The sequence below is a fragment of the Balaenoptera musculus genome, chromosome 1, assembly GCF_009873245.2.
Source record: "Balaenoptera musculus isolate JJ_BM4_2016_0621 chromosome 1, mBalMus1.pri.v3, whole genome shotgun sequence".
NCBI classification, from domain to species: Eukaryota; Metazoa; Chordata; class Mammalia; order Artiodactyla; family Balaenopteridae; genus Balaenoptera; species Balaenoptera musculus.
Genome location: NC_045785.1, coordinates 58067610 through 58211788, shown reverse-complemented (window position 1 = coordinate 58211788; position 144179 = coordinate 58067610). Strand labels below are relative to the sequence as shown.

General features: G+C 40.3%; 2 protein-coding genes and 1 long non-coding RNA gene across 9 annotated transcripts in view; 1 reads left to right on the top strand and 2 right to left on the bottom strand.

Moving 5' to 3' along the window:
- Positions 1-31998, bottom strand: part of LOC118890690 — a 47416-nt gene extending 15418 nt beyond the window's left edge. For 3 of the 4 annotated variants that reach the window (XR_005018804.1, XR_005018805.1, XR_005018803.1), the window contains exon 1: positions 31540-31998. This is a non-coding gene — a long non-coding RNA (uncharacterized LOC118890690). The remainder of the gene's footprint in view (positions 1-31539) is intronic. The other variant, XR_005018799.1, reaches the window with a different exon arrangement.
- A 155-nt stretch (positions 31999-32153) lies between these two features.
- Positions 32154-47985, top strand: SERBP1 (SERPINE1 mRNA binding protein 1). Of its 4 annotated transcripts, none has more exons than XM_036843820.1 (8): positions 32154-32603; positions 36417-36567; positions 37064-37204; positions 37335-37406; positions 37998-38117; positions 40610-40787; positions 44158-44331; positions 46246-47985. In XM_036843820.1, exons 1-8 carry the CDS (start codon positions 32291-32293, stop codon positions 46300-46302), a joined length of 1206 nt encoding a protein of 401 aa, XP_036699715.1. In that variant the 5' UTR covers positions 32154-32290; the 3' UTR covers positions 46303-47985. The 4 variants fall into 4 exon arrangements, with proteins under 4 accessions (XP_036699715.1, XP_036699732.1, XP_036699707.1 ...); XM_036843837.1 differs by having other exon boundaries at positions 32161-32603; positions 38043-38117; positions 46246-47980; XM_036843812.1 differs by having other exon boundaries at positions 32165-32603; positions 37317-37406; positions 46246-47980.
- A 9232-nt stretch (positions 47986-57217) lies between these two features.
- Positions 57218-143490, bottom strand: IL12RB2 (interleukin 12 receptor subunit beta 2). The gene is made up of 16 exons (XM_036873898.1): positions 143202-143490; positions 132750-132861; positions 130582-130869; positions 123722-123836; positions 122627-122811; positions 121230-121372; positions 119956-120106; positions 110901-110980; positions 98899-99118; positions 84780-84980; positions 79609-79707; positions 79360-79518; positions 75197-75334; positions 72340-72430; positions 64263-64362; positions 57218-59886 (listed from the first exon to the last, which is right to left on the bottom strand). The coding sequence occupies exons 2-16, from the start codon at positions 132823-132825 to the stop codon at positions 59347-59349; spliced, it is 2586 nt and encodes an 861-aa protein (XP_036729793.1). The 5' UTR covers positions 132826-132861; positions 143202-143490; the 3' UTR covers positions 57218-59346.
- Positions 143491-144179: the final 689 nt, after the last annotated feature.

The following is a 144179-nucleotide window of genomic DNA, read 5'->3' as shown; positions in this document are numbered from 1 at the left end:
TCATAGAACTCTGGCTAGGACCAGGCACAACCTGCCCATTGCTCCGGGCCTGGGGAGCCAGGGCAGCAGCTGCCAGGGATGCAAAGTATCTCTTCAGGTTGCCAGAGTCACTCCCTCCTTCACTCCAGCATGTTGTCCAGCATGAAATCTGGTGAAAATGAGGAGTCTGGACCACCAAAGGAGCAGGAGGAATGGAGGCCCAGAGGAACAATCTGAAGCCTGAGAAGGGGGTCGTGTGGAGTCAGGGAAGTGACTCCCAGGTCCATTGCCCTAGTGATGGGGGCAGGAAAGGAAAACGAAGTCAGTTTGCTGGTTCCTATGACAGGAAAGGGAACTCCCCAAGTGAGAGGCCTGGGGAAATCGACTTAGGAAATTAGACAGGGCTTAATTTGTTAAACCATTGGAAGGATAGAGATACTGGGAAAGGGCTTCCAGGTACCTTGGGAGAGGGGACGGTGGGTGGCACATCCTCTGCAGGGAGAGATTCAGATAAATACACTTCTTCGGTTGTCTGTTTTTCAGGGGAAAGGAAAAACACACACACCCTCTCCTCCATAATAAGAGGTTTGGTCTGTGCTTCTCTCTGACTTCCTCACAAACAACCACAGGGAGCAGACAGACTCCTCAGATTACTCTTGACCTTGGGAGCTGAGCCTTAGAAATGCATTCTACTTCAAGATCTGAAAAAACAAAACAAAACAAAACCCAAAAACCTCTTGTGGAAAACGGCTTATTTCTGTTGGGGCCCTGTTTCCCTTCTCTAATTCACTGCCGCTCCACAGTTAAGATCACTTTAATAAACACACACACACACACACACACACACACACACACACACACACACACCAGGCCATTCCTCTTCTAATTAAAGCACTTCACAGCTTCCCACTATCCTAGATTAAAATCCAAATGGCAAGCTGTGGACGATAATGTCTCCCATGATCTGGCCCTTGCCCACCTCTCAGACCTCATCCGCACCACTCTCTGGGTGTTCATTATTTCCAGTTACCCTGGTCTTGGTCTTCTTCCAGGCTTATTCCCACTTAGGGCCTTTGCACCAGCTGGTCTCTGTATCTGAAGTGCTCTTCCCCCTGATTTTGTCATGGCTGACTCCTTCTTGCCTTTCACTTCCCACTCAAATGTCACCTTCTCGAGAAGAACTTCCTGAACCACACAGTCCAAATCTGAATCCATACACACTCCATCACTTGCCAGCACTTAATCACTTTCTGGCCTCTTTCTTGTGTACTTGCTCCTTGATTGTTGTTGTCACTCCTACAGGGACATAAACCCCATGATCACAAGGCTTTAGCTTTCCTATTCATCACTATCCACAGAGTCTAGAGTCTTGCCTGACGCACAGCCAAGCTCAATACCTAATTATAAACCAGAAGAATAAAGCTCATACCTCCCTACACTTTCCCCCATTGCCATCTTTGATGACAACACCTGATTCCTTCTCATCTCCCACCTACACCACCCAGATACCAGAGCCTTATTTTGGCCTTCATCATCATACTCTGGGGCTCCTGCTCAACCATCACCAGCTTGGAACCCCTCTGATCTCTTTAAAATTCTACATCTTCCAAGTGTCCTTTACCCCACCTCCACTAAAGCAGGAATTCCAGCTGTTCAACCCTTCCCAAATCCCCAAGCCCATCAGCTTCCTTTCAACTTGACTCCCTGCACAGACTTTTGGCATCGTGGCTAAAAACACAGGGTGGCGGCCACACCAGTGACTGGGGTTTGAGGTTTGTTGTGAGGATTAAATGAGCTCAGCACAAGGCCTGGCACATCCTAAGTGTTCAATCAACATTAGCCGGTCTTGTTACTACCAGTACCATAATTAAAGTTTCTTCTTTGCCTCTGCCTCCTACTGTTTCTTCTCCCCCACCCTTACTCCTACTTGGTTAGTTTTACTCTGTTTGGTTCATTTATGAGTTGAAGTTGGGACCTGGCCAGGTCTTCTTGCTGGTAGTGCATAGTTCTGACTGGATAGAACCAGCTCGGTGCAGGTTGGAGAAGAGCTAAGAGCTTTCCAGACTCCCTAGGAACCTTGTACACCAGCCTTTGGGCTTCAGGCTCTGGCTGTCTGGTGTCCATGGGTGGGCTTCTAAAGCTGTTGGAAGTGGGGAGCAGAGGCCCTCTGAGTAGGGTATGTTGGAGGGATGTTCAGCCATGTTTTCACTTATTAGATGCTTAAGAAGCCAGCTTCTACCCTTTGGGGTTATCAACTCAGGGTTTATTACAACCCCTTCAGTTTTTTAGCCTTTCTTGTTCAAGGTCTCAGGCATCTGGAGAGGCAATCCTTGGAAACGATCACGAGTAATTCCTGGCCTGATTCCCTGTATGGGGTGGGGTGGAGTTAGTGCAAACAGGGGAAGCTGCCCATGTCTTCTGGCTATAGTTCTATGACCCAGGCAAACTGAAATTATGAAACCCTTTCTTTGCCTCTCCTCAGATATGTCTCAGGCCTCAACTGTGGGGAATTTTTCATTTGAGGAAATCCAATTTATTTCAGGATGGTTAAAAGTGGTCACTTACCAGATTCTCAAATATTTGCAAGAAGGAACTCAGAAATGGATGTGACTAGAGACCCTGCTGCTATGAGGGATTGGCAAGTCTGGAGTAACCAGGGTGGCCTTATAAAATTAACTAAATTATTTCCACAAATGCCCTCAGCACATTGTATGTGCCAGATACTGTGCTAGATGCTGGAGATGCAGGGGTGAGCAAGGCAGGCCCAGTCCCTGCCCTCCTAGAGCTCAGAGTGTACGGACAAGGATTATACAGTGTGAGAGATGCTACTGCCAGAGAAGAGGTACAGGGTGACTTATCTGGGAGCACATGAGAAAGGATGCTTAACCCAGACTCGAAGCACCGGGCTCAGGGAGGGCTACTTGGAGGACAACATGATGCTCCAGGTGAGGCTTAAAGGATGAATGAGTCACCCAGATGGCAGGAGGGGAGGCGAGGTTAAAGGGGAAGTGTTTCAGGCAAAGCCCAGAGCATGTGCAAAGGAAGACAAGAGAGGGCATGGTGCACTGCAGGAACCGAGAAGTAGTCGGGTAGGGCTCCACTGCCAGAGGTTCTGATTTATTTGGTCTTGGGTTAAGCCCAGCATTGGGTATTTTTAAAAGCTTCCCAGGTGACTTTCAGTGTAGCCAGGATTGAGAACTGCTGGACTGGAACATGGGATGAAAGGGAGGGAGTGGTGAGAGGTGAGGCTGGAGATGTGAGCTCGGCCAGATCACACAGAACCTGGAAGACCGTGTCAAGGGACTTGAGTGTTCTTCTCTGAGTGCTGGGAGGCTATTTAAACATTCAAGCAAGGGAACAAATGGCATGATCAGACTTGCAGACTTCAGAACATCCCTGTTGTGGAATAAAGATTAGAGGGGGCAGGAATAGAAGAAAACCAGTTGAGAGGCTCTTGCAAGAATTGAAGCAGGGCTTTCCTGGTGGCACAGTGGTTAAGAATCCGCCTACCAGCGCAGGGGACACGGGTTCGAGCCCTGGTCCGGGAAGATCCCACATGCCGCGGAGCAACTAAGCCCATGCGCCACCACTACCGAGCCTGCACTCTAGAGCCCGTGAGCCACAACTACTGAGCCCGTGTGCCACAACTACTGCGTGTCTAGAGCCCATGCTCCGCAACAAAGAGAAGCCACCACAATGAGAAGCCCACACACTGCAACAAAGAGTAGCCCCCGCTCGCCACAACTAGAGAAGGCCCGCACGCGGCAATGAAGACCCAACACAGCCAAAAATAAATAAATAAATAAATTTATTAAAAAAATAAAGAATTGAAGCAAAATATAATCATAAGCTGAGTTAGGTGAGTGGCAGCAGGGGTGGATGAAGGCAGATGAATTTCAGAGATTTAAGGAGTAGAACTACTAGGGCTTGATCAAAGAGGGCTGCGGGAGGGAGAAGTCAAGGGCATCTCTTTGTTTGGACAGTCGGGTGGATGGAGTATCATCCCCTAGGATAGGGCTCGCCAGAGGGCAAGCACCAGGAGAGAAGAAGCTGATGTGTGGATGGGTGGGTGAGGACATCAGCCTGGGATCTGTTGAATTTGAGGTGCCAGTGGGACATGCAAGTGAGATAAGCAGTCAACAGATAGTAGTTTAGCCCTCAGGTAAAACACCTAGGTTGAAGATAGAAATGTAGAAGTCATCAGAAAAGCATGGAAATGGATGAGATCCCCCCGTGGGGAGGGTGTGGAGTACAAAGAAGAAAATATGTTCACAGAATCCTGCAAGTTGTTTCCTTCCTCCAGGTAGACAGCCCTGAACCCATCAAGGTAATTAGGCTACGTGGTGAAGTGACTTGTCCTAGCTAGTGCTCCTTAAGTATGTGAGCTGGCTTACCCCAGCCAACATGAACCCTTGCTGCTGGCCTATATTCGGCCTGTCACTGTTAGTGCGATTGGATCAAGCTGACTGGCAACGAGGAGTGGCTGGCAGTTGTGTCTTGCACCTATGGAGCTTAGCTGCAGCAGGCAGTTCCAAATTCCATGGCTCTGCTTAGGGGTTTCTAAATGCAGTGGTAGTTATGTGTTAGACATCTAAGGCGTTTTAAAGAACATAAGCCTGAATCATCTGAGAATGGGAACATTTGACAACTAACTCAACAAGAAAGTCCTGGGAAGAATTTGCTGTGGAGAAGGGAAGGATGGGTAGGCAGCAAGCGATGCTTTTATTCTAGGCTCTGTGTCATTGTGATTCTATTTTACATTTAGTCCACCTGGATCTAAGTGACCCAGGTGCCCTCAGATACCAGAATCAGGGTTTTTTGTTTTTTTTTTAAACCCCTAACAACAAGCCTACAAATAAGGCAGGTGTTAGCCCCATTGTAAAGATGAGGGAACTGAGACTGAAGCTAATGCATTAGCTTGCCCAAAGTTGCAGAAAATATAAATTGGGCTGTGGTTAAGAATCCACCTGCCAATGCAGGGGACACAGGTTCAAGCCCTGGTCCGGGAAGATCCCACATGCTGCTGAGCAACTAAGCCTGTGCGCCACAACTGCTGAGCCTGTGCTCTAGAGCCTGCGAGCCACAAATACTGAGCCTGCATGCTGCAACTACTGAAGCCTGTGCTCCTAGAGCCTGTGCTCCGCAACTGCAATGAGAAGCCCGCACACCGCAAGGAAGAGTAGCCCCCACTCGCCACAACTAGAGAAAGCCTGCGTGCAGCAAGGAAGACCCAACGCAGCCAAAAAAAACAAAAAAACAAAAAACACGATAAATTGGGCTGACAGTTTCTCACTCCAAATCCACTTCAACCTCTCAACTCTGGCTTTCACCTCTTTTAAAAGGGGCCTTTTAACCTGCTCCAGAGAAGAGATACAAGAGAGGATGGGAAGAAGATGTGGAAAGAAGCTTAACATTTACCTCCTGTGATTGCTGTGTTTGTGACTTTTTCCTTTGCTCTTCATCTCGTCCCAGCATAAATCACACATGCCTAATAGCAAAAAGTTTGAAGTCTGGAGTGGGCAGAGGAATCGGGGAACCTGATTCGAGATGAATTATAGCCCCCTAGGACTGGAAGGAGCCAATGGGTCATCTACTTTAGCCCCTAAATTTACAGATGGGAGAAAGTGAGAGGAACTTAACTCATGCATGCTCACCTAGCCAACTGTGGCCAAAGGAGCCCAGAACCTTAGCCTGCTGATGTACACCCAAATAACAGCGTGAAAACAACCACAGACTCACAGCACCGAAACAAACACAACACCCCAAAATATATAGGGGAATAAAGAGCTGACCTAAAAGAAACAGTACATACTCTGCTATACATTCCCCTTTTCTTTTGGATACATTCTCAGAGGGCTCTGATTGAGAAAGTTAATTAAGCAAATTATTATGGTGCTCTCTCTTGTCTTTTACTGAAGTCATGGAGGGAGGTTGGTAGAAGTGCCTAGAAGGTAGAGCGGGTGGAATTGGGAAATTGCTGTGTAAGATTTAGGTTGGTGACAATGGGATTGTTGATTCCACCAGTTTACTATTCACTAGGCACTAGAATTAAATGTAATAGTAGCTTGCATTTGTACAGTATATTCTAATTTACAAAGGGCTTTTATGACATTATCTCATTTGATCCCACTGATAACCCTTTAAGGTAGACAAGACAGGTATAATTATCCCACTTTATGGATGAGAAAACTGAGACTTGGAGAAATGAAACAACTTGGCCAAGCAAATTCAGTTACTAAACTACAGTCTGGACTAGAAAGTAGGTGTTCTTACTTAGAGAGCTTCAATTCTGCAAAGGTCACACAGCTAAGTAGGACTTGAATCCCAGTGAGGCCGCCTACAGAGCTTATGATTTTTACCACCATGTTCTACTAGTCATTCAAAAGACATATGTTGAGTGACTCTTTTCTTAGTTCCCTACTCATTGTAAATATAACCCATGTGCTCCTGCTGAGACAGGGACTCACTAGTGAAGGCATGCTTGGAAAAGGCTTCCAAAACCCTCTCCACACTTCAGCAAACACAAGTCTGTGTCCTAATTCCAGAGTCCCCACTAGCCCTAATTTCAGGGAAGATGAGCTAAGAGGAGCCTGGAGGGCAGCCCAGTGATGGCTGCAACCTTCAGGCCCTGGGCTCGTGAGAAGCTGGCGTGCTACAGTTCCACCCTGGGTCCAGTCGGAAGTAAGGAAGCCAGATGAAGGCTCTTCTTCCCAGGAGTCTTCTCTGTTGCCCTCTCCTTTGCCCTGTTAGCACCTCTTCTGAAAAACTAGTAGCAGCTACTAGCTAGTCTTGAAACTTGCCCAACGTGAGGGGAACGTGTCACAAAGTACACAGGGCCTCCTTGAGACTGGACCCCTGGGACAGGCGGCTCAGCCAAGCAGCTCCATAAATAGCACCATCATATGTGAAAGGGGAGGTAGGTCAGGAAAACATGCTGGCTCTCCTTGGTGACTGCAAACCAGTGAGTCTAAATGATGAGTCTCAGGAAAAAAACAATTCCTATTACACAGGTTTAACGCTGAGGAGTCCCTTTAAGGACTAATTCCTGTTATGAGTTGTTTAGGACTTTCTATTCCTCATTCCTTCACTCCCTTTTCTTCTGTCAGTCCCTGACTAACATGCCTTTTCCATCTTGTCTGTCAGATGATATTGTATAAGAATTCAGACAGAGTTTTTCTGACTATTTATAGAAGACAGTTGTGCTGCTTTAGCACAGGAACTAAAGTTTGGTTCCGGGTTATGTTACATGTAAAAAACTTACAGAAATGTGTTTGTTCTCAAATGTTCTCTCCCACTCCTGTCCCATCACATCAGAGAGGCCTCTTTGAGAAACATATCCTTTTCCCTGTCCTTTTTGAATTAAAAAAATTTTTTTCTGATTGCAAAAGCAGTTCATGCCAGTTACAGGTTTCAAGGACTGTATAAATGTATAGCTAAAAATGTACAAGTGCCTCTTAGTCTCTAGCCCAGAGATAACCACAGTTAACAGTTGTCTTTTAGGATGAAGGCTTTTGCAATGATGCATAGGAAAGGTCAAGAATAACAGTAGTAGGTTTCTATAGGAGGGGACCATACAAAAAAGTTTCAAAGCAAAATCAAGGGGAGGTGGGAAAAGAGAAAAGTGAAGGAAAGTAGCCCCAGTCTTTCAGCCTGGGTGATTGGGAGGAAGGTGTTGCTAAGGGAAAGAACTAGGAAAGATGTTTAGTCTGTTAGGCCTGGGTGGTCATCCTGTGTCAATTATTATCATTGTTCTAGGAGCCACAGTCACAAATGCTTCAAAGCCTGCAGTTGGCCTCCCAGATGTGCTGTTTGGTATTCCAAACTGAGACCACTTCAGCATCTCCACAGGAATTAAAAGCTGAGAAGGAGGGAGAAAGTTCAAATGTAGAAAAGACGGACTCACCTATGTGAGGAACCTAAAGTTTTCAATCATCTGAGACCAAACTGAGACCACTTCAGCATCTCAACAGGAATTAAAAGCTGAGAAGGAGGGAGAAAGTTCAAATGTAGAAAAGACGGACTCACCTATGTGAGGAACCTAAGGTTTTCAATCATCACCTCCAGGCAGCTGCTCAGAACATTTTAGAGCTGCCATCCACAATTTCTATAAACTTACCCATAACCTTCTCAAAGTCTAAACATTCTCTAATATTTCTTTTTTAATACATTTATTTAATTTATTTATTTATTTTTGGCTGTGTTGGGTCTTCATTGCTGTGCGCGGGCTTCCTCTAGTTGCAGCAAGCAGGGGCTACTCTTCGTTGCGGTGCACGGGCTTCTCATTGTAGTGGCTTCTCTTGTTGTAGAGCACGGGCTCTAGGCATGTGGGCTTCAGTAGTTGTGGCTCGCAGGCTCTGGAGCACAGGCTCAGTAGTTGTGGCGCACGGGCTTAGTTGCTCCGCGGCATGTGGGATCTTCCCAGACCAGGGCTCGAACCCGTGTCCCCTGCCTTGGCAGGCAGATTCTTAACCACTGCGCCACCAGGGAAGCCCTAAACACTCTCTAATTAATGCAAAATCACCTTCAACAAAATGTAATTTGAGCCTAACAAACATCTTAAGGCTAGGGTAAGAGGTAGATTATTTCTAAGTTAGAAACGTGAATTCTGTCCACCTACTTTGGGGGTACATCATCTAATAATTAACAGCAGACCAAGAGTCAAGCTTTTGACCCCATCACTCTTGACACTATTAATGTCGCTGGTACTCATTGTTGTGTGTATAACCAGGCAAATTCCCATTTTAGGACCTTGACAAACAGGTCTCACTGGTCCTTCCCCTCTGAGTCCAGTATCCTCACAGAGAGCATGTGTTATTAAGTAGGCTGTACTAATGCCAGTTCCTATGCACCTTGAATGAGGCTGGTGAGGATAAAGTCAGCCCTTGGCCCTGCTGACTTCAGAGTGGGAGGGTAATTGCTGCTGACTTGCAGATCTAGATCCTGGGAGGCTCCTACTCCCTGGATTGTTCTCAATGGGGGTGATGATTTCTGTATCTGTACTTCTCTTTCTTTTTAATTATCGCAAAAGAAAAATAGGAATGTAGAGATAATATCATTGTTGTCACTTGTTATTTAATTTTACTTTGCTATTTTAGGTCTTTATCATTGGCTTAACTAAACGAGAGCTTAAATTTTCTCAGCATCGCCCCAAGGGATAGAACAAGGATCAAAGAGAAGAAACGGAAAAGGAGGCAAGCTTTAGCATTTCTAAAGGCACCAATCAAAGAGTGAAGAAGCAACCTCCTGAAAACGAAGTTCCCTCTCTCTAACAGAAGTCAAGTATAGGCAGTAGGATCTTTTGTTAGGATGTTGTTCTCATCTGAATGGAAAGACCTGGGGTAAGGTCAGATGTGACTTGGGCCACAAAGCTAGTTGACCATCTAGAGAGTTTACCAGATGGCGGCATTAATTAGGGATAGTCGCCAGATTTCCAGGAAGGATTATACTCTTTAAAGGCTCATAAATTGAATTACAAGTACACCAAGATATGATCGAAAGCTAAGAGAGACATATGTACGAAAATTAGTGTGCCATATACTCATTCCCTATGAGAAATGTAACTACACAACGTATTGGATATGTCAACCAATTGACTGCATTATCAATTGTAAGGGTAAAAACACACACATTTAGACACATCTACAGAATCCTGGAAATATACTGTCAAGACTGTGATAATTAGGGATTTTATCACACTCTTGGGTTCTCTAGGAATACAGAACCAGCCTCATAACATGTAAGACTTTTTTTAAAAAATAATTATTCGTAACTGAGCACCTTAACACACCAACTTTTTTTTTTTTTTTTTAAACTTTGGGTTTATTTATTTATTTATTTATTTATTTATGGCTGTGTTGGGTCTTCGTTTCTGTGCAAGGGCTTTCTCTAGTTGGCGCAAGTGGGGGCCATTCTTCATCGCGGTGCGCGGGCCTCTCATTATCGCGGCCTCTCTTGTTGCGGAGCACAGGCTCCAGACGCGCAGGCTCAGTAATTGTGCCTCACGGGCCTAGTTGCTCCGCGGCATGTGGGATCTTCCCAGACCAGGGCTCGAACCCGTCCCCTGCATTGGCAGGCAGATTCTCAAGCACTGCACCACCAGGGAAGCCCAGGACTATTGAGCGATTTTAGCACATTCACCTTTTGGAACGTGTTTCCAACTTTCGACCCCAGCTAGCTTTCAAGAATAGGCCTGCCTTTATGTGTTTAGTAGAAACATTTGTTTTGAAAGGGGAGGGTTCACAAACTCTCTCTTAGGTCATTTCCTCAGTTACTAAGCTTATGCCTTACATTTTGATTCTTACTAATGCTCTTCCCAGAGAGTTCTGAGTTGAGTCAATTGTGAGAAAAACTGGCAGCTCACCCCTCTACTGACTATAGGGTATTCAGTTATTGAATGGGAAGCTGTACTAGATGACCTTTATGGTCCTTCTCAATTCTATGGTTTTATGGTTTCATGAACCTATTCATAGGGGAATAGAGGAAGGGATAGGAAAAGTTATAGTTGAGGCAGGGGAATAAGGAGAAGGTTGAGTCTGATTTAACTAACTAAAGAAACTATTTTTACTGAGGGCAGAGATATGGAATTATGTATGTTGAATTTTCTCTACTTTCATTGTTCATAGGCACTTGCCACATTTGGCAGCTAAAATCCAAGGAGGCTCTCCTGTGAGACAAACTAGGCAGCAGCTCCGAATCGTGTCTATGCAGCAGCCCCACTGCGTAAGGGCCCACATACCTTGCACTGAATTACCATAAACACTTCGATTCCACACAGAAATTGGTTTGGCTGCAATTCCATTCAGCTAAGTACCTTGCTCTGTCTAGTCATTCATTTATTCAATCAACTTTTACTGAGCACTAAGCCAGATGAGGGCAGAGAGAAATAAGTAAGATACTGTCCATTCACAACCTAACAAACAAGTAAGATATAGAAGGAATGGTTTTAAAACAGGAAGTTTTGTGTTTTGCTAAAGGAACATGCAAAGTACTGGGGTATTCATAGGATGGAAAGAGTACCTCCAAGAACTGCTTTAGTTGCATCTCACAACAAAAAGGTTGTATTTTTATTTATTTCTATGTACTTTTTATTCCTCTTGAGACTTCCTTTTTAACCCAGGGATTGTTTAAATGGATTTGTTTTGTTTATAAGTGCTTGGAGATTTTTCGGTAATCTTTCTTTTATTCTAATTTGATTTCATTGTGGTTAGAGAAAACACTCTGTATGATTTCAATTTTCTAAATTTTGTTGAGGTTTGTTTTATAGCAAACCTCATAGGATATGGTCTATCTTGGTGTATGACCCATGGGCACTTGAACAGCATGTGTATTCTATTGTTGTGAGGTAGAGTATTCTATAAATGTTGATTAGATCCTGTTGGTTGATGGTGTTGTTCTCTTATGTCCTTGCTAATTTTTTGTCTAGGTGTACTATCAATTGTTGAGAGAAGTATATTAAAGTCTCTAACTATAATTGTGAATTTGTCTATTTCTCCTTTCAATTTTATAGGTTTTGCTTCACACATTTTGTAGCTCGGTTGTTTGGTGCATACACATTTAGGATTGCTATGTCTTTTTGGTATAGTGTCCCTTTTATCATTATTTTATTGTGCCTGTCTTTGGTAATTTTCTTTTTATTGGAGTTTACTTTTTCTGACATTAATATGGACAATCATGCTTTCTTTTGATTAATGTTTACATGACATATCGTTTTCTATCTTTTCCTTTCAACCTACCTATTTCATTATAATTGAAGTGAGTTTCTCATAGACAACATATTTGGATCATATTTTTTAATTCACTTTGCCAGTCTGTCATTTGATTGGTGTATTTAGGCCATTTACATATAATTATTGATATGTGAGGGCTTAAGTTTGCCATTTTATTTTTATTTTCTATTTATTCTGTTCCATTTCTCTGTTTTCTTTTTTATGCCTTCCTGTGTATTACCTGAACATTTTTGAGAATTTCATTTCAATTTACCTGCAGTGTTTTGGAGTATATTTCTTTGCATAGCTTTTTTGATGATTGCTTAGGTATTATATATACATAAGTTATCTACTCGTAACATCACTTTACCAGTTTGAATAATAAGAATGATTGAATTATAAGTGAAATTTTTTCCAAAGTCTGCAGCATTTAACTACAAGACATCACCTCAGGCACCTGAGAAGGTCTTGATGTCACTGAAATCCAGATTTCAGAACTTCCTCAAGTCTCCAGAGGTGCCTGCCTGTGAAATCCAGCTGTCACCACCACAGGAAAAAGAGGTGCACTGAAATGTTTGGGAAGCTACCAATTGTCCACGTTTATGAGCAAAGGGATAGATACTTAAAAGATAGAGCTTTCAAAATTCCAAATTTTAGCTGCATATACCAACTTGATAAACTTTTAAGAGGAAAGTTTAAAAACAGCAAAATTACATTATTCAAATTTTACCTGACGATTTCATTTTTTTGCTAGTATTTCATGTAAAGGGAAAAATGGGTCATAAATGACTCACACTGGATCATCAGACTGCAGGTACTTTGAGTGAGGCAACATAAATTTGCAGTTTGGCCATATGGAAGATGTCTAGACTTGGATGTCAGATAGACGTGGGGTTGAATCCCATCTTTGCCATTTATAAGCTATGTGACATTAGATAAATTACTTAACTTTTTGGATACCTTGTTTATAATCTGTAAAGTGTGGGCAATCATTTTTCCTGTAAAAGTGAGGATTAAACAACACACGACATATGTAAAAGGCTTAGCCTAGAGGAGATGAGCGACAAAAATGAATTTCCTTGCTATGTTTCTGTTGACTTTCACAGAGAGAAACCAAATATCTGTATTTAAAAGCAAATGGGTATTTCCAAACTAGGCCTCTCTCATCAACCAAGGTTTTTATTTGTTGATACCATCTTGACATATAAGCATGAGGTAGTTATCAGAGAGCAGAGAAGTGTGCTAGATATTTAATATTTTGGTAGCATTAAAGAAGTCCCTTCTTGGGACTTCCCTGATGGTGCAGTGGTTGAGAATCTGCCTGCCAATGCAGGGGACACGGGTTCAAGCCCTAGTCTGGGAAGATCCCACATGCTGTGGAGCAACTAAGCCTGTGCACCACAACTACTGAGCCTGTGCTCTAGAGCCCGCGAGCCAGAACTACTGAGTCCACACGCCGCAACTACTAAAGCCCACGTGCAGCAACAAAGACCCAACACAGCCAAAAAAGAAAGAAAAAGAGAGAGAGAGAGAGAGAGAGAGAAAGGAAGGAAGGAAGAAAGGAAGAAAGAAAGAAAGAAAGAGGAAGAATAAAGAAGTCCCTTCTTAAAGGCTTTAAAAAACAAAACAAAACAAGATTTACTGATCACTGACTACGTGATGAGCAGGGGAGGGGCACTTTGACATCTGACATCATGGCTTCCTTTCATTGCACCCACCTAGTCATCTCCAAGATGCAGAGAGATAAAGAGTCAGGCAAGGGCTTCCCTGGTGGCGCAGTGGTTAAGAATCTGCCTGCCAATGCAGGGGACACAGGTTCAAGCTTTAGACACAAGCTTTAGATCTTTAGTGAAGATCCCACATGCCATGGAGCAACTAAGCCTGTGCACCACAACTACTGAGCCTGAGCTCTAGAGCCCGCGAGCCACAACTACTGAGCCCATGTGCCACAACTACTGAAGCCTGCGTGCCGAGAGCCCGTGCTCTGCAGCAAGAGAAGCCACGACAATGAGAAGCCCGCGCACCGCAACGAACAGTAGCCCCCACTCGCCACAACTAGAGAAAGCCTGCACACAGCAACGAAGACCCAACGCAGCCAAAAATGAATAAATAAATAAATTAATTAATTAATTAAAAAAAAAAAGAGTCAGGCAAAAAGGGACCTGACCTGAAAATTAAGTCTGGGATCCAGATCAGAGTTGCCTAGGTAATTGTTTGACCTTGAAGAAGTTACTTAGCTTCTTTAAACCTCAGTTTCCTCATCTATTAAGTGGGACTAGACCTCCTTTGGGGAAGCTGTAAGGGTGAATTAGGTCATGTCCATAAAACACTTGAGGTCTTTGAAAGAAAAGCTTTTACAAACCTATAAACAGCATAATTAATGTCATCATTGCCATTATTGTTGTTGATGATGGGGAATAGTTTAGCACACATGCAAACTGCAGAATAGGGAGTATTTGTTACAGAGAATATGAATCTGAACACTTTTCTATGGAGTATATCTTACCCCACACTCTTTTTTGCTGGCTTAAAACATCCCACTAATACAGAAGTACTTTTGTTCTTAGAATTGGCATTTTATTGCTAGCAATAAAATGTATGTGTAAAAAGTCCCAAAAGCCATCACCCCATCTTTTGCAATGGTTAAGAGTCCCTCAGGAGTGTCTTACGTGGAACTAGAAAACTTTTCATCTTTCCTGTAATGCAATACCTTCTTTAATAATCTAAACAGCTAATATTGATATGGCACCTAGTGTATTCCAGATACTGTGCTAAGATTTTATCAGCATTATCTCATTTAAATCTTACAACAGCCTAGAATACACTTTACTCTTTCACTTTCTTTAGTCTCTACTCAAAGGGCACCTACTTATGGGGTCTTTTCAGACCACCCTATATGAGAATAACCTGCTCCCTCACCCCCAGTGCTTTTACTTGGCTTTGTTTTTTCCATAGTCACCACCTGACATAATTAAGTTTCTTGGTATATTCTTGTCTCCCATTAGAATGCAAGGTGTATAAGGATGGGATTTTGTTTTGTTAACTGTCTATCCTCAACATCTAATACAGTGCCTGGCAAGTAGGTGTTCAAAAAAATACTGATGAGCAAATTAGTGACCCTATGAGTTAAGATTATACCATTTTACTGATGATGAAACAGAGGCTTTGAGATTTGTCCATAGTCACAAAATAAATGGCCGAGCTGGTACTGGAAAGAAGTCTATCTGATTCTAGACTGGTCACTAACCATTGACCTCATGCCCCACTGCCTTCAAGGAAGATCACAAAGATGATACTTTATTGCTGTTTCGCTGTGGCATGTTTCTGTTAGAAGAGTCATGAAGGTAATAAAAATGAGATAAAGGCAAGGGATGTGTCTAAAATGACAGATAAACTGGGGAAAATAATTAGATTCTAGTAAATTGTCCTTTTCTCCCCTTCCAACACCTTTCATATCTAAAAAAGATATATCAGTCAATTTTCTCTTTGGGTCTAGCTAAGATGACCTATAAATATGCGGCCCCATGTTTCTCCTTTCTCTTGTCTACCTTCTATAACTTCTCCATCAGTGTGCTGGGGCCACAAGTTCCTATAAGGAGAAAAAATGAAATAAACATTTTAAACATTTAACATGCATTGCCACTGCCCTAGACACACTACATTCTTTATCTCTACTGCACGCCGATTTACAGGCAGTGGGTATTTTAAATCCACATTTTATAGATGAGAAAACTCAAAGAGGTTAAATACATACTTCAAGGTGTCTCAGCCTGCCTTCAAAGCATGCTTTTTATCTGTTTGGATTAGTGAGGACAGTCGAAGACTGAAGTAGACCCACTGGGATTTTTCTACTAGATATCATTTGATCTCCTAGGAAATTGGTGACAAATGCCAGTTCTTGAGTATAAGGAGTACTCAAAACTGCAGGGATTGCAACACCAGAGCAAAATGACAAGATTGGTATCTCCGTACTTGGCTAAGATATGCCCTCATTGTCTCTACACTTGGTCCTCAGACGTTCTTCCATGTGGAAAAGACCAGGGTCTAGGACTGGGCATCTCTACCCTTGAGCCTTTACTCTCTTCTGGGAGGATGCCTATGCCTAAGGAAGAAGATCCCAATTAAAATAAGTTATCCTAGGAGTATGGTAGAGTCAGGTGAGAAAATGGATCTGACTCTGTAAGACAGAAGGAAGGAGTGCTGAGGAAAGGTAGCCCCAAGGAAGAAAAGGTGCTTAGGCTGCAGGGACAAGACAAGAGTTGGACCTAACACTTTCCTCCCCTCTCTACTTTCTTCCTGTTTCCTCTCCTAATCCCCTCCTCCCCATCCCCTGGACCACACCTATACACTGTCTGTAAACCCCCTCCACACACCACTCACCCTCCCTACCGTGCATTCTGAAAGGACTCCCTCTGACAGAAACAGGTTCTGGGGGAAGTACAAACGCCTAATAAACATTAGAAAAGCTGCCAACCTCTCTGGAAACCTGGGAAGTGGAAATTTAAGACAAAGCTAACAATGCTTGGAAGAGTTTTTAAAGCAGAGGAGTGGTGTTGTCAGAATACATGTACCTTTGTTTGACTTGGGATTTTAATGCAGTGTATAATTCTTTGGATACATTCCCCCAAAACAAATGATTCAATTTCAGGTTTTAAAAAAAATATACCAACAAATACCCTGGTGTTTTGGTGTTTAAAAATAGCATGGTATACTTGTATATGGAAAACTAGTTATGCAATTACTAGCTACCTTTCTTTTTTCGTACCTGAAGGATTTCTTTTACCTTGGGAACTTATAAAAGAAAAAACAAACAAATGATCAGTGATGAAAAAGCAAAGGGCAAGGCATATTCTAACATGCTCAATTTATAGTTTAAGTATTACTGAAACAGATTTAGATATACATAAATTCCATTTAATATGAAGACATACCTTTGGAGTGGGACTGGAGTTAACTGCATAACTTAAATCTTTAGAGAAGTTCTAAAAGCTGAAAGTTGGTGGTGTTTAGTTTGGTTTGGTTTAGTTTTGTAACTCACTCCTGGCAAGACATAATCTGATCTGAATTCATTTAGTGGCAAAAACCTGAACTAAGCTCATATGTTATGTGGCTATTTATAGTCTTTATTTCCCACTTAGTATGAATATTCATAAGTTTTTGTGCAGAAATAATGTTTGATTACAATTACGGGTCTGCTGTATATCCCACTAGAGTGTTACATAATATATTTTATATGCACATATTATCTTTCTTATATCTGAAAAATTCTGAATCCTGGAAACCTCTGGCAAAGGTTTTGGATACGGAATTAAGGACTACCTTTCTTCATCCAGGTATTAATAGCTGCTTAACATTTTTATGTAAGGGGTTAGATGTTGGACATGATGATCTCTGAGATAGCTTCCTGCATTAAGTACAACACGTCCCCCCTTTTAAAGGGTGAAAACTAGTGTTTACAGAGGAAGAGCCTCCAAACACACAAACGATAACTCATAAAGCTCAGGCCAGCATCACCAAGTCTTATCTCTGATTCCGAAGAAATTCAGCCAGGGAGTGGCACCTATGCTGTCCTGGCATGAATCATCTACTTTTACTGTCATGATGCTGAACCTGGCTTTCGTCCACCTTCTCTCAGAGGCTGAGAGAAGCCCAGGCCATGTGTGGTTTTTGAGAATCTTGGTATGTTTTTTAAAAATGCTAAAAGAGAGTTACAAAAATTGTGGTCATGTCTACATTAAGTGGTTTTTAGTAACAGTTTTGTTAATGTATGATAAAAAGCTATGCACAAAATAATTACAGAATTGTCTTATTAGGTTTATTAATTTTATTAAAAATATTACACATTACAGGTGGTATGGTCCAGCAATGAAACACTAGTTTAAAATTGCATATGAACATGACCCACTTTCAATTCTGTAAATATACCTCCAGGACAATCAAACATATAACCTTATTTGGAGATAACATGAAAAGTCTACACTGGAGGGCTCTGAACGTGAGTCCAGGCCCTGTGTCAGGCCTCCTGGAGTGTCCCTGGATTGTTTGCTCTTCTATTTTAATGCTGATCTGCCAACTGCAAAGAACTCTCAGTCTCTGAAGCTGCTCAAAGTTGGGTCTTTCAAGCATGGAGTTTCCCTGCATTATGTATTTCTATTGCTAAATTTATATTATTCTTACGTTTTGTTTCTGTACACAGTAGTAATAGAAGAGAACCACACATATCAGGAGCCATGACTCTCCCTCCAGTCAAAAATCCCTCCGAAGAGTAAGTCAGAAAGAGAAAAACAAATATTGTATATTAACACATGTATGCGGAACCTAGAGAAATGGGACAGATGAACCGGTTTGCAGGGCAGAAAGAGACACAGATGTAGAGCACAAACGTATGGACACTAAGGGGGGAAAGTGGCGGGGGGGGGGGGCGGTGGTGGTGGGATGAACTGGGAGACTGGGATTGACATATACACTCTAATATGTATAAAATAGATAACTAATAAAACCTGCTGTATTTAAAAAAAAAAAAAAATCCCTCTGAAGGCTTTGGAATGCCAGGGACTCTTCTCAGACCCGTGGTGGAAGGACAGGCTGTTAGGGACCTCTGTGTCTAAAGTCTGTTGAAAAGAAGACTGTCAGGCTTCCCTGGTGGCGCAATGGTTAAGAATCCGCCTGCCATTGCAGGGGCCACGGGTTCGAGCCCTGGTCCGGGAAGATCCCACATGCCGCAGATAAACTAAGCCCATGAGCCACAACTACTGAGCCTGCGCTCTAGAGCCCGCGAGCCCCAACTACTGAGCCCGCATGCCACAACTACTGAAGCCTGTGTGCCTAGAGCCCGTGCTCCGCAACAAGAGAAGCCACTGCAATGAGAAGCCCACGCACCACTACGAAGAGCAGCCCCTGCTCGCCACAACTAGAGAAAGCCCACGCACAGCAATGAAGACCCAACGCAGCCAAATAAATAAATTAAATAAATAAATAAATTTTTTTAAAAAAGAAAGCCATTAAGAAAAGTTTAAAAAAAAAAAAAAGAAAAGAAGACTGCCTTCTGAGCCAAGTGCTGCCCGGAAGACTCTCCTCTTACTCAAAAGCCTTTTCCTCCTGGGTTGTTTCCTGCCTCTCGCTGTAACTGTCTCCCTGGCAGAGGAACCACCCACTCTGGTTCTCCGGGGCCAAGTGACCTGGGGTTTTCTGTTTAACTACTCCATGCCTATCCCATGTGGGATATTACTCCCGCTCTGAAGGCAAGGAGACTTGAGGCCGAAAGGAATTATGTAACTTGCCCAGGATCTTACAACTAGTAAATGGCAGAACAATGACATTAAAATCCAAGCTTTATTCCACTATGCTAGATAGGCCAGGTAGTCTACTCCTTTTGTCTTTTACAAAGCATTTGTAGCCGATTGTTTAATCAGTTACAAATCACCTAACTGCACTATCCTGTGGCCCACATTTCTCTCTCTTTCCCTCAAGAGATTCATGAAATGCTTTGCTAAATGCCTTGAATTCTTTATGAAATGTGTGGTAACTCCATCAAAAAAAGAAATAAAATTAGTTCATACACCAAGTATTTTTTGATGACCTGCTATGTGCCAAAAAAAGCCCTGTGTCTACCATGATTTATTCCTAATGAATCAGTATGGGATCCTAGTGATCAGTTCTTCCTCTTTTAGTAATTCACAAACTATTCCTTGAACATGCTATTCCAGAATCTAGCCCAGGATGATCACTGAAGTATTAATAACTAAGCTGTAGTTTGCAGAAGTCAACTTTTTCAGAAAATCAAACTATTCATGCATCCGCCCCAAACCTTTTTCATTCTCCCTGATACCTTAGAGAGATAACCAAAATGGTTTGGCTCCCTCATTTTTAACTTCTTTCCATTGCTGCAATAAATCTAATTGCAGAGTATACTTTATTCATATTTTGACTTTTATTTTTAATGGTAATGCTATTAAATTCTTTCAGCTGTTTCTAAGGCAGCTATACTGCCTGCCTGTTTCTCCCAGAGTCTGCCCAAAGGAGAAAAATCTCTCTGACCCCAGGGAAGCCTTACTCCTGGATCTGGGATTTATGTGTTTTATTGTATAAAATCAACCTTCTGTGTGATTTTTCAGCAGAGGATCCTTTCACAGACTTGCTATCTTTAGCATTTTTCGGTTAGGGCTAACCGCAGTTGTTTTGGTGGGAATGTTCTCATGATCTATTGCTGCATAACAAACCAACCCAAGACTTAGTGAATTGAAATAACAATTTATCATTGTTCCATGGGTTGACTGGGCTCAGCTGGGAAGTTCTCACTTAGGATCTCTCAACTGGTTGCAGTCAGAGTCTACTAGCGCCAGGGTGGGTTTCATGGCTGTGACCTGTGCAGTCACACAGGACCCCATTCTTAGAAGGGCCTCATGCTTGGTTCAGTGTCCTGTTGTTGCCATCTTGATTCTCTAAATACATTTTGAACAGGGAGCCCAGAATTTTAATTTTGCACTGGGCCTTACAAATTATGTAGCTGGTTCTGGCTGAGGCTGCAGTCATCTGAAGACTTGACTAGACTGGATATCCCAGATGCCTCACTCACAAGGCTGCTAGCTGACGCTGGCTGTTGGCTGGGAGCTCCGCTGAAGCTGTCACCTGAAATCCCCACACATGACTTCTCTGCATGGCCTGAATTTCTCAGAGACAGTATCTCAAGAGTGAGGGGTCCAACAGATCCAGGCAGAAGCTGAAATACTTCTTGTGACTCAGCCTTGGAAAAACCAGAACATCACTTGCAACACACTCTGTTGGTCAAGCAAGTCATGAAGACCAGCCCAGACTCAAGGGCAAGTGCATTGGACTCTACCTCTTGATGGGGAGTTGGAAGATCACATGGCAGGAGAGCACGTGGCATGAAACATTGTTTTGTTCATCTTTGGAAAATACACTCTGCCACAGGGCTATTTGGGGCACCCCACTGCTTTGCCTTGAGTGCTCTGCCTCTTTCAGGCTTCCCTGAATGCGTTCTGCCTTGTTGGCAGGCATTCATGACCAAGTGTGGCTAGACAAGACAGCTTTGGGGTATCCGCCCTGGTTTTTGGTATCTGTCTAATATGATTAAAATGGGACTTGCTCAAAATCTCTTCAAACCAAGTATGTATGTGCTTGGGGGATGAGAGGTGTGCCCAAGGGGGGTTCTGATCTTGAGGTGGGGTAGGGGCTGCTAGGAGGAACTACTTTTTGAGGTTTTGCCACAGTTCATGTTGAGTAAAAATAACGAGCTTTTCTAGATTACATTGCTAAATCTTGCAGCTTTCAACTAAAAGGTCTTATAGTAGAGATGAAAGAAAAGAAGGTGTAGTGTTTGATAATCCTTGGACAAATCCCAATTCCACCACCTATTAGGTAGGGAAAACTGAGAGCTTCAGTTTCTTTATTTATAAAGTAGGACTAATGATATTCCCTTAGGGGCTATTGTGATGATGAAGTAGGATAATGTATTAGCTGCACAAATAGTTACTGTTATTAATAAGTATATCACTTGTCTTTGGTTTAGGTTATTACCTTTTAGGTTCCCTTTGCCAAACTCATGGTTGAGTTATTAGACCTACCTAGATCCTCTGGGGTGACTTACTGGTGTAGAAATAATGAAAACACCCTAAGAGTAGCATCGTCCTGCAGCCTCTGTATTAGAAGTTGCTGGTTTCGGGCTTCCCTGGTGGCGCAGTGGTTAAGAATCTGCCTGCCAATGTAAGGGACACAGGTTCGAGCCCTGGCCCGGGAAGATCCTACGTGCCGCGGAGCAACTAAGCGCATGGGTCACAACTACTGAGCCTGAGCTCTAGAGCCCGTGAGCCACAACTACTGAGCCCACGTGCCACAACTACTGAAGCCTGCGCGCCTAGAGCCCGTGCTCTGCAACAAGAGAAGCCACGACAATGAGAAGCCCGCACATTGCAACGAAGAGTAGCCCCCGCTCACCGCAACTAGAGAAAGCCCGCGCACAGCAATGAAGACCCAACACAGCCAAAAATAAATAAATACAATTAATTAATTAATTAATTAAAAAAAAGAAGTTGCTGGTTTCTACCTTTCAATGTTGAGGGCTGACGTTTTGTCAACTACTACTTGTAGTAGTGGGTAATTAACATTTACTGAGCAGGGTACTTAAATGTGTTAGGGGCTTTTGATTTAATTCTCACTCAATCCTCTGAGATGAGTACTGTTTTATTTCTGATATTATAGATGAAGAAATAGTAGGTTGGTTAGAATAAGCAATTTGTGCAAAATCATCCGTGAGATAAACAGTGGCCCAGGATCCAAACAGAGATCTCTCTAGCCCCAGGGCCTGTGTTTCACCATTGTGTTATACGGCCTCCCAGACAGATTAAAGCATTCACATATTTGAATCCTTTGCGTGTGACCTGAGATCTCAGGCTCTTTTTAGCAACTGATTTGGGAGCTTAAGACCCTAATATTTTACTGTCAAGTCTGGTTGTGAGACCTTGTTGGAGTTCCTAAAACCATCCAATTTTTAGGCTGTTGGTATAAATTTCCCTCGAGGATTATCTTGTGGTAGGCCAATCCCTCGTGCTTGTGGCTGGGTAGCTTTCAGCAAGGCCTCTCATCTGACATTTGGCATTTTTCCTGGCAGGCAGCCAAGGGGACTGAGTATTTCTCTGTTTTCTTTTACTTTCATTCTTAACCATTTCCTCTCAAAATAAACAAAAAAGAACTTGGGGATTTTACTAGTGGAAATGCATCTTAAAAAGCTGTTTGTGAGGGAAATTTTGTAGCTAGAGGGGAAAGGGGGGAAAAGGAGATTGAGGGAATGGAGGAAACAGAGCCCTTAAAATTAACAGAATTCAGAATTCCCTTGAGCTAGAAAGGTTCCATCTAATTTTAAAAGTTGTTTAAATTCCTCAAAAGAGAGGTATTCTGTAAGTATAAATATATGGTCAGGCACCTCTTAATGAGCTATGGAGAATCTCTAAGGTGATTATTTATTTGTGCTGTGTCCCCAACATTTCCCTTTAGCAAATGTTTACAATGACCTTCTCTTTCCTAACATTTAATTCCCAAACTTGATAAAAAGTAGAATTGGCTTAAGTTTGGATGCTTCTCTTCCCTCTTCTACTCATTTAGAAAGGTGTTAGCAGCTATTCATAAACCACTGAAATGATTATTTGGCTTTAGTGAACCTCCCCAAGAAAAAACTTTTTCCTCCTTTTTTTTTTTTTTAGCGCTTAACTACATGCCTTGCTTTGTTTTAAGTGTTTTACAAGTATTAACTCATTGAATCCTCACAATCCTAAGAGATCTCTAACAATTACATCCCTATTTAACAGATAAGAAACCTGAGGCTTAGAGAGGTTAAGAACCAGGCCCCAGGTCAGTGGGGTGGTGGTTTGATGGGAGGGCCTTTTTTCACACAGTCCCAGGATCAAGACCAGCCTCTGCCACCTCCCAGCATGACTGGCCAACTCACAATTGCTTATACTGCCTGTAATATGCTTGAAGCTCTCACAGTATTTCAACCAATTCCAGTGAAATCTGACATTATTCCCATGAGAAATTAAGTGCATTCCAGTTCCTAATGGACTTTCTATCTTCCCTCCTTAAATTGGCTAACAACTCCTTTTGCTCCTGTAGAGGTTGGAAAGGATTCTATTTATTCATTCCTTCACTTGACAGACACTCACACACAGGCAGTATGGCACAGCGTCAGAGTGCGGACATTGGAACCAGACTACTTTGTCTGAATTGTGGCTTTGCCATTTACTTGCTCAAGGTCACACAGCTTGTTAGTGAATCTTTCTGTGCCTCAGATCTCTTACGTAAAATGGGTTAATGATTACACTGACCTCACACAATTATTATGAATTTAAAATGAGTTAATCTATATTAAATACTAAGTACTGTGCATGGCACAAGTAAATGCTCAATAAGCACAAAGTATCATTGAACAGCTACTTAGGAAATAGAAGTATGCCAGGCACTGCAAATAAAGCACTTGAAATCTAGTGAGAAATATAGGGCACATTCTGTCAATAGATCCACGCATGTGCTAAGCACCAGGCATTGGGGGCATAACAGCTAAACAAAACACCCCCACCGCAAATATTTACAAACTACTAGAAGAGGTAAATAGACAAATAATGACAGTGCAATGTAATAAGTACTGCAAATAGAGTATAAATGAGTTATATTAGAGCATAAGAGGGGATAGGGGTGCATGACATTTGAAGGTCGGAGGAGGCTTCTTACAGGAAGTGAACTGAAGGTAAGACCTGATGGATGAGAAGGAATTTGCCACATATTACTAGAACAGGATGTGAATTGTAAGGTGTATAAAGAGCATGGAGCACATGCATGGGACAGAGTGAGTAGTTTTACCTGGCTTAAGGAATAGGGTGCATGGGGCGGGAGGCAAGAAGAAGGTGAGGAGGCTGGAAAGAAGATACCACCAGATTATTAAAGGCCTTCAGGGCTTTGCTGAGGACTTTGGACTTTATCCTGTAAGTAACAGGGAGCCATGAAAAGCTGTCAAGTCTCGGAGTAATATGATCAGATAATCCAGACCTGATGAGATTTGAAGTCAGGGCCACAGTGATATTCCTAGAGAGATAGGAAGGCCTGCATTGCAGTGCTGGCCATGGGGATGGAGAAGAAGAGATATTTGGGAGATAATATGAAGAACTGTTAGAGTGTGATGACTGATTAGAACAGAATGGAAGGGCAGAATATCCTACATTGCCCTCAAAAGTAATATCCTTCTAGCTATGATGCATACTTAGTTGGAAAAGTTTGAGGAGTACAGGTGGCATAATGGAAAGAACATGAATTTTTGGAGCTGGATGCAACTGAATTCAAATCTAGTCTCTACCATCTGTTGGTTTCATGTTTAGTGTAGATAACAATCCTACCTCAAAGTTTGTTATATAATAACATAAGCATGTAAAACACCTAGTACAGTGCCGGGCACATAGTACGCATGATCATTGTATTCTGGGATTATAAAATAAGACACAATCAGAGGTTCATGCCAGACAGCAGTGGTCCTTAGTCTTTTGAATGTCTTAGCTATTCAAAAAACAAAAAACTTTACTGAGATACCATCACATACCATCAATTCACCCATTTAAAGTTTACAATTTAATGTTGTCTAGTATATTCAGAGTGGTACAACCATCACCACAAGCTAATTTTAGAACTTTTTTTTTTTTTTTGGCCACACCGAGTATCCTGTGGGATCTCAGCTGTATGACCAGGGATTGAACTTGGGCCATGGCAGTGAAAGAGCTGAATCCTAACCACTAGACCACCAGGGAACTCCCAAATTTTTGAACATTTCAATCACCCCTAAGAGAAACTCCACACCCATTAGCAGTCACTGCCCATTCGTCCCCAAGCCCCTCCACGGGGGTAGGCTGCCACTACGAATCTGCTTTCTGTTTCTACAGATTTGCTCTTAAATTCTTCAAAAGATCTGATGAAAGCAAGGTCTATTCTGGGAATATGCAAAATTTTGTATGCAATTTCTAGGAAGGCAGAGGCCCCAGCTTAAATTTAAAAGGAATACCCTTAACAAACTCAAACCCAATCTCTACAAAGTTGGCACTAGAGGAAGAAACTCCCTGTGGTGATAGTGGGCAGCAAGGCCTTGTAGCCCTCACTCCTGTGTCTCTGCCTAACCTGCGATCTCTGCACACACACAATTTACTCCAAAATTTCTACACATAATCTCCACATGTGAATGTCAGCCACAAGGATCCATCTCCTTTATCCTCACCATTTGTTTATTCTGGGAGCAGCAGAAACCTAAGAGATTCCAGCCAGCAATCAAGAATAGTGTCTCTGAAGACTGGTTTATGCTATTGTGATAATGGCTCCTATTCATTCAGTCCTTATTATGTCTGAGCATTGCACTTATAATTAACTCTTCTGATTTTTCAATTTTACGGATACCACCTGCACATGTACTATTTCGGTTTTTTGGTAGCTCCTGGTAAATAATATGATATCACCATGAAGAAACCTTCTGCCAACAATCTTTGTTTGGTACTGTTACCTCTAACCTTCTTCACAGAAGCCAAGAACAGTCAGAGTATGGAGAGGGAACTTTTAGTGAAAAAAAGCAATGTTTGAGCTCCTATTGGATCAGTAAGAATGCCTTTGTGCTCTCAACGCCTAAAGTATCAGGTTAAAACTTCAAGAATGTGTTGACCTGGCTTCTTTCAGAATAACAAATGAGAATTTTGATTACAGAATATTTTTTAAAGATTTATTATTTATTTATTTATTTTTGGCTGCATCAGGTCTTAGTTGCGGCATGCGGGATCTTTGCTGAGGCATGCAAGATCTTTCGTTGTGGCACGGGCTTCTCTCTAGTTGTGGCATGTGGGTTTTCTCTTCTCTAGTTGTAGCACCCTGGCTCCAGGGCATGTGGGCTCTGTAGTTGTGGCACGTGGGCTCTGTAGTTTGCGGCATGCAGCCTCTCTAGTTGAGGCGCGTGAGCTCAGTAGTTATGGCACGTGGGCTTAGTTGCCCCATGGCATGTGGGATCTTAGTTCCCTGACCAGGGATGGAACCCACGTCCCCTGAAATGTAAGGTGGATTCTTTACCACTGGACCACCAGGGAAGTCCCCAGAATATTTTATATTGTAAGCTTTATTACCACGTTAGTTTCTTCTTCTTTTTTTAAATTTATTTATTTCATTTATTTTTATTTTTGGCTGCGTTGGGTCTTTGTTGCTGCATGCGTGTTTTCTCTAGTTGCGGCAAGCAGGGGCTACTCTTCGTTGCGGTGTGCAGGCTTCTCATTGTGGCTGCTTCTCTTGTTGCAGAGAACGGGCTCTAGGCGTGCGGGCTCAGTAGTTGTGGCTCGCGGGCTCTAGAGCTCAGGCTCAGTAGTTGTGGCGCATGGGCTTCGTTGCTCCGCGGCATGTGGGATCTTCCCGGACCAGGGCTCAAACCCGTGTCCCCTGCATTGGCAGGCGGATTCTTAACCACTGCGCCACCAGGGAAGCCCAAGGGATTCTTCTTGGCAGAGAAAATTAGAAGCAATTTGAAAGCACATACAGACTAAATTACCTTTGTATTCACTGTAAGATCTGTCTTCCAATTCACCACTCCAACCTCATGCTCATCTGGCTACACACTCAGAGATTGTTGGTTTTGCTTTTATTTTTTGTCTTGGAATCCACAAGCTCCTTCCTACTTCACGTTCTCTTGCTTGCTGTTTCCTCAGCTTTTTCTTAAAGTCTTTGCAAGGCTGGTTTCTTCTCATTGTTCAGGCCTTAGCTCAGAGGGCTTTCTGACCATACAATCCAAAACAGTTGTCCCTTCCTCACATTATGCTCTCATAGTATGTACCACTCTCTGAAAATGATGTCAGTGACATATTTATTTACTTGTTTATTCTTTGCTTCTTTCCACCAGCATGTAAACTCCACGAAGACCAGGGCCTTGCCTGTTTTGTTCACCACAGAATCCTTAGGACTCAGAGCAGTGCTTGACACACAGGTGGATGTTCAATAAATAGTTGTTGAATTAAATGTTTATTATCAAAATGAATAAATAGTATTAAGTGTGAAATATATTTTCTGTTTTCAAAGGGGTTTATACAGATGCATTTGGAACTTCACTGGATGTATTTAAACTTAAAAACTTGTTATTTATTGTAATGTTCAAAATAAAATGTTTTTAAAATAGTAAGATGAAAAATAACGACCTTTTTTTCCCTTCTAAAATTTTTCTTTGGGTTTGACATATTCAAAATTAATTTAAATTAAAAGAAAGGGGAATACATCGAACAAAAAAATTAGTTTTAAATGGATTATAGGCCTAAATGTAAGAGCCAATACTATTTTAAAAATCTATAAAACTTTTAGAAGAAAACACAGGAGTAAATCTTTGTGATTTTGGGTTAGGCAAAGGCTTGTTAGATATGACAACAAAAGCACAAGTGACCAAAGAAAAACAGATAAATTGGACTTCATCACAAAAGACCACATCAAATTAAAAAGGTTTTATGCTGCAAAGGATACCACCAAGAAAGTGAAAAGTCAGCCCACAGAATTGGGACAAAATATGTAAGTCATATAACTGATAAGGCCCTTGATCTAGAATATATGAAGAATTCTTATAACTCAATAATTAAAAAATAAATATACTAGTTAGAAAATAGCAAAGATCTAAATAGACATTCTCCAAAGAAGATATACAAGTGGCCAATAAGCATGTTAAAGATGCTCAACATCATTAGCCATTAGGGAAATACAAATCAAAACTACAATGAGATACCACTTCACACCCACTAGGATGGCTATAATCAAAAGACAAACACACAGGATATGGAGAATTTGGAACCCTCATAATTGTTAGTGGGATTGTAAAATGGTGTACACTCTTTGGAAAACAGTCTGGCTCCTAAAAATGTTAAACAGAGTTACCATATGACCTAGCAATTCCATTCCTAGATATATATCCAAAAGAAATGAAAGCATATGTCCATACAAGTTCTGCAAACAAATATTCATAACAGCATTATTCATAATAGCCAAAAAGCAGAAGTAACCCAGATGTCTATCAACCGGTGAATGTATAAATAAAATGCAGTCCATCTATACAATGGAATATTATTTATTCACAAAAAGGAATGAAGTACTGATACATGCAACAACGTGGATGAAGTTAGAAAATATTATGCTCAGTGAAAAGAAGCCAGTCACAGAAGACCACATGAATCCATTTCTATGAAATGTCCAGAATAAGCAAATCTATGAGACAGAAAGTAGATTAGTGGTTGCCCAGGGCTGGGGGTGGAGGGGATGGGGGAGTGACAGTTAATGAGTATGGGTTTCTTTTGGGGGTGATAAAAATGTTCTAAAATTAGATAATGGTAATAGCTGCACAACTCTGTGAATATCCTAAAAACTTTTGAATAGTACTCTTTAGATGGGTGAATTCTATGGTGTGTGAATTATGTTTCAATAAAGCTGTGCTGTTTTTTTTTTTTTAAGAGTACAATGTAGGGGAAAAAAGGAAGGGAAGCTTAAAATCAAGAGTATCAACCTTCAAAGAAAGTTTGAGGTGACAAAATGGAGAATGTAACATTTCTATTTTTAGCTTTGATATCCTAACTTTAGCAAGAGCCCAGACTTGCAATATTATATTTAGCATTCCATACTCAGACATGGCGGATTTGCCCTTTTCTTCATAAGAGCCACCTTTATTGCTTTTGTTTTAAAAATGTATTATATAGAGTACACTAAAAATCAGATTCTCTTATTTACATTTATATGATACCTGTATCCAGTGTCCCCAAAGTGTTATAATAGAATAATAGTTTTCTTTTGCTACAGGTGGTAGCCATGCAAGACTTTGTTCTCTCTATCATGCCACTCACAGGTATAACAGGCTGTGAGATCAGACTGTCTGGACTCTTCTAGGCAATGTGAATTTGGGAGAGGCACTTAACCACAGTTTCCCCATGTGTAAAAGGGGAGTGGAGTAATATTATTTACTCCATAATGCTGTTCTGAGAATTAAAGGAAATGACTCATGCAAGGTATACAGCACAGTGTCAAGTGCATAGCAAATGCTCAAACTGTAGTCCTTGTTAGTAATTATTATTATAATATAGCAACAGTTAGTAACAGAGGCTTGAGATTATTTAGAAATGGGTAAAAAACAAGTTGTAATGTGGTTGATAACTGACTATTAGCATCCTAAAAACAAGTGAGGGCCGGAAGGAGGTATAATATTCCATTTCTCAGTTGCATTAACATTAGGCAACTATATTGGATATTTAATCAAAGTATTTGGATAGTTTTCAGCATTTACTGCTAGAAAACTCTAGAGAGCTTGCTATAGATAAGGCTGTGAAGTTGCACAAGTATTTTTCAGAGAACAATATGTGATTCAAGCATCGCTACAGAGAGCTGATATTTTAGGCTACATTTCTAATCAGTGATATCTTATACTTTGTCACCTTACAACGCCTGCCATTCATTTGAATAACAGTCTGCAAGAAGTCTCCTTTTCCTTCTCTCTAGAGGTTTATTTGGCCAATAATTTTTCTATTGAGAGTAGCAGGAACTTTTAAATATTTTTAAAGACTATTTTAACTTCTCAGAAGAAAGGAAACATTTGCAAAAATAATTACATATAAAATAAAATTGATTGTGAGATGTAAAAGAATTAGCATTTGGAGCTTTATTTGTATACTTTAAAAATGGGCTTTAAAACGTTCCTGGATTAACCAAAATTCCAGAAGAGACAAAAGGGAGAGAAGGAAGTTGAAAGTGCTTACAAATTTTTCCCATTTTCCCCAAACGTTTATTCATATTTTTATGTTCTATTAATAGATAAAGCCCCTGAGGAGCATGACTGAAACTCAAAAATTCATAGCCATACAATTTCCCTACGTGTAGCATATCTTTAAGTATTCTTGTTGTAAGAACGCTTGGTGGTCATAAAGATCTGTCTGAGGAAATCAGAGACCTGTACATAGGATGAAAAACAACTAAGGACAGGCCTGCCCCACCCCCCGGACTGTGGTAGGAGTGGGTAAGTTACTTAGTCCCTTTGTGCTTCATTTTCCTCCCTTTGAAAAGGCAATAATAATACCCTTCTCATAGAGTTGGCTTGAGGCTTAAATGAGATCACACATGTAAAGTACACCAAGTACCTAATAAAATATCAGGTTTGAGCTCCTGACATTGCTGTGGCAGTGGTCAGAAAGGGGTAAGAGGAGGAGGTGTAGCAGATGTCTCAAAGATGCAGATATTAACAGCCCTTGGTAAAGAGAAAGAGTTTGTTAAAGCAGGGAGATCTTCCAAATGGCACTTGAGCTATTTTCAAAGCGGCATGAAGAGTACAGTCAAACACTCCTTGTCCTTTGTCTTGGTAGGAGCCAGAGCTCGTGGAAGGAGGTGGGGTCCCTGTGTGAGATGGGAGTGTGTGTGGCAGGGACCGAGGCGACAGAGAAATAGGTGACTTTGAGAAATGGGGGCTGGACTTAGAAATAAGAAAACCACTAGGCTTGCTGCCACATGCCTGTAACACGACTCTTTGATTTTCCCTGTTAAGGAATTGATTTAAATTCTGCTCAGACATCGATAAGATTACATTTGGCCATGTGACATACCCTGCCTGACATGCAACAATATTTAAATCTCATTAAATACTGTAAATTAACTTATATTGACTGACTTCTATCAGAAGTCAGAGTCTGGATTAAAGAGTTGATGTCAAGAGTCTCAGAGTGGAGTCAGAAGACTGGGTTAACTCCTGGCACTAGCACTTACAAAGATGTGAATGTGGTAAGTCATTTCACCTCTGAAATGGTTTCATCCGTGAAATGGGACAACCACTTACCTAACAAGTTGTTGTCGACATTAAGGTTATTCATAGCACCTGGAACATAGAGATGCATTTTTTTTCTATAGCTTGTGTTAATGGAAAAAGGTTTTAAAATTATGATAACACATTTACACTTACAGCGTTACCAAATATGCCTGAATACGCATTGACACTCTATTAATGGACTTTAATATTCTCAACTAATATCAATGCTTTTAGTAATGACAGTTAATTTGCTGATATTATTTTCCTCCCCTCACTGCACCTCTCAGCACACCACACATTCAGATGCTCTAAAATGTTATTTCTTGAGCACTTTTTACTGACACCCAATCCTTGGCTTGCCGGACACTAAAGGACAATTGGATTGACTCTAGAATGTGTTTCTACAAACAGTGCCTTTTCGAGGCTTGCCCAGCGTCTGGCTAGTGTTGCAGTGTCAGGAGTTTACTTCAATTAAAGCACTAGTGGCAACACGGCATTCCTCACACAAGAAAAGAGCGCAACACTCACATACGATAGTTCAACTTGTCTTTTGGGTTGATTCTGCTGCTCGAGTTCAGTCCCCGCGAGAGGAAGCGTATTCCGCCTCACATTAAACAGAAGAGCCTCAATTCATTATTGGAGCTGCAGGAGGGCGACTCCAGCAACTGATCAGCTAGGGACTTGACACAGAGCGGGTCCTGCGCTCGTGAGGCAAGTGCGGCACCTCAGCAACCCGCCAGCCCTGGAAGTTTGTGAGTCTCCACTTGTAAGACTGGTAGTCACCTTGACCTCCCGGACAGGTGGGGAAAGTTAGCCCTGGGCCGGAGGCGGGACGTAAAACCGAAGGCTCAGAACTTTCCCGAGCAAAACACGCCGTCACGTTTTCCTGTTTTCAGCGCAGCTCGAGACCCGGAGAATTTAAGGGTGGCGAGAGCAGGTGGCAGGACTCCGCCCACCACCGCTCTTCTCCTCCCTCAGCTTGCTGCTCCACTCCCTCAGTGAGGTCCCGCCTCTGAGGCGCGCGCGAAGAGTTGTCGCGCCGTGTGTTCTGGGAATTGTAGTCCTAACGCTGGGAGCCGCCTCGGGAGAGGCGACTGTGGCCTACACACCCCATGGTGCCGCGCGGCGCTGGCCGCTCCCGGATGTGTGCCTGGCGCCGGAAGAGAAGACGGCCCCCCTCTCTCGGCCCGGCCATCTTGTGGGAAGAGCTGAAGCAGGCGCTCTTGGCTCGGCGCGGCCCGCTGCAATCCGTGGAGGAACGCGCCGCCGAGCCACCATCATGCCTGGGCACTTACAGGAAGGCTTCGGCTGCGTGGTCACCAACCGATTCGACCAGTTATTTGACGACGAATCGGACCCCTTCGAGGTGTTGAAGGCAGCAGAGAACAAGAAAAAAGAAGCCGGCGGGGGCGGCGTTGGGGGCCCTGGGGCCAAGAGCGCAGCTCAGGCCGCAGCCCAGACAAACTCCAACGCGGCGGGCAAACAGCTGCGTAAAGAGTCCCAGAAAGAGCGCAAGAACCCGCTGCCCCCCAACGTCGGCGTGGTTGACAAGAAGGAGGAGACGCAGCCGCCCGTGGCGCTTAAGAAAGAAGGTAAAGCTGTGGTGGAAGGTGGGGGAGACCCGGGATGGAGGGAATGAACGAGGGTACTGGCGGCTACCACTGGCTTCTGAGGCTCCGAGGGTCCGCGGGGGACTTGGCCGCCGATTTCCCCGCGTTTCCCCCACCTGACAAAAGCCAGGTTCTGCGAAGGTGCTGGGAGCGTGGTAGCCCCAAGTTCAAACCGCCACCTGCAAGGATCCTGGAGTCACCCCTTCCCGCCTCAGGTTCTGAGCGGAGGAGCGTGGTCGGGATCCTGGGAGGCTGTTGTCTTCCCGCCGGATTCCTTGGCGGGCGAGCGCATGGGCCGAGGTTCGGGGAAGGGAGCTCCTTCTCGGAGCGTTATGTTGTTAACGGGATGGCGGGGCCTCCGCGGCTTCTTCCTGCTCAGAGCTCTCTCTCAGTCCGCCGCTCTGAGGTGCGGTTGTGTCTTTTAGGTTCCTGCCCTGCCGTCTTGTCCCAGGGTGGCGTGGGGTACCCCCGAGAAAAGCTGGGGGTCGGAGTTTCCACCTACGCCCCCCGCCCCCCTACGTTCGAGCCTATCGGATGTTGTGGAGTAAGGTGCCCTTTTACGTGCTCCCTGTGCTTTATCGTTACCCCCTCGCCCGCACAACTATTGCAAACTTAATAACTTGCTGGAGTGCGTCAAGCTGTTGGGAGGGAGAGAAATTTGGCCACCTTGGATTGAGCAGAAGCGGGAATTCTGAATGAAGATTGGTGATGGCAGGAAATCCTGAAGCTTGTCCTCGGGTCACGATCTTTTCCCCCGGCCGGACCCCCCGCATGCAGTGTTTCATGTGGCTTGGCCTGGCCTGGGCCTCGTGGTTCAAAGAGTGTCGAGGCTGTCACAGCGTTAGCCGCCGCAGAGCCTTTTGGAGTGCAGCTTTTTCTCCCCATGTGCGTGAAGCATGGTCAGGATTTCATTGGCGGGTAGTAGTTGCTTCCAGGTCACTGTAAACTTCGCAGGATTGTCTTGAACTTGGTTTTTGCACTCTCACTCGTTACTGGTTTGTCTTTTGTGATGGATGAAAAAGCAAAACAGTGGGGTATTAGAAAAAGTGTACACGATCCGTAGTAAGTAGGTGTAGGATTTAAGCTTTGAAGCTTAAAGGTTTCCTTTATGTGTTGAAAATTGAAATTTTGCCACGTGCTTCTGAAAGGAGTTCTCATTAGCTTTAGTCGAATTTGATAACATTCAACTATTTTAAATTAAAAAAATCAAAACAATTGTGTTAGGTTTTGGTTTAGAACTTTTAGAAAATACAGAGAGAGGTTTGTGAGGCTTGGGGTGAAGAACTTAGCTGGTAAATAAAACAGTTGCATTAAAATTACAGGTTGGGGAGGGAAGCACAAGTTGGAGTATTAGAAAGCATGTATATACATCGTTTAGGCTAAATATTCATTCAGCTAAGTTTTATAGCAATCTGTAGCACAATAATAAATCTAATTTCTATGTTAAGGAACACTGGCTTGTGTATTATTTAAACTGTGCTCAAGTTTACCTCCTGCATCACACTAATCCAAAGAAAGTACATGAAAAAATGGAATCTGAAGTGTGTTCACCCATTTTGAATGTTCGAAACATAAAGCATGGTTTAAACCCCTCATATGTTTTGATCATAAAGCCCATTTTTGAAATAAGCTCTTACCGGGAACTTAGTATTTTAAATTACAAAGTTAAAAATTTATTTCATAAATTTATAGCCAGGACCGAGTTCCACATTCAGTAGTCTTTCCTTGGGAAAACTTCCATTATTAGCTATCAACATTTTCCTTAGGTCAGCATTTCAGAGCACACTTAACCTTAAATTGCATAAAACACAAGCTTATAAAAATATTGAATGAAAAAAAATCGTTTTGAGGCCTTACTACTTAGTCAGTTCTGGGCATTGGGGAAGGATAGACCTGTAAACAAAGTCCCTGCCTCTTGTAGTGGGATGGATTGTTAACCTGATCATGTGTTCCTTGCCTTTGAATAGAGGTCCTGGCACAATCCTAGACGTGCCTTAGATGTGTGTTTGATGTTTATATTCTTCGAATTTTGTAGTTTGTCTTTTGCCCATTTGAGGAACTTGAGAATTGACACCACCTACTCATTTGTTTTTTTAATGTTAGAAGCCTGGAATCTAGTGAAAATCAAGAGACACTTGCATTTTTAAATGTCAGTCATTGGGTGGATTTATTTGTAAGTGTTTTAGATTCTGTAAGCCTGATACTGGATATTGGGGTGGGGAAGCAAGCCATTGTTCATTTGGGTGTGTGGCTTGGATAGTATAAGGACTGGTTCCATAGCTCCACCCTAATACACTACTACCTCTGATGAAATTTTTTTTAAATGCCTTGGTGTAAGATCTAAGATTTCTGGTCTGTCCTGAGAGTATGTGGAATGGACCTTAAAATTTCACTGAAGAGTTTGACATTTACCATTTGACTTTGGCTACAAGCAGCTGAACAATTGGGGGCATCCTGGTGGTGTTACACTTTCTTAGAAAGAACCAGAGTGAACCAACTTAATTTCTTGTGAAAACAATTCCTCAGGTGCTTTTTGACTTTGTCAGAAATTGTGGTTTGGGAATTAGAGCATACCTAAAATATTAGTCATGAATTTAACTATCAACCTACTTACTATCTTTAAGGCTACCAGTAACGCATATTGGTTGCCTTTTTGGCCTCTGACATTAACAGAAAAAAGTAATGAATGAAGGGGGAAATCAGTAAATGCTTCAGCCATCACTTAGTGTCACAAGTTTCTATTTCTGTGTCTTGCTTAAAAGGGGTCCTTTTGTGTATGTGGTTTTTAAAGATTCTTTGGAAACGAAGATACTTGAAAAGGCAAACCAAAAAAATCTCCATAATAATAAAATAAGTGGACTATTTCCTGTTGGTTGCGTAACAGTATGTTTTAAAAGTTAGGTGTGGTATGTATGTATATGTATACATATATATGTATGTAGACTGCAACAGGAGAGGAAGATGGTACCTTTTTCCTGTTAAATAGCTATTTTCAACTATAGAGAAAATTTTTTAAAATTTATTTTTTATTGAAGTATAGTTGATTTACAATGTTGTGTCAACTTCTGCTGTACAGTGAAGTGATTCATCGATTATACATATATACATTCTTTTTTCTAATATATTCTTTTCCATTATGGTTTATCACAGGATAGTGAACATATCAGTAGTTCCCCGTGTTCTACAGTAAGACCTTGTTATCCATCAAAGATGTAATCTTAAGTGCCGTTTGTTTTCCTTTCAGTTTTGTAATTTTATAGAATCATCAGTCTTTTTACTCTGTTGTTCTTTTTTTCCCCCTCCAGATTATATAAAATAAAATAATGTCTTGACTGGGGTTTTTTGAGGGTCCTTACCTGGTGATTGTGTTGGTTTGCTTGGTTATTATTTATGAATGGCTAATGGTGTTATTTTTGGTATCTGTAAAACCAAAATGTATCATTTGCTTAAAATTTCTTTAAATTTAGAATTTTAAATTAAGAGACTGGCATCTTGAAAAGTGAGAGAAATAATGGCTACCCAAATGACTTCCAGGTCAGTTATAGAGAATGCTTTGGGGGAAAAAATTATTTGGCAAACTGAATGGAAGTTTGAAACAAGTTTATTTAAATAGGAATTTTTCTGAAGTACTTTGTTACACTTTAGAGATGCCCAGCGTTAGCCTTTTTCAGTGGGAAGTGCTAGTTAGTGGACTTAGAGAGTAGTTTTTTTTTTTTTTCTTTTAACAGTCTAGGCCTAAATTTTTTGTGTTGCAAAAAATAATTTGCTTACGTGGGTTTTTTAAAATCATTTTAGGAATAAGACGCGTTGGAAGAAGACCTGATCAACAGCTTCAGGGTGAAGGGAAGATAATTGATAGGAGACCAGAAAGGCGACCACCTCGTGAAAGACGATTTGAAAAGCCACTTGAAGAAAAGGGTGAAGGAGGAGAATTTTCAGTTGATAGGCAAGATTGTTTCTTAATCTCTTCATGTTTTGTCAGTTTACAGAGTCACATCTTAACACAGATAAATTGAGCGTAATTGCCAGGAAACAGTGTGGCTAGTTAATTTTATCAGTTTTTCTAGCGAAACATATAAGTGTGTGTTGTTATTCTTAGGACATTTTGGTAACAGTTTTCAGTATTCAAACTTAGATTTCTTGTAATGAAACACTTCAGTTATGAAGGTTACATGTGTTTATTTTAATTTTTATGTATATTGGTGAATAGCAGTTTTACTCGATTATAATGTGAAATGAGTAACAATGAAGAAGTATATGCATTAGTAGTAAAGTTTTAGAGAATGTCAAAGTAATTTTCTTATGTTGGGGAGTTTCCTAGTTTTGATTTCCTTTGGGATATGAGCCAGTAAATATGTTCCTGCATTTTTGAGCCTTTGAATTTCCCTTCTTCCTTTTACCAGAAACCTTAGAAGTATATAATATTTTTTTATTTGTTATAGACCGATTATTGACCGGCCTATCCGAGGCCGTGGTGGTCTTGGAAGAGGTCGAGGAGGTCGTGGACGAGGAATGGGCCGGGGAGATGGCTTTGATTCTCGTGGCAAACGTGAATTTGATAGGCATAGTGGAAGCGATAGATCGTAAGTCTTATATTGGTTTTTATTATACTTTTATATTTGAAGCTACTTCTTTAATAAAACAAAATTTGAATTTCTAGAACTAAAGAGTATTATGTTAACTCAGTTTTGTTAGTTCTTTTTCACATTACAGTGGCCTGAAGCATGAGGACAAGCGTGGAGGTAGCGGATCTCACAACTGGGGAACTGTCAAAGATGAATTAACGTTGGTATTCTGTTTTTTTTAAATAAATACTTCTAATAAAATTGATCTTATACCTTACTAGAGGTTTGCCCATTAAACTTTTACTTGTCCCTGGGACACGGATGGATGCTCTTATCTCAGAGCTACTTCCTTATAAGATAATGCTTTTTTGGATATGTTTGGGTTATAATGTATCAAATGACCAGTTTTTCTACGTTTCAAAAATATGTGGTATTAATTTTTCTTTTCATATGGATACATAGCTTTTATTGAAATCCTATTTTGAGGTTATTTGGGCATTATGTTATTGTATGTTTCTTATTTACTAGTTCTCATTCTAGTTATTGACCCCTTTGGTGATGACAAAAATTTGAAAAGCCAGTAAGGCTTTATTTTAGAACTAACTGCTGTCATACTACTTTTTGAATAATGTACTTGAGCTATAACTTGGATCAGTATACATTTTTAAATTATTTTCTCTTAGTGGTCTACTGGGGAGTAAATTTAGTAGGAAAAGACATTGGGAATGTGAGAATTTTAAAATATTTCTGTGAAGACTTTCAGCTACATGTAAATGGACCTAGATGCCTTTTTTTTTCTTTCTTTCCTTAGAGAGTCCCCCAAATACATTCAGAAACCAATATCTTATAATTGCAGTGACTTGGAGCAATCAAATGTGACTGAGGAAACACCTGAAGGTGAAGAACATCCAGTTGCGGACACTGAAAATAAGTAAGTGATTTGTGTGTACGGTAGCAGTAATGCTTGAGCGTTGAAATGTTTGGGGTTTAACAAGAAAACAACCTATAGGCTTAATGCTGTTATTTATTTGCTTTTTAACAGGAGAGACTTTATTGTACTCCATTCCCTCAAATAGTATTTAGAGGAGTGCTTTACAAATGTATATGTTAGTCTCTAAAGGTTTGACAAATAGAAATGGTTATTTCTATTTGAAGTTACCATTGTTATCTTAAAAAGATACGAAAGATATGTATTTCAGTAAATCCTGTTAACCCTAAGCACAAAAATAGCCGTTTTAACCTGAGAAATATTTGGAACTCATAGTTCAAAGTACTTTGGACTCTATGTAACTGTACAGATTTTATTCTAATACAGTTTAAAACGAGAAAACAGGACCATTTTAAAATTAGTTCCTCCATCTCCTTGAAGTTTTTTTTTTCCATCAACATAGAATTTGGAACATAGCATTATTGGCTTGTTTTAAAATGTGTGAGGAGAGCAAGCACCAGAATATGTTATCAGTTCACTAGAAGACAGTTTTGAAATTTTTTGTTCAAGGGTGTGGGAGAGTTTTAAAGACTCAAGTTATGCTAGTAGAAATAATTTAATGCCTTCCTCTGGTTTCCATCAATACAAGCAGAAGTTATATGCCAGGCATTTCTTTCAGTATGTGGTTTAAAGTCTTGCATTACAGATTATTTAGGTCAGTAATTCTTAACCAGGGCATATTCAAATCATTTAGGGAGGCGATGCTTTTCTAAACTTTTCTTTTTCTCCAGAAAGAATTGTTCTTACAGTGAACCATTATTAATGATTGGAAAATCGTATTTTGTGGATTTGTTTGAATAAGGAATAATAATGAATTTACTGTTGGAGAGAGTAGATAAAAATACATGGTGTTAAGTGATGTGTTGAACTTGGTAATATAAATTCATTTATACGAAACTATGGAGTCTTAATTTTGTGTGGTAAACAATGAAATTGTGATAGGTGAGATAGATGAACCTTATGTAACATTAAGTACTTTACAAAGCTCAACATAAATGTTGTCCCCTTAATGAAGAGTTCATGTTTAACTCACTTTAAGAGTAATCTGACAAGATTATAACTGTTTACCAGAAGGAAAGGATGTTATTGATAGGGTATTGGAAGCAAATCCTTAGCTCAGTTCCCAGGACTAAAATTGGGGGTATTGGGTCTAAAGACCATGATGATGACATTAGAGCAGCCTCTAGTCTTACTCCAGAATAGGGGAGAATCTGAACATAGTATTATGTCTTGCATGTGCAGGTGTAAATTTAAGAAACACAGCTTTGGCTGAATTTGATTAGCTCCCTTATGTATAGTTCTAGAGCTTCTGTTTTGTCTCATTTGATATCCTTATAACAACCCTTGAAGGTAGTTGTCATGGTTTCATGATATGATAAAGGTAATGCTGAGTTCTTTTCTTGGCTGTGTTACAGCTTACGCATAGCTAGGACCTTTTTTCAGTCTTTAGTTTTCTGATCTGTAAACTGACAGGGTTGGACTTTACAGTCTAGATCTCATCAATTCAGTGTAAGCTTGGTCTGGGAAGTTTTAAGATGGGATTTGTCAAACAGTAGAGAGTAGCACAGACAGGAGATATTTGAGCAAGGCTAACTGAATCACCTGCTATCTTTGGAAAGAAGCAGTGCTCCCAAAATAGCAAACAACTTGTTTGGTGACAATTGGAAATTGAGATTAAATAGTGGATTCCTAGACCTATGCTTTGTTTCTGTAAAAAGGGAAAGGGATAATATGTAATAGTTATAGCCTGAGAATTATATTTAGAAATAACTAATTTGGTGTTAAGCATTGAAACCAGTATTTTGTAGAAAGTTCCATCACTAGTGAAACTGTAGTCTCCTTTTCATATACCGATTGGTTTGAAAGTTGGAGTATATAAAGTTAGGATTTTTAGAAATTAAAGATTTGCCTTAAGTGTTAAATAAAGGATAGGGGAACAGTTCTTTTATATTCTAGAATATGAAACTTGGTTGCTTATGGATGTCCTAGATGATTACCTTCATATATGTTATAAATTATGTATTGTGGAAAATTATGGAAATTAAAAAATGTGTTTTAGGAGAAGTTAGGTCAACGATTTTAATCACATAGTGTAAGTTTTAAAAACAGTAGTATGGTTTTAAAAAATGTGTTCTAGGTTTGATATAGCCAATTCAAGATTGTGTTACTGATAGATGATCATTTAAGAGTTTATGAAGATGAATTGTATGTTCCTTAGTTATCCACGCTTTCACTAATTCAACAAACATTGGATTCCTGGTCTCTGCCAAGTCACATGTTAGCCACTGGGTTACAAAGAAAACTGTGATTCTCCTGTCCTTGGATAATCTAGAAGACTACCAACCAGCCAAGATTAACTTCCTTACTTATAATTGTAAGTTATATGATTTTATAAGCCCCCTTACCACGTGTAAAACTTAAACGTTTTCACACAGGGAGAATGAAGTTGAAGAAGTAAAGGAAGAAGGCCCAAAAGAAATGACTTTGGATGAGTGGAAGGCTATTCAAAATAAGGACCGGGCAAAAGTAGAATTTAATATCCGAAAACCAAATGAAGGTGCTGATGGGCAGTGGAAGAAGGGATTTGTTCTTCATAAGTCAAAGAGTGAAGAGGTAAAATGAAGTTTTGTCGTGTTTGAAAACGTTCAGATGTCTTGAATTGCATTTACAACTTTTGTGTTAAAATTTCACGTGGGTAATCTGTTTATAAAAAAGAAAAGTTTTACATAGGATTATTTGAGGCAGATAAATTGCCCCAAGAGGAAAATAAACTGCATTATCATATAGTCTAAGAAATTATTCTTTCAAATTTGTGTAATATTTTTTAAAATCTTACCTAACTGGGAGTCATTAAGACTTGTATTAGGTTAGGCGGTTGGCATTTTTATGTGGGAAACTGTCTGCGTATGCCATATATAATATCCAGGAATCTTTAGTAAATGGTATTATCCTTCTTTCCTGAGGAGTGATGTCTTCTAAAGACCAGAGAATTAATTTATGAGTTTCCTTTCCTTAGGAAACAAGGAAACTAATGAAAATATTTGAGAAAAACGTGTGTGACTTTTGGTTTGGTAGCTTCTATTTAAGCCTTGGGGCACATTCTTAGAGGAAAATCCCACTGCTGTATCCTTTTAGGGTTTGTGTAAGTATGAGATTTTAGTCACAAAGTTAAATTGAAATGTTATGAAGGCAACCTGTAATAAAAAGATTCAAAAAAATCCACATTTTAAATTTCTAAACAAGAAAATAGCTGTGAAACAAACTTGGAAATATTTTTAAATAAAATAGAGGTTTGGAGATGATTTTTTAAACATTGACTTCATGAAGGTAGTATAAATGAGGATATTATCTTAAGTGTCAGTTTCTGTAGGGAAGAAAAAACATCTTCATTAGAATGCTTTTGGTTATTTTTTTGTAGTTCTTGCAGACAAAGTTGTTTTGTGTATCTGTGTAAAACAGAATTCTTTATTTAAAGAACCATGAAAGTTCACTTTGGGGAGATTGTTCATTTGAACTAATTATTAAACTGTTTAGGTTAATGTGAAAGAGATTTACTTTGGCACCTTTGAGACAATTATTCTTGACCTTTTTGGGGTCCCGACGGAACTTTTCTCCAGAATAGGACACATAGATATAAAATGTTTTGATATATTGTATCATTATTATCATTAATACCCTGAAGCCTCTTCATGCATTTTTTAGACATCAGGTTAGGTGTCACAGCTTTAAGTATTATTTTATATTGAGCTTTTAAGAAATAACTATTACACAAGGTGATGTATATAATTAGAAATTTTAGAAAATTATAAAATGTGAAATTAGTGATGAATAACCTTGAAATCAGGACATTTTCATTATCAAGCCACTTTTATATGTTTGGACCCTTATAGTTATGCTGCCTTTGTGATGTGTGTACATGAAATCCAGCCTTACTGGCATATGGCCTCATCATTTGAATACAGATTGACCCCAACTTAGAACTTTTTGGTTTTTTGATTTTAAAATGGTGTGAAAACAATACACATATAATAGAAACCATACTTCAGGTTTTGAATTTTGATCTCCCAGGCTGAATATGCAGTACTCGCTACTCTTTTGTGATGCTGGGCAGCGGCAGCGAGCTGCAGTTCCCAGTCAGCCTCCTGATCATGAGGGTAAACAACTGATACACTAAAAACCATTCTGTTTTTCACTTTCAATACTGCATTTAATAAATTATGTGAGATATTTAACAGTTTATTATAAAATAGGCTTTGTGGTTTTGTGTTAGATGATTTTGCTCAACTGTAGGCTAATGTAAATGTCCTGAGCACATTTAAGGTAGGGTAGGCCAAGCCGTGATGTTTGGTAAGTTAGGTGTATTAAATGTATTTTGGACTTAAAGATATTCAGGCTTTATCAGGATGCAACACCATTGTAATTTGAGGAAGATCGGTATGATAGGTCTTCAAGTTTGTTGTATACAATGCTTTAAGTACTCTTTCTCTTTTACTTACCTTCATCTTCACAGCAAATATGAAGTAGTTAGGGAAAGAAAGAAACTGAGAAATGGAGAACTGAGTTATTGACAGCTGAGACCAGAGCTCTTATTTCCTCATTGTCATACAGTGCTCTAGAAAAAAAAACTTTGGAAATTTATCCTACTAGTTAACTTGAAGGTTGGGGATGTAACCTGAACATCCAGACTTCCTCTTTATTATTATAGTAAAACCTTCAAGATGTTTTCAGTAGTATATCAACTTAAGTTTTTTTGCTTCTGTGCTCTGGAAATCTATAAATGCTTTTAACTGATAAATTGATATCATTGCTTTGCAATAGCTAACGTTTAAAATCAGAGACTTAGTATATCTCATTGACTTTAATTTGCTAGTGATTTTGTGGGTTTGCATTTGTGTTTTATGCTCCTTTATAATTAATATTTTAAAAAGAATCTTCTATTGCCTTTAAATTTAACCTAAAGGAAGACATAAAGTGATGACATTTAATTTGGATATTCGATGATTAAAGGAATGAAAATCTGTGTACAAATACAAATTTTATTTGTACTTTAAAAGGTAATTATTAACAGTTGTAATATTATAAGCCATTTAGAAAGAGTGAAATATCCCTTCAGAAAAGAGGATTATACATGTATTTAGAAAAATTAAAACATACTTCAAATTAGTATAAGAAGTTTCTAACTAGAAGATTAAAACCCATTCACCCCAAGCATACAAAAGAGATCAGACATAAAGCAGTGTAAAATTCTCTGGCCTTTTTTTGCAGAGTCCATTATGTAGCTTAGGATCTGGGTTTCACAAATATGACTTCATTTTTAAGAAGGTTCCTGTGGTAAATTTAAGGCATGGTTTTATTTGTGCACAGCTTTTCAAGGTTCCTTTCTTACGTAATGTTGTGTTTCACTTGAATTTGTAGTTCTCCAATTTATATGGAAGAACACATAGTTAAATATGAACAGAAAAGCATTTTGGGAAGTTTATATATAATTTCTTTCCCAAGTCATAGTTGGAAGAGTATAGAGCAAAAGTTCTCTTTAAAACTTATATATTCAGTAATATCTCTAATAGAAATATATACCATCTATCCAAGTCTTCCTCAGAGGTTCACATTGGAATGCTAATCTGCAGGGCATATTTTAAATGTACTTATTCATACTTCACTGCTAAAGATGATGATTCAATAGGTTTGAGATGGGGCCCAGCCACTTGAATAGTTGTGATTATATCTCTAATCAAGACTTGCTAATATCATCTATAATTTAAAGTTAAGGGAATATGAAATAGAGAAATGTGAAAGGAGTTATTCCTCCTAGATTACTGTAGCTGATCCCAAAGCTTACTTATTACCTGTAGAGGTGTTACTATATTTCTTCACACAAAGTGCAGGTTGGATTTTTGGTCTTTTTAGGAGAAAACTCATTATTTAGAAGTGTGCAACATTACTTTCCTATTAATCACCCAGTGGCTTTCACTTAAATTTTTAGGCTCATGCTGAAGACTCGGTTATGGATCACCATTTCCGGAAGCCAGCAAATGATATAACATCTCAGCTGGAGATCAATTTTGGAGACCTTGGCCGCCCAGGACGTGGTGGCAGGGGAGGACGAGGTGGCCGTGGGCGTGGTGGACGTCCAAACCGTGGCATCAGGACTGACAAGGTAATTTTAAGGCTTCTTTTACCCTTTTAAGTAATTCGAGGACCTCTTTCCACAAATCACTGCCCTAGGTCCTTTTGGGGACATAAGTCGAAGAAGAAAAAGGTTGACATGCATGCCTTTAAGAAACTGCATTTTAGGTTATATATTTTTTATATATATATAAATTTATTTATTTATTTTTGGCTGTGTTGGGTCTTCGTTTCTGTGCGAGGGCTTTCTCTAGTTGCGGCGAGCGGGGGCCACTCTTCATCACGGTGTGCGGGCCTCTCACTATCGCAGCCTCTCTTGTTGCGGAGCACAGGCTCCAGACGCGCAGGCTCAGTAGTTGTGGCTACGGGCCCAGCTGCTCCGCGGCATGTGGGATCTTCCAGACCAGGGCTCGAACCCGTGTCCCCTGCATTGGCAGGCAGATTCTCAACCACTGCGCCACGAGGGAAGCCCTAGGTTATATTTCTTGTTTAAAGCACTTACATGACTGAATAGTGCTGCCAGTAGTTAAGTTTACCACCCTTCATCGAGTACTTATCTGGTGCCAGTCATGGTACTATGCTAAAAAAACAAAAACAAACAAACAAAAACCCCACCATTTTACAGAAGATGAAATTCAGGTGAAGGGAACCAAGGTAATTCTTGGCCTTTGGTAAGGTCTGCCTGAAATGCCAAATACTTACTTTGCCTTGACAAATCTTCACTGCTTTTTAGAGCTCAGCTTAATAAAAACCTTTGTGTCCTTTGTATAATTTTGTGGCATTGACTGATTGTTTTTTGTTCATGAGAGCTGTTCTGTAAGTTGGGATTCATTTGTGTCCTATTTTCTGTAATCTCCATTGCCTTGCACTAAGTGTGACAAAAAACAAATTCTTCTGAAATATTTTGATAGAAGCCCTAGTATTGGTAGATTTGAAATGATCTGTCAGATGCCAAAGTCCATGGTTTTAATGACTAGATATTACTAAAGTATTAGAGATAACTTGGGTTAGTTTATTGTCTCTTATGGTCTACCAAGGAAACAACCATAATGTCCTCCTGAATTCTCAACACCTGATAGGCAAATTGGGGGACCCATCTGCTTGATTGAGTTTGCCAATGTTTGATTATAGTAGTAACTTAATATCCTAGATTTTATGGTCACCCATAACAATGTAGTGATATTTTGTTTTTATTTCTTTCTCTGTGACATGGGTTCTTTTTTAAAGGCATTGTGTATATGGATCTTTTCAATACTTTTTTGTTTTGTAAAAATTTGTATTTTGACTGTAAATAGCCAAGAATGTGCTGCTTAAATAACTGTAATTGGTTTCTTAGCCTGCTTTCACATTGATGCCATTCTTATTTAGCAAGTGGGGAAAATAAAAGGATACTGAACAACAAAGTAAGAATCCATATACATACCTTGTGTGAATCTACTTGTGTGATTTATTAGAGAAATAACCCGTGCTGTTACTAGGGAGTTTTCTGAGATCTTGATAGAAATTCAGGACAAGGCTCATTGCAAATATTTGTAGTCCTATTATTATTATTTTTTTTAATTGGCGTATAGTTGGTTTACAGTGTTGTGTTTCTGGTGTACAGCAAAGTGAATCAGTTATACATATACATATATCCACTCATTTTTAGATTCTTTTCCCATATAGGTCATTACAGAGTATTGAGTAGAGTTTCCTGTGCTATACAGTAGGTCCTTATTAGTTATCTATTTTATATATAGTAGTGTATATATGTCAATCCCAATCTCTCCCCCACTGTAGTCCTATTCTGATCCATAATTTTGCCTTTCAAAAGTAAAAGCTTTGACATATTTTACTTATTGTAATAAAACTAAGTTTTTTTTAGAATTCTGTGTCTAAATGTAGACACTGGAAATATATTAATAAGATTTGAAAATCTTTAATTTTGCTTCTGTTTCTTTTTCAGTCAAGTGCTTCTGCTCCTGATGTGGATGACCCAGAGGCATTCCCAGCTCTGGCTTAACTGGATGCCATAAGACAACCCTGGTTCCTTGTGGACCCTCCTCTTTGAGGCTTGCATGCTTAAGGATCCCAAACGACTAAGAAATTTAAAAAAAAAAAAAAAAAAAAGACTGTCATTCATACCATTCACACCTAAAGACTGAATTTTATCTGTTTTGAAAATGAACTTCTCCTGCTACACAGAAGTAACAATATGGTAGTCAGTTTTGTATTTAGGAAATGTATTGGTAGCGGGGATGTTTTCATAATTTTCAGAGATTATGCATTCTTCATGAATACTTTTGTATTGCTGCTTGCAAATATGCATTTCCAAACTTGAAATATAGGTGTGAACAGTGTGTACCAGTTTAAAGCTTTCACTTCATTTGTGTTTTTTAATTAAGGATTTAGATGTTCCCCCTATTACAAACTGGTTTTAAATATTGGACATAATAGCAGTTTTAATACCTGCTTTGCATTTTCACACATGGTCAACTGGGACATGTAAACTTTGATTGTCAAATTTTATGCTGTGTGGAATACTAACTACTTTATGTATTTTAACTTAGTTTTAATATTTTCATTTCTGGGGATAAGGTCTTTTTTCACTTCTCATGATAGCTGTTATATATGCTAAATCTTTATATACAGAAATATCAGTACTTGAACAAATTCAAAGCACATTGATTTATTAACCCTTGCTCCTGCATGGTTCATTAGGTTCAATTTATAATTGATTCACAATTTCAATTACATTTACTTTTAAAATATGTCACTTTCCCGTTTTAAAAACCAATCTAGACACCTTACTGGTGAAAGTTGTTTAAGCTACTTATTGTTGATAGACATATACTGTCAAGTGAAGTAGTTTTATGGGTGTTGGGTTTTTCCTCCTCCAATAGGGTGGGTGGAACAAGTTAATTTGGCTAATGCGTAATATTTAAACTGCTCTGTAAAGTAAGTGGCTGCTCAGTATGATTTGTATGTGTGAAAGGTCCCAAATCAAAATTGTACATCCATAATCAACCCTTCAACCCTTGTTCTAAAGAAACCAAAGGGCACTGGTTAGTATGGTAAGGGGGGGTATGTTAATTTTTGGAATTTGGAAAGCAGACAGCTTTACTTTATAAGGTTGGAACAGCAGCACCATCCATGAAATACAAACCAAAAATTTTACTGTTTCTGAATTTCCTATATTGCTATTCATTTTGGTCTTAAGTTGATAGATTCCACAGAAGGTGATAAGTATCTTTTACCTCTTCCTCCGTTAGAAAATTAGGTTAATAATGGATTTCTTGATCGAGAGCATCACCACTGACTAAAACATACATGGAGAGAATAATCAATAAACAGGCTTTCTAGGATCTTTTTTTTTTAAGTGTTCCGCAACATTTATTGATAAACAGGAAAGGGGTTTTATTTACAGTTTTGACGATCTTTTTGTCACTATTATTAGTAATTTTCTATCTATGTATGGTAATGTCCAATTTTTAAAATACTTTATGATTTAAGACCTTAAATCATAAAATGTCTGTTTAGCTGATTAGTTCTCCCCTATACTTCTAAATGAGAAATTGTACAGTACAAGAGTTGTTCATTGGGATTAGATTTATTAACCTAGTTACCTACTAGTTTGACATCTTAGGAAGGAGGTAATTGTTTTTTTTTAATGATGGATAAACTTGTGCTGGTGTTTTGGATCTTATGATGCTGAGCATGTTCTGCACTGGTGCTAATGTTTAACATAATTTTATATTTACAAACATACCTGCTACCCAGAGGCAAGTATTAATTTAGTCCATATGGACTATTACCCCTCTTGAGATTGCAACATACACACTCCTAAACACACTCATACATAAGTGTGTTTAGACTTTGAAGTATCTTAACTCATTTCTGGACATGAATGTGTTATAAACCTCCTGATTTCTAGCAACATATAAAAAAACACTGCTATTAAAAACCCATCACAAGTTCTACTCATTGCCAGCCATTGCTGGCATTCTGTCACTAGAGAATACACAGCAATATCTGGTATGTTGCAAGCTTTCAAGATAGCCTGGATTTTAAAAGTTGGTCCATTAGTTGTATCTGATGGATGTAAATTTGCCTCCTAGTTCACTTTGTGTCAAGAGCTAAAACTGTGAACCTAACTTTCTCTTATTGGTGGGTAATAACTGAAAATAAAGATTTTATTTTCATGCTCACTTCTTAAAAGTCATAAAAACAATCAATAGGAGCCCATTTATCGTCATGTGTTTTCTGACCTATGTGTGCACCCCCAAGGGTAATGCTCATATTTCATTTTTCCTCCTTAAACTTAGGTTTTGTTTATGTGGGGTGTTTATTTAACTAGGCTGTCAACATTTGGGACGGATACCTATTTTAATTATTATAATAAGAAAGTTCTTGTAAAATGAATTTCAAGGACTGACAAGACAATTGGCATTTCTTTTTAGCAAACCATGTTTTTGAGTGTGAAGGTTAACGATACTGAATGTCAGGGGGTTGTTTGTTTTTTGGTGGCTGATAGAATGTTCTAATGAACTTTTGATGCTTTTAAATGGAAATAATGCCAGAGCTTATATTTTTTATTAACATGTTTCCAGTTTGCATTGATGATTGGGATAAGGTCTCTTTTTTTATAATGTTTTGAGACCTGTGCGGAGTTATGAAAGATTTTAAAATGTGTTGCTAGGCACTATATGTCTAAGTTTACTCAGTTTTATTTAAAAAGTGGAGGCAGGACATATCTCGAGTCGTAAATACATTTGGGGCTTGTTGGTGTGGGTGTGGAGGGAGAATATTAAGTATTCATTTTGATTGTGTTATTTTTCGAATTGCTATAGATGGTTGTCCTGAAATAGAAAAATTTTGTTATGCTGTTAGGGAGTTGCATAGAAAGTCTGAATACGGTATATTGGATTTTTAAAATATATCTTTAAGAGCACTAACATTATATGGAAAGAACCAACAAATAGTAAAGGGCTAAAAAAAAACTTAGAAATGTGGAGCTACTAGAACCGGAATGATTTTGACTTTAAGGTAAGATCATATCAGGTATACTAATGGACATCTGTATCCCAACGTTGAAGTAACTGGTAAAGCAAATTCTCAGGCTCTCAGATGCCTGTAGTTCTGCTTTGTAAAGAAAGTAAATAAATGCTTAGAAAATAGATTCTAACGCAGACATTTGTAATTCTGCTGAGATTAACGTGTAAATAAATGTTTAGGGAGTCGGAACACTTACAAGCCAGATCTCCAGGTTCACTGGTGAAAGCCCAGAACATGATGACTAGAATGCTTTACAGTAGTAACAAGGCAGTAAAATCCCTAGTCAAATTTTCAGATCTAGTAATTAGTGAGATAATCTGTAAACATTGTAAAACTTTCAGGTTTTATCATTGAGCTGTATGTTAAGTGGCAGCTTTCAGAAATTTGGGCTCAATGATTTTTTGCTCAGCCTGGGTTTACCTATGACATGTTCTCTCAGCTTCAGAATCTTACTTGATCGAAGTTAGACAAATATGGAGAAGTGATTGAAATAAGCTGAGAGGAATTCATTAGATCAGTAATATAGGGAAAGGTAACCTAAAGGATAAGCTTAATTTCAGAAAGAGATTAGGATATAAATTATTGAAATCATTACTACATTGGAAATGAGTGTCTGTGTCTAAGCCAGGGGTCAACAGATTTCAGCATGTCGCCTGTTTTTGTATGGCTCCTGAGCTAAGAATGGCTTCTACATTTTAAAAGGATTAAAAATTATTCTACAAAGATGTGTGTAGCCCACAAAGCTTAAAACATCTGGTCCTTTACAGAAAATGTTTGCTGACCCCTGATCTAAGCCATCACTCTCAGGTCAACATATAAATTCTTAAAAAAAAAAAGTTTACTTCCAGGTACAGATTAAATCACCCTACCTCCTGGGAAGTTGTGAAATTTAGAAGTATTTAAAAAATTTTTTTTTACCCCTTACCTCTAATCAGAATAAGGGCAGGATACTTGATAGCTTCTTAGTAAAGAAAATCTTGTTATTTAAAAAATTGTTTAGCTTGCAAATTCTGAAAGCTGTTAAGGAAAGTATAAATTTGCTAAAATAGTATATTTAGTGCCTGATTATAGTTTTTCACATTTAGTGGCACTTAGTGCTAAGATCCTTCTGTTGTGCTAATTTTGACTTTTCCATAAGATGAGACTTATGAATATTTTGTATAGGTAAGAAAACCAATGTCTAACTCCATAGGTTGACTGGGGCGGGAATTAATGGCTTCTGAGGACTGCATTTCTCAGCTTAAATCAGGAGGTTATCTGGGCAGAATCTAGCTTTTGTGCCATTACTTCTGTCTTAAATAACTGGGAGTCAGTTGTTTGCTTCTGTCTTACAAAATAACTGGAAGTCAGTTGTTCACTTTGAAATGGAAGGAAAGAAAAGGTAAGAAACGGCCTATTCAAGTTAGAAAATAATTTACCAAATTATGTTTTTGTTGGAGATGTTAATTACATAGGTAGTGTTAAATCAGTAACATTTGTCCCTTTTGTTGCCCATTGGGGAGGGTATGACAGTTCTGGTGCACTTGAATGTGTATTCTAAGTCTTGTGCTTGGAAAACATAAAAGAGATACTTGCTGATAACTAATCTGACAATTCTGGTTCATTATGGATTTTTAAAAACTATTTACAGACAGTACCTAAAGTGATGAGAATTGCTCTGAACTGATCTTGCTGTGGCTTTATTCCTTAAATAGCTGCTTTAGTGTTACTGGTATGGAAATGTGAAAAGCAAAGGGCTAGTGAATATTTAGGATTTTGTTATTTGGAGAACTGAGAAGTTATTTGGGAAGTAGTTTGGACAGTATTGTTTACACTATATACAATATATAGTATAATATACACTGTATATAGTTTACACTCTCACCTTAATTGCAATTGTTGCTGATTTCTCTTACAGATTTTAGGACCTAAAAAGAGCTTCAATTTGAAGAAATGGCACAGGTTTTCATCTACCTAGAATGGAGATTTTGTGTAAAGTGGTCCAGTTGAACTTGGTTCTTGACATTGCCCAGAATTTTGTCAGATTGGATCTCAAGTTTTTTATTAGCTGATGAGTAATGTCAGAAATTATGGGAACTTTTACATGTTGAATTCGTTGTTTCACATCTTGGGTGTAATAATCTATAGTGAAATGTTGCTTTGTTTGGCAACCATACTGACAAAAGTTAGATGAGCACATGTTTAGACATTTTGTGAAAGTGCTCAGGCTGCCAGGGGTTGACTAAACACATCAACGAAGATGGTAGATTCCTCCCCACCCCCCCAACACTATTTCATAGCTGAAAATGTTTAGGCTTACATGACTGGCAAAATGAACTAAACACAGATAAACTTTCTGTTTAGAGATACAGTGGTTTGTCTTTTCTGTGGAAATTCTGAATTTCCAGTGAAGCTTCCACATTTTTTTTTCCCAGTAAAAGAGGAAGACCTTTTCCTAAAAACTACAGATAATTTGGTTTCAGCTTGATCTTGTGTACTTGTTTATCAAGGCTTCACTTAGGTGCTACAGTTGTAGTAGCTTCTTAAATATGCCATGGAAGACTGGATTGGATAAAACTACTTTTAATACAGGTGTTCATTGGTCACTAATTATACGAAGAGAATCAGCATACCCAGCCACATATATTGTGTGTGCTTCAGACCACTGTGTTTTGTTCATAACAGTATCCCTTGAAGATTGAGTGGCACTTTGGCACTGTATCGACAAAATCCAGTAGATGAAAAGTGTTTAATGTTGAACAGTTGGATTGGCCCACCCCCACTCAGGCCCGCATTTTGAGTCAAATGGTAGAGCTGGAAGTCACGTTGACAGAAATAGAGAAGTGCTTTGGAGGCTGTATAATGCCAGGTGAAAATATTTGCTTGAAGAACTTAAATAACCAGCACCTCAATTACAGCAAAGCATGGATGTCCCCCCCACCTTTTTTTCAGGATATCAGTTTCTTGCTACTTAAGAGTTATTAAACTTCAAAAATAACTGCAGATTTTTAGAGGAAAAAGTTTGAGGAGTATCTGTAGCTGGAGAAATTACTGACTGAATTATCCTTTCTAGTTATTTTATCTATTTTAAGCACGTCAAAAGTGGTTTTTTTTCTTTTAAAAACCATCTATACAACTGCTCTGAAAGCTATCCTGCCATAGACCAGAGGGAGTCTAAAGGGAGTGTTCATAGGTATGCAAAGGAATCCAGTCATATGCAGTTGTTGGAGTGAAAGGAGAGAAAACTTAAAACTAGTATTTTCTACAGTATTGTGAAAAGGCAAATGGTCTTCTAACCCCCTTTGTGATGGGGGAGAGTAAGATTTCTGCTTCTAAATGAACTCTTGTGACATCCCATTTTCACCTTGAGAGATTTTTTTGGCTAGGGATGAGGGTCTCCAGGCTCTTTGCTTTGGATAGCACAGGAAAAACCCTCTAGTTAACACAGGCTACATTCTCAGCTAATGTGCAGGGAGATACATAGTTGACATTTTAGTAAGTGAATTAGATTTTGTTTCCTAAAGGAACAAGTGTGTTTTGTTACAATTTTTATCCAATTTCAGAAGAATGTTTTTGCAGTTTTCTGAACTAGTGAAAATGTTCGGCTTGTGGGTGTTCTACCTTTCTGGTGAAAATTCAGGGCCTTTGAAAACAATTTAGTCTCTGTGAGAATCTCATAACAGCTTTTATAGTATTTCATTGGGTCCAATTACCTATGGGTAGCAAAATATCTGAAATTGGAAAAGGGAAGGTATTATGGGCCTCACCTGACATTCTCTTGCCTAGGCAAGGCCCGGGTCTCTTGTGGAAGAATTCCTTACAGTTGCGGAAATTGAAAAGTGGCCAGAATTGATGTAAAGGAACCCCAAGGTAGCACATAATAGGTTTGTATGTTTCTTGGAGATACAATTGAAATCTCGGAGCCAAATTAAGAATGGTTTTGCCACTTGTAAATAAAAGAAAGGACCATTAACAAATTGTGGAGCTAATTACCATAGAATGAAGGAAAGGCATTTATGTTTCAGCAATTCATACAAGCAACACAATTGAGTCAAATAGCAGCCCTACTTCCTTTTTACTTAAGAAATAGCCATGTTTGGAAAAAATCAGGTAAGTTGGATGGGGTTATAGTTATTTTAATTAAAGAGAGAACACACTGCTCTGGTTACTTTTCTGTTTGAAAGGCATAATGTTTTGATTCATAGTTTTAAATACTTACCAATTTCCTTAAAATAATGGACTTTCTCTGGAGTGTTATTTCCCTTCTGTGGCCTACACAGTGTGCCTTGTATTGTAGGATTTAGATTAGTTGGGTAGTAGATAAGTTAGCAAATTCAGGAGTGCCAGATTTGTCCTGGTGTCATATGCTTTTTGGGTAGATTTCTCAAGAACCAAGAAGGCTCTAGAACTTTAGAAGTACAGAGATGCCAGGTTTTGGTTACCTAGTAACAGCTTCAAAGATTTTTATGGAATCACAGTTACAGTCAACTACAGTCGGAACCCCAATCGATATAAATTTTTTGTGCAGTCACTTGCACAGAAAAGAAAGTAGTTGAAAATTATGCTCTAAAAGCAGACTGGTATCAGGTACTGATTGTGTGACTTTGGTTAAGTTACTTGTATCACAGTTTCCTCATCTCTAAAGTGGAGATAACACCTACCTTAAACCAGTCATGGTGAGAACCGCCTTACACCCCTTAAAAACTGCATGTATTAAGTACTGTGTTAGAGGTCATTGATCATTATTAACAATTCCTGTTAGAATGGGAATAAGGCAAAATTTGGCTTTTTATATAAACTTTGTATTTCAAAGATCCAATGCTTCAGTTATTACTCTAACATCCCCACCCCCCCTCACCTAGTGTGGAAGCTACTTTGTCTTTTCTACCCTCTGACAGGAGTATTAAGGGTGGAAGTGCCAGACAGAGGAGGTGGAGGATGAAAGAGACGTGGGCCATAAAGAAAGTGGTTAGTGTCTGTCTTTAGGACCCACTGTCTCAGGTCTTTGGAAAGAAATTGGTAATATTTTATATTTCATTGACTCCCCACTTCTGAGAGTAATAAGCCTTTGTGATGAAAAGAATGCAAAAGTAATTTAAAAACCTGTGGCTGGATGTAGTCACTGTTAGCATTTTGGTGTATATTTAGATTTTTTTTGCATTGCTTTATAAAAGTGAGATGATTCTATTCAGCCATTTTAACCACTTCCATGTCAAACATTCTTATGGTTTTTAAAAGGCTGCATAGTATGCTTTGCATCAATTCTAAGATGCATCCCAATTTCAGGCATGTTAAAATGTGGAGGGGGCGGGGAAGTGTGCACCATAGCAATCAATGGCATATTACAGTTTAATTTGCATTTTTTCCCTATTCATAGCAAAGTAATGAGGTGTACCCTAAAATTGGTGGCGTCTTAGACTCCATGAAATTCAGTGTTTCATTGTATGCGTGATTTAACCAGGTCCCTACTGAAGGGCATTTAGGTTCCTCTCCCCATTATAATCAATGCTGTGATAAATCTTTTATAGAGTTTATGATATTTGTACTGTTCTTTAGTCTACATTGCTAGTCAAATTTTATTGAATATTGCCCAGGTGCCTCCAGAAAAGAGCCAACTAACATTCCTGTAGCCAACCGCAGTTCTCTGATTAATAGTGGCTAATTTTTTCATTACTGTTGCTAATCTGGTAAGGGAAAAATGGTACTTAATTTTTATTTTCTTTGATTACAGCTGGAGTTTTTTTCATGCTTATTGGACATTTATATGTATTTTATGAGTTGCTCACTCCATTTTTCTTTGAAGTGTTGGCTTTTTTCATATTGATCTGTAAGAGTGCCTTATTAAGTAAGTTATCTTGGCATATCTTGCAAATACTTTTATCTAACTTGGTGTGTGTGTTTTGCAAAGTTTTAATTGGAAATTTATTCCCGTGTAGGCTGTGATGTAAAAATATGACTTGTTTCTTTCCATCATCAGTTGGCCAATTGATTAAATTGCTTATCTTTTTTTTTTTTTCTTTTAGGGTGAAGAAGAGGCCTTTCTGATCTCTTTTATTCTAGAGAGTGATTAATTTGAGGGTTCACCTATCAGCCTTTCATAAGGGTGGATAATGTGAATGTCTTTGTGTCCTGCAGGCTAGGAAGAGAAAAACAGGGCTCCTTTGGAGGGCCTGAGCAGTGATACTGGGACAGATGACAACTACGTCAGGTGAAAGAAAAAGAGCTTGATGGAGAAAAGCAAGAATCAAACACGGGGGATTGACTAGAATAGAATGTGCCTAGTTTGGCATTTCTTTCACTGGCCTCTGGGAATTGGAGAGTTGCAGCTGTAGGCTATTAATGGAAGCTGAGAAATTGGGACAGGGTGGAGGGGAAAAGGCACTAAAGGGAAAGAACCAGATAACGCCAGTTTGGCTTTCCTATTGCCTATAAGGAAAACAGAGGCCCAGGAAATAGAATTTCTGGCTTCTGGAAAAGAGGGCCCTTTTAATTCAGGGTAATGATCTGTACACAGGAATTGGTAGAGATTCCCATGAATTCATTGAGAATGAACTTGGACTCTATTTGTAGTATTTAGGTCCCAGAGAATTAAGGAATTTGATGTGTTTCAATAGAGCAGAGATTTCTGGGTTGGGTTTTGGATACATATCAGGAGTGAGGATTTAAAGAGTTGCTAATTTTCCTGAGGAATGAAAGCCTGGCTATATGAATATTAGTGAGCTCTACCTAGTCCTGGTAAACTAGGCAATCTGATTTGGGAATTTGACTGTGTGTGGGCAGGAAGGGAGATTATAAAAACTATTTGGGGCAAGGGCAGAATGAGGTTACCCATCCTGTCATTCACGGAAAGAGGACATTTTATCTGGCAGAGTGAGCAGCCAAAGGCATGTTCAAATATGTTTTTAATATAAGAAACTGCTACATGTATTACAGTAGTGCTGTCAATAAACGGTAGGGTAGAATGGGGGTTGGGAATGAAGAGATTACAAGCAAATGCAATTGTCTCAATAAAAAGGAAGCAGGCACAGCTGGACTGGCTTCTGGAATAGAAGGAACAAGGTGGAAGTGGTGGCAGAAGACATCTTTTACTTTTTATTGATAGCCTACTATGGACCAGGCATGATGCTGGAGATTGCCATGGTTCCTGCTTTCCAGCTATTTACAGTCCACTAGAGGAAGTAAGTGCATCATGCTAGGGGAGCACTGAGGAGGCCTCTGCATCCTTAGAAGGAGCCTTTAGGGGTCAAGGAACTCTCCCTTTAAAAAAATTTTTTTTTCACCTTTTAGGAAAGCAAGTAAGGACTGCAGTACCACCTAGAGCTTTAAGGGAGGGGAAAAAGTGTAGGGGGTAAAAGGGAGACTGGGACCTGTGTGTTGAGGCCAAAGGGGTAGGGCAGCGGTCCCCAACCTTTTTGGCACCAGGCACTGGTTTCCTGGAAGACAGTTTTTCCATGGACGTGGGTAGGGTGGGGGGGAGGGGGGATGGTTTCAGGACGATTCAAGTGCATTACATTTATTGTGTACTTTATTTCTATTATTATTACATTGTAATAAATAATGAAATAATTATACAGCTCACCATAATGCAGAATCAATGGGAGCCCAGAGCTTGTTTTCACTTGCCGCTCACTGATGGGGTTTTGATATGAGTCTGCAAGCAATTGGTTTATTATGGTCTCTGTGCAGTCAAACCTCTCTGCTAATGATAATCTGTATTTGCAGACGCTCCCCAGAGCTAGCATCACTGCCTCAGCTCCACCTCAGATCATCAGGCATTAGATTCTCATAAGGAGCATGCAAGCTAGATCCCTCGCATGCGCAGTTCACAGTAGGGTTTGCGCTCCTATGAGAATCTAATGCTGCCACTGATCTGACAGGAGGCGGAGCTCAGGCGGTAATGCGAGTGATGGGGAGCGGCTGTAAATACAGATGAAGCTTCGCTTGCTTGCCCGCCTGCTCACCACCTGCTGTGCGACCCGGTTCCTAACAGGCCACGGGCCGGTACCGGCCCATGGCCTGGGGGTTGGGGACCCCTGGGGTAGGGGAAGAGTGACTAAGATGGCTATCAGGTAATCAAAAGGAAAGTAATAGGAAAAGCAGGTATTGCAAGAAAGAAAAGTTGGCTCTTATTGTCAAGAGGTGACAGGTTGGCCTGCTTCTAAGGTGGCAGCTTTGTCATGGCCCATTGCAAACAGTCAAGGGGCTCCACATCCTGGGTGCAGACAAGCCAGTACTGAAGCTGCTGAGATGCAGGGCACCATGGTATGGGGGTGCTACACAGCAGCTAAATAGAGTAGAATGGAGATGTAAGGAAGAAGCTTAAGCTTTTCAAATAAAGCTTGGAAGAACTAAACGTGTTAGTCTGGAATAGCAGGAGGCATGGATGAAGTGTTAAACATGAACAAACAGAGCAAATACTCATTTTAATTTCTAGAGCTCTGAAGGACATCTGGTAAACCAAACCCGCCTCAGCTCCAGTGTTTGGGTGGGATGGTGGTAGGTTGTAGGACCCAGGCTTGACAGGGATTTAAGAAAATGGTTCCTGGACCTTTCATCCCATTCGTTTGCAAAGAGTACTATTAGCATTTAGACTAAGATTCTTCTCTGTCAGCTTAGCAGAAGTGCCTATAGTTAAGGGATAGAGGCAGTGATGGGTGAAGGGAGGATGATAAGCCAGAGGCCACATCTTTAAAGTTTTCCAAGTTCATGCTGGGGAAAAGAGAATTATCTTCCATGATCAACTTGAACTGTCTGAGGACCAGCTCAAGAGTTTTCCTGAGGAAGGAAAGCGGGATGCCTTCAGAAGAGATGACTTATGAATGCAATCTAGGCAGTTTGGTCTTAGACCCTGAGGTAGCCCTGGTCCTAAAGGCAGTATCAGCTGCAGCAGAAAGAAGAGGAAACACAAGGGGTCAGAGAAGCTTTGGCCCACTCTTTTACAAGACATTGTATTTCAGAGAGGGGAGGCTGCTTGCCCAGGGTCCTACAGTGGGTTTAGCAGTAGCTTTCCACCATCAAGCTGCTTTCACTGAAAAAGGGTGAAGGCAAAATAAAACAAATGAGCAAAACTAAGGAAAAGGTACATTCTTAGGCTTCTACAAATAAGGACAACCATGACCATCTTGGGAGCCCTTATATATTGGCGTTCACCGGGGTCCTTTATGCCTGCATATGTAAAACTAGGTCTATCTGTTTTGAAGGTACCCAGTAATTCTCACTAATATGTCCATCATTTAGAGTTGTGCTCTCCAATACAGTGGCCAAGTGTCATATGTGACTATTTTAATTACAATAAAAAGTCAGTTCCTCAGTCATACTAGAGATACACCCCTAAGTGATCAATGGCCAATGTGGTTAGTATCTGTTGGATCAAACAGGGCAGCTATACATAGAACATTTCTATCTCAGGCCTGTTGGACAGTACTGATCTAGACATAAGACCTGGTTTGTAGTAGCTGCTTTATAAGTTGACCCTTAAACAATGTGGGGGTTGGGATGCCGACTCCCCTGTGCAGTTGAGAATCTGCATATAACTTCTAGTTGGCCTTCCTTATCTGTGGTTCTGCATCCATGGGTTCATCCAGCAATGGATCATGTAGTACTGTAGAATTTATTATTTAAAAAAATCTGCATATAGGTGGACCCATGCAGCTCAAACACATATTATTCAGGGTCAACAGTAAATAGTTGTTGAACGAATGGTCCTCTGGACTATCTGCCATTGCTGGTAAGAGTTTTGGTTTCCACTCTTGCCTTTCTCCTTTCTGGCCAACATAGCCAAGAAAGTTGCAGGAACCCAGATTGGAGTCTCTAGGTCCACACAGCAGAGGATGTGATCTTAAGGCTCTGGAGAAGTCAAGATGAGGTATCTTGAGATGAGATTCACCCTGAGTTGGCTTGCCTGCCCTCTAGCTGCAACCAGACCTGATGGTAGCACCCAGACGTAACGACCACTGGAGCAGGTGGCTGGGGAGATGGGGCACGCTGTGTCACTTGGAGGCACATCGACTTTCCAGACTTCAAGCTTTGCCACTCAGAGCATGAGGGAACCACACCCCATCTTTAACTGATCCAGAGTCAACTTCTCACCACAGGAGAAGGTGAGTGGGTGAAGGGAACTCGAGGGGAAAATGGAAAGAGAGATGTGCTGAGGCAGTTCTTCCCGAGGGTCAGTTATGGGAGCCTCATGTGAAGGGAGATAATCTATGTTGGAGGGTAAGTAGCCCTCATGGGCAGGAAGGTAGTCCACTGGGAGGACTGTCGAGGGGCTGGCTGGGTTTCCTGGCGTTGAGTCAGGGCCCTTGCTCCCCAGCACCTTGTACAGATCCACCCCTTGTCCCGTCTCTGCTGTGAGAGCTCTCGGAGTTGGGGGGCTCGAGGCACTGTATCCTGTGTCTTCCTCAGAGGTATAGTGACCTGGGACTCCTTGTCCCTTTTCTGGCCAGTTGGGGTGATGGGGACGTCTGAAGGCTGGGTTCACTTGGTGAAGGACTTTGTTGATGACCAGGGGCTCAGGTTCCTCGGGAGTGGGCCAGTCTGTCAGGAGCCTATCCAAGGCCAGCTGCGTCTTCTCCTGAGAAAGGGGAAGAAAAAGCTCATGTGGCTATGTTGAGTAAGTAGCCTTGACGACTGACTTCTGCAGGGTTCCAAAAGGCCTGGCAGCCTGCACTGCCTAGTCAGCTCGAGGCAGAACACTGTGGGCCTTTACTTTGTGAGGTAAGAGAAGCAGTTAACATTGTTGGGGAGGCAGACAGGCAGGAGCCGTGGACTCCTCTCAACCCCAGCCAGTGAGTGATTCGCTACCCTGCTCAGCCTTCAACTAGACTTGTTTCTGGTGAGTCAAACTGCCCTAGCTGCTTTTCCTCTAGCAGAGAGGGTATGGTGGGTGCAAAGGAAGGGCTGAGCTTGCATCTGTCTGGGGATGAGGCACGGAAGACTTTAAAAGGGTCACACTAGAGCTGAATCCTGAGAGATGTATAGTATTTTCCAGGTAAGGAGGTGGTGGGCAAGGAGAATTGGTCTATTCTGGAACCTGCTAGTTCTTTCTTAGGACAGGCACACTGAGGCTTCAGAAATAGAAGGAGGTTACATGATGAAGGGACTTTTATGGGATGCTAAAGAGTTTGGGCTTTGATACCACTACTGAAGGTTTTTTTGGCAGGGTAATATCCTTGTCAGTTATGCTCTTAAGAAAGACCCCTCTGGAATAACTTTTTTGGAAGTGACGTTCATCCTGTCTTCCCTACAGCTAATTTCATCTGTTACTTTTCTTGCTTTGTCTTTCTCAACATCTAATTGGTTACTAGCTCTTCAGTGTCATATCTTTCCTTTCCAAACTTATTACTGATTCCTGAGTCAAGTTCAAGCACTTTATTAACATTTCTTTTTACAGGCTTTATTGGGCTCTCTTTACGTCCTTGAAACTATGTTTTATGCTGACTGCTTGATCTTTCTGAAGCAGATCTTTCTGAAGCCTGCTTTCATGAAGCCCCTAGTGACTGTTCCCTCCACTGGATTCCTACAACAGCAAAGAAGCCACCTGTTAGGTTCTTAGCACAAGAAGCTTTATACTGTCACTTTTTTTTTTTTTTTAACATGTCTGTAAGCTATCTGCAAGTAGGGACCGTGCCTTAAGGGAGGAGGAGGATAACAGAAAATAGCATTAGGACAGGGCAAACCCTGAGGACTAGTCCCAACTCTGAGACTCTACGGCTTGGGAAAACTCAATCTACCTCTCTGGCCTTTGGATCACTCATCTGTCAGATGCCAAGTTGTGCAAGAATGATTTGGTCTGGACTGGCCTCTGATGTCCCCACCCTTGCCTTGAGCATGGCAATTGTCCCCAAAGTGAATGACAATGCTGTCTTAGGGTAGACTTCTGCAAAGGGCCCTGAGCAGCCAGAGGGTACGTGTGTACTTTTCTTTCGGGAGCCTGCTCTTTTCCTATCGCTATGCAAACTGGCCCTGGCACATTGGTCTGGCTTGGAACATGACTGGCAGCTGCCAAAGTGCTGCGACCACTGCTATGGAAGAGATCTCACTGGATGAGGATCACCTTGTTTTCACAGGGCGAGGCTCTGCCTTCTTGAAAGCTTTGGCAGTATCAATAGAGGCTGCTCCTCAGAGCTTTACAAAGCAGCCCCCCTGGCTGACAAGTCCTGGGGCAAGGCGTCTTGGACCACTAATAACTCAGGTACATCATGGAAACTATTTTAAGCTTTTACAAGCTCAAAATGGATAACATCCCAGTGATCCCCTTTATGATTGCGCCTTCTCCTCTAGAGCTTTAAGACCCATGGCTTTTTAGCCACATTTTAAGAAATGGTAGGGAGATGTAAAGTCTGAGAACTTAAAGCACATTTTGTTGGAGGTGAAAGACTATTGTGTTTCTGATGTCTGCCCCAGCCTGTCACCAGGAGAGCAGTTTGGGTCTTTAAAAACAGTCTACCCCTTCAAGGGTCAAGTGACATGGGGTTCTGAGGCTGCCACAAGGCCATCATAGATGGCATGTTTAATTTTTTTTTTAAATTTTCTAATTTACTGGTTATTTTTGCAAAAGAAATATATGCACATAGTTTTGTAAAAAAATTTTTTTTAAGTTCAAAGGGAATTTGTAATAAAAATTAAGTGGGCTTCATGCCTACAGCTGCCTCCCCAAAGGCAACCACCCTTATCAGTTTCATATTTAGGCTTCCAGAAATATCCTGTGCACATGTTGGAGACTGTGTGTGTGTGTATAAAATCATCTTTTTATACAAATGAGAACCCACTTTAGACAATTACTACAAACTTTGCTTTTTTTCACTTTTAAATATATTAGAGATGTTAGACACATATAGATCTCATTTTTTTTTAGTAGTTGCATAACATCCTGTTGTACAGATATACCCAAATGTTTAACCTGGCCCCCTGGTGGCAGGTTACGTTATGGCTTCTATTTATAATGCTGCAATGAACATACTCATACTGTACAACTTTGGGCACGTGTATGGCAATTTCTGTTATTTTTTCCATGTGTTTCTTTCTCTAACTCTTTGTCTTTCTCAGCATCTCTTCTAGGCTTTTATGGGCTCTTCAGTGGCTCTGCATGCCTCTGTATCCCCTCATGCCCAGGCAGTGGCAAATAGAGACCATGATGCCACAGCTACCAGCTTGGGAGCCAGGTGTCCGCGACTGACCCAGAGCTGCTTCTCACTGTGCTATTTCAGGCTTTTAGGACATGGGACTGTGGAATCTCAGCATTGGAAGAGAGAGATCTTAGAGCTCAGTTGATTCAATTCCTGGTACCTGAATCCCCTCTAATACTAGCAGTGGCATCCTTATTGAGTGCCTTCCCATAGGTCATCACAATATTGCCACCAAGTGAGGGCCCAGTGTGTGAACACCTGTTGAGTTAGTCTGTTCAGCTCAGAGGTGTTGACTGCTGGAAACACCCCTCTCACCCTGTGCTTAAGATCTTTTAGAACGTATAGTATAATGGAGGACAGCACATCCTGCTTGTATGTGAACCCAGGGTCCACCTACTAGCTGACTAACATTGGGCAAGTTACTGACTCCTCTGTCCCTCACTTTCCTCATCTGAAAAATGGGGATAATAATATTACAATCTCATAAAGCTGTTGTACAGATTAGGTGTTAATGCATGAAAAAATTTTTTAAAGTGCCTGGCATATAGAAAGTAATGTATGTTATGTGTATATATAAACATAAATATATTATTATGTAATACTGTTGTATATCATATATAATTATACGTCATGTATAATCAAATATATATCAAACATCTATCATATATATGACATACACACGCGTATACATATTTATTATTATACTGTTCTTGCTACTGTAACTTAACAGCAAGAAAACTCCTCAATAGAGAGAGGAGACTTCAAGTATAAATCTTCCTGGGAAGAAAATGAATGATCTTTGCCTTGTATGACTTTGTATGTGCTTTACATGGCATCTTACTTAGTCTTCACAACAATATATATGAGAGATATTGTCAATTCCTATTTTACGGAGGATGAAACTAAGGCTCATGTCATCGGGCAAGCGCTCAAGGGTCAGTGACATCGTAAGTGGCAGAGGTGGCCTTATTTCAAAGGCATTAAACTGCGGTGACTTAACGTCCTGTGGAGGCAGACATGGCTGGGACCAGCTCTTTCTCTGAGAGGCGGCTGGTACCACTGGCTTCTGGATGAGGCATGGGTGACTGAAGAGAAGAATCTTGGAAGAGGAGGGCTATACGATGTGAGAGTGCGGGGCTGCTGAGGCGCCGGGTGATGGGAAGAATGTGGGCACCCCTCTCCTCCCCTTTGCTCCCCTTCAGTGCACAGTCTTGCTCCACGTTCAGATGCCTTCAACTTCAAGACCCTCCGTCAGAGACAGACCCTCCTGCCCGCTGTGAGCTGCTCCTCCCTCCTAGGACTGTGTGGCAGCAGCTCCCTGCGTGTCCTTTACTCCCAGCACTCTCATCTGCCGGCTGAGCAACCTCTCCTGCCTTCAAACCTTTTCCTTGCACAATGGAATAACTTACTGGCTTCCTGCCAAGACCAAAATAGTCTGGGCTCTATTTATCTGTTCTGTGCTCACACAGGACGGGTAACATCACAGTAAAGCTTCAGTGCTCTTCAATTTGGGTGAGTCAATGCTCAGACTAGTGCTTGGCAAATATATTTGCTTTTTAAATTTCTTTTGAAGTGAGCTGAGGTGAAGAGAGGAACAGAAGGCATAGGAGGAATGAAAAGTTACGGGTCTTTTAGTCTTGGTCATAAGCTTCAGAAAATTCCTGTGCATGGGAGTGATGACTCAGATGGTAACCTAGCACTCGTGATAAGCAGCTTATCCATAGGATCTAAACACTGAGGTTTCCCTGTAACTACAACGAAAGACTTAGATGTACTGATCACCAGAACCCCATCGACTGACCACTAAGGCTTTATACCTTACCTCCACAATGGGGTATTTCTTGGCCCAAGTGCTATTCGCTGGGTCTGGAATTTCTTTGCTACACCACTGAGGTCTGAGGGCCAAAAGGAGAACAAACACCCTGCAGGTAAAGAAAACAGTGACATTGGTTAAGTGTGCACACGGTGGCAAGGAAGCACAGGTTCTTAGTGCAGTGACTTCAGTGTAAGGGTATGCAAATGAGTAAAATGTAAACACTGCAGGAGAAAGATGGTGCATCATCCAAGTCTGGACTAGTTTTCTATGAAGTTTGGATAGATGATAAAGACTCGCGGTGCAACCACTTAGGGTTTGCTAAATAAACTATGGAACTTTTGCTCGATGTAATGTTTAGCTATCACTAAGCAGCCAAGTACTAACTCAACAAACGTTGATTGAATCCTTAATGTATGACCAGCACAGTGCCACATGCTGGGGATAAAACAGCAAACAAGAGGATATGGTCAATACCCTTGGGGAGATTACTATTTATATTTAGTAAATTAGAATGTTTATAAAGAGCTTGTAATGAAAACAGAGTAAAACAGGATACAGGTGGTATAAACAGCTTGGACATAACCAAGTAAAAAAAAAAAATGCCAAGAAAAAAATACCAATATGGAAATATCCAAACTATTAAAGTAGTTGTATTTGGTGATCGGAGGGTCTTTTTATTTCTTCTTTCCACATTTCTGGGTTTTTGAAAATATTTTAAAATGATTTATGATGTGGAAGAAAAAATCCTAAAAATGTTTCTCATATGCATATGACTTAACTATTTTGACTGTTTTTAAAAAAAAAAATTCAAGACCAATATGAAGCATTTTTAAATGCAGTTGAATTGTCTTCAACAAAGTTTTGATGGTAAAACCTGGGGGAGTTTCCAGACACTTTCCTCTGACGTTTCAGCTAAGAACACCAGGATAAGCTGCAATGACTCAGCCCATGGAAAACCAGGGCCGTCAAAGTCTCCCAGGAAGTCAAGGTGCTGTATACATGTCTTCACCCAGCCAGGCAGGAAGTCACAGGCAGCCCAGGGTCCTCCAGCCTCCCTGCGGGGGGATGGGCAGAAGGACAGAAGAAGGAGCACTGCTGCCCCGGTGAGAAAGGCTAGGTCTAGAGGCAACTTCTGATCTATAAGAAACCTCAGGGAGAAGCAAGAACTATGATCCTGCAGCCTGTGGAACAAAAACCACATTCACAGAAAGATACACAAGATGAAAAGGCAGAGGGCTATGTACCAGATGAAGGAACAAGATAAAAACCCAGAAAAACAACTAAATGAAATGGAGATAGGCAATCTTCCAGAAAAAGAATTCAGAATAATGATAGTGAAGATGATCCAGGACCTCGGAAAAAGAATGGAGGCAAAGACTGAGAAGATGCAAAAAATGTTTAACAAAGATCTAGAAGAATTAAAGAACAAACAAACAGAGATGAACAATACAATAACTGAAATGAAAAATACACTAGAAGGAATTAACAGCAGAATAACTGAGGCAGAAGAATGGATAAGTGACTTGGAAGACAGAATGGTGGAATTCACTGCTGCAGAACAGAATAAAGAAAAAAGAATGAAAAGAAATGAAGACAGCCAAAGAGACCTCTGGGACATGAAACGCAACAACATTCGCATAATAGGGGTCCCAGAAGGAGAAGAGAGAGAGAAAGGACCAGAGAAAATATTTGAAGAGATTATAGTCGAAAACTTCCCTAACATGGGAAAGGAAATAGCCACCCAAGTCCAGGAAGCGCAGAGAGTCCCATACAGAATAAACCCAAGGAGAAACACGCCGAGACACATAGTAATCAAAGTGGCAAAAATTAAAGACAAAGAAAAATTATTGAAAGCAGCAAGGGAAAAACGACAAATAACATACAAGGGAACTCCCATAAGGTTAACAGCTGATTTCTCAGCAGAAACTCTACAAGCCAGAAGGGAGTGGCATGATATACTTAAAGTGATGAAAGGGAAGAACCTACAACCAAGATTACTCTACCCGGCAAGGATCTCATTTAGATTTGATGGAGAAATCAAAAGCTTTACAGACAAGCAAAAGCTAAGAGAATTCAGCACCACCAAACCAGCTCTACAACAAATGCTAAAGGAACTTCTCTAAGTGGGAAACACAAGAGAAGAAAAGGACCTACAAAAACAAACCCAAAACAATTAAGAAAATGGTCATAGGAACATACATATCAATAATTACCTTAAACGTGAATGGATTAAATGCCGCAACCAAAAGACATAGACTGGCTGAATGGATACAAAAACAAGACCCATATATATGCTGTCTACAAGAGACCCACTTTAGATCTAGGGACACATACAGACTGAAAGTGAGGGGATGGAAAAAGATATTCCATGCAAATGGAAAGCAAAAGAAAGCTGGAGTAGCTATACTCATATCAGATAAAATAGACTTTAAAATAAAGAATGTTACAAGAGACAAGGAAGGACACTACATAATGATCCAGGGATCAATCCAAGAAGAAGATATAACAATTATAAATATATATGCACCCAACATAGGAGCACCTCAATACATAAGGCAACTGCTAACAGGTATAAAAGAGGAAATCGACAGTAACACAATCATAGTGGGGGACTTTAACACCTCACTTCCACCAATGGACAGATCATCCAAAATGAAAATAAATAAGGAAACAGAAGCTTTAAATGACACAATAGACCAGATAGATTTAATTGATATATATAGGACATTCCATCCAAAAACAGCAGATTACACGTTCTTCTCAAGTGCGCACGGAACATTCTCCAGGATAGATCACATCTTGGGTCACAAATCAAGCCTCAGTAAATTTAAGAAAATTGAAATCATATCAAGCATCTTTTCTGACCACAACGCTGTGAGATTAGAAATGAATTACAGGGAAAAAAACATAAAAAGGACAAACACATGGAGGCTAAACAATACGTTACTAAATAACCAAGAGATCACTGAAGAAATCAAAGAGGAAATAAAAAAATACCTAGAGACAAATGACAATGAAAACACGACGACCCAAAACCTATGGGATGCAGCAAACGCGGTTCTAAGAGGGAAGTTTATAGCTATACAAGCCTACCTAAAGAAACAAGAAAAATCTCAAGTAAACAATCTAACCTTACACCTAAAGAAACTAGAGGAAGAAGAACAAACAAAACCCAAAGTTAGCAGAAGGAAAGAAATCATAAAGATCAGAGCAGAAATAAATGAAATAGAAACAAAGAAAACAATAGCAAAGATCAATAAAACTAAAAGTTGGTTCTTTGAGAAGATAAACAAAATTGATAAGCCATTAGCCAGACTCATCAAGAAAAAGAGGGAGAGGACTCAAATCAATAAAATCAGAAATGAAAAAGGAGAAGTTACAACAGACACCGCAGAAATACAAAGCATCCTAAGAGACTACTACAAGCAACTTTATGCCAATAAAATGGACAACCTGGAAGAAATGGACAAATTCTTAGAAAGGTATAACCTTCCAAGACTGAATCAGGAAGAAACAGAAAATATGAACAGACCAATCACAAGTAATGAAATTGAAACTGTGATTAAAAATCTTCCAACAAACAAAAGTCCAGGACCAGATGGCTTCACAGGTGAATTCTATCAAACATTTAGAGAAGAGCTAACACCCATCCTTCTCAAACTCTTCCAAAAAATTGCAGAGGAAGGAACACTCCCAAACTCATTCTATGAGGCCACCATCACCCTGATACCAAAACCAGACAAAGACACTACAAAAAAAGAAAATTACAGACCAATATCACTGATGAATATAGATGCAAAAATCCTCAACAAAATACTAGCAAACAGAATCCAACAACACATTAAAAGGATCATACACCACGATCAAGTGGGATTTATCCCAGGGATGCAAGGATTCTTCAATATACGCAAATCAATCAATGTGATACACCATATTAACAAATTGAAGAATAAAAACCATATGATCATCTCAATAGATGCAGAAAAAGCTTTTGACAAAATTCAACACCCATTTCTGATAAAAACTCTCCAGAAAGTAGGCATAGAGGGAACCTACCTCAACATAATAAAGGCCATATATGACAAACCCACAGCAAACATCATTTTCAATGGTGAAAAACTGAAAGCATTTCCTCTAAGATCAGGAACGAGACAAGGATGTCCACTCTCACCACTATTATTCAACATAGTTCTGGAAGTCCTAGCCACGGCAATCAGAGAAGAAAAAGAAATAAAAGGAATACAAATTGGAAAAGAAGAAGTAAAACTGTCACTGTTTGCGGATGACATGATACTATACATAGAGAATCCTAAAACTGCCACCAGAAAACTGCTAGAGCTAATTAATGAATATGGTAAAGTTGCAGGATACAAAATTAATGCACAGAAATCTCTTGCATTCCTATACACTAATGATGAAAAATCTGAAAGAGAAATTATGGAAACACTCCCATTTACCATTGCAACAAAAAGAATAAAATACCTAGGAATAAACCTACCTAGGGAGACAAAAGACCTGTATGCAGAAAACTATAAGACACTGATGAAAGAAATTAAAGATGATACCAACAGATGGAGAGATATACCATGTTCTTGGATTGGAAGAATCAACATTGTGAAAATGAGTATACTACCCAAAGCAATCTACAGATTCAATGCAATCCCTATCAAATTACCAATGGCATTTTTTACGGAGCTGGAACAAATCATCTTAAAATTTGTATGGAGACACAAAAGACCCCGAATAGCCAAAGCAGTCTTGAGGCAAAAAAAATGGAGCTGGAGGAATCAGACTCCCTGACTTCAGACTATACTACAAAGCTACAGTAATCAAGACAATATGGTACTGGCACAAAAACAGAAACATAGATCAATGGAACAAGATAGAAAGCCCAGAGATTAACCCACGCACCTATGGTCAACTAATCTATGACAAAGGAGGCAAAGATATACAATGGAGAAAAGACAGTCTCTTCAATAAGTGGTGCTGGGAAAACTGGACAGCTACATGTAAAAGAATGAAATTAGAATACTCCCTAACACCATACACAAAAATAAACTCAAAATGGATTAGAGACCTAAATATAAGACTGGACACTATAAAACTCTTAGAGGAAAACATAGGAAGAACACTCTTTGACATAAATCACAGCAAGATCTTTTTTGATCCACCTCCTAGAGTAATGGAAATAAAAACAAAAATAAACAAGTGGGACCTAATGAAACTTCAAAGCTTTTGCACAGCAAAGGAAACCATAAACAAGACGAAAAGACAACCCTCAGAATGGGAGAAAATATTTGCAAGTGAATCAACGGACAAAGGATTAATCTCCAAAATATATAAACAGCTCATTCAGCTCAATATCAAAGAAACAAACACCCCAATCCAAAAATGGGCAGAAGACCTAAATAGACATTTCTCCAAAGAAGACATACAGACGGCCATGAAGCACATGAAAAGATGCTCAACATCACTAATTATTAGAGAAATGCAAATCAAAACTACAATGAGGTATCACCTCACTCCTGTTAGAATGGGCATCATCAGAAAATCTACAAACAACAAATGCTGGAGAGGGTGTGGAGAAAAGGGAACCCTCTTGCACTGTTGGTGGGAATGTAAATTGATACAGCCACTATGGAGAACAATATGGAGGTTCCTTAAAAAACTAAAAATAGAATTACCATATGACCCAGCAATCCCACTACTGGGCATATACCCAGAGAAAACCGTAATTCCATAAGACACATGCACCCGAATGTTCATTGCAGCACTATTTACAATAGCCAGGTCATGGAAGCAACCTAAATGCCCATCAACAGACGAATGGATAAAGAAGTTGTGGTACATATATACAATGGAATATTACTCAGCCATAAAAAGGAACGAAATTAGGTCATTTGTTGAGACGTGGATGGATCTAGAGACTGTCATACAGAGTGAAGTAAGTCAGAAAGAGAAAAACAAATATCGTATATTAATGCATGTATGCGGAACCTAGAAAAATGGTACAGATGAGCCAGTTTGCAGGGCAGAAGTTGAGACACAGATGTAGAGAATGGACATATGGACACCAAGGGGGGAAAACTGCGGTGAGGTGGGGATGGTGGTGTGCTGAATTGGGCGATTGGGATTGACATGTATACACTGATGTGTATAAAACTGATGCCTAATAAGAACCTGCAGTATAAAAAAACAAACAAAACAACTAATACTAAACTTTCATTGGGTTATTTGTATGGAAATATGTTAATATAAATGTTTCAGACATTACATGAAATTTCTAAAAATCTTATATTTGTATTTGTATGGAAATATGTATGGAAATATGTTAATATAAATGTTTCAGACATTACATGAAAAAAAAAAATTCAAGACCAATATGAAGCATTTTTAAAGACTTGGCTTTAACACACTTTGTTTAATAAGGAACGTAAGCTTCTGGGACGTGTTCAACCCTTTGAAACAAGAGATGAGGCCATGTGACTAGGTTTTTTCCAAAGAAACTTGAGCAGAGGTACCTGTGACCTAGTATAGATCATGCAGATGAGGAAAGTACCCAAGGGATGGTGGGCCAATAAAATGGAAGACAATTGGATCCCTAAATGACTGTGTGGAGCAGAGCTGCCAACCAATCTGGATGACATACCTTAGAACTATTATACGGGAGAAAAATGAGCTATTTTATTAAAGCCACTATATTTGGGGGCTCTTTTTTTTTCTTTAACAGCAGAAGCCTCCACCCTAACTGATACTATTTCCCTGAAGAGGATGCATGTGATCCTAGTTGACTCTTTGAGTTCAACTTTTTCAAAGTCTTACCTAAAGAGAGCTCTGCTTTGAAGTATCTATCACATATGGGAGAGCTTCAATAAATGGAAAACCTTTCAGACAGGTTCAATGACTAGTAGAATGACTTTGAGCTAGTTTTATTTTGACCTTTTCGCCTACATTACACAACATCTGAAGAAAACTACTGAATAACTAACTCATTTTAAAAATTCTCTTTACCAAATAATACATGTTTAAAGAAATTTTAGGAAATACAGTTAAATAGAACTAAAAGCGCTATGATTCTATCCACTGTTATAACCACCATTAATATTTCAGTGTATGTCCTTGGAGCAGAGAGTATTAACTGCCATCCAATACCCATTTTCCCCTCTTTCTTAGAAAGGGGACCCTGATTTACTGGGACAACAATGAGCCCAGCTAAAGGGCCACAGTTTTAAGCCTCCCTTGCCTCACCAAATTCTGGCCAATGAGAGGTAACCTAAAGTGCCATGTGTGACTTCTTCATGTGTCTTGAAAAGGTGGGTGTGGGCACCTCCCTTCTTCCTGTAGTTGTAGAATGCAGGCATGATGGCCATAGTTCCTGCAGCCGTTGGACCATCAGGTGAACTTGATGATGAAAGCCAGTGTCGGGATAGTGAAGCAGAAAAAGAAGGAGCCTAGGTCTCTGATGACTGCGGAGCTCCTACACCAGCCGTTACCTGAGTTTACTTACTTTACCTGGGTGAGAAACTTAGCTCACTTGTCATATTATTTTTATGTTACATACAACCAAATTTAATGCTAACTAATATATCTTGCGTGTCTGTGTGCACGTGTGTATGCACTATTTTTAAAAAATGAAAGTACATGTTTTGCAACCTGCTTTTTAAAATGCAATATAGCAAATATTCATATCATTTAATTTTCTTCTACATCTTTAATGAATGCATAGTATGCTGTATAGCATGAAATATACTGTGATTTATTTAACCAATCCCATATCGCTAGGCATTTAGGTTGCTTCAAATTGTTTTCCTTCTATGAATGATACTTCAGTGAACATAGTTGCCACTAAATATCTGTATATACCTATGATATACTTAGAATAAATCTAGTTGGGAATTGCTAGGTGAAATGTTTAATATTTTTACAAATTAAACATATACTGTCACCCCAAAAAGGTGACTATATTTAGTGTGCTACCAGCGATGTAGGAGAGTATCCATTTGTTTGACCCACAGCAGCAACAGCTATTATATGAAAAAAAAAAAAAAAAATTTACCAAAGTTGGCAGGTGTAATGAACTTACTTTTGCCGGAAGCAACGCACTGAGAGAACGCCCACCATGATGACACCCATGCAAATGCTTGGTGCCACATAGGTGCTCCAATTGGCTTTACCTGAAACAGAAAGTTAGCAAACCCTGTGACTGAGTTATCGTCAATGAACATTTCTAAATACTGACTGTTGTGTGAACCCGCTGGGCTTTACCCACAGCTCCTGGGTAGCTGGACTCAGGAACAAGGCCAACTCTCTTTTGCCCATTCAGGAAGGAAGAAAGGGCCCAAAGGGGCCAATACTATGGTTCCAAGGAAGGAGCTCCAGCCCTACAAGAACTTCTTCCTCTAACAGGTGCAGAAAGAAAGGGAGTGTGGTATACAAAGCACTGGTTGTGAACTGGGAGCCCTGGATTCTAGTCCTAACGCTGCTGCTGACTGATGTGTGGACCTCAGATTCTTGATCTATAAAAGGTGAACGATGACATCTACCTTGCAGGTTGTTGTGAACATTAGAGATGGTGTATTTAAAGGGCACAGCCATGTATCTGAACAGAGGAGGCCTCAAGAAATGGTAGCTATTAATTTTACCAAACCATTGGATAAGCCCTCTGTCTACCTAGGGTCTTTGAAATTGTTCTGATTCCTTCCTATAAACATGTAAATATTTCACTATGTGTTGGAATTTTTCATTAATTCATCCAACATTTATTGAGTGTAAACCATGTAACAGGCCAGGTTAGGTGCTGTAATACACAGATGAATGGGGCATGGGCTCTGAAGACAGTCCAGGAGACATGTGTAAACATGTAAACAGTAAACCATGATGCCACGGGATACATATAAAAACAGCATGTACAAGGCAGTGTCACAGAGAACAGCATGGGAAATGGCTTCATGAGCAGCTCAGGAAGGTTTCCCAAAAGGCAAGATGTCAAACGTTTAGAGTCGGATGGCTAGGAGTTGGCTAAGTGGACAAGTTAGGGAAGTGCAGACTAGACAGACAGCAAGCACGGAAGGAGGAAAGAGCGAGTGCTTCAGCAACCACAAATAGTCTGCTCTTGCTTTCCAGTACGAATGATGAGTGTGCGGCAGACGACAAAGCTAGATGGATGAACAGGACCAGGTCGTGCAGGGCTTGGTAACAAAGCAGTTTAAGTTCTAGCTTGAAAGCCCGTGGGGAACCACTGATGGGTTGCAACAGGAGGTAGAATGTCAGCAACAGGGATCTTGTAGAAAGATTCTTCTTCTGATAGAGTGAAGAACAGGGTGGGAGGGAGGGTGACCAGGGGCCACTAGCAGCCAGAGACCTGCTAGCCCCTGTGAGAGGGGCTTTTCCCAGGGCTGAACAGGGGAGTTAATGCAGGAAACCCTGTTACCACCCCACACAATCGGCACAATCTGACATTTTTTTTAGCATCTGCCTTTCTTTCTGGGCAGATGGGACAAGTCTGGAGTAGAAAGATGCTGAGTCCTTAGTCCAATTAATTGCTCACAAGTTAACTTTCATGGGAGTGCTTGAGAAGAGGGCTTGTCACTTTTCCCAGTGGAGGAGTATCTGGCATAGAACAACAAAGTCCTGAATGATTAACTTGATACTCCATGTCACAAAGCAAGAACGGCTTGTTTTATGCTTAGAGCAGATGCAAACGGGCGCTGCCAGAGAGAACAGCATAATTTAGCCAGTGGAGAGAAACCCATGTTAGCTGGGTCACTTCTTCACATACTCAAATTTAACTGAAGAAACTCAAATCTGTGTCTGATTTGTAGTTCTGCCACTTGCCACCTCTAAGACCTTGGGTAATCTTTTTGTACCTCACACCTGTAAAAAGGCATCATAATCTCTCATTCTTTTATTCATTTCATATTGAGTGCCTGGTAGTATGGCCAGGTACAGGCGTGTAAAGCATGCACATTACATGGTTGTGGTCAGGATTAAACAAGTAAACGTATGTGTTACATGTGTTGAATTGTGTCCTCCCACCCCCAAAATTCACATATTGAAGTTCTAACTTTCAGTACCTCAGAAAGTGACCTTATTTGTAAATAGGGTCATTGCAGAGGTAATTAGTTAAGACAGGTCAGGCTGGAGTAGGGTGGCCCCTAGTCTGATATGACTGGTATCCTTGTAAAAAGGGGAATTTTGAACAAAGAGAAACACACAAGGAAAACTCTAAGTGAGATGAAGGTAGAGATCTCAAAACCAAGGAATGCCAAAGATTGCCCCCAGTCGCGAGGTGAGAGGCGTGGAACAGATTCTCTCACAGCCCTTGGAAGAAGCCAACTCTGTTGACACCTTGATCTCAGACTTCCAGCCTCCAGAACTGTGAGGAAATGAATTTCTGTTGTTTAAGCCACTCAGTTTGTGGTACTTTGTTACAAGAGCCCCAGCAAACTAATACAGTATTCAAAGAGCTTAACACAATGCCTGGCACATAACTATCTGATATGCAGTAGCTGTATTATTTTTGGGATTATTCTCATCATTCATTGAACAGATATTTATTTAACAAGTACTATGTGCTGGGTGCCGTTCTAGACCTTGATGTAGAGATTAAACAGATACTAGTCCCTGCCTATTGGATTCAGAGTTTTGAATAGGGGTCAAGTATAGCGCATTATGAAGGAAATATGGATGTGCATTTGGGAAGGCTTTCTGGAGGGGGCAACATTTTTGCTGAGTTTAGAAAAACGAGTAGACACTGTCTCCAAGCAGACAATGTAATGGTAGGGCACTCTGGTTAGAGGAAATAGCAAGTGCAAAGGTATAGCAGCAAGAAAGTAATTAGTGAATTACAGAAAATCTGATAATCTCCATATCAAGTAGTGGGAGTATACTCCTATATAGGAATTCACAGTGGACTTGCCCTCTCTAAGGGTGGTTCTTACCTTGCAGACAGAATTCTCTTTCATTTCCTTGGGGGCTTTCACCAGCAGCTGTCAGAGCTGTCATCCATAGAATGTATGTCACTCTGGGCCGCAGGCTGTCTATGGGATGTGAATTTGGGGAGACCCTATAGGGAATTTCTGAAAGGAAGATAAATATAAAGGTTAAGGCACAAATTAAAGGAAATATCTGAATGTGGGCTCTTACTCATTTTTATTTGTTAATGCTTCATTTAATTTGAAAGAGAAAAGCACATTGCTGTTTTAAAGTAGTCCTAATTCATTAATACTTAATACTTTAGAAGGCCCTACGCACTGTCATTTATGAAGGCACCACTTCACAGCATTATCAGAAGAATTACATTTTTTTCTGTGGTAAAATCTTTTCAAAGAATTTTTATTATTTTGCTTTTGAAACTATTTAGCTGTAGTAACTTCTTTTATTTCCTATGACTATAATGTTTCTGACATTTATCAGGTATATTTGAGAACTCCTGGGGAGGAAATTAAATGTACAAATTGTTTTCAATGGAATTTTTAAGAAAGCTAAGTTTAGCAATTAATGAAATAGACATTTAATAACATTTATTAATTCTGACTTCCTTTTTTATTTTTTGGTAAGTTCTGGGTACTGGTCTTAGTGGGTTTGATCACTGATCTGCTTCAATTTGACATAAAATCTAAAAAATGAGAGCAATGGTACTTAGATTTATTTTGGTAGTTTAAGGCTAGACTGTCAGTTCTTTATGCTTTTAACACCCCTGCAGGTTCTCAGCAGGTAAGATTTTGGTTTTTGAGCAATGTGTTTATGCTGTTTTGTTCCTCCAAGAGATATGAATATCGGTAGCCTTTAGTAAATAGGCAGTCAGTCTCCTCCTCCAGGGATCTGCTGGGTGTGACCTCTCAAAAACTGAGGGGGGCTGTAAAATTGAGGCAAGAACTTCTACAGGTGTAGCCTACTGGTTTGCTCAGCAGACTTGTGTGTGTGCTGGTGATCAAAGTGGAAACTAGAACTCAGCACTTTGTGCCTCAACATTATTTACTGTCTCACAAACCCCAGGGCAAGTCAGATTTTGACCCTGTTTGCTGAATTTATTTCAACAGTCACACATATTTATTGAGTGTCTGCCCTGGACAAGGCACCAAGGCACAGAATTTGCCTCAAAGAGTTCACCATCTAGTAGGGAAAACAGACCCCTTACACTCACTCACCCCTACTTACTATGTGTGACCAGCAAGATGGAACCCTGTATTATTGCATCCACTCCACCCAAAGGACCTGAGGCCTGAGCAGATCATTTAACAGCTGTGACTATCAGAGCAATTTCTATATTTTACATCCTTTTGAGAAAAAGTACCATGTGGAAAATTCCCAAGCCTACTTTAACCTGATGAAATTGCTTGCACAGACTTCAGCTATATGATTACACTAAAATGTCTCTTATTCCCAAGGCAGGGGACTAAAAAAATAATTTGGGAGAGACTTTCTGCTCATCTTGCTGCAGCAAAGCATAGGCGAGCATCAGGGAGTCAGTCGTCCAACTGTATTAGGGCATCCTTAACTCCAGAAGTGAATGAGCCGTTGGAACACAAGGGAAGGAGTTTGAATGATTTGCTGGGCCAAAAAAGTTTACACGCAAACACAGATACATGCACATGTGTATATTTGAAGAATAAAAATAGAAACTATGGAGGAAGCCAAGAGGAGGGTGATGGTGTCAGCAGTTTGGTTGACAAATAGGTTGAGTTGAGTAAAGGAAGAAAGAAGTCATGCAGGAAATACTGGTTCTGCTGCCTTGTCTGGGCTGTGATCTCCGGCAGAGATAAAGGAGGCCACATTCAGTTCTTGGATCTGAAACTTTAGGTTTAAGGTGGTTAAATGACAAAGGCACCAGTTTAGGGAGATGTGATGGTTGCCAATCATCTGAAAGGTCACCAGTAAGAAGGTCAAGTGGTACCAGGCAAAACAGCTGCATGGCTCCTGGAAATCAGCTTTTATCTAAACATCTGCATTGGTTTGACAAAGCCCAGGGCAGTATTCACCCATTTGTTATTCAAAAAATACTATTTTTATTAAGCACCTACTGGGTGCTTGGCTGTATTATAGGTAAGGGGGAGACAGTGGTGAGCTAACTGCCATGGCTTCTGCCCTCATGTTGGCAAAAACACCCAAGTGGTAAGTAGAATGTGTGTGCCCGTAGAGCAGTGCACATGGCGGTATCAACAAACTTCCAGAGGAGTGGCTGTGTACCCAAATCACCTGGGGAATGCAGATGCCCCGCCCCAGGGCTACCCTGCTCTCCTGCCCAGGCAGGCGAAGTGTTCCTACTGCACCCTGCTTGTGCTGTTAGGGGCCGTGACAGAAGACGCCTCGGAACTCCATCCTCCTTTTGCTGATGTGGAGCCTCTCTGCTTTCTTTTTCCCTCCTCCTCAACCTACTGCCCTCTACCACTCTCTAGAAATGGCACTTGTGGATTTGCCAATGATTTCTGGTTGCCAAATGCAATAGGTAGGTGTCAGTCCTTGATTACAGCACTTACATATCACTTTTGTGTACTTTTCCATCTCCCTGGGTGCACTGTGAGCTCTCTGAAGATAGGGAACAGGTCTTTGTTCATCTATAAGTGCTAAAAGGGAAACCATCTAAACTGGTACAAAACAGGGCTTTGAATCTGCACCTTCTCCCCTTTAAACTTATTTTAAAATACCCTTACACAGACTTTAGATTCATCAGATTTGGTGCAAAAAAGGTAGGTAATTTCTTCAACATCTACAAGAGCAGATTTAAGAATCATCTAACCATGCTGATCTTGTTGTAAATAAGCATCTTGGTTTAAATTCTGTCAAAATGAAAAATTGGGGGGCAGCAAATTTCATATGAAGTATTCCAAATGGCTCATGACGAGATCAATTGATTCATCACCTTTGGGGGTGCATTTCAGAACTGACTTACCCCGACAGTGGGGAGCAGTTCTGTTCAGTGATCCGCTGTATTTAACAATGGTGGATTATTAAGCTGATTATTGTAAGATCTTATAGTGGAATACTATAAAGCTGTTAAAAAAAAGAAAGAGACAAGTCCACATGGATTGATGTGGAAAGATCTCAGTATGTATTATTGAGAGGCAAAAGTAAGGTGCAGATCAGAATATAGATGGTTATCCCAAATGTATGCTAGTGCATGCATTAAGTTTTTTTCTGGACGAACACACGAAGAACTGCTAACAGCCTAAGTATGGAGGAAGGGATAATTTCCACTTTATATCTTTTTGAACTATTTGAATGCTTTTACTATATACAAGTATTATTTATATAATAAGAAATTAATTAGCTTTAAAAGTCATAACTTTTAGAAAAGCAGTACTGCAGATCTAAGGTCAAGAGAGAGGACCAATTCCTCAAGTTTCCCAGGTAAAAATCACTCTGCAGGCAGCTCTCTGACACCTACATCTCAGGGTGGCTTTGTTACATTCTTCTTGGACCTAACAGTTCTCATGAAGGAATAAAATGGTTGCTTATTTATGATAAATGCTCCTGAAAGAAAGCCAGCTGCCTATGAAATACTAAAGGGAAGCTCAAGCCAGGAAAAACAAAACAAAACTGAGTAAATCAAAGATTAGAACATTAAATCTGGCAAGTGACTTGGAAATGCTCAGTGAACGAGTGATGAAATCATTTGAGATAATGCTCCAGCCAGAATTTAATTGCTTTAGTCTTACAGCATAATCACGGGTCATAAGGAGTTACTTAAATTGTATTTTATCCATTTAAGGAGAAAATAATATGCTATGATGGTATTTGCAAATGTGGGGATTCGAAGATTCTCCAAATGCATTTCCTGCAAGCCTCAAGGGTCTATATAATAGTATCAAAGTACGCTTATTGCTTTTTGAAATGCTATCTCCCCATATGAGTAAGCACCTTGAGAGCCTCGCCCATTAACTTCATTTCTTCAATTTGCTTGGCACGTAACACATATTCAGTAACTTTGTGTGTGTGAGTGTGTGTGTGTGTTTAGATGTCTATTTTTCTTCATTCAATTAATTTCACATATATTTATGGAGCACCTACTAAGTGCCAGGTATGGTGCTAGCACTTGCACACACTTGTGTTTTCCCAACATCTAAACAAGAAAGACCCTGCTGCCTTTGTTTCTCACACATACCACAAAGCTGAGGCTGGGAATCGGAGTCCTGTTCCTTCCAATATATCCTGTAATGGAGGATGCAGCCCATTTGCTCCTGGGCTGGAATTTCGTTCCATGAAATTAAAATGCTCCCCTTTTCCTCTGAGATGGCATTAATGTGGGGGCCACTCAATGGTGCTGTGAAGTAGAACACAGGAGGCTTTTGTCACCCTCCAAATCCAAACCATTAAACTACAGCAAAATTGGGCAAAAGGTCCCAAGACTCACCTTTGTGCTTAGAGTTACCCCGGATGGAGTTGCATCCTCCCTGGTCCCCTGAAAGTGCATGCACGTGGATTTCATAACAGATGTAGGGTTTTATGTTTTCTGCAAGACATAAAGACAGACGCTATTCCAGGTGAAACAAGGATTTAAAGAAAACCACACAGACAGCTTTTGAAACAAAACTCACCTTCAAGGAAAAACTTTGACTTTTACAAATAAATTATTTGCTGTTTACAGAAAAGTAAGCGTGGTGTTTTGCAGGCATAGCACCTGAACGGCTCTTCTAATTCCCTAGATGCTTATTAGGCTCTGACAGGGCAGCATGGGATGACACATTCAGGCGTGACTAATCAAGGCGCGCTCAGTGCAATCTACCCCCTTGTTCCCCCCCTTCCCCCCCTCCTCGCGCCATGTTCCACTCAGATCTCAGTTGCTTCACAGCTTGGAAGATTAGGAAGATACCTGGGAATGTTAATACTCCTTCCTAGCTTTTACAGTGCCACACTTGGCAGTTTTCTGTCAGTCATGAAGTTTATTGGCAAGTCACTCTTCCCTTCCCAAACTCCCTATGTCCATGAATCTCAGATTTCTACTTCCTGTAAAGAAAAGGCCCCTCTCATAGATACTGCCCATGACATATCTTTAAACTCCCAATGACAGTTTAAAGGAAAAAGATTATTTCTGTTAGGTACCTAACTGTACCCAACAGTCTCATGTGGTCAGGGTAAGGACTCTCTCCCATATTGTTCAATGCCCTGCCATAGGTAGGTCTGGTCCCCTACACTGACAATTGATTAGGGTTTAACATTTTCTTTTTTGGGAAGAAGAATTTTACATCACAAAATAATTTACTAGTGTGTGTGTTATATAAAAATCCATTGTCCCTTAAATATTCCAGCAAGTAGGTAGTACATGAAGCTCAGACGTGCAACCAGTACCGTCAGAAGGGACCATGAGGAACTCAAAACTCATGCCATGGGTGAGTTCCAACTCGTATTCATGAACCAAGTGAAATGGAGCAAGGCTGCAATCAGCTTAGTCCTGTAATCCAAAGATGCTTTGTGGGTAGCCTCCAGACCCAGAAGCTCAAAGGGCAACACAGAATATAGAATCATTTCATTTGGGAGGGGCTGGTTCCTGGCTGCTCTGTCGCTAGTTCTGGAAGGGACCCACCAACCACCGTGCCATGTGGGAGCTCCAGATGAGCTCATTAGGCAAATGGTTTCATTGCATTTTGCCATGCAAAGTGTGAGTTCAGGGCAGAGGCCTTGGGGAACTGCTGCATCAGAAGCTGTGGGTTCCTTCTTATGAACAGCCTACCCTTAGTGGAGGAGGGAGGAAAATGTGGCTCCATAACTTAGCTGACATTTTCCTTTCTATGAAGAGCAGAGCCCTAGCAAGCTTGTTCCCCAGTTCTGACCTTAAGAACTCCTGTTTTACTGGCTAATTCTTACATGAACACCCCCTAATCATTGTCTGCTCCCTACCTCAAAAATTCCTTAGCCTTTGCTGCTGGTGGATGAAGCCCATACTCTTAACATTTTCATTTCTTTCTACAGTCTGGCCCCAACTTCCAGGCTTATATCTTGAAACCTCCATGCATACACATATACCTGGCACCCTTGGGCAAAGGCTCTGTCTTCACATTTATAAGCCACCTCTTAGGTGGTTTTTCTGCAGAAAGCTAAATTCACCTATTAAGTCTGGGAGAAGGCAAACATTAAATGATCAGCAATGAGGAGTAATCACAGAGGAAGTATGATGGGACCATACGGAAGAGGGGCCCAAGTAGCTAGGCATCAGGGAAGGTTTTCTAGGCACTGTGATGTCTACATATTTGTAAAAGGAGTGTCTCTATGAGGTCAGAACTGTTTTCAGCAAGACAAGACAGGACTGACTGTTTCTAGCCTAGACCCCACCAACTTATAATCCAGGAGGTGGACTTTACTGTCGTCTGCTCCAAAACACCCAGCTCGGCCCCAGCCAGATGCTGGGAAAAGACTGGTAAGGATCTGATGACAATGAGTCACCTTACTTATTGGAGAGGGTTACTTTGAATTCACGATAAGTATGAGTTAAGTTTTAAGTGTTTATTTCCAGAACATAACATCAACACAGACTCATAGTTGATCAAGTGTTTTCAAGTGGGAGAACAACTTGAATTAATAGTTATCTTACCCAGTATTATTCATTTTCTTCAAATGAATATGTCATACTTAGGAAACATTTTAGCTTCCTAAGTATGGAAAACATTCTCTCTTGTCATCTATTTTATGCATTGTGTGTAGAATATAGAATTTCTAAGAGGAAAGAACTGTAGGGACTATATAGTTGAAACTATCCCAAAGGGGTAAATCCTAATACAGTTTATAATAAGTGTTTACAATTATATAGCAGTTTAGAGTTCAGTAAATGCCTTTTCTATCCGCTGTTTCATCTGATTTGATGGGCATAACAGCCCTAAAGGAAAAATGGTTCTACTGCAACAACTCTAGGGACAGAGAACACACTGCCTTGAGGGGCAATCAACTGTCCTATTAGAGACCATCAAGTATAAGGAAAGTTCTTTCTCAAAATTGAGCTGACATCTGTCTTATAATTTTTATGCAGGGGGCCTTCGTTATGCTCTCCAAAACAACAAAGGACACATACTCTTTCTTATATACATGTCGAAGCCAGTAACGGCCGTCAACCACCCCCCACTGCCCCAATCCAGAATTCTCTTCTATGGGCTAAGTGGTTTCCACATTAAAAGTTCCAGACCCCTAATGGCTTACTCACTTTCCTCTGATGTTCACTGGGTTATCCAGGCAGCACTCTTTTTAAGTACAGGGATTAAAACTGAATACAACCCACTAGAAGTCTGAGTAGCTAGACTCTAAAAGAGGCACACAGTTAAGGACTGGCTCGTGTATTATCATGCAGCGCCCTCTGTTTATTTCATTTGTGGAAGTCTTGTCTCCTTAAGCAGGGTGTGTGTATCCTTTGGTCAGGTGTAATAGTTGTCATGGTGTAATGAAAATATGGGATTTAGAGCTTGAAAACCTATTAAAATCTTAGCTCCACCACATATAATAATAATAATAATGATAGCTAAACTATTAAGCACTTAAAATGTGCTAGGTACTGTTCAAAACGTTTTCTCTTTCAGTTAGTCTTCACAGTAATCCAGTGAGGTAGGTGATACTACCCCCATTTTACAGATTAGGAAACCAAGGCACAGAGAAGTTAAGCAATTTGCCCTGGATCATACAATTTAGTAAGTGACAGAGCCAGGACTCAAACCCAGATAGTCTGGCTGCAAAACTTTTAACCTCTATGCTGAACTTATACTTTAAAAATCACATTGACGTTTTTAACACATTAAATTAACACGTCCATTGCCATACAGAAGATACATTTATCAACATTTTAATTTGGGGTGATACTGCTGATTAGCATTAATTATCTTATGATGATTTTGAATTATTATAGAACAACAGTTAGGAGAAAAATAGAAGGAGCACAATACTGTAGTTTCGGCTTCTGAATGTTCTGAATGTTTCAGCACACACACATGCACACATGTACCCATGCCTTGTTCATTGAAATTCATCCTGGAAGAAGATTTTCAAGCAACTGACCATCTAACTAACCTAACTTTGATATGCAAATAATATCATTTCTCTCTGGGAAAATTAAAATAAGAAGAAATTTCTACTAATAGGTTTTTGGTAACATATTCATCGGTAAGTAAGGGAGGTCTCTGAGTACTTCAAACACAAAACAATCTTAGAAGCTGACTGTGGGGCTTCCCTGGTGGCACAGTGGTTAAGAATCCACCTGCCAAGGCAGGGGACACGGGTTTGAGCCCTGGTCCGGGAAGATCCCACATGCCACAGAGCAACTAAGCCTGTGCACCACAACTACTGAGCCTGCGCTCTAGAGCTCGCGAGTCACAACTACTGAGCTCCAGTGCTGCAACTACTGAAGCCCACACGCCTAGAGCCCGTGCTCCACAACAAGAGAAGCCACCGCAACGTGAAGCCCGCGTACCGCAACGAAGAGTAGCCCCCGCTCACCACAACTAGAGAAAGCCCGTGTGCAGCAACGAAGACCCAACACAGCCAAAAATAAAAATAAATAAAATAAATTAAAAAAAAAAAGAAGAAGCTGACTGCGGCTAACAGACAGAGTAAGACTTCAGAGTTCGTGAATTAAGAACTTGAAAAAAAATAAACCTGAGACCTTGCCTTTTAATGTTTGCTTGGCAAATGTCAACTGCCTGCAGCGTGACTAGGACTAGATCTCTCCTCTGAGAGAAGAGGTTAAGGATTCTTTTCACTGGTCAGGAATAGCAAGCCCCATTTAGGGATTGCTGTGATGAAAGCTAAAGGGCAAGTGTCAGACTCTGATGGGAGGAAGATGTGCACTACAGCAAGCATTTATAAAAATGATGAAACGAGCCTTTGGCTACCTTGTTTTCCCATTGTCCAATGTTGTTTATGCTCAGGATTGAATGGTTGACTATTTGTGAGATTTCTTTTTAGTTTAAATTCATATTGTATGATACAGAAATTTAGGATGTGCTCCAAGGGTAAAATGAAATTGTAAAAAAAAAAAAAAGAAAAGACATTGATTAACTTCTGTCCAATTATTTGAATATATTTTCTGACACTTTCTATCACTTGATTTTAACCACTGACAGATTCAGAATTTGAGGACTAGAGACACCAATTATCATATAGATAATTCTGGATTTGTTATCACACAAATAATAAGTAGCAGAATTGGAAATGAAAGATCTTCTGGTTTCCTCATCTGTACAATGGGTATAATAAGTCTTGCTACACATGACTGTTCTCAAAATTAAATGAACTCCCAAATTCAAGGTGTCCATCACACTGACTGGTTACTACTTAGCTCTCAGCCATGCTTGTTGGGTTCATTATTCAGTCATCTTATACGGCACTGTATCAGGCACATGAGTTTTCCATAAATTCTAGAGATTTTAGTCAATCTGTGAGTATATTCTATGGCTGCAGTGGTGCATCCTGATGGGCTCTAGGTCATCACTATCCTTCTTCTCATGCAGCTGCCTGTAACTGAAGGCATGACTCTGGGTTCCCGCCTGCAATTTCCTCAAAAAAGGTGAACTTAGAAACCCTCTAGAAGGAAGGTGAATAATTAAGTACCTGAAATCAGAGCAGACAGGTTGTAGGGGGGACTCCGCAACCAGCCTAGAGGGGGCTGCGTGCTGGCCCCCGGATGGAGTTCCCTCCATTCCACCACATACTCCTGCACAGCAGCGGCAGCTTTCCCCGGAGCTGTCCATGTCACCACGAGGTTGTCCACGCCCTCTGAGTTTGCTGAGACCTGTTGAGGAGCCAGCAACCCTTTATGGGGAAAGAGGGGGAAGGATAAAAATAAAATCACAGTGGATAAAGACATAAAAAACAACAACTCAACCCAGCAAAGTTGTAGCAAGAACCGATTTCTTGTAAAGAACTTCAGGTTCACAGATTTTGTTCATCCAGCTTCTCAGATCTTGGAGAACTGGCATCGGTGCCAGGACCCTATGTAGTGTTATTTATGAAATTATTTTCCCCTTCATCTTCCATTTCACTTCCCATTTCTGTGTCCCCAAAGGTACCTGCTCTAGTGAATATAATATGCATCCTTCTAATCCACCTCCCATATGTTTATTTACATATATATGTGTCCTTGAGAATTAGTGTTGCTTTGTGCTGGTGTGTTGCATTTTCATGAAACATGTTTGGAGTATATCTAATGCATTTCCTAACTTTTTATTTCACTCAACATTATGTTTCCAGGATACATCCATCCTGCTGCTATATGAAAATCCAGCTCATTCCTTCAGACCGCTGCCTCAACCCTGTCTTTGTCCAGTCTCCAAGTGACAAGCAGTAGCTTCCTTCCAACTTTTTGCCAACACAAACAAGGATGCAATGAACATTCTCTTGCATGTCCTCGTGTGTGCCTGTGCAAGAGTGTCTCTCTCACCCTCCTATACTGTTGATGGGAATGTAAATTGGTAAAGGCACTATGGAGAACAGTATGGAGGTTTGTTAAAAAACTAAAAATAGAGCTACCATATGACCCAGCAATCCCACTCCTGGGCATATATCCAGAGAAAACCATGATTTGAAAGGATGCATGCACCCCGATATCCATTGCAGCACTGTTTACAATAGCCAGGACATGGAAGCAACCCAAATGTCCATTGACAGAGGAATGGATAAAGAAGATGTGGTACATATATATTAATACAATGGAATATTACTCAGCCATAAAAAGGAATGAAATAATGCCATTTGCAGCAACGTGGATGGACCTAGAGATTGTCATATAGAGTGAAGTTAAGTCAGAAAGAGAAAGACAAATATCATATATCATTTATATATGGAATCTAGAAAAATGGTCCAGATGAATTTATCTGCAAGGCAGAAATTAAGTCACAGATTAGAAAACAAACTTATGGTTATCAAGGAGGGAAGGGAAAGGTGGGATGAACTGGGAGATTGGGATTGACATATATACACTACTATACATAAAATAGATAACTAATGAGAATCTACTGTATAGCACAGGGAACTCTACTCAGTGCTCTGTGGTGACCTAAATGGGAAGGAAATCTAAAAAAGAGTGCATATATGTATATGTACAACTGACTCACTTTGCTGTACAGGAGAAACTAACACAATACTGTAAAGCAACAATACTCCAATTTATTAAAAAAATTCTTTTTAATATCTTTATTGGAGTATAATTGCTTTACAATGTTGCATTAGTTTCTGTTGTACAACAAAGTGAATCAGCTATAAGTATACATATATCCCCATATCCCCTCCCTCTTAAGCCTCCCTCACACCCTCCCTATCCCACCCCTCTAGGTCAGCACAAAGCATTGAGCTGATCTCCCTGTGCTATGCAGCAGCTTCCCACTAGCCATCCACTTTACATTTGGTAGTGTATAGATGTCAGTGCTACTCTCTCACTTCGTCCCACCTTCCCCTTCCCCCCATGTGTCCTCAAGTCCGTTCTCTACGTCTGCGTCTTTATTCCTGCCCTGCCACTAGGTTCATCAGTACTACTTTTTTAGATTCCATATATGTGCGTTAGCATACGGTATTTGTTTTTCTCTTTCTGACTTCACTCTGTATGACAGACTCTAGGTCCATCCACCTCACTACAAATAACTCAATTTCGTTTCTTTTTATGGCTGAGTAATATTCCATTGTATATATGTACCACATCTTCTTTATCCATTCGTCTGTCGATGGACACTTAGGTTGCTTCCATGTCCTTGTTATTGTAAATAGTGCTGCAATGAACATTGTGGTACATGACTCTTTTTGAATTACGGTTTTCTCAGGCTATATGCCCAGTAGTGGGATTGCTGGGTCATATAATAGTTCCATTTTTAGTTTTTTAAGGAACCTCCATACTGTTCTCCATAGTGGCTGTATCAATTTATATTCTCACCAACAGTGCAGGAGGGTTCCCTTTTCTCTACAACCTCTCCAGCATTTATTGTTTGTAGATTTTTTGATGATGGCCATTCTGACTGGTGTCAGGTGATACCTCTGTGGTTTTGATTTGCATTTCTCTAATGATTAGTGATGTTGAGCATCTTTTCACGTGTTGGTTGGCATCTGTATGTCTTCTTTGGAGAAACGTCTATTTAGGTCTTCTGCCCATTTTTAGATTGGGTTGTTTGTTGTTTTGATATTGAGCTGCATGAGCTGCTTGTATATTTTGGAGATTAATCCTTTGTCAGTTGCTTCATTTGCAGATATTTTCTCCTATTCTGAGGGTTGTCTTTTCGTCTTGTTTATGGTTTCCTTTGCTGTACGAAAGCTTTTAAGTTTCATTAGGTCCCATTTGTTTATTTTTAATTTTATTCCCATTACTCTAGGAGGTGGGTCAAAAAAGATCTTGTTGTGATTTATGTCAAAGAGTGTTCTGCCTATGTTTTCCTCTAAGAGTTTTATAGTGTCTGGCCTTACATTTAGGTCTTTAATCCATTTGGAGTTTATTTTTGTGTATGGTGTTAGGGAGTGTTCTAATTTCATTCTTTTACATGTAGCTGTCCAGGTTTCCCAGCTCCACTTATTGAAGAGGCTCTCTTTTCTCCATTGTATATTCTTACCTCCTTTGTCAAAGATAAAGTGACCATATGTGCATGGGTTTATCTCTGGGCTTTCTATCCTGTTCCAAAGATCTATATTTCTGTTTTTGTGCCAGTACCATACTGTCTTGATTACTGTAGCTTTGTAGTATAGTCTGAAGTCAGGGAGCCTGATTCCTCCAGCTCCGTTTTTCTTTCTCAAGATTGCTCTGGCTATTCGGGGTCTTTTGTGTTTCCATACAAATTGTGAAATTTTTTGTTCTAGTTCTGTGAAAAATATCATTGGTAGTCTGATAGGGATTGCATTGAATCTGTAGATTGCTTTGGGTAGTATAGTCATTTTCACAATGTTGATTCTTCCAATCCAAGTACATGGTATATCTCTCCATCTGTTTGTATCATCTTTAATTTCTTTCATCAGTGTCTTATAGTTTTCTGCATACAGGTCTTTTGTCTCCTTAGGTAGGTTTATTCCTAGGTATTTTATTCTTTTTGTTGCAATTGTCAATGGGAGTGTTTCCTTAATTTCTCTTTCAGATTTTTCATCATTAGTGTATAAGAATGCAAGAGATTTCTGTGCATTAACTTTGTATCCTGCTACTTTACCAAATTCATTGATTAGCTCTAGTAGTTTTCTGGTAGGATCTTTAGGGTTCTCTATGTATAGTATCATGTCATCTGCAAACAGTGACAGTTTTACTTCTTCTTTTCCAATTTGGATTCCTTTTATTTTCTTTTTCTTCTCTGATTGCTGTGGCTAGGACTTCCAAAACTATGTTGAATAATAGTGGTGAGAGTGGGCAACCTTGTCTTGTTCCTGATCTTAGTGGAAGTGGTTTCAGTTTTTCACCATTGAGAACGATGTTGGCTGTGGGTTTGTCATATATGGCCTTTATTATGTTGAGGTAAGTTCCCTCTATGCCCACTTTCTGGAGAGTTTTTATCATAAATGGGTGTTGAATTTTGTCGAAAGCTTTTTCTGCATCTATTGAGATTATTATATGGTTTTTATCCTTCAATTTGTTAATATGGTGTATCACATTGATTGATTTGTGTATATTGAAGAATTCTTGCATTCCTGGGATAAACCCCACTTGATCATGGTGTATGATCCTTTTAATGTGCTGTTGGATTCTGTTTGCTAGTATTTTGTCGAGGATTTTTGCATCTATGTTCATCAGAGATATTGGCCTGTAGTTTTCTTTTTTTGTGACGTCTTTGTCTGGTTTTGGTATCAGGGTGATGGTGGCCTCGTAGAATTAGTTGGGGAGTGTTCCTTCCTCTGCTATATTTTGGAAGAGTTTGAGAAGGATGGGTGTTAGCTCTTCTCTAAATGTTTGATAGAATTCACCTGTGAAGCCATCTGGTCCTGGGCTTTTGTTGTTGGAAGATTTTAAATCACAGTTTCAATTTCAGTGCTTGTGATTGGTCTGTTCATATTTTGTATTTCTTCCTGGTTCAGTCTCAGAAGGTTGTGCTTGTCTAAGAATTTGTCCATTTCTTCCAGGTTGTCCATTTTATTGGCATATATTTGTTTGTAGTAATCTCTCATGATCCTTTGTATTTCTGCAGTGTCAGTTGTTACTTCTCCTTTTTCACTTCTAATTCTGTCAATTTGAGTCTTCTCCCTTTTTCTCTTGATGAGTCTGGCTAATGGTTTATCAATTTTGTTTATCTTCTCAAAGAACCAGCTTTTAGTTTTCTTGATCTTTGCTATTGTTTCCTTCATTTGTTTTTCATTTATTTCTGATCTGATCTTTATGATTTCTTTCCTTCTACTAACTTTGGGGTTTTTTGTTGTTCTTCTTCTTCTTTCTCTAATTGCTTTAGGTATAAGGTTAGGCTGTTTGAGATTTTTCTTGTTTCTTGAGGTAGGATTGTATTGCTATAAAATTCCCTCTTAGTACTACTTTTGCTGCATTCCATAGGTTTTGGGTTGTCGTGTTTTCATTGTCACTTGTTTCTCAGTATTTTTTGATTTCCTCTTTGATTTCTTCAGTGATCTCTTGGTTGTTTAGTAGCATATTGTTTAGCTTCCATGAGTTTGCATTTTTAAAGTTTTTATTCCTGTAATTGATACCTAGTCTCATAGCGTTGTGGTCGGAACAGATGCTTGATACAATTTCAATTTTCTTAAATTTACCAAGGCTTGATTTGTGACACAAGATGTGATCTATCCTGGAGAATGTTCTGTGTGCACTTGAGAAGAAAGTGTATTCTGTTGTTTTTGGGTGGAATGTCCTATAAATATCAATTAAGTCCATCTGGTATAATGTGTCATTTAAAGCTTGTGTTTCCTTATTTATTTCTGTTTGGATGGTCTGTCCATTGGTGTAAGTGGGGTGTTAAAGTCCCCTACTATGATTGTGTTACTGTCGATTTCCCCTTTTATGGCTGTTAGCATTTGCCTTATGTATTGAGGTGCTCCTATGTTGGATGCATAGATATTTACAATTATTATATCTTCTTTTGGATTGATCCATTGATCATTATATATTGTCCTTCCTTGTCTCTTGTAATAGTCTTTATTTTAAAGTCTATTTTGTCTGATATAAGTATTGCTACTGCAGCTTTCTTTTGATTTCCATTTGCATGGAATATCTTTTTCCATCCTCTCACTTTCAGTCTGTATGTGTCCCTAGGTCTGAAGTGGGTCTTTTGTAGACAGCACATATATGGGTCTTGTTTTTGTATCCATTCAGCCAGTCTCTGTCTTTTGTTTGCAGCATTTAATCTATTTACACTTAAGGTAACTATTGATATGTATGTTACTATTACCATTTTCTTGTTTTGGGTTTTTTTTTGCAAGTCTTTTCCTTCTCTTGTGTATCCTGCCTAGAGAAGTTCCTTTAGCATTTGTTGTAAAGTTGGTTTGGTGGTGCTGAATTCTCTTAACTTTTGCTTGTCTGTAAAGCTTTTGATTTCTCTGTCGAATCTGAATGACATCCTTGCTGGGTAGAGTAATATTGGTTGTAGGTTTTTCCCTTTCATCACTTTAAATATATTTTGCCACTTCCTTCTGGCCTGTAGAACTTCTGTTGAAAGATCAGCTGTTAACCTTATGGGGATTCCCTTGTATGTTACTTGTTGCTTTTCCCTTGCTGCTTTTAATATGTTTTCTTTGTGTTTAATTTTTGTTACTTTGATTAATATGTGTCTCGGCATGTTTCTCCCTGGGTTTATCCTGTATGGGACTCTCTGCGCTTCCTGGACTTGATGGACTATTTCCTTTCCCATGTTGGGGAAGTTTTCAACTATAATCTCTTCAAATATTTTCTCAGACCTTTCTTTTTTTCTTCGTCTTCTGGGATGCCTATTATTCGAATATTGGTGTGCTTAGTATTGTCCCAGCAGTCTCTGAGACTGTCCTCCATTCTTTTCATTCTTTTTTCTTTATTCTGCTCTGCGGCAGTTATTTCCACCATTCTATCTTCCAGCTCACTTATCCGTTCTTCTGCCTCAGTTATTCTGCTATTGATTCCTTCTAGAGTGTTTTTAATTTTAGTTATTGTGTTGTTCATTACTGTTTGTTTGCTCTTTAGTTCTTCTAGGTCCTTGTTAAATGTTTCTTGTATTGTCTCTATTCTATTTCCAAGATTTTGGATCATCTTTACTATCATTACTCTGAATTCTTTTTCAGGTAGTTTGCCTATTTCCTCTGCATTTATTTTATACTCCAATTAAAGAAAAAAAGCCTCTCTCTCTCTCTCTCTCTCTCTCTCTAAATGCACAGAATTTCTTGATTATAGACTAAATTCACCTATTTCACTAAATACAGCCAGGTCGATCTCTAAAATAGTCAATCATTTGACACTCCATCAAGAAAAGCATAAGAAATTCTCATTTCCCCACCAACACTTGGTATTTTCTGACTTTCTCATTTTGCCAATCTGGTACATGTAAGGTGGTATTTAATTGTGGTTTTATTTTTATTTTCTGATTTCTTATGAGGCTGAGCTTTTCTTCCCATATTACTCACTGTCTGACTTTCCCCTTCTCATACTTCACTCATTTTTTTCTGTTGTGTTTCCTGTCTTCTTCCTGATTTGCAGAAATAGCTTTTATATTCTAGATATTAATCACTTGTTAGTTTTCAACACTAAATATATCTCACTCCAGCCTTTCAATCTCTGATGTGTTTGTTGCACATACATACTTTGATGTGGGTAAATTTATCCACAGTTTGTGTATTTTGAGTCTTGTTTATGAAATCCTTCCATTCTGGGGTCACAAAGATACTAAACTACATTTCCGCCCATTGGCTTTTGGTTTTACCTTTCACATTCAGGTTTTTAATTCAAATCTAGCTAAATGGTATTTTTTTTTAAGGGAATAAACTTTATTATTTTTACCACACAGTGAGTCAATTTTTCCAAATGGGGTTTCATCCCTGTCCCACACCAAGTTCCACACATTCATGGGTTTGTGTCTAGGTCAGCTTCTTCACCAGAACACACTGGTTACATTACGAGGCTCTGTGACACCTGACTATTTGGTGGGTATAGTCCCTCCTCATTTTGCTCTTCTTTTTTCAAAGTGGTCTTGGGTATTCAAGAAACTTTATTCTTCCGTATAGCTTTTAGAATCAGTTTATCAGAGTCCTCAAAAATTTCAGCTGGTACTTTTATTGGAATTATATTAAATTTATAGCTCAATTTAGACAATGTTAAATTGTCCCATTTATAAGTATGCTGTCTATTTGAAATTATTTAGGTCTCCTTTTATATCTTTTAATGGAGTTTCAAAAATTCCTCCTTAAAGTTTTAATGCATTCTTTTTTAGGTTAATTTCTAGACACCTTATACTATTAGTTTGCTACTTAAGTGGCATCTTATTTTCTACTGCTTTTTCCAGTATTAATTTGTGTGTGTTATTCTTATTCTGGCAGACCTGCTGAACTCTCTAATTAGTTCTAATAATTTGTCTATTGCCTTTGTTAAAATTTCATAATAATCTTATTAGCTGTACACTTAAAATATCTTCTCTTTTCAATCTTTGAATTGCATCTTATTCCTTTTTTTTTTTTTTGCTTTTATCTTGTAATTTTAAAGAGAATGTTCCTACATATCTTTATTACGATGATGCTTGCTGCATATTTTTGGTAGAAAGTCTTAGCAAAGCTAAAAAGTTTTCTTTTATTCATAGCTTTCAAATAGATTTTTATAAAATACTATTTATTTACTAAAAACTTTGTTTTACTGAATACTTTTCTACATCTGTTAAGAACATATCCTTTTTTTTCTCTTTCGGTATTAAAGTAATGAATTACATTGATGCATTTTTCTGATACTGATCCATCTTTGTATTTTTGGGAGCAACACCTGCTTGATCATTCTGCACTCATATTCCTTTCTTTTCTTATTTCTTTCTTTTTTAATAGACTTTATTTTTTAAAGCTGTTTTAAGTTCACGGCAAAATTGAGTGGGAGGCACAGAGATTTTTCACACACCCCTGCCTCCATACACCCCTGCCTCCATACACACATCGCTTCCCCCACTATTGACATCCTGCATCAGAATAGTACATTCTATAAGATTCTTGATAAATATTTTAGAATACTTTTTCCCTTTCATTTACTTTGTTTCTCTTATTGGGACTCCTTTTAGATGGTTGTCATTACTTCTCTTTTTATTCTTTCAGTGTTTTAAGTCTTCTCATTTTTCAGATTCTTTTCCCCTTTTGATGACTTTTCAAAGAGTTTCTCATCCAATCTTCCACATACTCTTTCAATCTTCAGATGAGTCCTTTCTGCAATCCAACCCATTGGGTGAGTTCATTATGTCAACAACTGAACTTTCCATGCTGAATCTCTTTATTTGGGCCTTTTCCACAGCCACCTATTTCTGATTTATGTTCCTAGCATCCTCTCTTATCTTTCTAAGGATACTTATTATGCTTATTCTAAACTCTTGCTCTTTCTCTTGTGCTGGTTATACTTCCTATGATACAGGTAGTCCCATTTGCTGCCTTTCTTTCTCAGAATTTGTGCCCGTCAGATTTCTACTAATTTTCTCCTTTGGGATCATGTTTTATTTTCTTGGATTGATCAGCAGCCTTGGCCTTTATTTTTCTGTGGGGGGAGGAGTGAAAGTTTAGCCAGAGCTCATGCTCCCCAGGTAAGTTTAGGTGGGGTGGAGGAGCTTTTCAGAGAGGAAAGCCAGGGAGCCTGTAGTGATTCACCCTAAGCTCTGCCTGTCTCCTGTTCCCTGTAGCTGTACCTGGCAGCTCCAGAACCTACCCATGTCTCTGTGGATGGCACTGCTCTTCATGGGGGAGTGGGGCTATTATTCTCTTCTATAATTGCCAGGCCATGGGGTGGGTGGCAGAAGAAAATCTCAGGCACTCTTTGTCACGTTCCAGGGCTTCCTTGCAGTTACTCTGCCCTGCCCTCCAGACTTTCCTGCCCATAGTAAAAATGTCCAGGCGATGGACATCTCGGGGCAACAAGGGGAAGAAAAAGGAGTGCAACCAGCAAGTGCCACCTCAGCCCTCCCCCTTCATCACTATTACCCATCCACAGGCGTTCAGCCATCCTGTCCTGTCTCTCCTGTGGCATCTTCAGGGCGGGTTTGGTGGTGAGAGCCTGGAACCTGTGTGTTGGCTACCTTGCCAGGAACTGGAATTCCCCAGCCCTGGTTCTTTATCTTCATTTGCCTTGGTATCTTATTTTCTGGCTATGTCACAAGTTTGCTTTTGTTTTGTTTTGTTTTGGAGAATAAAATGTATTCATTCAGTAATATGTATTGAGCAACTAGGGTTTGCAAGACCCTTTGCCAGATGATGGGCTAAAATAGCCAAAGAGCCTTTCTAACCACTGCTCTCTTTGCAATTAGCTAAGTAAATCAACCTGGCATTGCCCAGCCTCTGAGTCACCACACTTGCCAGGAACCAGCCTGAATTTCCTCCCCATCATGTTAGCCAGGGCATGCTCTCTCCTTTAGAACTCTGCTAACAACTCACCTCTCTGACACCTTCCAAAATTATTCCTTTAGCCTCTATCATTCGACTTCTCATCTCCATTTTCACTGAGAACTTCTAAATAGAGTTATGAAGTCATAAGGTATTTGGAAAAAGTGCCCAACTAAGAGACAGGTGGCTTGGTTTTTCAGTCCAGCTCTGCCACTAATTGTGTATATGATCTTGGCCAAGTTACGTCACCTCCTGGGGCCTCAGTCTCTGACATCTGTGTGGGCCTCTATTTATGGCTGTACTGCTTTCTGTTTCTTGCCATAGTTTCAAGAATTCTTGAGCTCAGGGACTGGTCTGAAATATTAAATATGTTTTACTTGTTGACTGGTGGGTTTAGCACACATTCAATTTTCATCATAAACCAACAAAATCATTCTAGTGCTTCTTGATATGCAATGCTGTGGCATATACCTTTTACAACAAAGTTGTCCCTACTTTCTCAAAATCAACATAATTCTGCCTCTTGGAGCATTATTTTTCTCTTCCTAGAAGGAAAGCTATTTATGTGAGTAGTGTGAACATATATTGAAAGAGAGGAAGACAAAAATCATGGTACACTATTCCTACAGATCATGCAGAATTTGCACAAGACAAGAGGGCTCCAGGATGGGACCATGTGGTTTGCAAATCTGTCCTCCAGGTCTCGCTGGGGTGCACAACTACTCTTATTGGATGGTGTAGGTGTGGCCTTAGGAGAGACAATAGGCTCTTGAGATTTCTGGGACTAGGACCCTCTTAGCCACAGCTCGGTTCTAGAGAACTGTTTCAATATTCTACTTTACCACCCCTCCACGTTCCTCCTTATTGAGCCTCACCCTTACTTAACACCTTCCATTCTGAGAGGAAGAAGTGTGTCTCTTACATCTTTTTTGCTATTGGATCCCATCATCTTTCAGCTCCCCAGGAACTTCATTCCATTAATGATCCCCTTTCCCCTTTACCTTCAACTCTTTCCCACCCCACTTCTCCTTTTCAACTTATATGCCTGTTCAGATCTCACTTTAAAGCAAATCCTCACGCCCGCACACCTGCACTACTTCGCCTGGCTAACACCATCTTGTCTCTCCATTTCTGTTCACACGTAGCCTCGTCTCCAAGCCCATGCTTCAGCTTTTCTCTGTTCCTAGAGTGCCCTGTGCACACCTCTAATATTACACTTATCCTGTACTGCAGTTTACTTGTTTATATGTCTACCCCTCCCACTGGACAAAATATCAAAATATAACTGTAGGACCATGACTGTATTTTTTACCTCTTGCTGAATTCCAGTTACCTTATATAGTAATCTCAATAAATTTTTGTTGAATCAATAATGTAGAGGCCAACTCTAAAATAATGAATGTGTCATTTTGAGAAGCTGTTTCCAAATCTAAATAAAGAAGCTGGAATGGGCCCAGAAAATTCAAGAGGCTTATATCCTCAAGACCCATCTGCGGTGAGGTTTAAAGAAGTAACGTATTTTGACATACTACATCTTAACAAGAGCAGGATACTAAACAGTGGTAAGATCTCAATTTCCCCCCAACAGAATCCCCTTTAAAAATTATATACATAGTACTTATTCATTGAAGAAAAAAATTTTAAATATAAAAATCACCTGTAATACCATATTGTAGATATGGTTTCTGTTAATATTTCCATGTACATTCTCCTAGACTTTTTTTTACTATGCTAAAATGTGTATTTGTGTAAATATATATTTTAAATGACATCACACCATGTATACTTTTGAAAGCCTACTTTTTCACTTATTATGTGCATCTTTCCACGCCAATAAAAACATAGCTACAATATCACTTTAATGCTGGAGTGGGATTAAGATGGGTGAGGGTCATGATATATTTAACCAATCCATCGTCTATTATTAAATATTTAGGCTGTTTGAGGTGTTTCATTATTTCAAAAACATTTCAACAAACATTTTTGTGCTGACATTTTTTTAAGCTCATGCCTTATTATTTGCTAGGATACATTTCTTTTGTTGTTGTTGTTGTTGCATTGGGTTTTCATTGCTGTGCACGGGCTTTCTCTAGTTGCATTGAGCGGGGGCTACTCTTCATTGAGGTGCACGGTCTTCTCATTGCGGTGGCTTCTCTTGTTATGGAGCACAGGCTCTAGGCACGTGGGGTTCAGTAGTTGTGGCACACAGGCTCAGTAGTTGTGGTGCACGGGCTTAGTTGCTCCGCAGCATGTGGGATCTTGTTGGACCAGGGCTCGAACCCATGTCCCCTGCATTGGCGTGTGGATTCTTAACCACTGCGCCACCAGGGAAGTCCCGAGGACACATTTCTAATGGCAAAATTTCTTGATCAAAAGATATGTTCATATTTAAAGTTTGTTAGTGTTACAAATTGCCAACTTTATCTTCAGAAAGTTGTACCAATTTACACACCTGCCAGCAGTATACAAGGTTATCTTTTCCCCACACTCTCACCAATATAGGTTATGCTAATTCTACTTACTCTTTCTCGGTCTTGTTTGATTTCTCATGTTTTTTCAAAATTTGCATCTCATTGATTGCTAACTAGGCTAAACATTTTCATATCTTTATTATTATTTTTATTTTATATTTATGTTTTGAGTTGCCTGTTCATACCCCATGATCTCTTATTATTTGAAAACTTATATATATAGATAATCAGTCCTCTTTTTGCCAAAAATGTAGCATACACTTTTTTTAAATTGCTCTTTGCATTTTAAAGCCTTATTTATGGTGTTTTAAAATTTTTTACTTTACTATGTATAAAGTTTAAGCTTTTTTTCCCCATAGTTAATCCATCTTTTCCTTCAGGTTTCTGCCTTAGATGCCTTCCCCACATGAGGCAGAGATTACCAGTTACCTACCAAATACCCTCTCCTCATCTTCTTTAGCAAGGGAACAATGTATTTCTGAGCCTCTTTTGCAGTTGGGTGTGATCAGGTGACCAGTTAGGGTCAATGACTGCAAGAGTTGTGTGACCTGGGGCAAAACTCCTCAAGAGTGAGAGTTGAGGCTTCTCCCTTCTTCTTTTCTGTTGCCTAGAAGGAAACAGCTAGAGCTCCAGCAGCCATCCTGGATCACTTCCATCTTGCAGATGGAAGTCAACTTGGCAGCGGGTACAGAAGGAAGGAGCCTGGAGTCCTCACAATGTTATGAAGCTGTCACACTAGCCCTGGGCTGTCCACCTCCAAATTTCTTTTATACAAGAGAATAAATAAGTCACTGTAGTCAGGCCTTTGGTAAGAGCAACTCTTACTCCTAAGAGCGATTCCTAACTCATATGCCAACCCAAGGTTATATCAATATTTATTTGTATTTTTATCTACTATATTACCTCTACATTTACAGATGTATGACTGAAATGACATATAACCAAGATTCGACAGTGTCTATAAGATAATCATTTTTGGTAGAAGCTTCTTCAAAATGATAATTGCTAGACTCACATGTGGATAAACTGTTACACTGAATTTTAAGGAAGGATCTAATTACAGAGTTTTATTCTATCAGGCATTTTTTGAAAAAGTTAGGCCAATGATCTTGACTTGAAATACTTTTATTATACAGATCTTGAGAAATAGCTTTAATATCTATTTTTTTTGATGAATTATGGGCTTATATCCTAAGTTAGTTTTCAGGGGATGCAACTATAAAATGTGTATAGCTAGTTGGGAGGTTTTCAGTGTAGATAATTGGATACATATCCAAATTTGTGTAATAAAGAGCTGTATTATAGCAAAATTGTACTATAGTTCCATAACAGCCAGAATTTCATTTTAATACTATTGGTTTTAAAACATATTTTGACTATAGGTATGCTTTTTCTAGAACTTGACAACACATATTATTCTTGCTTCTGGAAAAATTAGCCAGATATTAGTGTTCAGTTTAATGTAACGAATATTTCCTTAACTAGTATTTATTAAGCACCTGCTATGTATTAGTCTCTGTATTTAATCTCACAATGACCTGCAATTCAGGTAATAAAATCCCTAGTTTAGAGAGGGGGAAATTGAAGCTCAGAGGTGTTAATTCACTTGTCCAAGGACACTCACTGGCTAAATGGAAATTTCAGATAGCCTCTGAAGGCTGTTGACTCCAAATTCTAAACTCCTGTGCTACTCATACCAGGCCCTGAGCTGGACCTGCGGGAGATAAGAGATTAGTAAAACAATTTCCTTCAAGTAATATTAAAGAAAATTTGGTACTTACCTGCCCCACACAGGTCCGTTATGTTAATATGAGTGGGCAGGGAACTGCCTTTCGAGTTAGCTGCAGACACAGACACAGCCCAGTTCCCAGTTCTGGGAATGACCCAGGTCCAGGAGGTGTGTTCTGTGATGTTCTGTAGTGTGGCTTTCCCCCCTGCTACCTCCTGCAAGGTCACTCGATAGTGGAGGATTTTTCCTTTTGCCTCTGATAGACTCAGATTCTGCAACAAAACACATCTACTTACTATGTACTCTTAGACAAGGTCACTGGATGCTCTATGTTAGGACCTCATGACTGCCAGCAGCAGGCGGCTACATTGGAGTGACCTTTTTATTTACATCTTCTCATCTCCTCCACTGCACACTTTCATGTCTCCACCCAGCCCCCCCCACTTAGAAAAAAAAATCAGTTAATATTTTTTAAAGCTAATTCTTAAAAACATATTGATTTTCCTTTCTTGCTTCAAAGTGACACTTCCTAATGGGAGAAAACTCAATTACATTCAATGGAACAAGTGAGGGATCTGAACTCAGAAGATCTGGGTTTGAGTTCCAGCTCTACCAATCACCAGCTGTGTGACCCTGGGCAAGACATTCAGACCCTCTGAGTCTCCATTTCCAAATTTGTGAAACACACACACGTATGTATTTTTATAAAGAAAGTGCAATGCTGCTCCTGAAATCAAAAACAAGCTTTTCAAGAGCTAAACTAGTAAAATCCATACTTAGTGAATTGGATTAGCCATCTGTGCTAGGAAACTAAGACACTGTTTATAAATGTGTGACTAACAAGTTTTGGAACTGCAAGAATTCCAGTTGAGATGGCTTGGGAACAGTCCCAGAAAGTAAGCAGAAAACTAATTATTTGTACTGTAACCCTGTTTGGACAAGGACCATGGGAAACAGAAGCATTGGAAATGGGGAGTTGCCAAGGCCTGTGCTGGCAGTGTCTGTTGATGCCTAGTGCAGGGAGAGAAAGGCATTGCTCACCAGACTTAAGCATCACAGTTTTCTTGACAAGGCTCTTACTTCCATGGGGTGTGGGGTGGCCTCAAGCCACTGAAAGACACACCTTAGGATTGGCAAATGCCCCTTTCTCTGGTTCCCTGCTCCCTAAGCAATCTTTTAATAATTTGGTTTCCTATGTCATTTATCGTCCTTTATGTGTCAGGAGAGGCTGGGCTAACATGAACATCTGGTTCACTTAAAATTTGTATCTTTCACTTAAAGTGAAAAAATTGGCCTTCTGATTATAATTTGGCTTCTGAAATAATTAGCATGCTGGGAGAGGATGTTCCTATCTGCTGACTCAAGCCTTCTGGTTGGCCCAACAGCTGCAATTCTCACTATAAATTAATGCATGAACATCCAGCTTTTTATATTTCAGGCTCTAGGAGCTTGAATAATGCAGATCATGTCCTATGTACCCTTCTGTATCCACAAGGCCCAAGACTGTATCATAAACCATGGTCAACACACTGGGTGAGTGCCATGCTGTTGGGGGCATTTTTGGGTGCATGTTCAGCCGTTCCCTAGAAGACATCCTGTGTCCTGGCAAGAACCAAGAAAGTTAGCACTGCAAATGTCCATCACAGCTGATCTCATAGGCCCATTGTGTGGATTAAAACAAGTGAGTGCTTTTGACATTGTGATGTTCTGAACTGTTATTAATAAACATGCCCTTTGTCATAGGAGAACAAACAAGATAAATTAAAGCAAAAGCTGGCTAGGGAAGACCATTCCCTCAGCTCTCTCTCACTCCATTCTTCCCTCCCTGTCCCTTGTGCAGCTCCAGAGGGAGGACTGTCACCCCCTTCCCAGGTACCCCACCCAAAGCCACTCCCCAAGAGTTAACTGGGCTCACAAAGCTCCCCATTCTTGCCAGGGACCCAAGGGACAATAGGGAAACAGCCTGTATTACCACCAGCTCATTGTCCTTCATAGACACCTCAGCAATCTCATGCAATGCAGTGTAGAGTGCTGACAGAAGGGAGGAAACATCAAGTCCTCTTGGATCCAATGAACCTACCTAGAGACCGCTGTGGAAATCCAGCTGATCTCAGTGATCTAGTAAACAGACCTGTGGGTTGGAAAGATGAGTAAATGTTCCCAGAGGGCAGGGAAGGGCTTGGATCCACCTTGCATTATTTTTGAGTTGCAAATATCAGTGAGAAGGTGAGGATGGGGCCAAGGAGTTAGACAAATAAATATGGTATCCCTTGAGTTATGCTTGTATAAAATGTCAAGCTCCAGTTTGGCGATAAAGGTTAACATCTCTCAGATAACTGGTCTCCTTAACCAAACTGGAAAATGGGTCTAACTTGTCCAGCAGGGTCCATAGAATAAAAGATTCAATGAGTTCAATGAGCCAGTGGGAAAACAGGTATTTAGCTGGAGGGGCACTCAGTCTCCTGAAGCAACTAAAAAGAGTTTGATTAGGTTGGTTAAAAAAACCAGTAACATCAAGTTTGCAAATCATGTATATAATCCATCACCCCTCAATGACACCTGGCCCTGACGGAATGGAATATCATCCCAGAACAGGAAGGGATTCTACAGATTAACAATTAATTCAGTGTTTCATTTTATCAATGGGGAAACTAAGCTCTGGGGACAAGAGATGACTTGCTTAAGGCCACTCAAGGGACAGACAGAGGGGCTGAGAGTGGAATCCAGGGCTCCTGACTTCTGGATTCGTGACCCCTCCACTCTGACTCACTGCTCCCTCTATCGGCAAGCCTGAGACAATGAACTGGTGAGTATGAGCGCCATGTTGCATAGTTGGATCCCCATTCACCCTTCTGGCCCAGAGATGCAAAGCAACTGGAACATCAACAGTGGGCATGAGGTCAGCAATTTGGGGAGGGTGGAGATCCAGAATTCTTTTTTCCCAGAGCCAACGAGCCCTGAGTCAGAAGGAGAGAAGCTCTGAACCGAAAAAAACCTTGGCCTGAGGAGCCAGCTGGGTCTTCTCAGATAAATTTATTTTTACTCTAGTGTTTGTTTATTTGGGTTGGTGAGAAGGGGGAATCTATCATTTATTGGGCCATACCATGAGTCAGGAGCTCTACATCTATTGTCACATTTATTCCTTATAACTCCCCATTCTGATGAGGGTGCTAAAGCTTAGAGAGGTTAAGAAACTGACTCAAGAAGTCCCTACAAATCTAAAAAAAAAAAAAAAGGTTCTGCAGGTAGATCCATCTCCTGAACATGGTCCTAAAGTAAATCGCTTGAGAAAATTGGATCCCAAAGGTTACAGGTGGGGAATTTTGAAGTGTGTCCATATTTCACTGGAGATCAAAGAAGCCTAACTAAAAGAACTGTGGGCTGACTCACATGATAACTTCTTTTTGAAAGGGCTATTTTATCTTGAAGACTATGAGTTTGGAGGAACTAAGGTGATTGGCAGTGGAAAGAATCAGAACATGTGAAATTCCTTAAAAATTTATTGACTTAAATAACTTTGTCTGTTACACATAATTAAAAAAAAAAAAAACCTTTACAAAAAAAAAAGGTTCTGAAGAACCTAGGGGCAGGACAGGAATAAAGACGCAGACTTAGAGAACGGACTTGAGGACACGGGGAGGGGGAAGGGTAAGCTGGGACGAAGTGAGAGAGTGGCATGGACATATATACACTACCAAATGTAAAATAGATAGCTAGTGGGAAGCAGCCGCATAGCACAGGGAGATCAGCTCGGTGCTTTTTGACCACCTAGAGGGGTGGGATAGGGAGGGTGGGAGGGAGACGCAAGAGGGAGGGGATATGGGGACATATGTATATGTATAACTGATTCACTTGGTTATAAAGCAGAAACTAACACACCATTGTAAAGCAGTTATACTCCAATAAAGATGTTTTAAAAAAAAATTTAAAAAAAAAGTCCCTACAGAAAAGTAATGTGAGATTTTAGTGCGCCCCCTGGTGGATGTGAGAGAGGAGGGCGACACCCAGACGGAGTCTGGGGTCCCTGGGAGCATCTCAAAGACAGGGTACTTCTTGTCCCTTCTTGGGCAGTGCTGAGAGTGGGTTTCAAGCCAGTGGTCCTGCTGTTGTCACCCTCTCCTACTGGTAAGAATACACTAAAAAGGAAAAGCTGTCCACTGCCTCTCTCCCTTCAGTCTTCTTTCTGCTCTGTCCTGTGGAAAATGATCTAAACTTAGTGAATGTAGCCTTTCTGACTTCGTTTTGTCTGAGAAGCAAAGAGTGAACAGCTCCCTCATAAACCATTATAAGAATTCTGCTGTCTGAAAAGGCTTTCAGCATCAAAAATAACTTGGTGAATGTAATCCAAGAAAGGACAAAAGTCTGATGCATTTGTGAATGCGTGCCCCATTTGTGTTTTGAAGTATATTATAGGAAAGGTGTTTCTGTGAATTGATAAATCATTTCCTCTTAGGACTTCAAAAAAACTACTGTACTTATAATAAAGCAATATTTTACTTCCCCTGATGCAAATAATAACTTTTAAAAAACTGTTAGAGCTTAGCCTGTATCAGAGAAGAGAGTCTGTAATCAAGATCCCTTGGAAAGCTGGGCAGTTTGAACACTTATTAGTCACAGCTTTATCTGTGAAGACTTTTTTGGTTTTTTTTAGTTTTGGAACACTGCTGACTTGGTTCTTGTTATTCGGGAAGATCTTTTGCTTTTCTGCTCCACCACCTATGAGCCACATGACCTTGGGCAAGTTATTTCACCTCTCTGAGCCTCAATTTCCTCATCTGTAAAATGAGGATAATTCTATATGCAGCATAGGCTTATTGGAGGATTCAATGAGCTAAGCTATTATCTTCTGTTAATTCTCTGCTAATTATTCTTACCTTTGTCACTGACCACATTCTGCTACCCAACCCAAATTCCCTGCATTGCATCTGGTACAGTATGTGTGACTAGTAAGCAAGGGAAAGCAACCTGTTCTGTCTGAAAATATCTCCAGAAATGCTGTGCCAGCCTGTGATGAGACAGGGTTGGGAAAGGGAAGGAGAGAGAGTTGAATACTGCAGCAAAACTAATCTTCCCATCTGCTGCTTTTGTATTTAAACATTGATTCTGAGGTTGGATACCTCCTATAATTATATAAGGGCCTCAGGCTCCTGGCAGGCAATCTTCCCTGGGGATTTACAATAGACCTTTGTCCTCCATCAATATAAACCAGGTTACAAATAATACTTTCTATTTTTACTGAATCCCTTTCATATTTCACCCCTTCAGTGCAATGTGATACAGGTTGGAATATTCTTCTTTCACCAAAGACAAAGACAGGGAGAAAGAGACCAAGTGAATGCACTGAATAAGCCGCTCCTGGTCTCAACAGGCTGAGGCTGTGCTGTAAACTGGTGTATGGGGCTGGCTCTTTTCTCTTTCTTCTTGACTTCTATGGTTTGAGGGTAGCTGTTTATCCAAATGAATTACTTCATTGAACAAGTGAATATAAAACACCCAGTCTTTTCCCCACCTTTGGAACCAGACGTCTCCCTATCTCTCTTCTGTCTTGCTTGTTAAGGCTCAGGAGACTCGCTGTCGTCCACTACAGGAGGGAGCTATGCAGCCTTCAAAATGGGGCTATCCTGACCCGAGACAGGCTGCTATCTGGAGGGTGAGCCCCTGGCCACTGTGCCATACTGGCACTTAGTAGACACACCAGTTGTCAAAGACATAGTAGGAAAAAAAGAGTGTAAAATAGCTCATTAATATTTTTAAAATCAATTACATGTTGAAACGATAACATTCCAGATATATCTGTAAGTAAAATATATTATTAGAATTGTCCACCTGTTTCTTTTTATTTTCTAAAATATGGCTACAAGAAAGTTTTAAATTATGCATGTGGCTTGCATCTGTGGTCTGCTTTATATTTCCATGGGATAGCACTTCACTAATGTGATCCTTTAAGCCAAAGTCGTGTCCCCAGGGGTTCTCCTGTCAAATGTTCTCCCACCCTTGTCCTGACTAACTTGTTCTTCTGGGGAGCTCCAGTATTAACTTCTTTTTTTTTTTTAGGGTCAGAAAACTTTAATAACACCTGGACAGAATCAATACTAACAATTTAAGGGGAAGTTTATACATGATATTTTCTAAGATTTTAAATATTCCAAAAGATTTTATCCTTAAAATTCAGTTTAAACAAACAAGCAAACAAACAAAAACTTCACCCTATTTAACCCTCAGCAACTCGACTGTGGACTCACTTTACCCACACCTGGAAATCCTTCCAACCAATTAAGAAACTAAAAAGCAGAAACTCCCATGGGATTCTGACTGCCAGGCCTATCTTTCAATGTGCAGACTCTCCTATCCCCTCTGTCCTCCTGATGTTCCATCTCTTAACTGCAGTGACTCACTCATTGCCTGAGCTCCACTTTGTTCTGTGGTTCACAAAGTTAGTCAGCTGCATAGAGAGTGGAAGATGCTGAAATCTGCAGTACTACATTCTGAAAGGTCCTCTCTGACTCCTCACCCCTTCCCCTGCCTAGCCATCATCCCCCCCAGCCGAACCTTGAACCCCTCCTTAACACCTGAGGGCCCTCACCATCCCCTTGCTATTTCTGTCCTCCTGCTGGACTGTGAACTCAAGAACATGGAGCCTGGACCTGGCTTGTTCACTTCCATATCCCCACATGCAGCACGGGCTCTAGGCCTAAAGAGGGGTTTTAATGTATTTGTTTGCTTGAATGAATAAATGAATGAGTGAATGAAGGAGTGAATTCAGCTCCATCTGCACACAGGTATTTCTCTTCCAGACCCATGGCCCAAACCACCAGAAAGTTTGTGACTTGCTATGATCGAGACAGTGAGAGGACGCTGAAGAAATTTACAGAGGAAATTGGAAAGGTTAATGTGGCTTTAACCCACCGTCATATCTTTTCATATGTCATCCCCATATATATTCGAGGTGACTTCCTTCTTAAAGGATAGAAGCTGTATTAACTGAAGGAAAAGTGTGCTGGAATCACGGATTGAAATGCTTTGTCAAAGCAAAGGAAACGGTATGAAAGTTTGTGCAGAAGGAGATGATAGAGGGAATCTGAGGGAAAGAATCGGTGACACTCCTCCCCCCCCTTAAAGGGCTCTAACCCAACACTGGGGCTGTTGGTAACACAGCAACAGTTTCTACCTGTTATTGCATTTACTGTTTTAACAACACCCAGGTGTTTTTCCTTGATTCATAGATTAGGTCCTACTTTTTGGCTTCAACATAGAAAGTATTTTTTCTCTTAAAAGCAACCATGGGGACCTCCCTGGCGGTCCAGTGGTTAGGACCCTGCACTTGCACTGCCAGGGGCGCGGGTTCGATCCCTGGTTGGGGAACTAAGATCCTGCAAGCTACGTGGTGTGGCCAAAAATTTAAAAATAAAAAATTTTTAAAAAGCAACTATGGCAAAAAATAGTACAGGATATTTTTGAGGAAATGGAGTTTTTTGGAGAAACCAAGGTGTGGGAACATGAGTAACTATGTGGGAACCAGAACATCAAAGGTCTCCTTTACCCTCAACATATTCCCACACCCACCTTCATAAATACACATGCATATAGATACATTCATACACATTCACACCCACACATATACACCCACACTCATACCCACATGTATCCCACACACTCACACCTTCACACTCACTCACTATGGAGGGTGAGTCGCATGTTGGAATTTAACACCTAATGTGATGGTGTCAGGAGGTGGGGCCTCTGCGAGTTGATTAGGCCGTGAGGGTGGAGCCCCCATGGGTGGGATCAGCACTCCCTAAGAGACCCCAGAATGCCGTCTAGCCCCTTCCACCACGTGAGGGTACAACGGAAGTCTGCGACACAGAAGAGGGACCTCACCCAACCATGCTGGCAGCTGGATCTCAGACTTCCAGCCTCCAGAACTGTGAGAAATTGATCTCTGTTATTTATAAGCCCCCAGTCTATGGTATTTTATTATACTAAGACACTCACATACATGCACAACATACATGCCCGCGCACTCACACACGTACTCACATATACACACCCACACACTCACCTCCCTCCCACGCATACAAAACTCACACGCATTCACACACATGTGCACTCACTCACGTATACAACACACATGCACACACACCACTCCAGACACGCACCTTCACACATCTTCAACTCCCTCCACACGCACCGGGGCTGTACCCATTCAGCACCAAGCTGTTCTCCCCTAGTGTAAACATCCTACAAAAACGAAAGGTCATCTCACTTTTCCCTATCTGCAAGAGAAACGTGTTCTCTCTGTGTTCACCGGCTGATGGGGTTTTACTTGGGGCTTCCTTTGGTGCCAAAGCCCCAAATTCCCCTTTGCAGTGGCGGGGTGTCCCCCTTATCTGGTTTCCCAGTATTGATCAAAGTGAAAAAAGAAAAATCACCCACCACACGCATGTCTTTGCTTCCTTTCCCCAGTGTGGGAAAGCCTCTGACTGAGGCCCCACCACAAAGCACTTGATCTGGCTACAGTGTTTCTTTCTAGCCTGGGGTTTAGATGAGTTCCTTGTGTCTTAGTACAGCCCCGTGCCTGAGGCTCCCAAGCCTGCCTAAGGGGGGGCAAGAGGAATCCCCAGGCGGATGAGTGGGAGAGGGGTGCTTCCAGAGGGCAGTATTTCCGCCCACGAAAGGCTTCCAGCACAAGCACCACATCATGGAATCCTCTCATGGGAAATCACTTCCCCTCCCTAGACCTCAGTTTCCATGTTTGTAAAACGAGTGTAGGAACTGCATGCTGCTTAAATGCCCTTTGGCTCTAGAGGTCTGGGATTCGTGGTTCTGGGGTCCAGAGCGGGACTGCTCATCTCAGCAACTCCAGTCGGGGTTTAATTGCCTCTCCCAGGTGGGTGCAGAGGCAACTGAAGAAGCCCAGGATTCGACAGAGAGGGACTAAATCCTGTAATGACCCTATAAAACTGAAGACTGGGTCCAACTTTCCTTTCTCAGGCTGGACAATCACTGAAGGTTTTGAAGGTGCCCTGTCACGACTACCATCTGGCACAAGGTTATAGAAGCTTCTAGTATTTACATTTTTGGTTTCTTATTCAAATCGATTCCAGTCCAAAGCATCCTTCTTGGGCCCACATTTCTGGCTCCACAAAAGGAAAGATTTTCTAACTTATCAATAAGAGATGCCATCAAGGCATGGGCTTCCTCCAAAGCGATTCTCCCTGTCCCAGAAGGTCCCAGACATCTGTCTGTCCTGACTGGGCTGGGAGCAACGTTTATGAGAGAAAGGGTAGACTAGAAGAGCTTTAAAGCCTCTTTGAATTTCAAGACTTCATTTTAGGATCCAAGCTTTGTGAGGAATAGGGACAGGATCAAGATGAGCCGCAGAGAGGAATTTGCATATGCAAGCTTGCTAAACATTACCTGTTGGCTAACAAATAGTTATTCTGACTTTGCTCTGACGCTGGCTTCAGGGTACCCTGCTCATGCCTGTTCTAAATTCTCTTTGTGACAGTATACACAGATATAGCACCAGGCATGTTGCTTACACTGTTAGGATAAAAATCATGATGCAGTACCATTTAATTTTTCCTTGGTGGCCCCCGTGATTTTTCTGGGTTTGTGTCTTCTCATTTACTGGGCCCTACGATGGCCTTGTCAGCTCTGCAGGTACCAGGATCATTACCCTCATTCTACCGAGAGAAACCCTAGAGTAGAGAGGAGTGAAATGGGACCAGAATAGAGCATCTTTTCAGATAACTGTAAAGTACATTTTGGGAGGAGGGATCTTTATGGGAGGAAGAATATTGGTTTTAACCAGTCGCTTACTTCTGAAAACGAAAACCAATAGCCAGGAATTGAGCTGGGTTCTTCTATACTATTTACAAATTATGGCTGCTCTAAATGCCTTGCTTTAGGAATAATCTTGCTATTAACAATGCTTTACTTTAAGATAAATTTTAAGCTGCAGTTTTAGTTTCAAAGAGAAGAACTTGATTATGACTCACCAAGCTATTTATAGTAGACTCCTCTTATGCCAGACATTGTGTGTGCGTGTGAGAGGGAGAAAGAGCTCATTTCTTAAAACCGAAGAAGATTGCAATTATCGAAATCTATCAAGCTAACCCCATCAGAGGACTTTATTACTCTGACTTCTGGTTTCATGCTCATCAGCTTCATAATTCCAAAACTCTTCATTTACCCTTAACTAGAAGAACTGTCATAAAAGGGATGTAGGTTTTGGGAAATAAAACCTCTTCTTATGAACATGCCAATCAGCAGCTCAATTCAAATAGTATTTTTTTGGACAAAGATGAGTCATGCTGTAGCAGAAAGAGCTCTGGATGGATTTCAGTCCCAGCTCTGCACTTAGTAGGTGGGTGACTTTGAGAAGAACCTCCTTTCTTGGACTCTCGGTTTTTCATGTGTTAGTGGGGATACTAGTATGTACCTCTTAGAGTTTTTGTAAGGATTAAGTGAAATGATAATGCCAGCTTTCAGTACTCTGTAAAACTTTTACATTTTGTAATAACATTAGGCCTCATTGTTTTCTGGAAGGTTGTTCAGTTTACTACTGTTTTACTACTATTCGCAAGGGCTGCTTTCTTTTCCTATTCCTATTATTTTCTACTATTATTAGTATTCCTGAGGTAGAGCAGCTTTTTTTCCATCCTTTCCCTTTTCAATGACCATAGAAAACATATTCTTTTCCATTTGATTTTTTTTAACATTGTTATTGGAGTATAATTGCTTTACAATGGTGTGTTAGTTTCTGCTTCATAACAAAGTGAATCAGCTATACATATACATATATCCCCATATATCCTCCCTCTTGCGTCTCCCTCCCATCCTCGCTATCCCACCCCTCTAGGTGGTCACAAAGCACCGAGCTGATCTCCCTGTGTTATGCGGCTGCTTCCCACTAGCTATCTATTTTACATTTGGTAGTGTATATATGTCCATGCCACTCTCTCACTTCGTCCCAGCTTACCCTTCCCCCTCCTCGTGTCCTCAAGTCCATTCTCTATGTCTGCGTCTTTATTCCTGTCCTGCCCCTAGGTTCTTCAGAACCTTTTTTTTTTAGATTCCATATATATGTGTTAGCATACGGTATTTGTTTTTCTCTTTCTGAGTTACTTCATTCTGTATGACAGACTCTAGGTCCATCCACCTCACTACAAATAACTCAATTTCGTTTCTTTTTATGGCTGAGTAATATTCCATTGTATATATGTACCACATCTTCTTTATCCATTCGTCTGTCGATGGACACTTAGGTTGCTTCCATGTCCTGGCTATTGTAAATAGAGCTGCAATGAACACTGTGGTACATGACTCTTTTTGAATTATGGTTTTCTCAGGGCATATGCCCAGTAGTGGGATTGCTGGGTCATATGGTAATTCTATTTTTAGTTTTTTAAGGAACCTCCATACTGTTCTCCATAGTGGCTATATTAATTTACATTCCCACCAACAGTGCAAGAGGGTTCCCTTTTCTCCACACCCTCTCCAGCATTTATTGTTTGTAGATTTTTTGATGATGGCCGTTCTGACTGATGTGAGGTGATACCTCATTGTAGTTTTGATTTGCAAGAAACCATATTCTTAAACATCCACAGCTTTAATTTCCCCCCAGATGAATAAGTGAGGTTGCATGGTCACTGTTGGGCATATTGTATGAATTAGAAGAGAAGGTGTAGTGAGTGGGGTCAAAGGGTGGACATGCTCGGGGATGGGAGGGAACCTTGATCTGACTGGAAGTGGGTGAGGGAAAGATGTGATTGTGTGGAGGCAGGAAGTCAGAGTTCTCACCCTTGTTTGGGAAAAATAAATGACACAGAATCAAGTATCATGAGGATCTGGCTAAGAAAATGAGCTCCAACACAGACTCTGAAGGCTCATACCAAAGCCACTATGGAAACAGAAGGTCTTTTTCTGGCCTTGAAACTTATCATTCAAGTATGTAATTCTCTTCATATGTCAGTTATATCTCAATAAAAACAAAACAAAGAACCCAAATCTATAATTCTCCTGAATTTTAAGTGGACACTGCAAACTTACCTTCCAGAAAAGAGAAATCTGTTGTCTATTGTAGTCAATGTTCTGTCTCATGTACCAGACATCTAATGTTCCAGTAGGCTCTGTTTTGAAGGGGAAAAAACCAGTTTCATATATACATATATATCTATACAACATGAAGACTTTAGAAGTCAATTGGTTATTCATTAAATAATTCTGGGGGAGTAGGATTATAGGATAATTTCAATTTTCTTTGTGTCCCAGTATCTTCCTTTTTCTGTTGTTACAAAATGAACATGTATATATCTTTGACTACAGAAGTCAGAAAAAACAAGGCTACCTTGAAGACAAATTTTAAAAAATGACGAGGAAATTAGATTCTTAACTTACTCTTAAAACGTGTATTAGTAAAACAACTCAAAGAAAGTACGTGTGGTTAGTTCTTTTTTATTGGAATGCAGAAAGAACTCTCAACAGAAAAATAAACGTAAATCATAAGGGAAACATTTTTTTGATCCTGTAAAAATACAAAATACAAATGATGAACTTTGTGTTCATCTCCGTTCCTGAACTTATGCTGGAGTATAATTATTTGGTTTTATGATCACTAGACAATAATCTATTTGTAAGGAAGCCTATATCATTCATCTTAATACTCCTCATACCTAGCACAGTGCTTAGAATGTAACAGACTCCCAATTACTCTTTGTTAAATGATGAATAAGCAAATGAACAAACCAGGCAATACTATATACTTGATGCTGAAACACTGGCTGAACTCATAGAAGAAATAACCACCAATCCACAAGACGATGGTCAAATATTACCTAATTTAATTTGAGAAAGTCAATCGAACATACTTGAAGAGAAACTGAATAATCAACTCCTGTGTCTAAGAGTGTGTGTGTGTGTGTGTGTGTGTGTGTGTGTGTGTGTGTGTGTATGAATGGGTAAAGTAGTTTTACTTCTCCCACTGTCAGACTTGTTCTGGTTTACAGCCAGGGGTGGAATCAGCAGAAGCAATCCCTGCAAACAGGCTTCAATTGCACCAACCTTACTTGTGTAACAGTGACATTCAGAGTGTATTAGGGTGAGGCTATCCTGGGGTTCCTTTTGGAGCAGCAAGTTCCATTTAACCAGATGGAAATTTCCAGAAATGAAGTCCCATCTGGAGAGCAGAAGACAAACAGCCAGAGAGGGGAGAAGAGAAAGAAGGACAGGGAGGGAGCACATGTCCCAGCACATACTATGGGCAGGCCATTTGTGGGCCCATTCAATTACATCTCCCGCCCTCCTCAGCCCCGTGATGCACTAGCTTCAGTGCAGTGGTTAGAGTGTGGGCTCCAGAGCCAGACCGTCTATGGGCAAATCCCAGCTCTGTGATCTTGAACAAATGTTTACCATGTCCTCAAGCCAGGTTCCTCATCTGTCAAATGAGGACATTAATTCTACACATCAGATGGGGCTGTTGTGAGAATGTAAATGAACGGAAGAGTGCTGACACATGGTAAGTACTCAGTAAATTTTGCTGCTGTGTTTTCTTCCTTTGAGAAGTGAAGTACTGAGAAGTTAAGGAACTTGATCAAGGTTCCAGAACTAATCATCGGAGAAGCCAGGCTTTGAACACAGCTCTGTTGTATCATGTAGCCTGTGCTCTTTGCTCTGCATCATGCGGTTGCCTGGCTCTGTGAAGGCTTATGATTTCTCTATAAAACTTACATCCTCCATCAGGTACACCTTTCTATTCTCTTCCTTTGTCACTTCCTCTTCCTGCCTCTCTCGCCTTTGTCTCTCTTTTTTTATTTCTAAACATTCACTTCTTTTCTTCCCCTTCTCTTCTCACCAGTGGTAGTATTTACCCTTGCAGCCAGGAATTAGAAGTAAGAAATGTGTACAGAAGACATTCTGAAAGTGCTCTCAATCGTTCAGGATTACAGGGACCCAGGAGTCAAGCTCAGAACTTTTTTTCTGCTAGTCCAGATGCATAAAAGGAAAAAAGCACAGGCAACAGAAGGAAAGGGGGCCTGACATTTATTAACCACCTACCATGTGCCAGGTAATCTTTGGACACTTTATATGCATGATCTCACTTAATCCTCACACAAGGCAGAGGGTACATGTGATTATACCTGTTTTGCAGCTGAGGACAAGGAGGTTGACAAATGCTAAGTGATTTACAAAAACCGTGGAGCTGGTAATGGCAAAGCTAAGAGCCAAGCCCAGGTCTCACTGTCTCCAAAGACCCCGCTCGTCCATTACAGTCCACCGTGTTGAGCAAAGATCTGAACACTCCACAAACTATATAATCCAGACATTGACTACATAATCAGGATTTAGAAACTTGGGTGTGCTCAGTGTCAAAGCCAGTGGACGTGTTCCATGGTGCTAAATGTCTTCAGTAAATTACATATTGGTAAGAAATTTAAAGGGAATACTCATTGCCTCATTGTCTCTCATTGTCACTCATTGCTTCTACAACCTACCAGATTATTACAGAGCTAAGAATCAAATTCTAGAGTCATATTTTCTTCAAAGGATAAATTGCAAGTGAAGCTGAAATTTTAATGGTGCCCACTTGCAGTGTAAGCTTCTATGGGAGAGAAATCATTAGCCAAATCTGTATGAGTGTCAAGTGTAAAATTTCATGACCAGGAATGTCAAACCACTGCTGCTTAGAGCAACCTAAGGGCTAATATTAGAGAGAATCTTTGACATTCAACTGTCATAAAATCACTGAAAGTCCTAACCTCAGTGTTATCTAACAAAAGACAGATAAAACTTTTATGGGTAGATGAGAAAAGGAAAGTCAAAGGCCCATATGTCCAAGTGACCAAAAAAAGATGGGTACAAATGATTAAAAATATGAATATTGAGAAATGGAAGTCAGTTCTCCTGAGATGAATGTACCTTCACGGTAAAGGAAAAAACCATAGGGTTAAAGAGGAGGGAATCACCAATATGAATAAAGGAGGACATCCTAAATTAAGCAGAAGATCAGCTTAACTGACCTAACTGACCTCGAGGGTTCTTTCAATCTAAATCCCAAGATTCTAGGATTCTATGAAACAGTACATGTGGTAAGTAAATCAGGGCCAAGCCATGTGCTGCTTCTGAGGTTAGCATCTGTCTCTGAAGCCAAGGCAAGTGCAAGGGCGTGAACAAGAGCAATTGAATTGCAAGTGGAAAGCAATCCTTCCACAGAGATTTTAGCAGGCAGTGGAGTGGAGTAGAAAGATCTCTAAGAACAGTGAAAACGGAGAATTTAACACAAAGCAAATATGAAAAAGGAATATCTTGAGAGATTTCAGGTAGTGGGCTAAATCGAACCCATGAGAATATTTTGGTCCAAACCATGCTCCAAGCAGGATAAGATAGAGATAAGTCATTTGCCATCTTGGTTCCTCCATGTCCACTCTTTGGGCTGTGATACATTTCTCTAAAATCTAGTTTCAAATAACTCAAACAGATTTACAAACACCCATTTGATTAAACAATTTTTTAGTGGTATACTCTTGCCTTTATATGTTACCACCTGCTATGTCTCCATGGGAAGCCCTACACAGATGCCCCCGCCCTTCCTCCTCTTTGATAACTTTCAACACTTGGTTCACTCTCTTTCCACTCCTTTCTGTCACTATTTTTGGTGGTTCATCATCCACCCTGGTGTTCCTTCCCAATGGCTGGTACTGTCCCTCCCTCCACCTGCTCACTTCCAATGATCTGATTCTCTCAACTTCTTCACTGAGCAAAAGGAAGCAAGCAGACAGGGATTCCCTAATCTTTCCACCCTGGAAACTTTCAAACTTCCCCATCAATTCCCTAACACAGCACCCCTACTGATTTTACTGTGGATGAAGCATCCCCACTTCCATCAAAGACCAACCCCTTGAGTTCTGGATCCCATCCTCTTGCTGCATCAAGGATCTCTCTCCCACCATTATCCTACTTCCTGTATCATTAATGTCTCCCTCTCTGCTGGGCCCTTGTCATCACCTTGCAAATATACTGTATTATCTGTGATCCTAAAAGCAAAAACAAATAGGGAATTTCTTAATACCACATCCTGCTCCAGCTACTGCCCAACATCTCCGCCCTCCTTCACAGAACTTCTTGAAGAGTTGTGAATTGTCACTGTCTTTATTCCCTCACCTAACAGTCACTCTCAAGCAATGCCAACGGATTCTGTCCCCATCACACTACTGATGCTGCTCCTGGTCGGCAATGAATGCTACTTTGCCAAATCTAACGATCGCTTCTCTATTCTCATTTCATTGGATTTATTGGCAGCATTTGACATAGCTGAATACTCCACCATCTTTTTTTTTTTTTTAAAGAAACATAACCTTTCAACATCCAGATCACAAGTGAAGAGCTTGTTTCTTAATAGAAGCAGAAACGTTTCATCCATACTAAAGTCAATGGAGGCCTCATGTTAGAGTGCCAAGGGAAAAAAGTGAGTTGCAAAAGATTACATACACATATAATTTTGATTAAGCTCAAAAATACGCAAAACTAATCACTGCTCAGAAATACATACATTTCTGAAAGCTACGAGAAAAAGTATGAGGATGATATAAACACACAGTCCAGAATAGTGGTTACGTATAGGGAAGCGTGACACGGTAAGAATATATTGGTAATTTTATAGCATTTAAGCTGAATGGTGGGTTTCTAAGTGTTCATTTTATTGTTACGCTTTGTATGAGAAAGTAGCTTAAACTAGGATAGTCACAGTAGCAATGTAAAGAATGAATGCATTTTGAATATGTTTTAGAAGAGTCAACTGCTGGTATGAGGGGATAGGAGAAAAGGAGAAGTTAAGGATGATTTCTGCATTTTTGACTTGAGTAGCTAGGAAGATGGTGGTGTCAATTACCATGATAGGAAAGATTGAAACAGAGGCATTTTGGAAACATTTTGCTTTGGAGAAAAAAATAAAAGTGTCTGTTTAGGCTATGTGAGGTTTAGAATGTCTGTTGACATCTAAGTGAAGATATGGAATAGGTGATTGGAACACAAACCTGAAGTTCTGGAAAGAGTCCAGGACAGAAACTATGTTCTATCTTTCTCTCTCTCTCTTTACCTACCTATCTAGTTTTAGAGCCATGAGACTGAATGAGGTCAGCTGGGAAAAGAAGGGGGTCCAATATAAAGCCCTACAGATGGAGATTAAAAAGAGAAAGATGGCCAGCAAAAGAGACCAAGAAGAACTGACCAACATGGTAGAGTAAAAACCAGGAATGAGGGATTTCACAGAATTCAAGAGAATCAATTACTTCCAGGAGGAAATAGCTCTTTTCTTCTACTGCAATAACCTTGGAGACCACATGTTCCAGATGGAGGAAGGCCACAAGATTCCCTTTGGACTTTGCAGGGTTTTCTTGGTGTCATCTCTTCCAGGAATCTTTCCCTGATGTTCCAAGATAGACTATAAGCTCTTGAGTCTGAGGATCTAACTGGTTACCATTATGTCTGAGCACCTGGCATAGTTCCTGATATACACACATTCCTCACAGATCATCCAGAGAAGTATTTTTTTCCCCCAGTGGCTTCTTTTGGAGGGCTTCATGGAAAACAGTTCTTCCCATTTGGGTGATCACTACCTTGTCAAATAGTTAAGCTCAGGCACTTACTTCTTCCAGGATAGGTGTTGGGCTTAGAAGAGACCACAAGAAGAAGAAAAAAGGGTAGGGACACTCACTGGATCTAAAACATAACATTTTCCCTCTAATGAAAATGTTTGTAGGTAAATCCCTTTAGAAGGTAAAGAACCATTCAGTCTCATTTCCTGAAGCCTTAGGCAAAAAGATGCAAGTATAATAGTTTCAAGTTTAGCTAGTTTAGGAGTCAGCAAACTATGGCCCATGGACCAAATCTGGCTGATTCCTGATTCCCTGTTTTGGTATAGCCAGTGAACTAATAATAATGGTTTTCACATTTTTAAATGGTTGAAAACAAGTCAAAAGAAGAATCATTTTTAGTGACATGAAAATTTTATAAAATTCAATTTTCAGTGTGCAAAAATAAAATTTTGGACACAGCTTTGTCTATGTATTTGTATACTGTCAATGGCTGCTTGCCTGTGATAACAGTAGATTTTAGTAGTTGTGACAAAGATCATATGGTCTGCAAAGCTGAAAATATTTACTATACGGACCTTTATAGAAAATGTTTGCTGACTCCTAAGCTAGACTTACCATCTTGCTTGCTAACTAAGATGGTAAAATAACCTCTAGTATTTAACTGTTCACACCTAACTTATCCTAGCAATAGTTCAAAATCACAAATGAATGAATAATTGTCTAGCTTCTTAATGTGAAGATGGGTGGCTGCAGCTGGTAGCCCTGCATTTTCTCCCTCTTTGGGATCTCTCACCAATCACCTGTGCCATCACCACAGTGGGGGAGGACTCCTCCTTTGCTGCTCTGGCACTAGTATGAGCATTTAACACTTCCTTTATTAATTGTCCACAGTCACATTTAGCAAGACCAAACATATAAATAAGACTGAAAAATGGTGAATGAACAGACAGAAACATCTAACTGATAATACAGCTCTAAGGGATAGCTCATTCATCTTTATTTTGGAGTCTCCTCCTGGGCGTTCAAAATGATGAGGGAGTGCCTTCCCCCCAACACCTGGGCATATTCTCAGGCATGTTTGGACACTATGCAGCCCAAATTCAGACTGTTTTCCCACTAGAAGTAAAATATGATTGCTTGTTTCCCAGTATCAGGCCCACTGATGGTTACTGATTGCTGGACTGTCCTCCTAAACATAAGAAAGTAACCTCTCTCCTTCCACCCCTTACTTAGTGGTCATTTAAAAAGTGTTTTTCATGGAGGACCATGACAAGAGTTGAATTTAATGACATGGGAAAGGGCCATATGGAGTGAATAATACCCTCATTCTCTGCTGGAGTGCTATAAATAACTGTGCCCAATCCACCAGGAGATAACATATTGCTCTGTTTTGAGTAGCCAAGGCTGCAAAGAAAAAGCTCTATCATAAGATCATTCAGTTTTAGACAGTAACTAAAAAAAAAAAAAAAGAAAAAAGCTTACTAGTATTTTTTTTTAAATGCCAAGTTATATATGCATACACATCTCAGGGGTTAAAAGGAAGAAGTGTTAAAAAAAATTCACACCTTTCAGGTTTACATCAGTTGGTGTTTCATACAGAAACTGATGACAGGAACAGCGGTAAGAGGTGAAAACCATGAAGCTTAGAGTAAGAGAAAAGAGATCCTACAACAACCCGCAGAAAGATCAAACACAAAAAAGGGACATTCAGACACTGAAAGGAAACCAGCAGAGCTTGGTAGCGTGGTGTATCTCAGAGAATGGGTTTCTCTCTTTATGAATGTTTGCAATTACTCTGAATAAGCCAGCTTCCTTGGTTCAATTCATAACCATCCACGAGTTCATAACTGTAACAAGTTGCTGCACTCATTGTTATGATGGTGGTTTATTTTATAGGATATGAGAAAGTTACCATCCTGCCTTGATGGGTTTTTAATGCAACAGATAAACACTTGAAAAAAAAGAAAGAAAGAAAAACCTTTTCACACATCTCTAAATGGGTCATTATCAAGTGTGAGTAAAAATGACAAGAATTTACAAGCCCAGAGTTTCCCTAGTTTATACTTTAGCTTAATGTGATATAACTTAAAAATTTTCAGCCTATTTACTACCTTGGACTTGGACATAAAATATGGCCTATTTCCAAGAATTTTATCTGTACTATGTATAAATAAAGTCTAAAAATCTATGAGGTATTTTAAAAATGCATTACTTTGACATTGTAATAAAAGGATAATAAGAGTAAGCTCCGGATTATAAAAATGACACATATTTAAACAGAGAAAAAGTGGCTCAACATTAATTTAAGAGATTTTTATCATAAAATGAGAGGAATAAATTATAATTTGCTGAATGAATTCATTTAAAAATATTTTTTAAAAATAGCGAAATGCAATTATTGTCAGAAGAAAGGAAGAGTATACAATTATTCTACAATTTATATATTATTTATTTTACTAATAGTTTACATCCTTGAAAGTCACTGGAGTATCACTGATAAGTGTCATCAGTTACCAAAAATCACTAGTAGCTCACAGAAAATGAATGTAACTTAATCATTAGGCTAGTTTACATGCACACATATCTATAAGTTTCACAAATAAGGATTTAGCTTTTCTGACATTAATGCTTCAAAATCTCCAGATAATAAAGCAACGGACTATATGTCAATTATTTTTCCTCTGAAACAAATTTACATAAATTATGAAGCTGTATACTGTATCACTAACTGAGTGCTTTTGAAAACTAATATTCAGATGGTTATTTCTTATGTCTCCAAAGATTTAGTATTGTCATAAAGTTCATATAAGCATTTTTGCTTTTTCAATTATACTTTAATAAAATTGTCTTCCCAATAATTACCAAAAAGAACAGTCCATCAGACTTAAAAATACATTTGATCTCCTCTTTATAGCTATGGGCAGTCTACTGGTACTCATGTGAGCAGTGAGTATCAAAGGTTTGAAGAAGTGCAGTGCTGTAACATTGGGAGGAGAGAAGATTGCCAGATGTTAAACTTTATTTTAAAATGTTGTCTCCAGAGTCTACCTTTTTCAAGCTTTTAGTATGGCTTATAAAGCCATATTAATTTTCATAGAATCCAAAGGGTAAAATGTATCAACGTTTAATGATAAAGGAATGAAATTAATTACTGGTTGCAGCTTTGTGGAATAAGAGAAAGTAACTGAGAAAGTAAGTGAAATAGAAATAAGAGATATAATCAAACGTTACTGAGGCATAAACTTGTAACCAACGTGATAACGTGTGGCAAACAGGAGTAGGACTTACCTAATGTTAAAAAATTTTTAGCAATATAAACATATCTCCCTGGACAGCTTCAATACTTAAGTCAACGTCAAAATGAGCTTGTTAATTAATGCACTCATACTCTTTGATTCAGTATCAGTACTTTAGAGATTCTATTCCAAGGAAATCATTACATCTTCCTCTCGCTCTCCTGTCTTTCCTCCGCTCTAGCCACCTCCCTCCCCTCCATTTTTTTTTTAGACACATACCTTCTTCTGGTGTTTGTGTTCTCAATGATTCACTCCAATCACTCCAACTACCTTTATAAAGATGTAACTTAGAGGAAACCTGAAATTCATATTCTGTAAAGGGTTTCAGATCCAGCAAATCATGTCTTCCTTTGGCATTTGTGGCATTAACCTTGAATCCAACAAGATTTTAAAAAGTGCCTGTTAATACTAAATTAATTTAAATAAAGGTAGGAAAACCAGACCAGATAACGCTTTTTACTTTTCAAATCTGTCATTCAATAAGAAGAAATATCAATGACTGGGTTACTGAATACACGTGATGTTAATCTGAAACAATAGCTTCTCATTAATAAAACAAAAAACTCCTGGGTCTAAGAATCCATCTATATGGATTCCAAGGGGGATCCCAAAACCAGCTGAAAAACAAGATTGAAAACTACCAGTTTTCAAAAGGGCCTTGAAGAAGCTTGTTTCTACACTAGAGATTATTCTTTATTTGGTTACAACTAGAATGTGATGAATGTTTTAACACAGACATAAAACTGGTTCCAAACAGGAAAATTTAATTATATAAGAAAATTATATAGGAAAAATTATAAGTGAAAAATTTAATTATTTTACCTCTCTACATGTGGAACTGATCCTTTGTTATTATTATAAGCCATTATATTTTACAAAAATACTGGAAGGAATTATAATCTTACATTTTTTATTGTAAAAAATTTAATGTTTAGGGAAATCCCTGGTGGTCCAGTGGTTAGGACTCCGTGCTTTCACTGCCGAGGGCCTGGGCTCAATCCCTGGTAGGGGAACTAAGATCTCACAAGCCACGTGGCATGGCAAAAAAAAAAAAAAAAAAATTAATGTTTACTATTACATCAAAGTGTGAAGCTTTATCTTTGGAATATTCAATTCAGATAAGCCCCTCTTTGAACATTCCCTAATATTTCTCTTTCCAATATGTTAAAAAAATTACTAAAAAGTAATAATGGAAGTAATAATGGGGTAGGGGGGTAAAATAACAAGGAAAAATGACTCACTAGAAATAAACTGTAGAAAATTAATGTGGATTTACAGAAGCCTGTGGCTTAAAAAATTTCGGAATCAGTGATCAAATTTTAAGATATTTCTTAATAAACAGAAGTGTAAGTGACTGGTATGTCTCAAATGTGTATGTGTACTTTTGGGCTAAATATTCTTAAACTCCATATTTTGCTGGTATGAAAAGAGAGATCTGGGCGTTGCTACTAAGAACCCCTCCCTGGTTTCCCCTTCACTCTAGAGACCATTACCATATTCCAGGACCTGCTGTGAATGGGCCGATATCTGAGTCGATTAAGCAGCACCAGCCCCTCATCTCTCCACTGAAGGGTACACCTGCTCACGGAAGCGTTTACAAATTTGATTCTGATGTCCCACGGAGGAAGAGGCCTCACTGGTAACCAGGGCAAAAAAAAAAGTGTGATTCAGGCTCCATAATTGGAAATTGTCTTACGTATTGACATGGGCTTATAAAGAGTTGAACAAATCTCATTTCTAAGATGCATGGCCACTAAACTTGGTGAAATAGACAAGAGAGTAGTCCCTGGCTTTTAGAAAGAAGAAAAAGTTGGATTCACTTCTAAATCATTAAAGTAATTCCCTTTAATCTACCCTCATTTTTACTAAATAAACTATGATGAACATCAGTAATAATCTCGATTCCATTTAATTCAATGATTTAAAGAAAACCAATGTGCCAAAACCCAGGAGTTCCAGTGGCTGAGAAGGTAGAGGTGTGGCTAGTGGTGATCACCTCAGAAGGAGAAGAAATGTTGGTAGGAAAAGCCATAGGAAAGAGAGCAACAGAGGAACAGAAGAGAAGAATAAGAGGGAAAGAAGGTGGCTAGAGATGATCAACGTAAAGAGATGGAAGGTAGAATGGGCAGAACTTTGACAGGAAAATGTAGAGTAGGTACCAGTGTTCAGACTCACAGTTAGCAGTATGTGTGCAAAGAGGTGCTTTGGGAAGAGAGAAGAGAGACACATGGTATGAGGCCAGAACTTCAGGCAGGCCTGAAGCCCAGTCCTACATGGGATGTTCAGACCTTGGGAATGCCTGGGATTGGCCTCTGATTCAACTGGGCCAATTACATTTGCTCAGAAATGTGCTGGGACTGGCTCACTCCAGCTCCCAAGCTGATGAGACGGGTGGAGGTAGGTATTCTCTGAGGAAGATGGATTGGTACAATGATACACTTTCTTTACAGGTGGCACTTGGCTGCTCTAGCCCTGCAGGCCCACCTGCAGCCTATCTCAGAACAATGGAGTAGCCATGGGGGTGAAAAGACACCTCCACCAGGAAGGGCTTACACTGCGCTTCCTGAATAACCTCACATGACCCTTGCCTCAGTCAGATGGTATCACTGGCAGCCAGTGCCTTCATGGGATTTGAGGCCAGGGGACTCTTATTTCTCCAACAGAGAGGATAATGTTGAATATCCCATTTTGAACATCTCTCTATAGCTCTAGAGACATACATCCTTTTGCTTGCATCAAAGAAACATCTATCCTTTGCCTATGCCTACTGGCCACTTTCCATGAACCACTGTCCCTTTTGAAACAATCACACATAGAACATTCAAGTGATTTTAAAAATAATATTCACGTGCTAAAGATTGACACCTACAAAAAGTGAAATAATACATACCTATGTCCAACAATGTGAATGAGGATGGAAATGAAGAAGCACTCCCAAGACTATTGATAGCAGTAACCTTGGCTGTGTAACTAGATTCAGGTGATTCAGGGGTTAGGTTAATTCCAAGGTCCAAATGATCACAATAGTGATCATTACATTGTTTCTGCCAAGTTAAATTTTTTGGTCCATTTAACCTGTAAATGAAAGACGATTGTGTTTAGCAAGATACTTTATGTGCTGTTGCCTTCTTAGCACAAAGGAACAAAATGTTCATATATTTAAAATTCCTCACATTTTTAAGGTCAGTTTTACTACTAGGGGATACACAATGGGAATATTTGTATTCTGTGGTCGTAAATAGGACCATACTTCACCCCTCTCTTTTTTTTTTGGTAGGACTGAGACTTTTTGACATTCGTATGGATGAGTAACCATCTCTACACTGCCTGAATTCCCAAAACCCTGGCTGACATCTTAGCTCCTCAGGACAGATCCAATCATCCAAAGGATCCATGGCCACCTTGGCATTTACTGCACAGAAATGCCAGCTGCTAGTACAGACCAGAACCCTGAGCCCCACTGCCTTTTCCTTATCTCCTACTCACTTAGGCATAGTGCTACCAGCGGGATCTTTGGAGAGGATTACAGAATCAACTCCAAGGAAAAGAATCTCCCAGACTCTCTCTTTTTGTGAACTCTCAGGTCAGGCAAAGGTGCTTTAAAAAGAAACTCCTCCAAGACTAATGGAAAGCTACCACAAAAAAGAGTCTATTTATAGACTCTAAGAGTCTATACCATGACCCTAAGAGTCCACAACTGCAGAAAAGGGAAGGGATATAATGCAGCCAGTTTAATCCTATAGAGCAGGGAAGAACGTCTACAACGTGGGCCTTGGATGCCCTGAAGAGAACTCTGAGTTAGTCACACTTTAGATGAATAAACCAGTTTTACTTGATGAACACTAGAATTTTTTTTTTAAGTATCTAATTATCTAGAGGTGTTTATTGCTTCTTCTCTCTGGTAAAACTAGAACTGTTCGATACTTCTAAATGTCATCTAAGAGAAGACCTACCAAAAAAGCTGCAAAAATTCAGTCTCACTCACTGTAAAGTATAGGCAGTATACAGGTGGGTGTCTTGTCCTCTATCCCAGGTGCAGCCCACGGTCCCACGTTCTCCCTTCTGTATACAAGATAAGTTTTGAGGCTGTTCTGGAACAACTTTAAAAATAAATAACAAAACCACCTATTTTAAATAGCACACAGGTGATACTTCAATTACACTGTTATTATTTGCCAACAAGATAACAATACTCCCCCTATGTCTCCTATACCCAGAGGAGCTGGGAGCTATTTCAGATCCCATGAAGTTCAAATTTGCCTCCTAGGCATGAATTTCTTCTAATAACAATGGCAATAATAGTGAATATGGATCAAACAATTACTATATGCCAAGTTCTATGATCAGTGTTTTATGTGTGGTTTTTCTCAACTGGAAATCATAGCAGCTACATCAAGTACCTACTATTATTATCCTCATTTTATCAAAGAAGAAACTAAGACTTAGAGATGAAGTATCTTGCCCAAGATTACAAAACGATGAAGTGGCAGAATCAGGTCTCCAGCCCAGGAGTGGCTGACTTGAATCCAAGCCTTTCACCACCATATTTTACTGTTCTCCCTAACAGGTGAACATCCAGTGCTAGCTCCATTACCCCAGGTGATGATGAGTTTACTTTTTTAGAATGAAGCCCATTCAAATATTAGAAACCTTTAAAACTGAGGGGCTTTCTTTCTCCATTGACCTGAGATTTGTTGCCAAGGCACTTTTACCCACTGGCCCTTAGTCATGTCTTCCTGGGCTGTACCACCTAAATCTAATTTCTGCAGCATCACTTGGAGCATTTAATGAACATGTATAAATTAATGCTTTATGTACACGGACACTGAGAACCTTCCATGGGCTAGGCAGTGTTAGCTGTGGAAATGCAAAGGTGAACAAGGCAGGCATGACCCCTTCTATCATAAGGTGTGTATTTTTAAATGAAGCCGTTTTATAGTCAAAGACAGAACTCAAAGCTAGGAGTTTCTCAGATTTAATGGAGATAAGAGAAAATACTCTGTTACCGGGTCATCTCATTCTACCCTACTACTGAGACCCAGATGTAGACACAGGCTTCCTTTGGGTGAGATAAAACAAGGGTACCACCGAAGCCCTAGACATTGTCTGCTCAGAAAAAAAAAAAAAGCAGTAATTGATGGAATAAAAGCTTTTTTTGTCCTTAGCACACACCATAGATCTGGGGACAGATCTGGGGACTACCCACTGTGTGATCTTGCCCAGATGAGCTTCTCAGAGCTTCAGTTTCTTCATCTATAAAGTGAGTGTAACAATATGTAGCTCATAGAGTTTTGTTTAATGGAATAATAAACTCTTTCTTTTCCTAGGATAATAGACTCATATGTGTATATATAGATATACATATATACATGTATACATTTATATGTATACTTTATACATCTGTATATACAACCACTTATGACTAATACTATGTTAACTTCTCATTTTATGTACAATTTCTTGTTTATCTTGGAGGTAGTCATTTTCTTGTTTTTCCATTTGTTTAGTTTCCTTATTATTAATATAATTCCAAACTTTCAAGTCAATTATCTGAATCACTGTTCAACATACTCAGAAGCACTGACAATTCTATTAGTTTCATCTGCTTGGAGACCAGTTTCCTGGAGCCTTGTGAACTTTCCAGTAAGATGGGTTTGCCTTTATGCCTGTACACAGCTATCTTTCTGGAAATGCCAGCCCTCACTGTCCTGGAAATTCCTTCTCTTTTTTTTTCCCTGTGTTGGATCTCCTGTTTCTTAGATCTAATGTTTTCTTCTTTCTTGATTTAATTACTTGTGTTGGTGGAGTATATCCTCCAGTAGTTCCCTGGGAAAGGCTGCAGGAGAGGAAATATTTTGAACATGGCTAAAAATGTCACTATTCTACCCTCACACTTGACTAATACTTTGGCTGAGTATAGACTGTGCTTAATGGGGTCTCTTTTCTTTCATTCTTATGGATTCTCAAAGAGTTCATAACTTCTGGTGACTTTTATTTTTTATTTTGAGAAACATTTTTGAATTATTTCTCTGATAATTCTTATCTGTTTTTTCTTTCTAAAAATCCCTAGTTTCATAGGTTGCACCGTCCTCTCTAATTTTGTATTTTATCTCCTATATTTTAAAACTCTTGATCCTTTTGCTCTAACATGAGGAAAAAACCCTCCTCAGTTTACTTTCCTTCCCTCCTATTGAGTTTTTCATTTCCACTTATTTTTTTGGGGGGGGGGAATGTTTTTTATTCTCTGAATATTTCCTTTTTATAGCATCCTATTTTTGTTCTACATGCAATATTTGCTCTTAATTCCTAAGTGTATCAAGGATAGGTACACTATCAAGGATAGTGTTAAGGATAGATTTTGTTCCTTAACATTTCTTCTCCCTGAATACATCTGTTTCTTCCACTTTGCTTCTATGCTTTGTTCCACATGTTTGTTTTGGTTTCTGTTCTCCATGTTAGGCATTTTCCTCAGATCCTTGTTTTTTTTGTTTTGTTCTATTTTTTTCTTTTTGGCCACCCTGTGTGGCTTGTGGGATCTTAGTTCCCCAACCAGGGATTGAACCCAGGCCCTTGGCAGTGAAAGCGCTGAGTCCTAACCACTGGGCCACCAGGGAATTCCCGGATCCTTGTATTTTTACTCACATATAGGAGGGGGAACGCTACATTATAGATTGGAGCTCTGCGGGTATGTCAGTTGAGGGACATTTGTTGACTCTGGGTTTCACTCCAGGGTGATCTGACTAGGGTGTCTTAGGAACCTCTATTGCAAATAATTTTAGACATTTCCTCTTAGCCTGGTCTGATTTCCAGAAAAGGATTTTCTAATCTGCCAGGAGGAGGGTACAGGTCTGAAGGGAGCCATATGCCAATGTCCTTTTCATCCCTCTTTTTCAGTACATACTACCAATCTCAACTGAATGGGCTGAAACTAGCTCAGTGGCCCTCTGATACCAGGCCTCCAGGGCTATGCCAGTGTAGAAAATCAGCAAGTAACTGGATACATGAAACTGGGAAGGGAATCTGAGAATCTGCTTTGTAAATAGATTTTTCAATCAAAATCTCCCATTTTTATCCCCACTGCTACCCTCACTCCCAGCAGTATATGGTATCACCAATTTCCGTCTGTCTGGGGTGGGAGCTTCTGCATTAAATCAGGTTGCATCTTGAAGTTTCTCACTGCCAGCTGTAGGCTAAGCCAATTATCACTGGCCCACCTGTTTTCCAGCTTCCAAAACTTTGTTGCTGTGTCTCCCCTCCCATTCCTGTTGTCCTTTAGGGTTTGTGCCTCTAGAAAACTTTTTTGTACTGCATCTTGGCTTTATTTCACAAGGAATGAAAGTAAATGCATGTGTTCAAACCACCATCACTACCCTAACGCTTCATATGGTCTTTTGATGACCAAATGAGATAAAGTACCTGGCACTTTTGCTTAATGAAAAAGTTAGTCTCACCCTCACCTTTACTCCTAAAAGTCTGCAGAGCATCTCATTTTAAAGACCACAGCTCTTACCCACAAATCAAGTCAACTTTCTCGGTGTGAGTTCCCTGGACCATGAAATCAAGGTGTCTACTTCAGCCCAGGACTTGGTTTGGGCAGAGACTGTCTGTCCCAGGAGAAACCAGATGTGATTCTCTTCAATACAAATATATAATAGCTGATGCTAAGCAAAGGTCAGAAATCAAAGTCTCTGAAAATTAAAATGGTTTACCATGTAATGAATTGTTATGCGTATTATGCTTGTTATTATTTTTAAAAGCCCTACTTACTATGTGAAATAAAAAGTCTTAGAAAAACAGCTTTCAGAAATATCAACAGCTAAACATATATTGAAAACAACTAAGCAAGAATCTACTGTCTTTCATTTATTTCCTTGATTGTCCAAACAGTCTGTGGCCCAATCCTCTGAGGTTACGTAGAGCACTGGTTGTTTAGTTACCGCACAGTTTGGATGAGCTCCGGGCAGCAGAGCAGCACAAGCCCAGGAAGGGGCCAGAAAGAGAAGGCTTAAAGGCCATTTACCCATTCCCAGTTCTGAAGAACCAGTCAACTTTATGACAGGCCCACTCAGGGTATGCAATGGCACTATGGGCTACCGCTTATCACAAAAAAAGAAAATGGGCTGCTCACTCCCTCACTAGATAGGTTTAAGCTTACTACACTGGGTGAAACCAACGTTCACTGTGTCTTTTCTTGGAATGACTAGCCATACTCAGAGAAAGGTGTTGCTTCCAGTCAGTCCTTCATCTCAAAGGTGCTAAACTTGTTCAAAGAGCGGCCATTTGATAGTGTGGTTACCACCTGGGCACGCTGCACAAGCAACATTCCAGCAGCGCCGCCCAACTGAGCTGCACTGGGGCAGATACTCCTCACCATCTCCCTAGATCTCCTGATGCTGCGAACTGTCACAGATGCATCCACAACCTCTGGATGGAAAAGTAAACAGATGAAAAGGGGTGGCATCACTCTCATGCCCCTGAGCAAAGATAGAAAATGGAATGGAATGGCTTAAGGACATCTGCAAAGATACTGACTTTCAAGGCCATTGTTAGCCCCCTAGAAAAGAAGAAAACACCTGCAGCACTGTGGACACCTGGAACTGACATCACAGGGCTGAGAATGTCTGATAGCAATATGGTATGTTGGTCTGTAAGATGGTGAATTACCTGGATGAAATATTCAGGTGTTCTGAGGACAAGGGAGGGGAGGACTAATGGTGTTTTTAAGAAAAAAGTTTCATTTTGTCTATAACCAATGCTTATACTTCCTTTCAAGCGAAATATGCCCAGCCGCTCGGCATGCTGCACACATGAAGAAAAGAGTAAAACCGATGGAACTGCAACCCTAGCGCTCATCCCTTAAGTGCCTCCTATGTGACCGGTACTAGATTAAGCACTTTGCATACAAGGTGTCATCTAATCACTACAACCATCTTATGAGGTAGGTGTTAGTATCTTCATCACACAGATGGAGAAACTGAGGCTCAGAGAACTGAAATTGTCTAAGAGTCCACTGCTAGTGGCAGTGTTGAGATTCAAAGCCCAGGCACCTTTTACTACACCTCAGGCTATCAGAGCTGAGAGTACGTGACCCATAAGTGGTGTGAACAGGAGCCCCTGAGCTGGAAGAGGAGCACAGGACCTAGTTTATGCCTCCGTACCCACAAATGATTTGCTTAGACATTTGCTTGGTGTTCTGCTCAATGCTTGTGGTTGACTTCCAGGAAGACCGCCTGGCACCGACCACCTCCTTATAGGTCACAGAGAAGAGGATGGAAGCCTCTTCCCTAGAAGAGGGAAAGAGACTCTTTCCATCCTGAAGAGTCTCATTGAGCTCTGTATCACTCTCTTTATGAGAGGGACCCTGTCCTTGCATCTTGGTCAGTCAGCCTGCTGCAGCAATTCCTCCCACTCTTCTTACGCCTCTCACCTGCCCCTTCGGAGCTTCCCTGGATCCACAGAGGCACAGAGTGCCGTGGGATTGCTCAGGGCCTATGTATGCTCACTGGCTTGCTGGGCTGAGCCTTTAAGGCTGCAGGCTGCAGGCTGCAGGAAGGCGTGCTGTTGGCTCACCCTGAGCACTGTGGCTCAGGCTGCAGACGCCAACTCTGACATCTTAGTTCTTACTCCCCACGGCTGCGTGGAGGGACCCACAGTGCAAGCCAGCAGTGCCGGTGAGTTGGTGCTCTGTGGGTGAACTTTGACCGATGGCAGACTGTTAATTCTTTCACCTGTCCCTCTATTTCCATATGTTCTTTCTGGGGATGTCGCTAGTGACCAAGAAACCAGCTGTATCTTCTGTTGATGCCAAGGCCAGCTCAGTAACTTAACCACCTCATGTTTGCTCTGCTCCTTTCCTAGTTCACTCCCGCACTCTTGCTTCTCTAGAATTGTACAACTCCCCTCCCCCCATGAAGTCTTAGCACGTCAGTTTTGTCTCAGGCAGTTTTCTAGAAAACCCAGGAAAAGATACTAAGTATGATGATAGTTCTCTCTTAACCTCTGCTAAGTCTGATAACCAGTGGTCAGGAGTGAGGTGGATGGAAGAACTATTTTTTGTGCATTAAGTCAGAGAGAGGAGAAGTGCTCAGCCTTGGGTATCAGACTGGGCTGCATAAGTCAAAAGAGACATCTCTCTTCTTTTTAGGGGGCAGTGGCTTTGAACAATTCTCATAAGGCAAGAAGGCATGAAGACTCAGCTGTGGAGAGCCATTGGAGCCCACGGGCAATAGGTAAATGGTCTTAATGGCCAAAAAGAGGAGAGGAAGAGAGAGGGGAGGAGAGCGGTGGAAAAGAGAGAAGAGGAGAAGGAAGAAGAGACTTACTAAATGTGATCCCAGTTCTACTGATTTCTGGACTTCTTACATTGAGGTGCTCATGTTACCATCAAGATTAAATATATCCGGGACTTCCCTGGTGGCGCAGTGGTTAAGAATCTGCCTGCCAATGCAGGGGACATGGGTTTGAGCCCTGGTCCGGGAAGATCTCACATGCCATGGAGCAACTAAGCCCGTGTGCCACAACTACTGAGCCCATGTGCCACAATTACTGAAGCCCACGTGCCTAGAGCCCGTGCTCCACAACAAGAGAAGCCACCGCAATGAGAAGCCCACGCACCACAACGAAGAGTAGCCCCCGCTCGCCACAACTAGAGAAAGCCCGCGCGCAGCAACAAAGACCCAATGCAGCCATAAATAAATAAATAAATAAATTCATATTTTAAAAAAAGATTAAATATATCCTTGTGGTGGGAGAAGAAAGAACACTGTCTTCTACTTGGATTTCTGCTTAATCATGACAAATACCAGAAGATCACCAATTTTTAGGAACTCAGGATGGAATGCTCACCACCAACGGAGATCTCTGCCCCACATATTCGAATCTCGTCATTACTGCTACAGGCCAGTTTGCAGACAAACAGGGTTGTACCCAGGGGAAGACCTGTGACTTGCGAGCTGAGGGAGCGACCATGCTGAAAATAGATTCTTCTGTCAAACTTGTAGAGGATTAACTTGTTAAAACTGGAGAATTGCAGGCAGCCTTGTTTGGTCTTCAAAGAGCACGAAATGTTGACAGCTGACCCAAGTGAAATTACATGGGAAGGCTGCACAGTCACATCCCCTCTCTTGCACACATCTGCAATAAGACACAAATGCAAAAGACCTAAGATGGCATATAAGAAACCCATTGCAAGATGGAGGGTTTGTGTAATTCCCCAAAGCTGGATAAAACTAACCCTGTCAAATGATGGAAATATACATAAGCTACATTGCTCTGGCTGTATTGGTGAAGCACAATGAGGAGAGAAGGCAACCGTATTAAAGTCTAACTGTATTTGAATTAAAATATATATCCTTCTCAAAACAGTAATACTATAACCAGAACAATATATAGGAAAGTGGTGAGAAAATAGGGTTGGAAGAACATTCAGGAGCACAGTTCTAGGAAAAACCAGTCTCTCTTATATGCAAATTATTCAACAGACTACTAAAAATTACTTCCCAGAATAAATCACATTTGTTTCCATCCCCATTTATGATTTATAACACTTACTTCAATACTCATACCAAAATGATTAACAAGCTATTAGAAATGTTTAAAAGGCTATTACAAATGTTAAAGGGTAGATTTGGGAATAATTCCCTCTCTTGCTATATTAGAGGTATAAAGTATGTGTAATCTATTGTTTTATAACAAAGAGAAAATATTTAGGGGCTCTGTATGTGTAGTTTGCATCAAGGATAGAAATTAGGTCTTACCACGGTATTGCTTCAAGATGTAAGACCCTAGGTAGGATGAACCATTGCCCAATACAGCTAATACAAAATCACATGAATGTATTCTTCTTTTAAAGAGTTCTCCATATTATTTTCTATATGCCAGGTCCCACAATAAACTCTTTTTTTTTTTTAAAGGAATAGAGGGAAGTATCCCAAATGATATTTTAATTTTAATTTTTTTTTTTAAATGACTTTATTTATTTATTTATTTACGGCTGTGTTGGGTCTTCGTTTCTGTGCGAGGGCTTTCTCTAGTTGTGGCAAGTGGGGGCCACTCTTCATCGCGGTGCGCGGGCCTCTCACTATCGCGGCCTCCCCTGTTGCGGAGCACAGGCTCCAGACACGCAGGCTCAGCAATTGTGGCTCACGGGCCCAGCCGCTCCGCGGCATGTAGGATCTTCCCAGACCAGGGCTCGAACCCGTGTCCCCTGCATTGCCAGGCAGATTCTCAACCACTGCGCCACCAGGGAAGCCCCACAATAAACTCTTAAAGAGAGGTCATTCTTACTCTCCAGGATCAGGGCCTTTTTTGTATATGTATATAGGACAACTAATCAGAAATTAGCAGTTTTGGGTAGTACTCAGTACTGCTGATGAAAAAAAGAAAAAACCCTCAGAATTATACACTCACCTTGAATTTTTAGATGTGATATAAAGCCTCCACTGAAAGCCTTTTTTGGTAATTATAAGATTGCTTGGATCAACTACCATAAACAAATTGGTAAAAAAGTTATTCAAATCAAATAAAGGAAATACTGAATTCTGAAAAGTTTCCATTTTTATTTTCAGAACTAAGTCTCTTTCTCTCTCTTATCTTACTTATATTTTTGTTTTCTGCTTCTTTGATCCTAATGGGCCAGAAAGTAAAAAATAAGATGCCAATAAAAACAGCAAAGAAAATGCCAGCCATTTTTTTTTTAGCAGAGCTGAATCCATCCATGAATACCCTCTGTTAAAATGCACTATAATGTAAAACATTCATTCATGATGCCTAGCTTGATACCTAGTCATTTTGTTAAGAGGAAAATATATCACTGGACTCTTAATCATTAGTATTAATGAAATAAAATACATATTAGTAACAGACATAGAACCAGACTTATCCACTTAAACTTGACAGAAGATTGACTACAAAAGACCAACTACCAGAACATTTACCACAAATGCATATTTCATCTATAACTGAGAATTTAAACCAAAAATCCCTCCACAGATTAGATTACAGAAATATCTTACCTATTTTTGCTTTAACTAACAGCCACATGATGATAAAAATAAGTGCCAATGAGCACCCGTTAACTGTATGTGCCATGAACAGTCAACTCTGGAACACACCTCTGTATTTTTCCTTGTAAAAGAAGACAAATTCATTCATGTTAAATACATTCAGAAAATACCAGAACCAATATTATTCAGAGGGCTTAAAATGCCCCTTTAATTTTCTTCACATTGTTAAGATTTTTTTTTTTTAATGAAGTTTACCTTTAAAACTAGTAAACTGAAAATCTTAGCCACCTCTAACCCCCATGTCATTTAAGCTTCTTGGGGTCAGCAAAGGGTGGGGGAAGAGATCTGGCCTTTGGAGTCCTTTAGAACTGGTTTAAATACTTTGAGACTATTGGGCAAGTTAATTAACCTTCTGAGCTTCAGTCTCACACAAAACTCTTTTCTTCCAAACAGGGCTGCATCATCATAGTCAAACGCAGCAGTATTAAATTCCAAGAGTACTGAGAATTTCTTTCTTTCCTTTTTTTTTTAATTTTTAAAATTTAAAGTCTTTTACTGAATTTGTTACAATATTTCTTCTGTTTTATGTTTTGGTTTTTTGGCCGCAAGGCATGTGGGATCTTAGCTCCCTGACCAGGGATGGAACCCACACCCCCTGCTTTGGAAGGCGAAGTCTTAGCCACTGGACCACCAGGGAAGCTCCAGTAGTGAGAATTTCTGATCTAATTATGTGCTTCTGGAAGTAACAGGAGATTAAAAAGTGGCTCATAACCACACACCCCCCCGCACCAAGAATTTAGTAAAAGATTGATCTCTTTGGCAGTAAGAAAAGAATTCCAAGGGTTCTTAGGGGGCTGTTTGGGTTTTCTATAGAAGTTCAATTTGGTTTGTTTGCTTGTTTATTCATTATTTATTTATTTTACTGAGTATTTTTATCTTGAATGATTTGGAAAATGCAAGCTGGTGATCTCTGTTTGTTTCCAAGTTTAAACTTAAGGAATGGCTTTAGTAAATTCCCTAAATTCTATTAAAGGTGGGCCAGAAATTCATGAAGCAGGCTGAAAAGTTGTGTGATGTTGGGCCACTGGCAACCAGCCAATGCAAATGTTCACCTCGTATTCCCATACCTAGAAATGGGCCAGAACGTACTGGAGAGCCTCAGAAAAATTCATTTATTCATTCAACAGTGATGGTTACCTTTCATCTGCCAGGCACCGTGTTAAGTGCTAGAGATACAACAGTCCTGCTCTGTGGGCTTCTAGAAAGTGTCCACTTCCTCTTTTGACTCCTCTGCCTCTAACCCAATCATCACTCAGGGAAGCCCCCAGATAATATCAGCATCTTTTCAATAGTCTTTTCTGGTGGTTCTTCCTCCTCCTCCTGACTGTTAAGTCTTGGAGGACCTCAGTGTACTCAAGACATTTTTGTCTCTATTTCTACTCTCTCCCGAGGGATCTCATCTGGTCACCTGGCTCTAGATACCACCTGTATGCTAAAGACTCTCCAATGCTTACCTTCAACTCAGACATTGCTCTGAGCTCTAGTCTCATACGTATGTCTCCTTGGCATCACTTCTTGGACATCTAAGAGACTGCTCAATATTAACACGTTCAAGTTGAATTTTTGGTCTCCCTTCTCCAAACTGGTTCTTCCTCCAGCCTTTTCTACCTCCGTGAATAACATTTTTATCCCCTGAATTGTTCAAACACCTAGACATCATCCTCGATTCCACCCTCTCTCTCATGCCCCACAGCCAAACCATCACTAAGTCCTGTCCATTTTTTCTCCTGAATACATCACAGATCAGTCCACTTCTCTCCATTTCTACCATCCTCACCCCAGTCCAAACCACTGTCCTCTCTCCCCTAGATGAGTGCAGTAGCTTCTTAATGTGTCTCTCCATCCATCTTTGCCCCTTTCTAAGTCATTTTCACATAGCTGACTACCTTTTAAAAACATAAATCGGACTACGTTACCTGCTTCATATCACCTCTATTTAAAACCCGTCAACAGGTCCCCATTGCTGTTAGAAAAAAAATCCCAAGTCCTTACCATACATGACTCTCTCAGCCACTGCATGGCTTCATGTCTTCTATCTTGCCACCATCATTTGCTCTACGTTTTTGCCTTGCCAGCTCTGCTTCATTCACACTGGCCTTCAGACTGTTCCTTGAACAAGACATGCCCTCTGCTGCTCCGGGGACTCTGCACTTTTCATTTCCTCTGCTAGAATCCTCTTCCCCTGGCTCTTAGTGGCTGACTGGCTTACATCTTTCAGACCTCAGATCATGTGTCACTTCCTCAGAGAGCCCCTCCCTGACCACTCAGCCAAAGTGGTCTTGGCCATCTCCTTTCTACTCATCACCTTATTTACTTAATGATACAATCTGTAACTAGCTTGTTTATTTATTTGATTGTCTTGTTTGTCATCTATCTTTGTGCTAGAATTTAAGCCACCATGAGAGCAGGAACATTGACTGTCTTGCTCACTGCCGTATGCGAGCACTTGGCATTGGGAAAGAGTACTCAATAAGTCTTTATTGAACGAGAGAAGGGAAGGAGGGATGGAGGGGCTATAGAAAATTCCCTATAAACGTCCCTGTGGTAGGCAGCATAATGGCCCACAAAAGATGTCCATGCCCTAATCCCCAGAACCTGTGAATATATTATGTTGCACGACAAAGGGACTTTGGAGATGTGACTAAAGTTAGGGACCTTGAGGGGAGGCGATTATCCTGGACACCCAGATGGGCCTGATCTAATTATGCGAGTCCCTAAAAGTGGGTGAGGGAGGCAGAAGGGTCGGTCAGAGAGCTGTGGAGCGAGGACTGTGCTGCTGTCTTTGAAGATGGAGGGAGGGGGTTATGGGCCAAGGAAGGTGGTGCCTCTGAAATCTGGAGATGACCCTCAGCTCACAGATACTGTAAAATGTATTCTCTGGGTCTTGGTTTAAAATGTTTGAGAAACACTGACCTAAATTGAAATCTGACAGTTTCGCTCTCCCTAAATCATGAAGGCCCAAGTCATGGCACACAGTGGCTTCTGTGAGCTAATTCCTGTCTTCATCACCAGCCACAACCACCACTGTTGACACTATTGTCTAGTAACACTGAGCTGCACATTCCATGCCAATACCTGCTTCTGTGTCTTTGTTCATGCTATTCTCTTACCTTTCCACTGTTCTTAGACTGGCTAAGTCTTTTTTTTTTAAGCGAATGGTATTTTTTTTTTAATTAATTTATTTTATTTTTGGCTGTGTTGGGTCTTTGTTGCTGCACCCGGTCTTTTCTCTAGTTGAGGCGAGCGGGGGCTACTCTTTGCTGCGGTGCACGGGCTTCTCACTGTGGTGGCTTCTCTTGTTGCGGAGCATGGGCTCTAGGTGCGTGGGCTCTAGAGCGCAGGCTCAGTAGTTGTGGCGCATGGGCTTAGATGCTCCACGGCATGTGGGATCTTCCCGGACTAGGGCTTGAACCCGTGTCCCCTGCATTGGCAGGCAGATTCTTAACCACTGCACCACCAGGGAAGCCCCAGATTGGCTAAGTCTTACTCATCCATCCCAACTCAGCTCAGGCACCTTTTATTCAGTCATTTATTCAACAAATATGTATTTAGCCGTTGCTATGTGCCAAGGAGTTGGGAGAGAGTGGAGAAAAAGACAGACAAGGTTTTAGGTCTCATGGAACCAACATTCTGGAGTAGGTAGACAAAAGACAAATAAATAACAAACAGATATCTTCAGATAATGACGAAAGAATAAGAGAGGCTAAGGGGAGAGAGAACCTGGGGAGGAGAGAAGCCAGTCAATGAAGGTGTTTCTAGGAGGTGAAACTTGAGCTGAGATTGGCACAGGCCAGATGAAGACTCAGAAAGACTTTTCCTGACAGAATAAATGTTGAGTGCAAAGCCTGGAGGCAAAGGAACAAGCTTGCTGTGGTTGAGGCATAGAAATAAGGTCAGGGTAGCTGGGGAAAGTGACTCTGGGGAGAATGGTATGAAATGAAATTTGAGAAGAAGGTAGGAGCCAGATCTTCAATGGGCTTGTTTGCCATGGAAGGGAGCCTGGATTTTACTCTCCAATCTATGGGAAACCATTGGTATATCATTAGAGGTTTTATTTATTTATTTAACTGGGTTTTAACTAGGGTATCACAAGATATGAATTACATTAAACACACACACACAAATACAAAAGCAAACAAACAGAAAAACTAGTCTTGGCTCTGTGTATGGAGGCTGGAGTAGAAGCAAGCAGATCAGTTGGGAAGCAACTGGGGAGGCCCAGGTAGGAAAGGATGGTGATGTGGACCACAGTGATAGCAGCAGAGATGGAAAGAAGCAGCCAGGTCTTAGCCTTATTGATGTCTTCAGGTAGACTGAAGCCTCCTACTAGTATCTTCATAGCACCCTGGCATCCTCCTATCTTAGCACCTGCTGTGTTAAATAGGCCTAATTTCTTTCGGTATCTGCTTGTCTCCTCCATTAGCTTGCAAGTTCCTCATGGGCAGAGGCCACAATCTGTGGCACATAAAAGGCATGTGCTGAACTGAATGAAACTTAAATGGTTTTTCTGTTTTTTACTTCTGGTTTAGTTTAATATAACTACAATACATTAAAAGTACATTAAATCTCATTCTGCTACATGGTGCTCGACATAATTAATAAGTCATTTTTTATTGTAGCTACCTTAGTTTAGTTTAAAATTCGTTAGTTTTCATTAAGCCTTGGAATAGTCTGGCATAAAGGAAATTATGGATTGAATTAGAAGATAACTGAATGAACAGATATATAGGGATTAAACAGGTTTCTGCTTCTTAACTGCAAAGGGTATCTACAGGGTATCTTTCAATGTGCCTTGCAACTTATGAAGTGATAATATTCTCCAAATAGTAAAATATTCAATAGTAAAACATTACTTGGTTATTATAAGAATTTTTAAAATGTATATATGTGAAATATGTATATATATGATAGATATATACACACACCTATATATGAAATAGGCAAAATAGAGGATAAATTTGAGTTTATATAGCACATTGATTCAGACACAAACATGCTCATTTTCTCTGAATGACCAGGTAAAATAGCTGCTTCATTTATAAGAAACTCAGAACCCCAAAGACCTTCAAGTAAATGAGGTATCTTCCAATAAAATGAAACCTCCTATCAACTGTAAACATCCTTCATACAGCCTGCCTGGAGGGTCAATATTAAAACTACAACTCTGTCTTGAATCAGAAAATCAAAGAGTATGCTATGTCACTGACTCATCACTCAAGTGGTGACAATTTCCAGACAGTGAAAACAACATCTCAATGAGGGGGGCGGGGACCAGCCAGAAATAAAGCAACTGGCAGGAGGGCAGAGACAATTCCCCCTCAGTGAGCCTCTCTTTCCCCACTGCTCCAAGAAGAAGCACAAAATAAGCAGCTAAAATCATATTTGACTAGGCTAGGAAAAACCCTTACCACAGGTAATTTCATGTAGGCAGGAACTCTTCCTACTTCCACATCACTTTTCTTCTGTAGCACCATAGTAAGCTCAAGGGGCAGCATGGTATTGTGGAAAAGAGAAAGGCTAGTGAATCTCAGTTCTACTGTGTGCTGTTAACTGTCAGGGTGCCATTTCCTCATTCATGCAATGAGTACAGGAATACCTACCTAGACAAAGTTACTGGGAGGATGAATATGCCAGTGTCATGGACCCATGAGAATACCTAGCACAGGGTAGGCACTCCACTGAGGCTAGCTCCCATTTTCCCTTCTGGGTCCAGCTTTTGTATCTCTTTTCTAAATCGTTTACGACTTGCATCAACGTATTGGAATTGTACGTTTTGTTAGACTAGGTAAAAGGTCATATGTTAGGCAACCTTAACCCTGGCTATCAAAGAATTTAATAACTCAGAGGAGGAAGGAACCTCAAAGGTGAGCCAATAATTACCATGCCCTACTGCTCCTTTCCCCTCCCAAAAGCTGACATTTGAGTCTGGGCCACCACAGAACAACCAAGTGATTGTTCTGAATGTGCATTAAGGCTGTCTGCCTTATAAATACATGCCGTTAATTACCCAGTTGACTCAATGAGCCAGGGTACAAAATCATTCTCTTCTGCCACCAAAGCTACTGACAGACATACCTTACTGGTGGCAGATCAGTATAGAGACAACACTTTGGAGGTCATGTATTCTACATTCCTCATTTTATAGACAGATAAACTGAGCCCTAGAGAAAACAAGGGACTTGCCAAAGGTCACATTAATAGCAGAATCCAGATCAGAACGGAGGTGTCCCAATTTCTAATCCAAGATTACTTCTACAGGTAAGATTGCTTCTGATCAGTTGCAACAGTAGCAGCATAAAACTAGAAATAACACTAATATTAACAGCACCCTTAATACTAATGCTACAGTTTGTTGATCTCTTATTATGTTTGATGTACATTACAATCTTTATGATACCCATCTAGTAAAGCACTTACAATGACTAATGCTTTAGTTTTCAGAAGGTTGAATCACCCACCTCCCTCAAAAGAAGATCAAACAATAAAACCCATTGTACATACAATATGTAACCATCTCTAATGATCTATTCCACTCTGAGGATGGAAGAGGAAAATCAAGTCCACCAAGTAGCTAACTTGCAACTCAGCCACTGGAGCCAACCTTCTCTTCCCCATACCTTTCCATGGGCTATGTCATGAAAAAGAAGAGTTTCCTGACCAAAGCATCATCTCCTTTTTGCTTCTGAGTCTACCATTTGTTGAAAAATCTAACAAGCCATAACACGGACAAACCCTGGCCTGCCAGCCTCAGATCATCAAATCACCCCCCTCATAATGTCATGTCAGATGGCTTAAAGGGGAAGGAAAGTAACCACATCAACCCCTTCTGCTTTTTCTTCTTTCTAGCCAACAGTTCCAACCCCCATTACATGAGCCGAATTGGACGCACACCTGTTTTCCTTTCTTACGCAGCTGCTGAGGCTCTCTTGAACTTTCTCTCATCTCACTGGTTAGCATTTGTAGTCCTAATTTTACTCAGTTACAGGAACTTTCTTCTCTTGCTTGAATTCAGGAGACTTCTGAAGTTTGGGTCCCTCTCTCTCTCTTTTTTTAAATTTTAGGGTGTTTTCTCCTTTCCCGCTTTATGACCTCTTTATCATTTTTCTTAACAAAGATCCCCTTATGCTTTTCTCCCTTCTTTCCTGTTTTTCTGGAATGTTCTGTCAGACCTATTCGTCTCTATTTCCAATTCAGATATATCACCCTGGACATAATATACGGGCTCCTGAAATGTTGTGTGTAAACAAATTACATTTAAAATGCATTAGGGAATCTTATCAGGCCCCAACCCCAGAATCATGTGTACTGTGAACTGTCTTATAAATTGAACAAGCATTCCTACAATAGAGCAATAAACAGGAAATAAAGAAAGAAGAAATAAGACGTGGATGGAGTCTTGAAGAAACAAGGTACTTTCAGATCAGTTGGTGTTATTTGCTATGTTTTTTCTTTCTTCGATTAGCTTCACAAGGCTACAATTTTCATGGCACTTGTTCAATTAAGTTTCAACAATCCAATCTTCTCTATTTTCACTCTCTGCATCCTTCAATAGCTATAAATAAAATAAGCCATCTTTTACTGAAAAGGATATACTGGAAAGAGTGATATACTGGAAAGAGCCTGGTATTTAGGGCCAGAGGATCATCCTGGGGCCAGGTGTCATCCTGGTTTCTCCACTTCTACCTGTGTCATCATCACAAGTAACTCTGAAAAATGGCAATCCACATTTATTGAGAAAATTAACTAACTTTTCTTCCTTAGTTTATTGGAAAGGTCTCTCCTTTGACACATTTAACCTTGAAGTCTCTATTCGTGGACAATGGCATGGGAGTGGCAGGTTTACCCTTGAGTCTTGAGTATTGTAAAATCCTGGCAAGTTTTGTAGCTTCAACCCCTGAGTCTTTTCTTAGTGCTATAAGGCATTAAAAATATTAAAGCACATTGCAATTACTTTGTTTTAAGAGTTTTCTCGGAATTTCACAACTATCTTAATGTAATTGGAGGCACCCTGGGTCGAGGGGGGCAGACAAAGACTAGTGATCACCATGCTACAATATTCCTCAAGGTTTCTTCTATAAACTAAAAATTCAACCGAAATCTCGACACTAATAATCCCATGTCTCAGCATCTCTACCTGATGTTTTACTTAATATTTTCCTTTTCTTCTGCATATTACTGCAAAAGGGATGTAAATTAAGATTCTAATCTTGATAATCTTTTATAGGCATTTACTTAGCAATTTATCACAATGCAGAGCATGTGACTGAGTTGTTAACATTTGGTCTTCTACTAAATAAAGTAACTATTGGTATCTCTATTCTGCAGGTGGAGAGATCTGCAGGTTGATCACGATAATAACAGAAAAACCAGAAGTAAATTCAGAATTAGATACATTAGAAGTAACTTCCATGCTTGAGTTTCCTCAGTTGTAAAATAAAAATAAAAATAGCACCAAACTCACGGGATTATTGTGGGAGTTAAATGAGAAGCTCTTAGCAAAGTGCCTGGTATATAGAAAGAGCTCAGTAAATACTATCATCCATTATTATTATTATAAGAAAAAAGATAATACCACTTACTTATCAAGGACATTGTTGGAATTAAGCTAGACAGCCTCGCTTTTTGACCTCTCTCTTGGCCCATTCATCTGGCTCATCATTGAAGAATTAATTTGATTAAAACTAGATACCATACCTCCTTCATAAAAGGTGACTTCATGCCACTTATAATTTATGACATACGAAGTGTTCTCATAATTATTGTCTTCCTAAACAGTTTTAACTTTTTTGAGGACAGGAACTGAGACTTAGGTTTCTTTATATTACAATGACCAGCACAATGTCTTGAACATAACAGATGTTCAATACATATTTATACTTTAAAAAACATTGTTACTATCAGCAAAGAGCACCACAATGTTCCAAGAACAAAGGAAACTGGACAAAGCTTCTTTGGGATTTGGCTTTCTTTCCAGATTAGCCTGAACAAATGTACATGCAAAAGTTGAGAGCAGTGCTGTGAGTGCAATTGCAAAGATGACAAATAATTGGCCAAAGAGCAAAGCAGGTACAATTAAAAAAAAAAAAAGTCCACAACTGAGAAATGATGTACAACATCTACTGTACTTATAGGATTCTTCTCCCATAAAATAGGTGGCATGACCCTGACTCACATCTGCTTTATAATTTTTTCCACACTAGAACTCATTCTAATGTAAGAAAGATTCAAAACTTGCCAAAATTTGGGAATTTATGTAAACATCATGACAGTCAAGAAACATGATACGTGATAAAAGAATGCTGCAAACTCTTTTGGAGCCTTTTGTGCCCAAGAAAGTGACAGTAATGAATTGAGAATTTCACATTAAAATGGAGGGAAAGAGTATCAGCTCTCAGCCACTAAGGTCCTTTGAGTTATATGCTGGACAGAGAAACAGGGCACTGTACCATTCCTTGTTAATGGGAACAAGAATCTAATGTTTGTTTGCCCAAGTGGATATAATGTTTTGAGTCAGAGGTGCAAAGGCAAGGAGCACAGAGTCTGGAGCCCAAAACCTGTAACTCACTATCTCTGTAAAAGTGTGCAAGTTTCCACATCTGTAAAACGGGAATACTTATAACCAGTTCACTGGGTTTTTAAAGAATTATAGAGGATAACAGTGATACCCAAGGGCCAAGTCCATAGTAGGTGCTCAACGAAGACTTTTATCCACACAGGATATACACGTAGGGGATTGTAACAGACATTCGGAGCTTTGCCTTGTTCTTTAGAGTTACCAGGAGAAAACTTTTTGTATGCATTTGGATTGCTATTCATAAGACCTAGATCTAATCGCAGGGATACTTAATCTCTTCCAATGTTTGTATTTACTGCCCCTCAACCAGGTGAAAAGAGCCTCTCTAAAGAGACATTTCACAGATGAGAAAAGAGACTGGCCAGGCGGCTCGCCCCAGAGCATTCTGCTAGTGACTAGACAGGGGGGGACTCTGCGTCTACAGAGGCCCCAGGAAAGTGCTGCGGAGAAAAGGACAATTCACCCCCATGCAAGACTAAGTAAGACTCCTCCATATCTTATTCACAGAAGATCCACTTTCGAGCCGCGAGTCACGCCCGTGGGCCTGGACCCAGGCTGGCTCCTGACGAGTGCCCGCTGCCGTTTCCAGACGCCAGCCCTCCCCTCCTCACGCTCCCACCGTTCTGCGAGCTCCTTGGAAGCTCAATCTGAGCGCCCCTCCGCTCCATCTGGCCAACCGCGACCCGGCACCCTCAAGCGAACGTCCCGCCCAGCGTGAGGACCCTGATGAAAAGAGGCCGCCCCCAAACCCCCCTCCCCGGGAGAAGCGAGGCACGAAAGCCGGGGGTCCCAAGCGCCCGCACCCCACCGATCCCCCGGCCACTCACCGCGCGTCTCCAGCCCGCAGGCCCGCTGCGGGGCGGCGCGGAGCCTGCGGCTCGGGTGCTGCGGAACGCACGTGCCGCGCAGGCAGCGTGCGCTCCGAACGTCCTGCACGTCCCGGACGTCCCGTGGTGGGCGCTCCGGCGGCGCCGGGGCGAGCGCGGACGTGCGTCGGGCGGTGCCCGGACCGAGGAGGTGGCCGTGGCCGTGGCCGTTGGCGGAGGGAAAGCGGCTGCACTGTCAGCTGTCGAAGCGGGCCGGCCAGGGTCCCGTTCCGCCCCTGGCGGGCTGTGCCCGTGCCGCCCGGAGCAAGGTAATTACCGCGGCACACGTCGGGTTCCCCTTCTATACAAGGCGAGTAGGAAAGCCTCGCTCCTCAGCCAGGGTGGTGAGGTGAATTAAGCACCAGGGTATGAAAAGCACGGCAGTATCATGTTCCCGCCTTTCACGGCCACAGGGAAGTGGAACTTCGTTGACACTCTGTAGAGAACTTTCCTCAGAGATGTTCTTCCTCTGTGCTTGCTCAGCACTTACCACACCCTAGTGCTGCGGTCTCCAAAGTGGGCTGTGTGTAAGACTGGGTGTGAGAAGAAAATACTAGAACTTTCATTTGTGTTTGTAACTAAAAAGTAAGAAAGAATTCACATTTAATAGGTGGCATGACCCTGACTCTAAATGGTCCCATGTTCCATGTGTTATAAGTGGGATTCTGAGGGAAGAGGGAAAACTGTCCAAAATGCAGAGGGGATGACAGCGGTGCTTTTACTTATGACAATATTTCATTGATGCTAGGAATTCAACTCTAAGACATACTATTTTTTATACACTAGTAAGAAATAAAAAGAACTGTCTTATAAACTTATGACATAATGCTTTCTTGTCACTTAGAATATTTTTAATTAAAATTCTTATTTTTATTTATTTATTTTAAAAATTTATTTATTTTATTATTTTATTTTATTTATTTATTTTGGCTGCGTTGG

Bases quoted from the DNA above. Each gene is read 5' to 3' on its own strand.
- SERBP1 (XM_036843812.1), top strand. From the start codon at position 32,291: ATGCCTGGGCACTTACAGGAAGGCTTCGGCTGCGTGGTCACCAACCGA. The intron at 38,118-40,609 runs GTAAGTGATTTG...GTTTTCACACAG, and splicing joins GTTGCGGACACTGAAAATAA to GGAGAATGAAGTTGAAGAAG. The intron at 40,788-44,157 runs GTAAAATGAAGT...TTAAATTTTTAG, and splicing joins ATAAGTCAAAGAGTGAAGAG to GCTCATGCTGAAGACTCGGT.
- IL12RB2 (XM_036873898.1), bottom strand. From the start codon at position 132,825: ATGGCACATACAGTTAACGGGTGCTCATTGGCACTTATTTTTATCATC. The intron at 130,870-132,749 runs GTAAGATATTTC...GTCTTATTGCAG, and splicing joins GTTAGTTAAAGCAAAAATAG to ATGTGTGCAAGAGAGGGGAT. The intron at 59,887-64,262 runs GTAAGGTATAAA...CCCCTTTCTCAG, and splicing joins AGAAATACCCCATTGTGGAG to GAGAAGACGCAGCTGGCCTT.